We start from the raw sequence: 140,260 nt of genomic DNA, 5'->3' as shown, positions 1-140,260 counted from the left end.
ATTCTCTGGAAGTGACTTTGGGAAATGTGGCCTTGGGGCAATAGGGAGCCACTGAAGGTTGCAGAGCAGCTAATATGCAAGGGGCTGGACAGGGCAGAGGCGAGTAACATAACCAAGATCTGGCCTGGAGTCCCAATTCTGCAACGTCTTACTCTTCACATCCCCTCTGATGCTCCTCCTGCCCAAGTGAAGCCCCAGGCCAGCCAGCTGAGCCTGTTGCTCAAATGAGAGCCTTCCTGAAAGTTCTGGGGTGGCAGCAAGTGTCTGAGATGCACACCCGGCTATACCTAAGACATGATAAGATCCACCTCAGCCTTAGAATAACAGTCCCCAGAAGCACCAGCCACCAAGCAACACCAGCAGTGCCAAAGAAACTTTGATGGCGTTAATGAGGAAGGATGGATGGTGGGGGGGGTCAAAGATGGGGTACTTTGACTTTCTTCCCCTTCTTAGAGGTGCCTGGAATGCCACCTACCCTGGCATCAGCTTACCTGCCTAGAAGGGGCCAGCAGGTTTCCTTGCCCCTCTGCATCCTACTAGCTTACACATGGGAGAGGCCAGTGCCAGCCCCCACTGACTGTTGGGCTAGAGAGAACCCTTGACGCCCCTGTCCTGACTCAGCAGTAGAGAGAGCACATATCCTGGGTGGAAAGTGAAGGTTTGGTTTAGGGGTTTCATGGACCTGCAGGATTGGAATCATCTCAGAGGACCATGCCCTTCCCCGAACCACACGGGGTTTGCAGCAGGTAGTGAAATGAGGCCATGGATGATGCCTTTGGGAGTCCTCAGCCCCTAGGGGTTCAGAGCCCCCCACATGAAACCTGCTGATGGAGCTTCAAGAGCAAGCCCCGGGCCTACCCCGAACACCCATGCTGGCATGCCATCTGACCCAGATGTTGGTGAGGACGTTGACATCATCCATGGGGCAGAACCTGTTGTCCCAGGCTCTGCGGCCTGGCCACCTCCTCCCTCCCTCCAAAAGCTTTTCCCCATCAATCCAGGTGGAGGTGAGGACGGGCCCCTGTGGGCTCCCGCAGACCTGGACAGTTCTTCACACAGTACTGATGGCATTCCCCCACCCCATGTCCCACTTCCCACGTTGCCGCCCTGGAGGGCAGGGACTGTAACTGGTTCGCCTTCATCCTGCATCCATGATGCCTAGCATACAACAGGCACTTAATAATGGCTTACCTCTCACAAGGCCTCACCACATTCCAGGAGCTGTTCTCAGCACCTCTCCTCTACTATCCCGTATAATCTCCCAACAGTCTTACAAGATAGCTACTATGATCATCTCCATTCTATGGATAGGGAAGTTGAGGCCCAGATGAGTGACTTACCCTGCCCAAGAGATCACGTGGTAAGTGTCAGAAGCAGAATATAAACTTGGCAGGCTGACCCTTAGCCATGATGCTCTGTGTGTGTGTGTAGTCACTCAGTCATGTCTGACTCTTTGTGACCCCATGGACTGTAGCCCGCCAGGTTCTTCTGTCCATGGGATTTTCCAAGCAAGAATTCTGGAGTGGGTTGCCATTTCCTTTTCCAGGGAATCTTCCTGACGCAGGGATCGAACCTGCATCTCCTCGGTCTCCTGCATTGCAGGTGGATTCTCTACCCACTGAGCCATCAAGGAAGCCCAAACGTGATGCTCTATTGTCTCCCAAAAAAGACTCGACAGATTAGGAGCTTGAGTAAAATAGATGAAGGGGATTAAAAAGTACAAACTTCCAGTTATGAAATTAATAAGCCACGTGGATGTAATGTACAGCATAGGGACTATATTGTCACTATATGTCAATAATATCGTAATACTGGTGACAGATGGTTACTAGATATTGTGATGCTTGATTCATTAAGTATATGAATGTCAAATCACTATGTTGTATGAAGTAAAGTGAAAGTCACTCAGTCATGTCCGACTCTTTGTGACCCCATGGACTACGCAGTCCATGGAATTCTTCAGGCCTGAATCCTGGAGTGGGTAGCTTTCCCTTCTCCAGAGGATCTTTCCAACCCAGAGATCGAACCAAGGTCTCCCGCATTGCAGGCGGATTCTTTACCAGCTGAGCCACAAGCAAAGCCCAAGAATTCTGGAGTGGGTAGCCTATCCCTTCTCCAACGGATCTTCCTGACCCAGGAGTTGAACCAGGGTCTCCTGCATTGCAGGTGGATTCTTTACCAACTGAGTTATCAGGGAAGCCCTCACTATGTTGTATACCTGGAGCTAATAAAATATAGTATGCCGAGTATACTTCAATTTTTAAAAAGACGACATGAAGGATGCGGTAGGTGAAATAATGATCTTCAAAAATGTCCATATCCTACACAAACAACTTAAATGTCCATTGCTTCCACTGCAGGAGGTGCCAAGTTTGATCCCGGGTAGGGGAACTAAGATTCCAGATGCCACACAGAGCAGTCAAAAAAATAAAGTGTAACCAAGATGAATGGGCTTCCCTGGTAGCTCAGAAAGTAAAGAATCTGCCTGTCCTACAAGAGACCCAGGTTGAATCCCTGGGTGAGAAAGATCCCCTGGAAGAGGAAATGGAAATCCACTCCAGTATTCTTGCCTGGAGAACCCCAGGGACAGAGTAGCCTGGCGGGGGTCCACAGGGGTCACAAAAGAGTCAGACATGACTGAGCAGCTAACAAGACAAATGGAAGACCTTACCTTTGGGTTGGGATGAATCAACAGGGTAACATAGTGGCCCCCAAAAGATGTGGGGTCTTAGCCCATATCAGTAGAGAAGCAGGGCAGCTCCACGGAGGGAGGGTTGAGCTCCCAGGCCCTCCTGAGCCCAGGCAACACTGGGAACTGTGAAGTCATCTCTGGTGCCAGAGCCCTAGTTCAGGGGCCTGAGCTCTGCAGAGCTCCTGATTCCAACCCTCAACTCCCACTTGACGCTCGGATGTGGGCAAAACAGAACTCCTGCTTCTCTCCAAAACACTCTTCTGTCCATGTCCAGTTTTCCCATCTCCCACTCAACCAGGCATGGAGCCCGCAAATCTGGACAGAACCCCCCTTCCCATCTTGCCCTCTGCACTCACACCCAATCCATCTGTGGTCCTATGGAGTCTAGCTCCAAAGTACATTCTGTTTTCACATCTCCACTCACCCCTCCCCTGGACCACAGCAACAGCCTGACTCCCGCTCCACCCCCAGCAGATAGAAGGAACTTTAAAATGTATGCAAAGTCACTCCTCCACCCCGCAAAACCCTCCAGCCACAGACAGAGGTGTGTGTTATCTCCTACTTCCCCACCACCCTCCCATGCCATCCCGTGCCACACATGTGGCCTCCTTCCTGTTCCTCCAACTTTCACTCCTGTGTGTGTCCCCATCTCCTATGGAGAGACTGTCCTGTTTTCCCCATCTGGGGTAGCTGCCCTTCTCACTCTAAAAGGTTAGAATTCTCCCCACTGCAAGGGGCACTGTCCGGCCACTGTCTGTCAGTCTGGTGGAGTGTTAGTTCCATGAGGCAGAGACCTACGGAGCTGACTCGGAGGCACCTGCAGCATCCAGAACACTCCCTGGCATACAGTTGTTCAGTCGCTAAGCCGTGTCCGACTCTGTGACCCCACGGGCTGCAGCACACCATGCTTGCCTGTCCTTCACTGTCTCCCGGAGTTTGCTCAGATTCATGTCCGTTGCCTTGGTGATGCTATCTAACCATTCTATCCTCTGCTGCCCCCTTCTCCTTTTGCCTTCAGTCTTTTCCAGCATCAGGGTCTCTTCCAGTGAATCGGCTCTTCGCATCAGGTGACCAAATTATTGGAGCTTCAGTATCAGTCCCTTCAATGAATATTCAGGGTCGATTTATTTTAGGATTGACTATAAATATTAGTGGGATGCATGAATTGCTAAAAGTGGGCTTGGGGCCCATACCATGTGAGAAATACTCGTTGGAGGCCCTGGGTGGAGTGACTGACCAGGAGACCTCAGAGGCCAGGGTCGCAGTCTTCACCTCACTGGAAGAAATTTCTGAGAAAGGTGGACGCATCTTGGTTACATAGCCCCAGCTTCCAGAACCAGGATCGATGGGCAAACACTTCGAAGAGATAGACTTCAGCTTATCCTGGAGAACTTCTCGATGCCAGAGTGACTTCTCCATGCCAGAGTGACCCGGGGTGGCATAAGGTGCCTGGGGAGGAAGGAAGGGAGCACCCTGTCCCCGCAGGCCTATGAGAAGCTGAGTGATTACTGGGAACAGCCTGGGACAAAAGCCCTGGAGCCAGGCCTGGCACCGAGCAGCTACTCCTTTAAGATTTTTCTGAATGAGTGAATACTTGGATGGGCCTGAAGAGTTAGGCACTTATTGGGTAGTTGGACGGATTGGCATATTAAACACCCTCTCCACCAGCAAGGCCACTGAGAATGCCTAGGTTCTCGACCCTAGGCAGCTAAGACTCTAGAATGAAGTGCTCCTCCCCTCATCCCAACAGCCCCTGGCAGGAAGGGGAAGAGAGAGCGAAGCTGGAGGACCAGCTTTGCCTGGAGCTGCCTTTTTCGACCGTCTGTCCATAGCATCTGGGGCTCTGGTCCTATTTTGACCTTGACCAGTCCTGAGACTGTGGACAAGACCCTCCCCTGCCTCTGAGCCTCCACATCCTTGTTTGGAAAATGAGGACTGTGGTTCCAGACAAGCCACCAGCGGGGTCAGGGCGCCAAGGACCAAAGGAGACCACATGCGGTCCAAGCTGGACTTAATTAACCAGCCAAGGACCCCCAAACCTCCCGGGGCTCCCCTCAGATATCCCTTGGCTTCACTGTCCTTCTAATAATGTTCCTTGAGGTGAAGGGAGGGTTGAGGAAGGTGTGTACAAGTCTAAGCATGAATCACAACTCAAGAAACGAGGCGAGGTCAGATATGAGTGGGAGCAGAAGCAGAAACTTACAGTAAACGCTCCCCTTCTCCCAGCACTGACAGCTCTCGAGCTGAGTAAAGCTCCCCCACCATCTCCTGTCAGCCCAGGCCTCCTTCTGAGGAAGACCAGCTGGCATCTGCTTCCACCTTTTCACATCAGGGGCCCCCTCTCCGGCTCCCCTCCTCCTGGTAGAGAGTGGACTTCTGCCCCCCCCAGGCAGAACTGGTGCAGCCCTTGCCAAGACAAAACCGGAAAGTCTGTCCTCCACCCTCCTCCTGCTGGTACACCCGGGTGAGCACCTCCTCTATGGGGTCCGAGCTGAACTCTGGAAACCCCAATGGGAGGCATGAGAACCTGCCTCAGCAGGATGGCTAAGTCAGCGCAGAGGTCTGAAGGAGCTGGAATGGTGAGGTACAGGTCTGAGAGGGAGGCTGGCTGTAGCCTCAGCGCTGGCCTGGAGGAGGATGGGGGAGGCAGAGCTCCTGAAAAGGCCTTGGGCCTCCCTGCCCCCGGCCCCCCTCCCCTGACACCTGGATGAAAGGATAGAGAAGTTGGGCAGGCTTTCCGGGTAATGAGTTTTACTCTCACCAGAATAATCCTGGATCACATTACAAGATCGCATGTGGGGAGACCTTAGGGTGAAGCATCAGAGGCTAAATCTTTTTCTCAGAAGGTGACACACAGCAAGAAAGCCTTCTTGCCTCAGAGATCCAACCACAAAATGATGGGGTCTCATAAAACCAGAGTGCAAAGAAAAAAAGGACTTTAATGTTCGAGCCCTGATCCAAGCCCTTTTAAATAATGAATTTTCCAAGTTTTTATTGGGGCAATAGAGGTGGAAGAAGGCTAGAAGGTGGGGGGAGTGCTGAGATGGGCAGGCAGCCCTGCCCCCACTGGCACCCCAAATCCTGCCCAGAAATGACCCATGTCTGAGTGCCCGACAGACCAGGGACACTCAGCCTCCTGGGTCGGCGGGAAATGCAAATAAACACAGCAAGGATATGGCCCTCTTCACCAGTCACACTGACAGAAATAAAAACTCTGATAAGATCAAAAGTCGGTTGGGATGTGGGGAAGTCACTACTCTACTCTCAAACCCTGCTGGTGGGAGAGCAAAGTGTCTAGTCACCCTGGGAGGCAATTCTGTGGCATCTTTTCATTTGAATGCATTTTCACCCTGCGCCTCAATACACGCTTCTCAGCTTCTTCTCTGAGTAAGAGGCACGCATATTCCCCAAAGCATCCACATGGGGCTGTATGTTGCAACAGCAACCAACCAAACAAAAAACAATGATGGAACCCTTACTCCCCATCCATCAGGGACAGACATTAATGAACTATGGAACTCCCTACCCTTTTGGTAGAATACTAGGTGGCATTTTGAAAGATAAGTGGAGGATCTGTAAGTATTCACGTGGAAAGCTCTCCAAGACACACTGCCGACATGGTAAAAGCCAAATGAAGAAAGAGCTAAATGTTCCATATGGTATAGTATATGGGAAACCTGATACTTTTCATAAAATAGATATAATGGGGACATACATTTATAAAGCTCCAGTGGCACCAGTGGTAAAATACCACCTGGCAATGCAGGGCACCTAAGAGACGTGGGTTTAATCCCTGGGTCGGGAAGATCCCCTGGAGGAGGGCATGGCAACCCACTCCAGCATTGAGTGGATTCTCTTGCCTAGAGAATCCCATCGACAGAGGAGCCTGGCCAGCTACAGTCCATGGAGTCATAAAGAGTTGGACATGACCGAAGTGACTCAGCACGCATACACAGCTCACAGAGGAAACACCAAAGCCATAATGGTGGCTACATCTTCAAAGGAAACAGGATAAAGAGATGCCCAATAATTTAGCTTTATCTGTAAGATATTCCCTTCATGGATCTCAGCCTTGTCATGGCAAAGGGGCTTGTGCAACTCAATGAAACTATGAGCCATGCCTTGCAGGGCCACCCAAGATGGACGGGTCATAGTGAAGAGTTCTGACAAAACACAGTCCACTGGAGGAGAAAATGGCAAACCGCTCCAGTATTCTTGCCAACAGTACCCCATGAACAGTATGCTTTTTTTTTTTTTTGCATTGAGGATATATTCATTTACCCCTTGTGTAATTAAATACCTATTATTTTTTAATTTAAAGGGTGATTTTACTTTATAGAAAGGGAAGACATGAGTGCCAGCCACAAATTGCTAGCAACCTCCCCCAGCCCTTCTCATAGTCCTTCCTTCCCTTTATCCCCGCCAAGACCTTAATGCCCCAGACTTTCGCCCTCCCCCAGGTCATCAGCAGAGGACTTGGAGGGCTGGGAGGGGGTTCTCTAGCCAGGGCCTCTGGCTAGCATAACATATAATGCTGTCAGCTACATGCCCCTGCCCTCTGATGTGTGTGTGTGTGTGTGTGTGTGTGTGTGGCAGAGGGGAAATGTTTCACATTGCCCTATTGAAGATCGCAGGGGGCAGCTGCTTGTGTACTTTGCCACCTACACATTCCCTCCTTCAGCTTGATGCCCACTCCACATCCCTCCTCCTGTAGGATTAAAGTGGGGGCTCGCGCCTCCCCCAACACACTGTTGTTGCTTCTACCTCTGCCCTCTGTACCAATATACAGCATGCACTCACCAACACTTACTGTGTTCTACGCAGAAGTCCACTAGGACCTCTGTCTCATCTTCAGACCCTGCACTCAGTGCTTACGTGGCAGACCACGTCTGATTAATCTGAGTTCTCCCCCACCTCGTGCCTCTCTGGGTGCTGGCCACTGGTAAGTGCTCGATTTTCTTAAAGCAGTCCCCAAATTCAGTACTAGGGCTTCCCACAACAGACGGCTGTTCCACTGCTGACTTTCTTCCAGGGATGGACACCCACCACATGCTCCAGAGCGAGAAATCCATGGGAATTGGTTGGCTGGACAAGGGCAGGGAAAGCTGATCTGGCTGGTCTGACCCCCTCCCCCTGCTTCTCACTCACATCCAACTCTCCCTCCCTTTCTAGACCCATAAAGAGACTGAATACCAACCTCTTCTGGTCAAAGGAGACCCCCACCTGTCCTGCCCAGACCGCACAGGCCTCACTTGATCTACCCAGGACCCCCACTCACAAACAACCCATCTCCTGCTGGCAGTCTCCTCTGCTCCTTTATATTAAATGAATGAATGAATGAACGATCCTAGCACCCTGGGAGGGTGGGAGAAAACGCCCCCACTAGCCTGTCAGCCAACCGCCCACCTATGAATACTTGCAGGTTCGGGATCCCCCTCCCCGCCCCCCGATTACCACCCGTGGCCCCTCACCCCGCCTGGTCAGGGGATGAGGTGTGGCGCGCCCCTGTTCTCCCCTTCGTCCCACGAGCCCTACACCGTCGGACTCAGGGCAGCGATGGCAAGAAAGGAGCTCCGGGTCGCTCATTGGCGCCTCCCCAGGATCCTGTCACCCTCTTACCTGCGGGAAGGCTCGGAGCGCCCCCAGGAGCAACAGACCAAGCACAGCTCGGAGGGCGCGCATCCCGCGGCCGGGGCGGAGGACTGGGCTCGCAGCCCGCGCCCACCAGCTCAGCCTGGGTGGCGCGCTGCGCCCACGTGTGGTGCGGGAGACCAGGAGCCGCGCAAGCGCGGGCGGACCTCGCAGACCCTCGGCGCACCTCGAAGGCCCCAACCGCACGCTGCGAAGTCACTTCAAAAGAGGACGCTCCTTCTCCGAAGTTTCAGCCTTAACCTTTCCCTTCTACCACCACCCGAGGCGCACTAGGTACCCAGTTCCTGTTTCCAGGAACGCAGCTACTTAGCGGTCAAGACAAATGGGAGAACACACGTGCAGAGATGACTCAGGAAAGCCACACTCGCCTTTTGCTGTTTGAATGGCCCGCCCCGGATTTGACAGACCCGGGGCGTCCTGCTGCTTCAGGGTAGGGGGTGTTGCCCAGCCCAGCTGGGCTGAGGGGCGGGGAAAACGGCTCCCACCCCTGGCTGGCGGGTAGGGGTAGGGACTCAGGAGATTGGGAGGCTCCAGTGGGTCTCAACCGTCCCACCCCAATCCAAAGAAGGGCGAAACCCGAGTAGGCTCCTGCTCTGGACACTCTAATCAACCCAGACCTTCTCTCCTGACCTGGGAATTCTTTGGAAAGGAGCGCTGGAAGCTGCACAGAAAGCCACCGTTAACCGTTCACCACCATTCATAAATGTTCGCTGGGAAATGCATCAGTAAAAGGATGGATGGGCGGATGCGTGGGTGGGAGGATGGGTGGATGCATGGCTGAGTGGGAGGGTGGGTTGTGGGTGTATAGGTGGCTATTTAGACAGACTGACGGTTGGAGGGACTGATGGAGAAAAGAATAGACATTCAGTTATCAAACCACAGGTGTTTCCCTGCCCCCTGAGAGTTTTCTGCCTAGAGGAGAAGCCTAGCGCTCTTCCCTAAAAGAAAGACAATGTACAAACCTCATTCCAATTAAGTTCTCATTTGCAGCAGTTGATTTTCCCTTCCAGGGCTTCTGTGTTGCAAGGCATAAGGCCCTGTCTTCCAGAAATACCTCCATCTCTTTGGCCCACCAACAGTCATCTCCCATCAGGACTCTCCCAACAAAGTCCCCACAACCCTCCTTGAACTCCTGGATTCCCCTTAAAAAATGCCTATGCTGTGCACGCTCCCTGGAGACCCACTTCTAGGCTCTCCCCAGATACACTGGGCCCAGTGTCCTGGAATGTTTGAGTTAGGATTGTGTTAAACGATTAAGTAAGAAATTATGAAAGTGACCCCATGACATTCACAGAACCAGGCAAGTAGAAGAGCAACCCAGGATGCCTGCTCCCCAGTCCAGAACTCACCATGTAGAAGAGCTGGTGCTCTGAATAAACAAATACTTGTTAAACACACATGCACAAATAATAACATCAAAACAGCTGACATTCAGGGAAACACAAATGAACATTAATCACAAGCCTGAAAATTCCACCTTTCTAGCAATTGAAGAGATGCAAATTAAAGCAAATTTGGATACTTTTTTAGACTTATTAAGTCATCAGGGTTTTTTTTTCCTCCTTTATAAAAACAACTTTGGTAAAGTCCAACCCCAAAGTTGTGGTGAAACCAGAATACACATTCATATTCTGCTAGTAAATGCTACAACCTCTTTCAGAAAGCAATATGGCAATGCTTTAACAAAAGCCAACCTCCCCAAAAAAAGTTTACAACTTCTGGCTCAGTAATTTGATTCTAGTAAAGAAAGACTAAGAAAATAGTTGAACTATAACAATAAAAAAGAAAACTATAAACACAGTCACTTTTCTTAAACTATTATTTGTAAATCTTGGAAATACCCTAGTAATCACAACAGGGAATGGTTAAGGAAACTGTGGTCTACACAGTTAATGGAATACTACACACCCATCAAAAAAACTAAGCCCGAGCAAAAAGACAAGTCCATCAAAAATGATAATTATAGTGATGCTGTGGAAACATGTCTCTCCCTCCTGTCCTTCCCCTCCTTGGAGAGAAAGGGATCCTTAACCAAGTCTCCTCCTCAGAGTGGGAGGGGTGCTTCTCAAATTGCATCATTTACTTATTGTAATAATACTAGCTGTCTTTGAGCACTACTTTTTGCTAAGAGTTTTCAGACTGTTCCTTGAATCCTCAGGGAAACTTCATGAAGATTCAATGTTTGTGCCCATTCTGCAGGTGAGAAACTGAGATAAGAGCAGTGAATTCATGAAGCCAGGGCTCCCCAGAGCCAACGGTGCTCACGGCCCTGCCCCAACTGACTTGGTCCTAAGGCTTGGGACACACCTCCGTCCGACTCATGTCTGTCTTCAGAAGCTGCTCCAGTGCCACCACCCTCTCTTTGTAGCTTTCCTGGCACTGATCCCTCCCCTCCCCCAGCCATCTTCCCAGTCACAAAGGCGGTTTCTGTCGTTTTTTTGGTATCTCAATTCTAGAACTGATCTCACTGTGTCATGACTGTAATGACTGATTCGAGTATCCATCTGACCCAGGAAACTGGGGGCTCCCAGAGCACCAGGATGTCCTGGGAAACCTAATACAGAGCCAAGCCCAGGGCTGCCAGCCAATGACCAGTCAGCCCAGGGAAGGGCACAATCTGTGGCCAGGTAATAGGCTGGGTCCCAGGAGGGGGTGGAGTGGGGGATCGGGGGAGAAATTGCAGCTCCCTAGGAAAATGGCAGCTTGGGGGACTCTGGTGAGTAGGCATCGGCCAGACCTGAGTCCCTGTCCTCTGTAGGTTTCAGACGGTTCGCGAACCCATGAACGCATGTGAAAGTGCTTTGAAGAGCAGGAGGGGAAGTCCCGAAGGCCCAGGCGAGGCATAGCAGTGGGTCCTGTTGTGGGATCGTGAGGAGGGCTGGGGGGCAGCCCCACCAGATCGAGCTGTGGAAGCCAGGCCCCTAGGCCTGCAGGAGGCAGGAAGGTGCACAGCGCTGCCAGGACCATCTCATCTCAGAGGAAGGGGGCGGGAGGCAGGTGCAGCAGGAAGCTCTCTGCAAGGGACCGGGAACCTGTGTCACCAAAGGGATGCTGAGCAAGACATAAGGTTCCGACTCGGTTCAGGAAACGCAGGGACTTCCCCAACAGCTGGGAACCCCAGCCCCAAATGGCCCCAAAATACCCTCAGCAGATGAAGGGATTCTTTCTGTCGCAGGCGGCAACAGGCAGGTAGAAGGCTGAAAGTTGGGGCGGAGGGAGGGATAGAAAGTCTGGGCCTTTCTTCTCTAACTGGTACAGGTACTTCTCTGAGTCCCTTTCTTGAAAGCAGTGGTGAAGGTGGGGCTTCACTTGGGGGCTTCTCTGGAGAGACCTTCGCATCAAGCTGCTTTGCTTAAACTCAAGTCCCCAGAGCTCTGCCCTCCTAAAGGCCCAGAACTAGCTAGACCCTGGTGGCTCAGCTCCGGCCCCTTAGAGGGTGGTAAGTGTGGTGGAGTTCAGGCCTCGGCATTGGGAAAAAATAGTAGGGGCTCCCAGCTGGCTAGGGGAACCCCAGCAACACATACCCACAGGCAGGATACCCATGCCCTTGGCCAGATATTTAAGCCTGGCAGCAAGGTTTTATTCAAGTCAATCTTTCTATCTCCACTTCACAGATGAACAAACACAGAGTCGTTCAGTAACTTACCTGAGCTTGAGATTGGCAGGGTTGAAAGTTGGCTCCAGTCCTCTAACTTTCAAGGCTTCGCTGCCCTCTCCTCTCTCTCTAGGCCCCTGTTTCTCCAGGAGAAAGAGCACTGGTAACAGGAGTCCTAATCTGCCCATGTGACTGTGGGCACGTGGTTTCTTTTCTCTATAGTTATCTATCTCTGTGTACCACAGACCCTAGGAGCTGAAAATAAAAAACATTGTATCCCACTCTTTCTAGGGGTCAGCAATTTGGGAAAGACCGGACAGGGTGATTTTCTAACATCATATGTCAGCTGGGACTGTAGTCATCTGAAAAGCTTGACTGAGGCTTCCAAGATGAGCTACTCACATGGCTGCGGGCAGGAGCCTCAGCCGCACAGGGCTGCTTGGGTGTCCTCCCAACATGGTGGCTGGCCTCCTCCAGAGCAAGTGGTTCCAAGGGAGCAAGATGGAAGCCACATTATCTTTTATGATGGAGCTTCAGAAATCACACTTCATCATCCCCACGGTGTCTTGCTGACTGCAAGCCTGGCTCTCCTCAAGGTGTACAGGGTCTGCACAGGGGCGGGAGGACCTGTAGGCAGGTGGGGATCATCTGGGCAAGTTCCCTTCTCTGCCAGGTGTGGATTTGCCTGCTACCAGGCAACCCTCTGAGGGTTGCAAGGAGCCCTGGGAAAAAATGGACATTGAAAGCGCTTTGAATTAGAGGGGAGAAATGTAAGGCTTCACTGTCCTTTCGCTACACCTACCAGGTACCTAGGGCCCTGCTGAGGCCCCAGACCTCTCCATTCTGGATCACAGCTGAAAGGCCCACGCCTGGTGTTCCCCTTCCCTAGGGGTGAGTTAACCGTGGCATTCACCATTCCAGCCAAGAGATGACTCATGCAGTGGCCCACAGCAAGGACCTTAGGGGTCAGAGGTCTCTCCTACCTCTCAGGTGATGCCAGGTGGCTGCCTCAGAACAGGCCAGCCAGCTAGTCACATAGGCACCGTGGGGATACTTCCCTAGGCCCTTGGCACCCGGGGATGGCCTCAGTTATGGCTCCAGTTTGATAGGTATCAGCTCTGCTGCGGGAAGGCTACACGGAGAGTCAAGAGCCCAGGCCTGACTCCAGCCTCAAGACTTCTCCTCCCGGGGCTTCTGCACTGTGATCTGTGAAGTGAGGGGCTGGGATGTGACGACCGGCTTTGAAGACCCCTTGTTCTAAGGCCTTGTTCTCGGGGAGAGTGAGAAAAATAGGTCTGGATCCCCCTGTGGGCCTGAGGGCTCCTGGAGGATGTTTCCAGCTCTGTTCTTCTAGGCTGGCCTCAAGCCTTGGAACCAGACAGCCCGGCCAAATTCCACCTCTGCCACTTACTAACTGTATGTATTTGGCCAAGTTTTTCATCCTCTCTGAACCTCAAATTCTTCATCAGTAGTATGAGAATGACAATGTCTACTGTAAAGTGCTCTTTCAACTGTTTAGTCACTAAGTTGTGTCTGACTCTTTTGTGACCCCATGCACTGTAGCCCACCAGTCTCCTCTGTCCATGGAATTTTCCAGGCGAGAATACTGGAGTGGGTTGCCATTTCCTCCTCCAAGGGATCTTCGTGGTGTAGGGATTGAACCCATATCTCCTGCACTGGTAGCTGGATTCTCTAACCACTGAGCCACCAGGGAAGGCCAGAAGTGCTGAAGTGAGGATTAAATAGGTTAAGGTGAATGGCACCAAGGGGAATCTCTGCTCTCCCAGCCCAGGAGGGGCATCTGTCCTCAGTGACAGTCTAGGCTCAGGCACCTCTCATTCATTCGCAGCCTCGTGGCCATTACTTCTCATGAACTCCTAGGACTGGTAGATGGGGAGGACTTCCTGTTTTGTACCTTCATTTCCTTCTAACTTCCAAAGAGATGGAGAAGGAAGCTAAGACCAGAGAGGGAAAGAGATTTGGCCAAGAGCCACAGCATCTCGGGGATGACCTCATGGGCAGAGACTGTCCATCACAGAGTCCCCGTTTTCCCTAGACCTTCCTGCTCAGGGAGGCCGTTGTGAATGGGGGTGAGTCATTTAGACTCTCAGGAAACCAAACCCAGTCCAATATTAATCACGGAATCAGAGACATTGGGTACAAGAAGGAAACAGAAGCAACGGGTGGTAGCGGCGACTCAGGTGGAGGTGCAGGTGAAGAGCGTGTACTCATGAGCACATACACACATGGAGGTCCCCAGACCCATGTGCCCCCACCAGAAGGCCCAAGGAGGAGAGGAGCACTCCTCACAGGGCCATTCTTATCCCAATAAGTCATACCCCCTTCAGAAGCACCGTCCCCACCCTACAGAAGGAGACATTGAGGCCAGGGTCTGTTGGCTTCTTGGGAGGAAAAGAATCTCCTGGGGTAGGGATTTTTGTCATCAAATTCAGCGTCTGTCATCAGTACACAAGGCAGACTGAATGAATCAAAGGTGATTACCAGATACTCAGCACAGCAGCCCTGCAAAATGACAATTAAAAAAAAAAATTCCATGGGAAAAAAGATGCTCAGAGAAGTTGTTTACCCAAGTCAGCCAGTTAGTAAGTTCTAGAGCCATGATTCAAACCCCAGTCCGTGACTCCCCTCTCTAGGGTGGTGGTTTCCCTTGTTGTAACTTGTACACTTACATCTTGTTGTCCTGGGGGCCAACGGTCAGCCTGCTCCCCCTCGTCACCCTGCTCCCCCTCGTCACCCTGGAACCTGCTCTTGGCTCCCAGCGGTGTTTATCGTAAAGGAATTTTCTCTATAGGAATTGGCCTTCAGGTTCCTGTCACCCACCTCCTTCCCGACAGGGGCCAGGTCTCTGGCTGAGGAAGACTCTCCAGGGCCTGGACTTGAGGAGCCAAAGGCACCCCGTCCTCAGACTGAGACTTACAACACAGAAGGTTCCAGAAGCCAGGTTCACTTTCCTGAAGGCTGAGAACTTAGAGACCCAAGGAGGGACTGACCCAGGTTCTATCCACTGCTTGCCCCTCAGCCTGAAATTCTACCATTACTCACTCCTTTGGGCCAAGGTACCGAAGTCCCCAGTAAAAATGTAAATCATTCTTGGGGAAGCCACTTGGTAAGTCATTAATGGTGTCACCACCCCACATGGGCTGGTTTCTCAGAAGAGCCCGGGAGGAGAACAGGGCCAGAGGGTCTGATGGCCAAGTGTAATGTGCTGCTCACTCAGCAGTCTGAGGAAGCTCCGATTCAGACTCCAGCTTAGCATGGCCAAAAAGGGACCCTAAAAGGGCTCCTGCCCCCCCAACCTTATCCTCTGTCACCTTCCCTACTGGCCTCCTTTCTGTTCCTGGGGCCACCAGGCTTATCCCTGCCATAGGGCCTTTATACTTGCCAGTTCCTCTGCCTGAATCCCTCTTCCCCTAGCTCTTTGACCTGTCCAGGAAACTTTCAGGGTGATGGATATGTTCATATCTTGGTTGTAGTGATGGATGAATACAGATGCCAAAATTTATCAAGGCTTCCCCAGTGGCTCAGTGGTAAAGAATCCACCTGCAATTCAGGAGATGTGGGTTCAGTCCCTGATTCAGGAAGATCCTCTGCAGAAAGAAATGGGAATCCACTCCAGTATTCTTGCCTGGAAAATCCCATGGACAGAGGAGCCTGGCAGGACTACAGTTCATGGGGTCACAAAGCACTGGACGTGACTGGGCAACTAAACACCACCACCACCATAAACAGGTAAAGTTTATCATGTGTCAGTGACACTTTACTAAAGCTGTCAATAATTTTTTTTTTTTTTTTTGCTGCCCCTTCTCACCCTTCAGGTCTTGGCTGAGATGAAGACTCTACAAAGAAGACTCCCCTGACCACACAAGCTGATACTGCCGCTCTGTGTCCCCTCACTGTTTATTCCCTTCCAGGGACGGATCACACCACCATTTGAAATGGCGTATTTGCCAGTGGCCTGACTTTCCACCTAGAATCAGTGCTCAGAGGCTCAGAGACTATCTGATGTGAAAGAAAAACTCGGTTTAATGAGTATTTTCTGGAGGACTCAATGGCCAAGGCCAGGGGCCCTGGGAAGATGGCGGGTGTCCGCTCTGCCTCCCCGGGCTCCCACGGCATGGAAGCTGAGGACAGACTGTGCTCTGAAAATGAAACCCGGAACAGAGCCTCTGCCCTTGAGTCCGCATCCTCATCCATGCGGTCACTGCAGGCGGGCGGTGGGCCACACTCCCTAAAAGGAGGGACCCTTTTCCCAGCAGGAGTGGCCCATGGGTATGCAGAGTTCATTCAAAAACCCCGCTGGGGTTTTCCTCATCAGTCCCTCCACGCCACTGGGGGAGGGTTAGCCCCCCAGGCCCTTCTCTCTCTCCAAATAGGAGCCATGAGGCCTTAAGGCCTGGTGAGGCCTGGGGCTCACCAGCTACAAAATCCCAGAGATCTGGGGAAACTAAGGCCTGGCCCTGACTCAGGCCTGCTAGGTCTGGAACTCATGGGGTTCCTGCTGGAGACTGGGACGTGTTCTGTGTTATGGAAAACCAACAGTTGTCATCCACACCCCCAGCTACTCATCATTAACTAGTTTCTAGTTTGCATAAGAAGCTGGTCCAAGGTGTGAGAAACAGGAGATCTAGAGAGTGAGTCCCTCCCCTAACTGATTTACACTGACCTTGAGGCCGAAATCATGCAGCCAGTCAGTGCAGGGACAGCCCCTAGAGCCAGACTTCTAATCTCCCGCCTTCACCGTCACCCGCTTTGTCATGTTTCTTTGCTGCTTTGTGTCATCTGCCTTCTCCAGGCCTGCCATCTGGGAGCAATGTCTTGACCCAGAGTACCAGCCCTGGCAAAGGAGGCAGGCAGGGAGTCTGATGCCTGCAGAAACTGCTGGAGTGTCAGGGGTTGGGGGACTGTCAGCCTGTTAGAACGCTGCAGCCACGAATGCACACCCGACACAACCGTGCTGGCACACCCACCATCCCAGACGCCTTAGAGGCTGAGCCATCTGCCGTCCGGAAGTGGTTCTGGTGTCTGTCCAAAGAGGTGCTGAGGAAATAAGCCCCATGCCGAGGAAAAGAAGGGGGAATGTTGCCTGCCCCATGCCCACCGCCCAGCGGCCTGTGTGTTGGTGAGCTGACACTGCATTTCAAATGCCCACTGCTTGGCTGAAGTAGCCCAAAAGAGGCAGCCTGTCCTGTGTTCCTTGAGGCCTAAAGTCCAGCCACTTGCCAGCACCCACCCTCGTGCTTAGGAGCAGTGAGAGCAACTACTACCCTCGTTGGGAGGGACCTTGCTCGATGGTCCGAGGGCTTTCCTGAGCCACGGCCTTCCAGCTCTGTAGGAGCCACTGAACTGCGCCATGTGAAGACAGTCAGCACCTACAGGCGCCAGTGGCCATCACTTCCCAGTCCCCTGAGGCCCCTCCCACGCTGTGCTCTAGGGGCCAGAGCTTGGCCATCCAGGCCTGTGGGGCACGTCAAGGAGAGCTGGGTGCCCACCAAGAGCAGGAACTGCCCCAGGCCCACCTCCCATGGGACCGACCAGCACCGTGGACCTGACAGGCCTGCAGGAACAGGAATATTTGGATGAAAACAACACATTTCTGCTTGTTTGAGGGGGTGAGTGATGGGAACTGTCATTCATTCATTCAACAAACGCTACAGGTGCGTGGGTAGTACGCCTCTAGGCTAGGTGCTGGGCATACAGCAGCGAACACAGTCAAAACGGCTGCCTTTGAAGAGTTTCCATTCTAGTGAGGGGAAGGCAGACAACACATAAAATAAATCAGTAAAGCACATGGGATTTTTGAAGGGGAGACGTGCTATAAAGAAAAGTAAGGGGAAAGGACAAAAAGCGGGTATGCTGGGGTGGAGAAGTACACATTTAAATCAAGTGATCAAGAAAGGCCTCACAGAGAAATTGACTTTTGAGCAAAGGCATGAAGAAAGATTGAGAGGGAGGGAGCCAGGCAGATGGGGTGGGGGTAGGGGGTGGTTGGCACAGAGCAGCCAGTGCAAAGGCCCTGAGGTAAGGGTGAGATAGCCCCAGCGGCTGGTGGGGTGTGTTTAGAGGCAGGATACAGGGTTTTCAGGGCCTGTGGCCACTGTAAGGACTTTGGTTTGCACGCTTACTCAGATGGGGCCTACTCAGGAACTTTGAGCAGGGGAGAAGTATGACTTTGACTTGGGTTCTTCTGGGGTCTCTCTCTGACTGCCATTGCTGGAAATAGGGTCAGGGGATGGGTGGAGGAATGGAAACAGGAAGACCAGGGAAGAGGCCAACCACAGCCTTCAGGGGAGAGGTGGTAGAGGCTTAGACCAGGAGGGAGCAGTCGGGGAGCTGAAAGGGGGCCAGTCTCGGAAGGGAGAATGGACAGGATTTGCTGACGGAGGGACTGAAGACAACGCAAGGGAACCTGGGAAACCGGAAGGATGGAACTGCCTTTCGCTGAGATGGGAGAATGGGAAAATTAATTAGTCACCCACTGGTGACTTAGGCGGGAAGGCGAGTGCTGCAGGAGCACATGGCAAGGGCCACGTAGCCAGACTGTGACGTGGTGGGCATGGTGGTCAGAGAGGGCTTCCCGGGGGAAGTGACATTTAAGCTATGACCTGAAGGAAGAACGAATAGGCTGGGGTGGACTGGCAGAGAGTGGTGCTGCTGGGAAGGCCTCGATGAGGGCAGTTAGGGGGAACTTTCAGCAGCCCCAAGGGGCCCGAGTGTTGCCAAGGGTGAGGAGAGAGAGCTCCAGACGAGGCCAGAGGTGGGCAGGACTGGCCAGGCTGCTTACTCAGCACCCAGAAGAAAGGAGGCTTGGCCTTCGAGCAGCCCAATCAGACCGAGAAATGGAAATGGGTAATAAATAGCCACAGATGAGTCATCTCAAGCCCCAATTCTGAACCCACTTTGCAGCTCACCCCAGCCTGCATCCTTCCCGGGAGGGGCCCCTGATTTCAGAATGACCAGGTCAGGCAGAGCTGAGCCCCTAGGGCCCCCTTTGCCGGGAGCTCACCCCTGCAAAACCCCAGGCAGTGAGGCAGCTCTTCTTGCAAGAACTGGGTCCCTATCACCATCCTTGGGACTCAGATCAAAATGGAGAGCACACAGAAAACCCTTCTCAGACCACCAGTGCTTCACATTAAAAAAAAAAAAAAAAAGGATAGAAAGAAAATCCTTGTACAAATAAAATGCAATTGGAAGTACTCCGATGTTTGTTTGTTTTGTTTTGTTTTTAAGTATTTCGAAAAGTCAGACAAGGCCGAGTTCCCATCCCACCTCTGTTACAGCCACAGCTGAGCGGCCTGGAACAAGTTGGTTAACCTCCTGAGGCCTCTGTTTCACCCACTTCATAGGGTTGTGCAAAGATTAAAGGAGATGATAAATCTTAGCACAGAACTGGGCACACAGGAAGCTCTTGAATACTCATTGCCCAACTACTACAAAGACAGGGATCTCTTCTAAATATGTGGCCACCTAGTCAGGCCCCAACCACATGAACTGATGGAGCCATTGTTCTCCCCAAAGGTCCCCCAGTCTCCTGGGCCTCAACACTGGAGCACTGGCCCTAGCATCTCAGGACCTCAGCTGGAAGACATCATCTCTGTGCAAATGTCGTTAAGAAGATTGTCCAGGTCAGAAGCTGACATGAAACGTGCAGAAACGCCAGGGAGAACTATTAATATCTCCCAACAATAATACTGACTACCATCTACTGAGCAATCACTATGTGTACATATGTCAGAGCTCACCGGACTGGCCCTTGGATTCGCTCTCTATTGCTGCTGCAACAAAATAGCCCAGACTGGGTGACTTAAACAACAGGAATTTATTCCTCACAGTTCTGGAAGACCCAGATCAAAGTGTCAGCAACTTTGGCTGCTCCTGAGGCCTCTCTCCTTGGCTTGCAGTCGGCCACCTTCTCACCATGTCCTCATATGACCTTTCTGTGTGTGTGCACATCCCTGGAGTCCATTCCTCTTTTTTTTGCCATGCAATAAGGCTGAGTGGCATCACTGACTCAATGGACATGAGTTTGAGCGAACTCTGGGAGATGGTGAAGGACAGGGAAACCTGTCATGCTGCAGTTCATGGTGTCACAAAGAGTCGGACACAACTGAGCAACTGAACAACAACAAAGGCTTGCAGGATCTTAGTTCCCCGACCAGGGACTGAACCTGAGTCTCGGCAGTAAAAGCCTAAATCCTAACCAGTAGGCCACCCGGAAACTGCCTGTTTCCTCTTCTTTTCAGGACACCAGTCCTACTGAATATGGGCCTCACCCTATGACCTCATTTAACCTTAATTTACCTCTTTCAAAGGCTTGTATCCAAAGAGAGTAACACTGGGGGTTAGCACTTCAATATATGAATTTGAGGGGAACACAGCTCAGTCATGTTTACCTGCATGAGCTCATTTGTTCTCTCTTGTATCCACAAGACAGGCATTATAATAGCAAATTTATAGATAGGAAATTGAGTTGAGGACTTTGCTCATGGTACAGTGGATAGGAATTCTACCTGCCAGTGCAGGGGACACAGGTTTGAGCCCTAGTCCAAGAAGATTCCTGGACTAGGAATGGATGCCATATGGATGCCACAGAGCAACTATAGCCCATGCACCCTGACTACTGAAGCCCACAAGCCTAGAGTCTGTGCTCTGCAACAAAAGAAGCCACCACAATGAGACGTGCACACAGCACAACAAAGACCACTCCCACTCACCACAACGAGAGAAAACCCAAGCACAGCCGTGAAGACCCATCACGGTCAAAAATACATAATTAGAAAAAATAGAACAGAAATTTGTTTAAAAAAAGGAAGAAATTGAGAAGTGAGTGTCCAACAACACGTCAGGAAAACACAATTTCCTGTTGGTGGAGTGAATAACACTTCTCCGTGCTCCTCCCTCCCCCCAGATTCAAATAACTCTGAAGAAAGAGTCAGGGAATTTGGGGTCTGAAAATCTCAAAGCAGGAAGTGGCCGACTTCTCCCAGGGACTGTACTTGCCAGGTCTGAGGCAGTGGGGGCATGAGAGCCTGGCCCAGAGTTCCGCTGCCAGCATTGGCAAAGGAGACTGGAATGCAGGAAGGGTGGGAGGCCAGCTCAGGGACCCCCAAGTGCAATGGCTGGGAGATGGGCAGCGCACGTGCAGCAGGCAGGTGTCAGCACCCCCAGGAGAGCTCTACGATCAGCTGGTGACCCCAGCCACATCAGCGACAGCCTCGGAACTCTGTCTCCCCGAGAACTTCTCACAGAAACTCACCCGCTGAGGAGGTGGGATGACGGGCCTGAGCTCTTGGGGTCTGTCTGCACCCCAGGAATCCCGTGACATCACCTCTCTCTTCCCCAGCCGGCCCCCCCACTACCACCCGCCACTCCCTCAGTGGCTGGGCAGTGGTGGGATCGTGACAGGGCAGTCCAGGGCCTGACCCCAGAGTGGACACGTTGGAGAGGCCCAACGCCTCTGAGGAGTTATGGGGCGTGAGCCACAGGCACTGGGCTGTCAAAACCACAAGAGAGATTGAAAAAAAACTCCTTCCCAGTCAGAATGAAAAGTGAGACTGAGAGAAACTGAGTGAGAAGATCTCTGCAAACGGAAAGCCAAACGTCGGCTTCCATGAAAGGAACTCGGCGCAGTGGGTTGTTAAATGACTAAGTGCTGGGGCCACAGTGACATGGATGGGGCCTCCTGCAGCACGTGTGTGTGTGTGTGTGTGTATGTGTGTGTGTGAGGCTGTGTGCGTGAGGCTGTGCGTCCTCAAGATTACACATGTGCATAGGCACGGAGAACAAATTAGTGATTACCAGTGGGAGGAGGGACGCTATATGGGGGAGTTTAAGATAGGCTTTCGTTGTTCAGGCGCTCAGTTGTGTCCGACTCTCTGCGACCCCATGGACTGCAGCACCCAGGCTTCCCTGTCCATCACCAACTCCCGGAAGTTGCTCAAACTCATGTCCATCGAGTCGCTGATGCCACCAACCATCTCATCCTCTGTCTCCCTCTTCTCCTCCTGCCTTCACTCTTTCCCAGCATAAGGGTCTGTTTCAATGAGTCGGCTCTTCTCATCAGGTGGCCAGAATATTGGAGCTTCAGCTTCAACATCACAGGGATATGTTATTGTACAGCACAAGGAATAGAGCCAATAGTGCAAAGTAACTACAAATGGAAAGTAAAATTGTATAAGAATGAAAATTTTAATTAAAAAAAAAAGACAAGAGGTAACAAGTGTGGGGAGGATGTGGAATGGAGTAAAGGAAATCCGTGTGCATTATTGGTGGGAGTGTGAATTGGTGCAGCCACTACAGAAACCAGTATGAAGGCTCCTCAAAAAAAAATAAAAAGTAATATCATACGATCAAAAAAAAAAGATTATGTGTATGTTCATGGATGTGTGAGGTGTGTGGACACAGAGTGTGTTGGGGGGCATGAGAGTGTGTGCTCATGGCTGGGTGAGTAAAGGTGTGTGAGGGGCGTGCAGTCAGCAGAGCATTAAGGACCCTCTCCAGTTGCACAGCAGCCCCGGCAGAGACGCCCCCACCACCCAGGGAGGAAAGTGAAGCTCAGGGCAAGGAGGTCACTTGCCCATGTTCCCTGGCCTGGGGACCACACTCAGAACCCAAGCTTAGACACTTCTCCCTACTGAGCTGCCTCTCAAGGAAAACTAGAGTCCATCCCAAAGCCAGCCCCCTGGAGGCAAGATACACAGGGTGTTTGTCCCTGTGGGAGGCATGGTACAGGTTAGATGCATGGACTCTGGAGTTCATGATGGTCTGAGTTCAAATCTCGACTTGGTCATGTGCTAGCTGTGTGGCCTTAGGAATGTCACTTGTCCTCTCTGTACCTCAACGTCTCCACCCATAAATGGGAACAATAACCTTACCTCAGAAGGTGGTAAGAACTCAAAGGGTTAAGAGATGCAGAACTCTTAGAATAGCATCTGGCACATAACAAATGCTACAGAAATCTTCCTTTTAATATCATAGCAATCAATTCAGTTCAGTTGCTCAGTCGTGTTCAACTCTTTGCTATCCCACGGACTGCAGCACGCCAGGTCTCCTTGTCCATCCCCAACTCCCGAAGCTTACTCAAACTTATGTCCATCAAGTCAATGACGCCATCCAACTATCTTATCCTCTGTCTCCCTCTTCTCCTTCTGCCCTCGATCTTTCTCAGCATCAGGGTCTTTTCCAGTGAGTCAGCTCTTCATCAGGTGGCCAAAGTATTGGAGCTTTAGCTTCAGCATCAGTCCTTCCAATGAATATTCAGGACTGATTTCCTTTAAGATTGACTGGTTGGATCTCCTTACAGTCCAAGGGACTCTCAAGAGTCTTCTCCAACACGACAATTGAAAAGCATCAATTCTTCGGTGCTCAGCTTTCTTTATGGTCCAACTCTCATACCCATACATGACTACTGGAAAAACCATAGCTTTGACCAGACAGACCTTTGTTGGCAAAGTGATGTCTCTGCTTTTTAATATGCTGTCTAGGTTGGTCATAGCTTTTCTTCCAAGAAGCAAGTGTCTTTTAATTTCATGGCTGCAGTCACCATCTACAGTGATTTTGGAGCCCAAGAAAATAAAGTCTGCCACTGTTTCCATTATTTCCCCATCTATTTGCCATGAAGTGATGGGACCAGATACCATGATCTTCATTTTTTGAATGTTGAGTTTTAAGCCAACTTTTTCACTCTCCTCTTTCACTTTCATCAAGAGGCTCTTTAGTTCTTCACTTTCTGCCATAAGGGTGGTGTCATCTGCATATCTGAGGTTACTGATATTTCTCCTGACAATCTTGATTCCAGCTTGTATCATAGCAACGAGCTCCTGCATTTAATAAGCTCCACAGACAGGTGACTCTCAGAATTATAATATCCACAGATGTATCAGGGGCTGGAATGACTGGAAACTAAGAGTGGGCCAGGCTGGGTCTCAGTGTGGTGGTGACTGAGGCAGAGGTAGGTGGGGAGCCTTGTCTCCAGGGTTCTCTGCTTACTCACTCCCCAAGTCCCCATCTTTCCTCCTCTCCTCCACACATCGCCCGAGAGAGGCCCTTTTGTCTGGGAAGGTGACCTGAATTTCCAGGCAGAAAAATGAGGTCACGGTTGCAAAGAGTGGGACACGACTGAGCGACTGAACAATAGACTTCCCTGGGGGTACAGTGGATAAGAATCCATCTGCCAGTGTAGAGGACACGGGTTGATCCATGGTTCAAGTAGATTCCATATGTCTCGGGCCAACTAAGCCCATGTGCCATGACTACTGAGCCTAAGTTCTAGAGCCCAGGAGACACAACTACTGAAGGCCTCTCACCCTAGAGCCTGTGCTCATCAACAAGAGCAGCCACCGCAATAAGCCAGCACGCCACAACGAAGAGTGGCCCCCACTCTCTGCAGCGAGAGAAAACCCATGCCGCCATGAAGACCCAGCGTAGCCAAAAATAAATAAATAAAATTTATTTTAAAAAAATGAAGCCCAAGCAAGAACAGCTCTGGGATGCAGAGCTCACAGGCGGGGGCTAGACAGGCTCCCCAGCTCCTTTCCACCTCCCCAAGCCCGGCAAGGAGTTTCCTGGCACAAAGGGTGTCTTGGTCTCCTTGGACTGTCATAACAAAGGCTTACAAATTGCGCAGCCTACACAACAGAAACAGATTGTCTCACAGGCCAGGGGGCTGGAAGTCTGAGGTGTGTCAGCCAGGTTGGGTCCTTATCATGCCTTTCTCCTGGGCTTGCAGATGGAGGATCCCTGCCCTTCATCAGGCCCCCAGCCCAGCAAGGCGAGAAGATCCAATGAGCCCAGCAGGGCCTCATTGAGAGGCACAGGAAGGTGCAGGCTGAAGCTGGCTCCCTGAAAGCTGGTTTCCAGGGGTGAGGAGGGTCAGGGAGAGCCCATGGCCAGGCAGGGAGGCCAGGGACAAGTCAAGTTTGGGCAATAATCCCTGAAGGAGGAGGCAGATGGAGGCTTGTGTAAACCCCACGCCCACAGCCACTATCTTCCAGGCTGAGTCCCATACCATCCCACGCCCCCAGACTTTGAACCCAAGGATTCCTGGAAGCCTTAATGGTTTCTAGGCCTCTGAGTCTTCTGCAGAGGCATTCTCACCCACCACCCACCCAACTCTCCCAGGCCTGCAGGCCTACAGGAGCCCACGCCAGCAGGGACACTCAGGCAGATATCTTCATCAGTCATTCACTGGAGGAAGTCCCTAGAATTTCCCCTCTCACCCTCTCTCAATTCTGTGTTTCAGGCCAGGTGAAGCAGACTGCCCCCAAAACAGGACTCCTATTTTGCAATATACAATGAGCCCTTGTTTTCATATAATACTATCTCATATTTATGAAGCACTTACTAAGTGCCAGTTACTGTGTTGAGCATTTCATTACCCCACTATCTCATTTACTCCTCTACACACCCCTGTAATGTAGGTAGCATTACAACCATATATATATTTTATTTTATTTATTTATTTTTGGCTGTGCTGGGTCTTTGTTGCTGCGACGGCATCTCCCCAGTTGCAGCAAGTAGGGGCTGCTCTTTGCTGCGGTGCATGGGCTTCCCATTGCAGTTGCATCTCTTGTCGTGGAACACGGGCTCTAAGGCGCCCAGGCCTCAGTCGTTGAGGCATGTGCGCTCAGTAGTTGCTGCTTGTGGGCTCTAGAGCACGGGTCCAGTGGAGGGTGCTCCTCCGTGCTGCTGGTAGACTTTGGTGAGAGGAGCCAAGGAAGTTTATCTGAGTTCGTTGGGAGTGGGAAGGATGGGCAGCTGGGTCTCCCTCTGGGCTAGGGTCTTCTGATCCTTCTGGGGCAGGAAGGATCCCCCCTGCTCTGCACCAGATGTGGGACCTGGAAAATTCTCAAAGCTCCCTACTTCCCCTTCCCTCCTGCTGAGATGTCATGGCTCCCAGAACAGTCTTGTCACCTCAAGAGCTGGGTCCTTCCAGAGTCTTACCACATAGTGGGGCCTGGGGATCTCTTGAGTTTCAGGGGCTGTGTGAGGGGGCGCTTCTAGGGAGGGAGGGAGAAGCCTCATGGCCTCTGGCATCAGACAATGAGGACTTGAGGGAGAACATCTTGTGGTAAGGGCTCAGCCTGGTGCCACGACAGGGGGATGTCCCCAAAGACCACCTAAGCCACTGGCAAGCACCTATATTCATCACTGGGACCAACCTCATGCCACCCCCACCAGCCACAACATGGTCCCTTGGGGCCCAGGCTTCCCCTCCTGACTTCCTGCACAGTCACAGCCCACCACCGTCACACCCTGGGGTGTCAGCCACGGGCAGGGCGCTGGTCGCCACAGCCCTGTGGCTGACTTAAACCCTCCACATCCCTGTGGGCAAAACCCTCAACCTGGAGAGCTGACCACCGGCACATTCGCTGCACATGCTCTGAGGCTAGAAGGAAGAAGCAGAGGGAAGAGCCAGTCTTTCCATCGACCAACTTGATACTTTATTCCTGGTTCCTTCTAACCTCCCAGGGGAAGGGGTGAGCCCGACAGAGTGAATTCAGAGAGGGCAGGCCCCTGTGCTCGTTAGAATGACGTTGGTCTCATGACAGGGTGGGGTGGGGGACAGGAAGAGCTGACGACAATCATGAGTCTTATCACCCTCTTCTCAGGCCAGCCCATGGGCAGCCCTCCACCTGTCTAATCTCCTGTCCCTCTCTCTCCCTGGGACTATCACCCTGTACACATGCTGAAATGAGCCAGAGATGAGGTGAAGTGCCCAAAGTCACATGCTTGTTGTTCAGTCACTCAGTCATGTCTGACTCTTGGCGACACCATGGACTTGCAGCATGCCAGGCTTCCCTGTCCATCACCAACTCCCAGAGCTTGCTCAAATTCATGTCCATTGAGTTGGTGATGCCATCCAACCATCTCATCCTCTGTTGTCCCCTTCTCCTCCCGCCTTCAATCTTTCCCAGCATCAGGGTCTTTTCCAATGAGTCAACTCTTCGCATCAGGTGGCCAAAGTATTAACAGTTTCAGCTTCAACATCAGTCCTTCCAATGAACACCCAGGACTGATCTCCTTTAGGATGAACAGGTTGGATCTCCTTGCAGTCCAAGGGACGCAAAAGCTTTCTCCAACACCACAGTTCAAAAGCATCAATTCTTTGAAACTCAGTTTTCTTTATGGTCCAATTCACATCTGCACATGACTACTGGAAAAACCATAGCCTTGACTAGATGGACCTTTGTTGGCAAAGTGACGTCTCTGCTTTGTAATATGCTGTCTAGACTTTTCACACAGTTGGGAAGCAGGATTTTCTGTCCTGCAGCTTTACTGAATTTGTTCAAACAGCCTTTTTGTGGAGGCTTATGGGTTTTCTATATATATTCTATAAATCTGCAAATAGAGACAGATTTACTTTTTCCTTTCCAACTCAGATGCCCCAAATGGGAGTTGGAGGGGCTGTCTGAACCCGTCTCTTTGAGGCCACGCTCTGTGCCCCTCTCCAGGTCAGTCTTTCAATGCAGCGCCCCGGTTGGACCAGGTCTGACCCAGAAGACTGGGGCAAGCCAAGTAGGAACTTTGGTTGCAATAAAATGTACGTCCTCAGAACGTCAGGATGCTATGCTCAAAAGGTACCTGGAAAAATGATCCTGGAAAATCCTGTGCTTTGTGTTTCTTGGGCCATGAATGGTCTACCTCCACGAGGCTGGAGGAGCAGAAGTGGTCTTTCACCCCATCAAGGAGAACCACCTCCTACAAGGCAACCAGGAGATGTTTCTGTTCTTTGGGAAGTTGGAAGAGTCCCTTGGGGAGCCAGCTGAGGCTTGTTTGTCTCCACACACTCCCTAATCTTCTCACCAAGGGCCTGGGACCCACGGCTGCTGGTGGTTGAGGAATATGTCACAGCTGTTCCCAGTCACTCCCTACCTCCCATTCAGGAGGCCAGATACCCTATGGGGGTGAAGGAGCAGTTGCTAAGCAAGACCTATGACAGTCTGCCTGGGACACAGGACAACATGGTGTACAGAAAACCAGGAGCAGTCACAGAAGCTACCAAGCACCTCTTGACGCCATGTTCCTGGGACACTCTCCACATCCCTGTGCTGCATGGCCTCCATCTTCCTAACATCTGGGGACTCATTCATCAAATACCTATTTACCGCATGCCCATCATATGCCACATACCAAGCTAGGAGAGAGCTGAAAACAAGGCAGGCCCTGCTCCTGCCCTCAAGGAACTTTACAGTTGAGTGTAATGGGATAGGATGGGGACACAGAGGTGGGATCTGACTCAGGTGCCTCTGCCAATCCCGTGGGCTCAGGGGAGGGCTCTGAGGAGCGGACCTGGAAGTTGAGGCCTGAGTAGGAGTTTGGGGGATAGAGAGAGCTTTGAGCAGAGGGAACAGAACAGGGTGGATGAAGGCCCAGGAGAAGCCAATAAGTTTAAGAGCCAGAAAGAAAAAGCTTCAGCAGGGCTGGGGCCTCACCTGGGAGGGATGTGAGCCAGAGAAGAGGGAAGCAGAGGTCAGGCCTTGCTCCAGCATTCTTCCCGGCACTTCTTCCATGTGCGGGCTCTCTGCAGTCCCAGCACAGGGAGGGGGCCTCCGTGGGAAGTGACCTGTTGTCTGGTTCACCAGTGTCCTCAGAGCCTGGCATAGCGCCTAGCACAGGAGCTCGATGTATGAGTGGTGAATGAATGAATGAGAGAACGAATGAACCAACGGCCAGTGAGAGTCTGTGTCTCTGCTGTGACACAGCCAGACTCCCCTGTTCCTATTTCTAAATGATTGACATCAATTCTGGAAGATGCCAGTGGTCTTCAGACTTCCCAACCTGGAGATCCAGCAAAGGGACTGGGACTCGCCAGGGAGCATGACTTTGAAATCCAATGTGGGGCCTAGAACCTTCACAACAGCATTATCGACTCAATGGTCTGAGCAAAGTCCAAGAGACAGTGAAGGACAGGGAAGCCTGGCGTGCTGCAGTCCATGGGGTCACAAAGAGTTGGACATGATTGAGCAATTAAACAACAAAAAAGATGATCTTGCTTTTTTCTTTTGGGATTTATGCCAACAAACAATGACACTATTATTAAGCATGTAAGGTGTCCAACCACAAGAGTCCTTTGGTTTGGAGAAATGAAAGCATCCTTCCCATTGCCTTTAGGGACTTTCCATGTGGTTCAGTGGTAAAGAATCCGCCTGCCAATCCAGGACACCTGGATTTGATCTCTGGGTTGGGAAGATCCCTTGGAGAAGGAAATGGCAACCCACTCCAGTATTCCTGCCTGGGAAATCCCATGGGCAGAAGATCCTGGCGGCTACATGTATGGGGTCACAAAGAATCAGGCACAACTGAGTATACGACTCCTCTCCTCTCCCATCACCTTCACAATACAAGTGGGAGATCAGGCTAGAGGGAAAAGCCAAATCCTGAAATACAGTTTAGCCACTATTTTTGAGAAAACAGGAAGAAAAAAAAAAGTTCCAACTAAGAAAAATACCACCTCTGCTTAAATTCTAGGAGGGGAAGGGAGACACTAAAGCAATGAACCTCATGGGTAGTAATTTAATAACATATAAAGGGGACTTCCTTGGCAGTCCAGGGGTTCATACTTCCATGGCAGGCGGCATGAGTTCGATCCCTAGTCGGGGAACTAAAATCCTGCATGCTGCACAGCACCGCATGGCCAAAAAACATTTTTTAAGGAAAACACACGGGCTGGGATGGAGTAGTACAGGGCAGTGCAGTGTGTGATGGGGCGGATGCATCTGAGGGTCCAGGGGTTCAGGGAAGGCCCTCGTGAAAGAAGACTCTCCAGCTGAGATGCACACCTGGAAGGGGTAGAAGAAGGGGGACAAGAAGAGATCTGGACACCCCCTAGGAAGGGAGGGACAGCCTGGAAGAATCAGGAATGGCTTGCCGGTTCGTGGGAGGGCAGAAGTGACCAGGGTGGGGTGTAGGTGAGTGAGGCAGAGCTGGAGACGTGATGCTCTGTGTAGGGCCTCTCTCCCTGTGATCTTCATCCTTGAGGTCCCTCAGATTTGAAAAAGCCTGTTCCCCAGCCTGCTCATTCAGAGTGGATCTGGAGCGGCTGCGTGGGCAAGACAGAAGCCAGAAACCTTCTAAATGTTCAAAGGAACGGTCCTTCCAGAGAAACCACTGGCCCTCATGACTTAACGGCCTAGCACTGCAGTCTGGACTTTTATGGGAGAGAAATATTTCTATCTCATTCAAGCCGTTGCTCTTCTGGGTTGGCTAAACTTAGAAGGTGAGCTCAGCTGTCTATGTTGTCATTTTGTCTGACAGGTTTCCAGATTCTCTTCTGCCTCCGGCCAAAGAACTTCTAACAAAACCGCTGACTCCAACAGGCTCTCTATTTTTTTTTTAATGATTTATTTTGATTACTGAATTTCTTAACTTTTGCACCAGATGAGTACCTTACTTGCCTCACTCTAATGTCTAACTCTGGGTTTCACCAGGTGGCATAATGTCCAAGCTTGTGCTTAATTTTTTAAAATTATGATTTGCTTATTTATTTGGCTGCCTTGGGTCTTAGTTGTGGCACACAGGATCTTTATTGCATCATGCAGAATCTTTTCATTGCACCCTTCGGGCTCAGTAGTTGCAGCTGTCGGTCTTGGTTAGCCCTTGGCATGTGGAATCTTAGTTCGCCGACCAAAGCAGATTCTCCACCACCGTGGAAGTCTCACAGGCTTTCTTGAATTAAAATCACATGCGGGAAAACAAGAACAACAACAAAAAAAAAAATCCAACTCAAAACTGGGCAAAGGACTTGAACAGACATTCCTCCAAATAAGATAGACAAATGGCCTCTAAGCCCACCATCACTAACCATCATCAGGGAAACGCAATCAAAACTACAATAAACAAGATACGTCACACCCATTGGGATGGCTATTATTTAAAAAAAAAAAAAAAGGTAGAAAATAACTGTTAGTGAGGATGTGGAGAAATTGGAACCCTTATGCACCGCCAGTGGGAATGGAAAATGGTGTAGCGGCTCCTCTGAAAACAGTATCACAGGTCCTCAAAAGATTAAACACAGAATGACCCTACGATCCAGCAATTCCTCTTCTAGGTTTACACCCTAAAGAATTGAAAGTAGGGATTCAAAGAGACATTTGTGCACTCATGTTCACAACAGCATTATATACAATAACAAAAGGTGGAAGTGACTCAAAGGTACATCAGCAGATGGGTGGATAAATGAGATGTGGTCCATCCCTACAATGAAATACTCTGCAGTCTTAAAAAAGGCAGGAAATTCTGACACTTTACAACATAAACTTCGAGGACATTATGCTAAATGAAAGAAGCCAAAAAAGGAACAAAAAGACAAATACTGTACGATTCCACTCGGGTGAGGTAACCTAGTCAAATTCATAGAGATGCAAAATAATGGTTGCCAGAAGCTGGGAGGTGAGGATGGAGAATGAGTGTTTAATTGGAGCTCTGCTCAGATGGTAGAGAATCTGCCTGCAGTGCAGGAGACCTGGGTTCGATCCCTGGGTCAGGAAAATCCCCTGGAGAAGGGAAGGGCACCCCACTTCAGTATTCTTGCCTGGAGAATTCCATGTACAGAGGAGCCTGGCAGGCTACAGTCCATGGGGTCGCAAGGAGTCGGACACAACTGAGCGACTAACACTTTTACTTTCCCTTTCCAGTTTCGTAAGAAGAAAAAAATTCTGGGGATGGTTGGTGGTGAAAGTTGCAAAAGTATAAATGGACTTTAGGGCCACTGAATTGCAAATATAAAAGTGGTAGACATGTGTTTTGTTTTTTTGGCTGCAGTAGATTTTTGTTGCTGCTCTCAGGCTTTCCCTAGATGTGGCAAGCAGGGGCTGTTCTTTGCTGCGGTGCTCAGGCTCCTCCTTGCAGTGGCTGCTCCTGTAGCAGGGCATGGGCTCTATGGTGCGCCAGCTTCAGTAGTTGCAGCTCCCAGGCTCTAGAGTACAGGCTCAGTAGTTGTGGTGCATGGATCTAGCTGCTCCAAGGGATGTGGAATTTTCCAGGAGCAGGGATCGAACGATGACCCCTGTATTGGCAGGCAGATTCTTATCCACTAGACCACCAGAGGGGCTTCCTAGGCACTAGTGGTAAAGAACCTGTCTGCCAATGCAAGAGACGTAAGAGATGTGGGTTTGACCCCCAGGTCGGGAAGATCCCCTGGAGGAGAGCATGGCAACCCACTCCAGTATTCTTGCCTGGAGAATCCCACGGACAGAGGAGCCCACCGGGCTACAGTCCGTGGGGTTGCAAAGTCAGACACAACTGAAGAGACTTATGTTACGTTTTATACAACTGAAAATAAATTTTTAAAAAATTAATTAAAAAAAATTACATGTGGAAGAGACATTTCTTCAGGTACTGGAATCAAGTGACAAGCCGTGACACACTGCTCTAAGTGCCCACAGACATGTATGCATGATCACAGAGACATTTGGACTTGAGAGTCTCTGGAAAGGATATGTGCTGGCCAGGTAGCCCTGTGCCGACCACTCCAAGTCACTTTACCTGCCTGTCTACGGAAACATTGGAGGTTGGAACTCCAGACGGAGTGAGGGAAAACTCAGGTGAGAGTTTGTATTGCCTGTTATTGTTGCCAATGGCCTGGGAAGTCTGTGTGTCCGTCTTGCAGGGAAGAGCTGGTGAAGTCATGATGTGGAGGACAGTAACACTCACCCAGTATACCATGCGCCCCTTCATGTCCCGACTCCACGTGACTAGTTCTGTCCAATGTACCACAAGCAGAAGTGACCTGTGTCATTTCTGGGCTGAAGCCACTCGTGGAACCACCACTGGTCTGGGTCCCCGAGAAACAATGTCAAAATAGAGGCCCCACTGTGACCCATGACGAACAGGTAGTGTGAGCAAGTCAGCAAGAAATAAGTCTTCATGTCAGACCACCGTAATCTGGGAGTTAATTTGTTGCTGCAGCACAACCTTGTTTATCCTAATACATGTGCTGTGACTGGTGGGAAAGGTTTTCTCAGGTTCACAAGCTCCAGGTGGGAGCCACAGACCACAGCCCTAGTTCCACCCCTCTAAGCTAGAAATCTCAGAAAAAGCACATGCCTTCCCTGGGCTTAGGTTCCCCAGCTATTCCATTTTTATCCTACAAATTAGAAAGTTCATATTATTCAACATATAGGGGGAAAGACAGGTGCTGCTTAAAAATTCAGGAGGGCAGAGGTGAGCGCTTGCCTCTGACTTGAACCCTCCTGGCCTTTTATTTCCCCAGGTGTCCCTGCTGGGGCTCTGAATCATCCATGGTTTCTAGGGTTGGGCTTGAGATGGAAATAAAGGAGCCACGGGACTCAGGAACTTTAAGAGCATTCCTTTATCACTGGACCCTGGTGTCAGGGGTCAAGAAGAGAAGGGCTCATTCACTCCCCACTATCACAGCTTCAGCCTCATCTACAGGGCCCGGCCTGAGACCCCCCAAGCCCCTTGCTGAGGGGGCCTTTTAATGCTGACCTTGACCCCAGCCTGCTTTGGGGACCCTCACCCCCAAAAGAGCCACACTCAGTGCTGGATCCACCCCACCCGGCACACGCTGTCAGAGGCGTCCTTCCCCAGATGAGGAGGGCGAGGCTGAGGCCAGGGCACCTCTGAGATTCTAAGGGCATCAGCAGGACAGACCCAGCACATATGGGAATCTGGGGCTGCAGGGAGCACTGAACTTTACTTACAAACGTGTCACAGAATCCCCTCACCCCAACCCCAGGGGCCCTTCTGTGTCCCCAGGAAGGAGACAGGCTGGGGCCCACCCACTGGCCCAGCCTAGGAAGGAAGGTGGGGCCTGAGTCCACCTCCAGCCAAGACTGGGCAAGGCTCCCCTCTCGTGGGCACCCCTGCCAGAGGGGAGAAGCTGAAACGGCAGGAGCACCGTTCACCTCCAAGTGGCCAGTCCTCAGGGCTTTGGCTTGGGGGACCGGGGTCGGGACATGGAGGAGGGTTCTGACCAGACTGGGGTCGGGGGTGGGACTCGCGTTGGCACAGCCTAGGGAATGAAGAGAAAGGTCTCAGAGGGGGCCTCTTTGGGATGGGTTCCCCCCATATGCAGCCTCATCCCCTTCTGGATCTCAGAGTTGGAGTCAGCTTCCAGGGCACAGTGGGGAGCAGTGGAAACTGGAGAGGTGCTGGGGGTCAGGGCCAGGGATATGGGAGCCCACAGAGAGAGGCTTCCAGCTTCTGCACCCCACCCCAATCCCTCCCCCAGAGACTCTGCAGTCCCCAGGCTGCTCCAAGGTGTCTGCCCCCCCCAGGGCACCCTGGGCGTACCAGGTGAGGAGAGCCGGTGGCTGACAGCTTCTGATGGTGGGCCTCAGAGGAGACACTGGACCAGAGGTCCAGGGTCTTGGGAGCTGAGCTTTTCTCAGACTTCGGAGGGATAATGTCCCAGCCCAGCAGGCAGTGCTGTGGAGAGCAAGGGATTAAGGCGCCTGGCTGGGGGTGGGGCTCCCCACTGACCAGGCAAGCCCAGGGAGGGGCTGCACCTCTCCTCCAGGATTGGCAGCCTCCTCTAGGACAGGGCTGTGTCCCCCATGAGGGTGGAGGGACCCCCCCCGCAAATAATCAGTGTCTCCCATGACTGAGGCTCCCCCAGGGCAGAGGTCTGTGTCCACCACTGTTCCCCTGGGCCTCCCTTTCCTAATCCTGTGGACCCAAACCACAGATGGGCGGAGGGAAGGCTGTGGATGCTGATGGAGCACATCCTGTGTGCCAGGCTCTGCTCCAGGCCCCTAACAAGTACTGACTCACTGACCTGCCCCCCGCTTACCCCATAAGCCTGAGGACAGTACAATGGACCCATTTTACAGATGAGCAAACAGACTTTCCTCAGTACTCCTTCTCCTCGCTTCCACTCCAGCATCCTCGGGCTCAACTGGGAGTGAGTGGGGTCCCCACTGACCCCTGTCCTACCCAGGAGACACAAAGGGTGGCTCTATGGGGGAGGCATCATGGAAGTATAAGACCCCAAGTTCTACCTGGCTGACCATGGAAAAGGCACCTCCCCTCTGCCTCAGTCTCCTCTTCTGTAAATTGGAATAACAGCAGGACCTCTACTCTCTGGAGAAGGAAATGGCAACCCACTCCAGTATTCTTGCCTGGAGAACCCATGGACAGAAGAGCTTGGCAGGCTACAGTCCATGGGGTCACAAGTGTCGGACACGACTTAGCGACTAAACCACCGCCACTGCACTCTCTGTTGCTTGACCCCACAAGATAAACCCCCTGAGGACTGTGCACACGGCACACAAAAGCATGAGAAATCAGACCCTTCTGCATTATGCCAGCTCATGGGCAGACAGGGGCTGGGTGGGGAGCCTGACCTCCATCAGGGAACAGGAACAGCACAGGTGACTTGAGTGGCCCAGTCTGAACTCCAGAGACTGGGGTCCTTGAGCCCAGCATCGCTGTGTGGCTCTGGGACAGTCCTGGCCCTCTCTAGGCCTCAGGACACAACCGAGGACTGGGCCAGACAGGGGGCAGCCCTACCCGCATCCTCACCCGGGGCAGCGCCAGTGTGTCGGAGGCGTCGAAGCTCTTCCGCCGATGGATGCGGTGCCGGTGTGGGGGATCCAGGACGGACAGTGGGATGCTCACCCTGGGGGTGGCGACAGTGGGGGCACTCCTGCAGGTCTCTCCAGGCTGCGATGCCCGACCTGCCCCCAAGACCACAGGCCCCAGGCTCTGCTCTCCTCTGCCACCGCCCCTGTGACTCCCCCAGGTGTCCTGCCCACTCAGGCCGCTCACCTGACCTGCGCTGGCTCTGCCAGGGTCCCCGCACCCCACTGGGCCCGTGGCTTCCTGCACAGGCGGCAGGGGGTGCCAGGATCCGCAGGCACCAGAAACAGGCGCCGGTTGACACGGTAACAGTACACGCCTGTGAGACCAGAGAGGAGCAGAAGTCCTTTCTCAGCCGGGGAACCTAGACCCCCTGGACCCCAACCACACAGCCCACCAGCCCCTGCACAGCTCCAGTGGCCACATTCACAGGCCCACCCACGTGTACACGGAGCGTGCACACATACACGTGCTCACACACAACGACACTGAGCACCGCTTCTACTCAAGCATGACACATGCGTGCACACGTGCTAGCATCTTCATACATTCAAGTGTCATCTGTGCACACTCAGAGCACTGCTTCATATAGTCACATTTGTGGACATATACGGTGTGTTTATACTTGTAATCACACATACACAGTGCACACACATCTATGTCCACGTGAACACACCTCACACACGCATATACATACATGGATACAAACACTGTACGTTGCATGTACAAACCCACAACATAGACTCAGATGCTCACATGACTGAGCCGGAACCCCCCACCTCAGATGACCCATATGCAGAGAGGAGAGGAAGGGGGTGCGGGGCATGTGGGAAGCAAGGCGGTTGGGGAAGCTGGCAGTGAGTGCACAGGGCTGGCCCTACTCCCCATGAGGCCAGGCCTCAGCTCACCCCCACCCCTTACCCAGGGCTCACCATGCCCTGTCAGGACACCAGGCTCCCTCCCCGAGTCCTCAACACTCAGCTGCTTCCCCAGGCCCCCAGGCCTTGGCTGGGCTCTGAGGTAACCAAGTGTTTACACTCACATTCGTGGTCCTCCTCCACAGCATCACTCTCCTGCAGGCCTAGGAAGTGGGGTCTGTGAGGGCGAGAGGGTGAGCAGGCCAGGGCAAGAAGGCGAGCAGGCCTGAGCCTCCCTGCCCACCCTGTGCCTGCCCCTGCTCACTCAGGGCCACTGCAAATACACTCCTCCTTGTTGGCTTCCCGGAACTTCTGCAGCTTCGAGAAGAAGGCCTCAGGCTTGCTGGTGACGGCAAAGGTGTTGTCCAGGGACCCTGGGGGGACAACGCACAAAGGAGCTGCTGTGTGGCCAAGATTCAGGGGGTGCTTAGCTCTGGCAATCCAGGCCACTGAGTCGTGTACAGACCTGGAGGGGTCCCTCAACTCACGTGACACATGTATACCCAATCGTCTGTGCAAAAAGTATTTATAGAGCACCTGCTACAAACCAGACACTGTTTCACGTGCTGGGGAAAGAACAGCAACCAGACCAAGCCTCCACTCTTTTGAGGCTTACATTCTAATGCAGCCACAAACCAGTCGCTAAACAAACCTGAGATACCAAGTGGAAAGGTGACACCTATCAGGCAGGAGGAGAGAGTCAGGAAACAGCTTGGACGGCAGACGGGCCAGAGGGAGCTTCCCTGAGGATGTGACACCTGAGTGGAGACCTGATGAGGGAGGGAGGGAGCCATGGGGACATCCCAGGCAGACAGAGGAGCAAATGCAAAGGCCCTGGGGCAGGTGTGTGCTGGTACACTGGAGTCATACTCAGGAGGTGAAATGCGCAGAGCAGTGAGAGCAGAGATGTGACTGGGAAACCATTGATGGGTTTGGGGACAAGGAGTGATATGATCACATCAGCCATGCGCTTTTAGAGTACTCCTCTTCTGGCTGCAGCAAGGTGAGAAGCAGGCATACCAGTTAGGGGACTACTGCAGGCATCCTGGTGGAGACAAGACGGTGAATTCTAGAAACATGTTGAAGGCAGGGCTACCAGGATGTATGTATGAAAAGGAGAGGAAAAATCAAGGCTGATCTCCAGATTATGGCCATTAGCACCATGAACAGAGCTGCCGCCAAGAAATGGGAAAGACTATGGGAGGGTGGACCAAGAGCCATGGAAGGCAGGACCTTGATTTTGGACCTGAGATTAGTCTAGGACAGCTAATGAGCCAGGCAGAGAAGAAAGTCAGATACACAAGTCTGGAATTCAGAGCAGCAGCATGGGTTAAGTGGGTGAGAAGAGGGTGAGGAGAATCTTAACACTGATGGGGCCTAGGGAGTTTGGAGGTTGGAACAAGGAAGGAAATGAGGCAGAGGAAACTGGATGGAGCTACCAGGGAAGTGGGGAAGAGCCAGGGGATGCCCAGGTTTGGAAGCCAAGGGAAGAAAGAGCTTCGGGGAGGGAAGTGGGAGTGGTCGCTGTGTCCATGCTACTCAGGGTCCAAAAAGTGTGTGGACTGAGAACTCAGCTGGGAGCTGGTAATGCAGTGGTCACAGCTAACCTGGGGTGGTGTAAGGGACTAAAGCCTGATTTTAAGAAAAAGTCAGGGAGAGAAAATGGAGATGGTGAATCAAGATGGCCTTTAGAGTTTCATGATAAAGAAAAGCAGAGAACATGGGTATTAACTAGAAACAGGAGGGGAAGTCACAGACTTAATCAGTTCTCATTAATACTCCCAGCTTTACCCCAACCGGATGTGAGATTTGCTAAGCTTTTCAGTCTCTTGGCCCTCAGCCTTCTCATCTGTCAATGGGGACAGTAATAGTCTCCACCTGATCAGATGATTGTGAAGAGTGAAGAAGTTAATGGTAGGAAAGCTCTTGGGACAGGGCCCAGCACAGGACAAGTGCTCCGTGCAATCAGTTCTCATTAATACTTCCCAGTGTTCATATGCTGACGGAGCAGAATGACGGTGGAGGGAGGACAGGAGAGAATCACAGGAAGCAAGAGCTTTGGGAATCAAGAAGGAACGGGGCCAAGCACACAAATGCACAGACAGACTGGAGACAGGAGCTCAGAAAGGAGGAGAGAGGTGCACACGGACACAGGGACCATGTCCCCTCCGCAGGGGCCCAGCAGCCCCACAGAGCCCCTGCCTTGTGGCAGGAACTCAACTTCTCCAAGCATCAGTTTCCTCCTTCATGAAAATAATGATCCAACAGCCCAAGTTCTGAAGGCTGTCCACTCACTCCTTCAACCAGTGTTGGTGTGCTGGCCCTGTTCTAGGCTCAAGGAACACAGCACAAAAAGACAGCCAGGCCCCTGCTCCAACAGAGCTCATGAGCCAGACAAGAAACAAGCAAACAAGATGATTTCTGAGAATGAATGAACGAAGAACACAAAAGTAGCTGATGCTTACAGGCAAGGATGCAGGGGCAGTGTTCCTCCGACCCTGTGCTCATGCAAGGCACCTAATATTTGAGCTGAGTGCTTGGTGATGAAAAGGAACCAGCAGGTGTGAATCTGGGGAAGTGCATTCACAGCAAAGGGAAGAGGGACTTGCATAGCAGTCCAGTGTTTAAGGCTCCATGCTTCCAATGCAGGGGGCATGGGTTCAATCCCTGGTCGGGGAACTAAGATCCCACATGCTGCACAACACCGCCAAAGCAAAGCAAACAGCAAGTGCAAAGGCAGGTGGCCATGAGCACACAGCTGGTTCAAGGACCAGCAAGGAGGCCAACAAGGCTGGAGCGAAGAATCAGAAGATAGATGGTTAGAGATTATGTCACCGGGCCAGCAGAGGCCAGATCTTACCTCAGAAGTCTAGATAACGATTTTGGATTTACTCTAAGTGCTAGCTTCCTAGGTGGTGCTAGTGGTAAAGAATCTGCCTGCCCAATGCAGGAGACGTAAGAGACCTGGATTTGATCACTGGGTTGGGAAGATCCCCTGGATGAGGGCATGGCAACCCATTCCAGTATTCTTGTCTGGTGAATCCCATGCACAGAGGAGCCTGGCAGGCTACATGGGGTCGCAAAGAGTGAGGCACAAAGGAAGTGACTTAGCACACACACTAAGTGCTAAGTATTCTGAATGACATGATCTGATTCCCAGGTTTCAAAATTCATTCTGGCTGTTGAGTCAAAAATTGATGATAATGGGGTTGGAAAGAGGCCAGAGAGCATTCAGCCAGGAAGCAACTGAGGTTGCTGGGGGAGTGAGGGGAAACGTAAAGAGACGATACACATACAGTTTCCCAGGGCCTGGCATACAATAAATGCCAAAAAAATAAGGTAGCTCTCATTCGTGCAACAAACACTGTCTCTTTGCTTTTCACTGTGCCAAGGGCCGAGGCCGGAGACGTGGTACTGAAGATGATCCCACCTGGTGGGGGCTCAGGCAGGTGCATAAGCAAGCTAGGGCCCCCACCCCCAATCTCCAGGCCCTGGGGAGGGCCACACCTGCAATCCAGTCATAGCCCAGGTAGGGTCTCAGGCGCCAGCTCTTCTCAGGCACTGGAGACTCCTTTTCGGTCACTCTTGGCTGAGGAGGGAGGCAAAGAGAGACAAGGTTGTGCCAGCAGGCCCAGTCCAAAGGAGGCCCCACCTTGAGGGGAGGAAAGGGGCTATGTCTTAACTTACACCCTGACGTAGGCCCCAGGGTTCAGCTGAGGGCTTGGGGGCTGGAGGATAAGAGTTTGACCCCCCACTCTCCCCACCATGTGTGACTGTGAACAAGTCTGTCCTCTGAACCTCGGTCTTCCCATCTGCACAATGGGGCTGGTCACCTTCTTCCCAAAGTGCTCTCTGAAAAACTAATGGCCATAACTTATCAAGCACTCAGGCTGAGCAGGACACGACTCACAGCACCTCCCAGGAGTCTCTCACCCTGGAAGGGAAGCTGCCTGTGAGTGCATCTGTCAGAGGAGAAATTGAGGTTCAAGGAAGCCCCATCAATGGCTGCCCCACTCTCCCATATTACCTTGGACAACTTGCCCTGTCGAGCCAAGATGGACCTCAGAGCCTGGGCCTCCTGGGTTCCTGGACTGTCCAGCTCTGCTGAAAGCTCTGGGTCATTTGAGTCTGAGATGGCCAGTAAGGGAGTTGAGTGGGGCCTCGGTGGGCCCAGGGTCTCCTGGTGTAGGCATTTGGCAGGAAGGAGAGAGTTCATCCCAGAGCTGGGCTCGCCAGGCCAGTACCTATCACAGGGGTCACGAGGGTGGGCATCTTGTAGGCAGGAGGCTCTCGAGGCAACTGAGGACATCTCTTGGGACGATGGCACCTCCGAGTCGTAGCTGCTGCTCGAGTCCAGGCTCGACTGGAACAGAGAGGCTTGATCACCAGCCACCAACCCGCTCCTCATCCTGCTCAGCCTCTGCAGTGTCCCAGGCTATACCTCCCACGCTGGAACTCACGCAGTTTTCTCATCATCAGTAAAATGGGCACACTGCATAAGAGGACCTGGAAGGCCTGGATTCTGGCCTGAGGGTTAGGCAGCCCCCCTCTCACCCCTGGGACTTGGCCAAGGTGCTTACCTCTGAGGCTGCCTTGGCCACGGACCGCCGCACGGCATCCTGCCCGACCCACAGTTGCCTCAGGAGCTCCAGGTTGAGCTGCCGCAGCTGCACTAAGTCCCTTGTCTCCACCATCCTGGGCTTTCCACGACAGAGGTCACCGACTCCCAGACCACAGACTGCCCTCAGGGCTGGGTTCTCCTACCTGAAGCCAAGACAGAGAGCATGACAGCACTGAGGACGCTGCCCTTCGGAGCCAGAGTCCGAATCCCTACCCTGATATTCCCTAACTGGGAAACCTCGGGCAAGTTAATTAACCTCTCTATGCCTTAGTTTCCTCACCTGCCAAACAGACGATAATGCCATCAACCTCATAAAACTGTTGTAAGGACTGAAGGAGGTAATGAATATTATATTGGTGGTCCAGTGGTTAAAGACTCCACACTTCCAATGCAAGGGGCATGGACGGGTTCGATCCCTGATCAGAAAACTAAGATGCCACACTCAGACCCGCCAAAATATTTTTTAATTAAAAGAAAATCTTAGTCCAATACCTGGCACACACAATGAGCGCTCAATAAATTCTTATTATTGTTAAACTAGCCAGAGCATGTTTCCTGACATGTCAAAAGAGATTAATCTCTCCCCTTTAACAACCTTAACTATGAAATTATGACTAGTTTAATTTGTAGAAATCAACCCTGAATATTCATTGGAAGGACTGATGCTGAAGCTCCAATATTTTGGCCACCTGATGCGAAGAGCCGACTCACTAGAAAAGACCCTGATGCTTGGAAAGATTGAAGGCAGAAGAAGGATGAGATGGTTGGATGGCATTACCGACTCAGTGGATGTGAGTTTGAGCAAACTCTGGGAGATGGTGAAGGACAGGAAAACCTGGCATGCTGCAGTCCATGGGGTCACAAAGAGTCGGACATGATGAGCGACTGAACAATACCTTAATTTATAGTGGACAATTAGGGCAAGTCTACAAATATAAAACATTATAACTTTCGAATTCAACACAAATCAGATTTCTGAAGGGACTCGTCCTTCTCTCCTGCCCTCTCTTCTTCTTGTTTTTTTTTTTTTTTTTTTTAACAAATGAAGTTCAGAGAAATTAAAATACTAGCCCCAAGTCACACTGCTTGTAGTGGCATAGCCAGGATTTGAACCCAAATCTGGTTCCAGGGTCCATGGTTATGACAACCTTTCCCCAAACAGTGTGGAGGGGGGCATAGGAAGCCACCTCATTCTCCAGCCTTTGGCCTTCCAGGGATCTGGGCTCAAGGACACACTGATGCCTCTGGAAGAGATTTCAGCCGATTAGGGGAAGAGGCTTCATCTTCTCTCTTGAGCTCCAAGCCCAGATTCCTCCAACTAGAAATTCAGCCTCCCCCAGTACACACGATCCCTTTCTAACACTGGGTCCAGTCAGACACCCTGCTCTCAGAAACCCTGCCCTGACCCCAGCCCTTCCACCCACACTCCTCGCCTGTGGACCACCCACATCGGGGCCCCCTCCTCAAGGCCCGGCTGCAAGGGCTAAAGCAGAGAGACCCGCCCCCCACATACACCCAAACAGGGAAGGGAGAACAGTGGAGATGCGAGTACAGTGGTGGGTGGTGCAGACAAGTGGGGAAGACAGCCTGATCCCGGTCCCCGCCCTCATCTGACTGACGACTTTGGCCTCCATTTTCGCACAGCGTTAAAGAGGGAAAACCTCCGGCTCTGGAGGCTCTCTGGAAAGCTATAGCTGCGCCAAGGCGACGGGAAGGCAACGTTCAAAAGAGACACACTGGGGCAGCAGCAGTGCAGCGGAACACAGGGGCGGGAGGTCCCCTCCCGGGAATGGGAGACTCAGCCTCCCTCTTCTTTCCCATCACGGGACCAGGACGCTCCGTGGAAGTGCACGTGGAGCAGTCCGTCCAACCACTCCTCTCCAACCCCGGGGCCTGCCACTTCCGCACTCACCGCTGGGAAGTCGGGGAATCAAGCTGCCTGCCGCAGCCAGCGCTGCCAAGAGTTCCCCCAGGCCCACCTAACGCGTCACCAACTGGGGGCGGAGCCTGATCCGGGCGCCCTGATTGGACAGATGTGGGGCGGAGCCGAGACGCTCCTGGAAGCCGTTACTTCGCATCAGAAGCAGCCAGCGCAACATTGGGGCGGGGCTCAACGCTGATTGGTCAATTCCGAGACCCTGGTTCGATCGTCAGAATGCGGCGGGCGTCTTCTGGACCCCAGAAGACGGGCTCCGATTGGTCCGGACAAGGCCTCAGTCTTTTTCTCGTTTGGTTGCGGAAGTTTTAGCTTCTCGACCGGGAGTGTAAGCGGCGGCCAGCGACTCATGCTTTCATACTTTCTTTCGTGTACTTATCTCGCCTGTTTTGTGCCAGTAGGCACTATACTAATAAGCACTTCAGTTCAGTCGCTCAGTCGTGACCGACTCTTTGCGACCCCGTGGACTGCAGCACGCCAGGATTCCCTGTCGATCACCAGCTACCGGAGCTTGCTCAAACTCGTGTCCATCGAGTTGGTGATGCCATCCAACCACCTCATCTTCTGTCGTCCCCTTCCCCTCCTGCCTTCAGTCTTTCCCAGCATCAGGGTCTTTCCAGTGAGTCAGTTCTTCGCATCAGGTGGCCAAAGTATTGGAGTTTCAGCTTCAGCATCAGTCCTTCCAATGAATTTCAGGGTTGCTTTCTTTTAGGATTGACTGGTTTGATCTCCATGCAGTCCAAGGGACTCTCGAGAGCCTTCTCCAACATTACAGTTTAAAAGCATTAATTCTTCAGTGCTCAGCTTTCTTTATGGTCCAACTCTCACATCCATACGTGACTACTGGAAAAACCGTAGCTTTGACTAGACGGACCTTTGTCAGTATGGTAATGTCTCTGCTTTTTAATACGCTGTCTAGGTTGGTCATAGCTTTTCTTCCAAAGAGCAAGCATCTTTTAATTTCATGGCTGCAGTCACCATCTGAAGTGATTTTGGAGCCCAAGAAAATAAAGTCTCTCACTATTTCCATTGTTTCCCCATCTATGTGCCATGAAGTGATGGGACTGGATGCCATGGTCTTAGCTTTCTGAATGTTGAGTTTTAAACCAGCTTTTTCACTCTCCTCTTTCACTTTCATCAAAAGGCTCTTTAGTTTCTCTTTGCTTTCTGCCATAAGGGTGGTATCATCTGCATATCTGAGGTTTTCGATATTTCCTTGATTCCAGCTTGTATTTCATTCAGTTCAGCATTTTGCTTGATGTACTCTGCATAAAAGTTAAATAAACAGAGTGACAATATACACCCTTTTCGTACTCCTTTCCCAATCTGGGACCAGTCTGTTGTTCCATGTCCAGTTCTAACTGTTGCTTCTTGACCTGCTTACAGATTTCTCAGGAGGCAGGTAATGTGGTCTGGTATTCCCATCTCTTGAAAAATTTTCCACAGTTTGTTGTGATCCACACGGTCAAAGGCATTAGAGTAATCAATGAAGCAGAAGTAGATGTTTTTCTGGAATTCTGTTGCTTTTTCTATGATACAACGGATGTTGGCAATTTGATCTCTCTGGTTCCTCTGCCTTTTCTAAATCCAGCTTGAACATCTGGAAGTTCTCAGGTCGCATACTATTGAAGCCTCACTTGGAGAATTTTGAGCATTAGTTTGCTAGCATGTGAAATGAGTGCAGTTGTGCAGTAGTTTAAACATTCTTTGGCATTGCTTTTCTTTGGGGTTGGAATGAAAACTGACCTTCTCCAGTCCTGTGGTCACTGAGTTATCCAAACTTGCTGGCGTATTGAGTGTGGCACTTTCACAGCATCATCTTTTAGGATTTGAAATAGCTCATCTGGAAGTAGGAAAGAATTATGAGATGTCTCTGCCTGGAGAAGGGAGAGATAGCCTATGGGTAAGATATGAACACAGATAGCTATGATTTAGTCTGTAAAATATGGACAAGTTTATATGGTGTGCCTACTTTATGACAGATATTTTCCATATACCAATGTGTGCCAACCAACCTCATAAATGTGCTTTAAGATGAGTATTATTGTCCCATTTTACAGGCAAAAAGAAAACGAGCCCATGAAAGATGAAGTGACTTACACAGTAATCAGTGTGCTATATTCGAAATGGATAACCAATAAGGACCTACTATATAGCAGAGGACCCTGGTGGGCTATGGTCCATGGGATCACAAAGGGTCAGAGACAACTGAGCGACTACCACTTTCACCTCACTTCATATAGCACAGGAACTCTGCTCAATGTTATGTGGCAGCCTGGATGAGAGGAGAGTTTAGGGGAGAATGGATACACGTATATGTATGGCTGAGTCCCTTTGCTGTTCACTAAAACTATCAAAACATTGTTACTCGGCTATATCCTAATACAAAATAAAAAGTTAAAAAAAAAAGCAATCAGTATAATTCCCAATTAACAGAGGAAAGGAAAGGAAAGAAAGAAGAGTCATCTCATTAGATTCAGAAAAATCCACCAAGTGCTGTCCGTTTTTCTTAGTAGTTGGAAGTGGAGTGCCACAATATTTTAACTTGAAGCAGTGTTCCAGCATTTGACAAAATCTAACATTCATGTCTTATTAAAAAAAAAAAAACTTCCAAATAATCCAATTTTAAAAAGGGCAGAGAATCTGAATAGACATTTTTCCAAAGACATACAGATGGCCAACAGGTACATGGGAGGATGCTCATTATCAATAATAATCAGGAAAATGCAAATCAAAAGCACAGTGAGTTATTGCCTCACATGTGTTAGATTGGCTATTATCAACAAGACAAAAAATAATAAGTGTTTGCAAGGATGTGTAGAAAAGGGAACCCTTATGCACTGTTGGTGGAAAATCGATGCAACCACTGTGGAAAATCATATGGAGATTCCTCAAAAAATTAAAAATAGGAACTTCCTTGGCATTCCGGTGGTTAGAACTCCACCCTTCAAATGGAGGGGCCACAGGTTCGATCCCTGGTCAGGGAACTAGGATCCCACATGCTGCATGGCATGTGGCCAAAAAAAATTTTATAAAAAAAAAATTAAATTACCAATTTTTCAGCAATTCCACTTCTGGGTATTCATCTGAGGAAAACAAGAACACTGATTTAAGCACCTGCATATTCACTGAAGCATTCTTTACAGTAGCCAAGATATGGAAACAATCTAAGTGTCCAGTAGTGGATGAATGGATACAGAAAGTGTGTTATATATGTTACTAAATGCAAATCATGTGCCTGACATACAATCAGGCCAAACATTACCAAAACATTGGAGTTTAGAGTTATCACCACTTCAATTCAATATTACACTAGAGTTCTAGCCAGTCCAATAAGAAAAATAAGACATCTAGAATGGGAAGGAAGAAGAAAAACTGTCTATATTCACAGACAGCATGATAATAGAAAATCTCATGGTGTCTACAAAAAAACCTACTAGAATTCTTAGCTTTGCAAACTGTCAAAGTACAAGATGAATATACACAAATCAGTTCTATTTCTATAAGAAATCAGAAATTAAAAATGTTTAAATATCATTTAAAATAGCATCTATAAAAATAAAATATTTAAGAATAAATATGACCCCAAAAGTACACATATACTTTAAAAGTTATAAAACAGTGTTGAGAAAAACTAAAGACTAAACAATTAGAGAAACTGTGTTCGTGGCTTGAAAGATTCATGCAATCCCAATCAAAACCCCGATAAATTTCTTTGTTGAAATTGATTATTTCTAAAGTTGATGCAGAAATGCGAAGGAGCAACATATCCAGAGAAGAAAGTCAGATGACTTGCACTACCTGCTTCAAGACTTATGATAAAAGCTACAGAAAACAAGAAAGAGCAGTATTGGCTGTCAACACAGGCAAATAGATCAACAGAACAGAATAGAAAGTCAAGAAATTGTCCCACACATAAATGATGAATTAATTTTTGATAATGATGCAAAGGCAATTCAGTGGAGAAATGACAGGTGTTACAGCAAATGGTACAAGAACAACTGGATACTTAGACACCAAAAACACACACACCACAAAGCAAAACAAATTTCTGAAAACCCTCTTTGTACCATATTTGTACCATATGTAAAAATTAACAACTCAAATGAATCATAGATCTATTTGTAAAACCTGTAAAACTTCTAGAAGAAACCCTCAGAGAAAATCTTTGTGATACTGGATTAAGCAGAAGTTTCTTAGATATGACACCAAAAGTATAACCCCTAAAAGAAAGAATGGATAAATTGGACTTTGTCAAAATTAATAACTTCTATACTTTGAAAGACATTGTTAAGAAGATGGAAATGCAAGCCGTAAGACTGGAGAAATATTTGCAGATCACATGTCTAATAAAGATTTGTATCCAGATTATATAAAGAATTCTCAGGATTTCCCTGGTGGTCCAGTGGTTAAGAATCCACCTTGGAATGCAGGGGAGTTGCTGGGGAGGAGAGTTAGATCCCTGGTTGGGCAAATAAGACCCCACATGCCATGGTGCATTTAAGCCCGCACAGCCCAATTGCTGAACTTGCACACCACAACAAGAGTGTCTGTGTGCCACCACAAAAGATCCAGCATGTTGCAACTAAGACCTAATACCACCAAATAAATAAATATTTTTTAAAACTCTAACAACTCATAAGAAAACAACCCAGTAATTTGAAGTATATTTTATTTACCATACTGTGTTACTTTTCTACAGTGATTCAGTTATATATGTATATATATATTTTTCAGATTCTTTTCCATTATGGGGCTTCCCTTGTGGCTCAGACAGTAAAGTGTCTGCCTACAATGCGGGAGACTCGGGTTTGATCCCTGGGTCAGGAAGTTCCCCTGGAGAAGGAAATGGCAACCCACTCCAGTATACTTGCCTGGAAAATCCTATGGGATGGAGGAGCCCAGTAGGCTACAGTCCATGGGGTCGAAAAGAGTCAGACACAACTGAGCGACTTCACTTCACTCCACTCCATCCATATTTGATACCGCCAAATAAATAAATATTTTTTAAAACTCTTCAACTCATAAGAAAACAACCCAGTAATTTGAAGTATATTTTATTTACCATACTGTGTTACTTTTGTACAGTGATTCAGTTATATATGTATATATTTTTTCCAGATTCTTTTCCATTATATATTAATATAAGATATTGAATACAGTTCCCTGTGCTATACAGTAAATCCTTGTTGTTTATCTACTTTATATATAGCCATGTGTATCTATTAATCCCATACTCCTAATTTATCCCTCCCCCATCCCAACATTTCCCTTTGGTAACCATAAGTTTTTTCTGTCTATTAGTCTATTTCTGTCTTATAAGTAAATTCATTTGTATTAGTTTTCATTTTAAAATATTTATTAACTTGTTTATTTATTTGGCTGCATTGGGTCTTAGTGTGGCATGTGGGATCTAGTTCTCTGACCAGGGATCCAACCCAGGCCCCCTGCATTGGTAGCATGGAGTCTTAGCCACTGGACCACCAGGGAAGTCCATTTGTATTGTTTTTTAGATTGCACATATAAATGATATCACTTTACTTAGTGTGATATTTTTTAGGTCCATCCATATTGCTGCAAATGGCAATATCTCATTCTTTTTATGGCTGAGTAGTATTGCTATATATATAGAAGCCTGGTGGTTGCAAAGAGTCAGACACAACTGAGCGACTCACTTTTTCATATATATATGAAATGGACTTCTTTGTCCATTCATCTGTTGATGGATTCTTAGTTTGCTTCCATTTCAGGGCCAAAAAACAACCCAATTTTTAAAATGAGTAAAAGAACTGAACAGACATTTCACTAAAAATGAAATGCATACAGATGGTAACTAAGCACATAAAATATGCTCCACATCACAGAACTCTGCTCTCGAGGCTAGTCAGAGACTCCGCACAGCACCCTTACCCACCATGAATACCTGTAGCACCAGCTTTCATCCCAATCTGGCTTTCTAGAGTCTTCTCTAGACAGATGTATTGGGTTGGCCCAAAAGTTCATTCAAGTTTTTCTGTTATATCTTATGGAAAAACTCAAACAAACTTTTTGACCAACCCAATAAAATAAAACCACAATGAGACATCACTGCATAACTCTTTCTGTGTCTAAAATGATGGCATGTGAAATCAAAGACCCTTTATGCCAGTGTTGGCAAAGATGAAGAATAGACCCTATAAGGCTCTGCTAGTGGGAATGTAAAATGGTACAACCACTTTAGAAAACAGTTTGGCAGTATCTTAAAAAGTTAAATATAAATTGACTGTAAGACCCAGCAATTCCAGTGCTAAGTATCTATCCAAGAGAAATGGAAACATAAGTCTATGCAAAGCCTTGTGTAAGAATGTTCCTGGCAGCATTATTCATCATAGTCACCAAAAAAGGGGAAATAATCCAAATGTCCATCAGCTCACAAATGGACAAACTAAATGTGGTATCCGTACAATAGAAGTGCTTCTCCAGTGGCTCAGCGGCAAAGAACCCACCTGCCAGTGCAGGAGACACAGGCAACAGTGGTTCAATGCCTGGGTCAGGGTGATCCCCTGGAGGAGGGCATGGCAACCCACCCAAGTAATCTTTCCTGGAGAATCCCATGGATGGAGGAGCCTGGCAGGCTACAGTCAGTGGGGTCGCTAAGAGTCAGACACAACTGAGCATGCACACGGGCTATGCTGCAACGAAGATCAACAATCTTGCACACTGCAATTAAGATCTGGCACAGCTGAATAAGTAAATTAAAAAAATTTTTTTAATGGAAGATGTGTCAATGGTGGCCAGTATGTGAGGGCACAAAGGATTAAATCTTTATGTCTCACAAATTCAGGTCCATCAGAGAATGTCCACCGCTGGCAAGATGGTCCACAACCAGCTGGAAGGGACTAGGTGGCTGGTAAATGTCAGCCAGCATCTCTGCTCAGCCTCCCCAGTGAGGATATGAAAGTCCAGGGACAGAGGAGGCAACATGAAGGTGTGAAGTCACCTGGGCTCCTTTTCCTAAAGGCTGGGTCCTCCTACTGCTGGACACCTGGTCTACAGGACCAAAGCTGAGCCTTCAACACTGCATCTCCAAGAGACCAGCCAGCTGCTGCTCTGGTGGCAGATCAAGTACATCAGAATCCTTTGAAGGAAGTGATCTGTACTTAACTGAAATCGATGCTGTTCCAGATATGGGCTTGCTTGACCTGCCTTTGGGGCCATCACCAGCACCACCATCTGAGGGCTTCAGGCTGCCTGATACAGTGACATGGTCCCCCACACCACATTGTCTCACCAAGGGACCCATTTCTCGGCAAAACAGGTGGGACAATGGGCGTCTGACAAAAGGAGCCATTGGTCTTATCAGGTACCCCTACACCCAAGTGGCATGAGATATCATTCAAGGACCATACCCTGCAGCTCTGTTCTCCAGGAAGTAGACATATGCTGCTGTGTCCCCTGAAGCTAGATCACATGGGGACAGGAAGCAAACTTACTACTACTCATAGTGACTCCCTGGTAAAATTTGTGTTTCCTATCCCTGCAAACATTGACTCTGACAGGTTGAAGGTCCCAGTGCTCAGGGCTGGAAAACTTCCACCAGGGGATACAGTTGAGTACCCAGGGTTCCAGTGAACTTGAAGACATGACCATCACCTGGTCTTCAGGCCTCCCTGCTGGTGGACCAGCAGGCAAAGAGAGTTTCTATACTGCCAGGGGTGATAGATTTCGATCACCATGAGGAGTCAGAGGTTTCCCAGGTGGCACTAGTGGTCAAGAACCCGTCTGCCTATGCAGGAGACATAAAAGACGTAGGTTCGATCCCTGGGTCGGGATTCCCTGGAGGAGGGCATGGCAACCCACTCCAGTATTCTTGCCTGGAGAATCCTGTGGACAGAGGAGCCTAGCGGGCTACAGTCCCTGGGGTCACAAAGAGACATGACTGAAGCCACACAGCATGGCACGGGATGAGGAGTCAGGACTGCATGTACCAAATTAGGCAGAGGGTTCAGAATCTCCTTGGGTGTCTCTTGGTGTCTCCACACTTACTGATGACAGTAAGTTGCAATTGTGGCATTCACATCCCTCTCAGGGCAAGACAGTCAAAGGTTCAGACCCCTTGGGGAAGAAAGTCTCGATGACCCCACCAGGAAATAACCAGACCAGCTGCAGCTTTGGCCAAGGTAAAGGATGATGGAATGGGGGCAGATGAGGGACTGGCTGTATCACCTTGAAGCGGCTCTGTCTGGTGGGACTTAAACCTCCCCTCTCAAGGAAGGGTAGGATGGCAAGAGCAGATCTGAGTGATTGGAGGGGTGACCCATTCAGACCTCTTTGGCCTTGCTTGTCTTTTATTCTGACTCTGCCTGGGCTGAGTGATCTGAAGCAAACAACTTGCCAGACCATACTCCCTGCCTGAGCCCTGCCTCTCTCACCTTCACCACTCCCGTGGGCCCAGCTTGGTGCCCAGGTGATTTCATATGCAACCCAGAAATGCAGAGTCAGTCTCCCATGGGGCAAATCTTCAACCAACTGGAAGAGGGAGATGGCAGGTAAATTCTGCCCCTCCCTCCCCACCAAGAAATGATGCTGAGACTCTCATTACATGGTTCCTCAGGGTTACATTTGGTGGTGGCCAAGGGCTTCCCTGGTGGCTCAGATTGTAAAGAATCTGCCTGCAGTGCAGGAGTCCAGGTTTCGATCCCTGGGAAGATATCCTGGAGAAGGGAATGGTTACCCACTCCAGTGTTCTTGTCTGAAGAATTCCATAAACAGGAGCCTGGTGGACTACAGTCCATGGGATCACAAAGAGTTGGACACAACTGAGTGCTTAACACACACACACACAACCCCACCACGCACACTTCTGCTGGCTCTCCCTCCTTCCAACTCCCCCACAACCCGCATCTCTCTGGGGTCATTCTGTACATTAGGATGAGGGTACACATGTCCTCTGCATTAGGCTCTGCATCCTGGGGACCCCAGCCAAGGCACCATCACACGCTGACTCCCCAGTGTGCATCTCCGGGCCAGACTTGCCTTGAACTCTAAGTTCACATATGCAACTATGGAAGAGGGACCCAAAGTTCAACAAAATGAAACTCCTGATTTTCTCCCCCAAGCCTGGTCCACTGAAGCTTCCCCATCCTACCACATACCTAGGACAAAACTCGAGTCAGCCATGACTCATGCAGCACATCTCATTGTTTCTGTCTTCAAAAGGCCTCCAGAACTTCCCTTGGGCTGCCATGGTTAAGAATCTGCCTGCCAGCACAGGGAACACAGATCTGATCCCTGGTCAGGGAAGGTTCCACACGCAGTGGAGCAACTAAGCCCATGCGCCACAATTACTGAGCCTGTGTTCCAGAGTCCGGGAGTCACAGCTGAAGCTCTCGCACCTAGAGCTTGTGCTCTGCAGCAAGAGAACCCCCCGCAATGAGAAACCCTCACAGTGCAATGGAGAATAGCTCCTGCTCGTCACAAGGAGAGAAAGCCCTTGCAGCCGTGAAGACCCAGTACAGCCAAAGAGAAAGAAAGAAAAAAAAAAGACGTTTAAAAAGCAGATTTTAAAAAAGGTCTCCAGAAACGACCACTTTTCACAGCCTCCGTCACAATGGTCGGGTCCAAGACAGTGTCCTCTCTTCCCTGAAACACTGCAGTTTCCTCCTGACCAGTCCCCCTGCTTCCATTCTCACTCTCTGTCGTCTACTCTCTCCACAGCTGCCCAGAACCTTGGCTCAGATCACTCCATGGCATCTTCCTTGCTCACAGGTAAGCCAAGGTGCTCACAGGTAAGCCAAGGTCCTCAGAATGGCTGGCAAGACCCCAAGCTCCCCTGGGTCCTTTTCCCAACTTAACTCCAACTACTCTCCACCTTCCTCACTCTGCTGCAGTCACACTAGTCTCTTTTTGTTCCTTGAAGATACTGGGCATACTTGCACCCCAGGGCCTTTACACATGTGGCTCCATCTGTCTGGAATGCCCTGTCCCAGGTATCCGCACGGCTTCATTCCCCACCAAATTCATCAGGTCTTTCTTCAAATATCATCTTCTCAGAGAGGCCTACCCCAGCCACACTCTTGTTACACCCTCCCTGACCTTCCCCGCCTCATTTCTCCTGTAACTCTTATCTTCTGATACACTATGTCTTTTACACATCAGTTTTGCCTGCTGTTTGCCTTCCCCTACTGGCATATGAACTCCACCAAGGCAGAGCTTTTTTATCCACCTTATTCACTTGGAGAAGGAAATGGCAATCCACTCTAGTATTCTTGCCTGGGAAACCGATGGACAGAGGAGCCTGGCCATCTCCAGTCCATGGGGCCGCAAAAGAGTCAGACTGATTTAGCAACTAAACAACAACAAAATTCACTGCTGTATCTCCGGTGCCCAGAACCACGCTCAGCGCACAGCAGGCACTCGAATATTTTGCTGAATAAACTTCATTTGTACAAAGGGGAAAATTGATCACTAGGTTTTTGAGAGGATTGGATGCTATGCATAAATATGTCTGACATGCCAGGCCCTCCATAAAAGTCGGCTGTTCCTATCTCAAGCTTGAGTCTGACTCAAAGACAGGAAACCCTGTCCTGGAGGTCAGAGTGAACTTGGCTGACATCCGTGAGCAGGGCTCAGGGCTTGGAAGAGAGCGGTACATTCCTGGCTACATATACTGTGATTAAACGGGGACATTGTTACTGAAGGGCCAAAAATCTCAGGCTTTTGATTCCCCAGAACTCTCAGTGGACAGATGAGGTAGTCTGAGAAACCACAGGAATGAGTCTGGCCTTTGGGAATAAAGAACTGGGAGGTGCTGACTGAGGCGAAGTGGGCGAACACCTTTTTTTCAAACTACCGGTCTTGACCCAAGAGTGGCTGGTAAGCAATTTAGTGGGTTAGCACTTCTCCGTGAGAAAATACCTGTGTATTATGAAAAAAAAAAAAAAAAAGGCGGGGGGGGTGGTTAACGACTGACTTTAAGTTTTTTGGTTTCACTTGCACATGTGTGTACTCAGTTGCAATGAATTTCTAATAGTGCGTCAGGGTAAAAATATGTTCAAAAGCCATTAGGCTTTGGGGAATCAGGACTTGGGCTCTAACCCAGTCTCTATCACCCTCTAGCTGCTGAGGCCTGAGCTAGTCCCTACCTCTCTGAGACTCAGTTTCCACACTGGAGTTGAAAATGCTCATCGCTAAATACACAACACACATGGAAGCCCCTAGCAGTCGTGCCTACCTGCAGGAGGTTTTCAGTAGCATGTTAGTTCTGTCTGCCAGTGCTGAGGGTTGGTAAATGTGTGAGACTGTGTTATCAGGACAGGATTTGCTAATTCAGCAAGTATTTACTGAGTTCCAGTTCTGTGCCAGGTACTGGTCTAGATGCTGGGCACTTATCAACAAACACAACAGATAAAAATCTCACAGTGTGCTTATGTTTTTAGGGCTTCTCCTCTAGCAGGTGCAGACACAAACAGTATTACTCAGATAATGACTTGGGGGAGGGGTACTCAGAAGTGCCAGAGAAGAGCCCGGGTGCGTGGGGGTCTGGATGAAGGTCAGCCCTGGCGAAGGCCTTATGGAGGAATGTACACGGCAGTTTCAAGGAAGAGCATGCACCAGTGTGGCCGAAGCAGAGGACGCAGAGGAGGCAGGGGGCAGTTGGAGCTTGGGTCCTGAAAGGCCACCACAAGGACTTTGGCCTTGATTCTGAGTGGGACAGGGAGCCAGAGTTGTATTTTGAGCAAAGAAGAAACATGAGCTAAGTTCTATTTCCAGCCTCCATCAAGGTCAACTGGCCTGCTGCTTTGAAGCAAGTGTGAGAAAGCAAGGGGAGTGAGAGGCAGTAACGTGGCTCAGAGCCGTGATGGAGCAGACAAGTCAGGGGCGAGGTTTATTTTTAAGACAGAAACTGACAGGTTGGAGGCAGCATGTGTGACCAGTGAATTTGAGGTCATGCCCCACGTTGGTGACCCAGGAATCTGGAAGGGCGAGGATGCCATCCATTGCCATGTTGAGGCCTTTGACATGGATGAGCTGTGCAGGCAGTGGGTGGAGCAAAGCCCAGGGGACAGGTGTGCAGGATCAGCAAAACTGACTAGTCATGCCCAAGCCACTGCTGAGAGCCCTTCCAAAAAAAAAAGAAAAAAAAAAAAAAAGAAAGAAAGAAAAGGTCACAACCAAATTCTCAGAAGGCAAACTAGGGTGGACCAGTCTGAGTCATTACTTTTTAAGTGAAAAATGAATGGTTTAGAGTTATGGTGAAATCTGTAGAGAAATCACTCTAGATTTCCTGGTTCTTAAAGATCAGTTACGCCTTTTGTTCTTCTGAGAGCATCAGATTCCTTCCAAGAGTCAGGAGGAACCCACAGGCAGGTTACAGTGGGAACTTCCCCTAAGTAAAGTTAAGATCATTTCAAAATACAGCCTGTAGACTTTCTCATGTCAGAGAGAGTTTGCATAAGAATAAACTGAGCAGACACACAAACACAAGGGGTTTCCAACTAGGTTTTATTTTAGTGTCCAATATTATCAGCACTGATACAGGAGTAATTCAGGCAAATTTATCACCTTAAATACATCAGAGAAAAAACTCACTGTGTCAAGCACGTCTCGCACTCCAGCAAATGAACATAAAGACAGAGAACAGAACAAAGTTAGCAGCATTAAATTAAAGTGCTTTTTGCCACAATTCTTTCAGAGTCTCGCCCTCAGTGGTATAAACTCAATTTTATTTGTTGTATAAGAAGCTCAAAATCCCAGGGGATACATTAAAAAAAAAATTCATGTTTAGTTATTTTAAATAATTTCCCCTCCCCAAAGCACAAAATTCATTGAAATTGTGCAATGCTGATTTCTCCGGACATACTGTGAGGTGACCACCACCCGGGTCTGGCAAAAAGCTTGGCCATCCTCTGCTGCACAACAACCTTGGCTAAGTCCATCACTTTGTTCCACACACCAGAGTAGACTGAGGGTTTGAAGGACCAGTGGGCACCTGGAGAGCACGCCAACTGCATGATACCCGCCAGCGAGCAGAGGCCACTGAGCCATTTCCCTGAAGTCAGAGGCGGACTCAGAAGGGCAGGACAGGCCCCACTGCTCTGCCTGAGCTTGCCTCTTTCTGGGAGAGCAGTACTGCTGGCTTCTAGGAAGCTCTCTGACCTGCCAGGCAAAGCCTGTCACCTGAAGGCTGCCTGCCCCAGACGGTTAACATCATGGAGACAGGAACCTGCCCCCACTATGACCAGTAACAATCCCCACACTCAATACAGGAAACACTTCTCAAGATCAATGTGAGGCCCCGTGTGTCATCTGAAGGCTCCAGGGTCAGGGAGGGTGGGAGGCTGGGTGCTGGGTTCTCTGCGCTGTCTGCTGGCCGTGTGCAGCATGGCTGCCACAAGAGACTTCATCCAGAGGTCTGGTGGCCAAGGGCGGCTTCAGCCAAGGAGGGGTGAGGATTCGGAACACGTTTCTTGTGGAACCTCAAGCTGGTAGGGTGGGCTCTCAGACCCCATGAGCTCCTCCCAGAGTGACGTCAAACAGAAGGCCCTGTTTTGTGCCAACTACTGATCCTTCAGCCATCCTGGGTGGGGTCCACTCCCCTCAGCCTGCCACCAAGGTCCCCATCGTCCGCCATCTTTCCTTCTACTACATCCTTTAACGATCTGGACCAAACCACCTTTCAACAATAAGAAGCCAGACTATGAGGCTAAGGACCGAAAGAACAAGGGACACAACGAGAAGGGAGGCAAGTCTCTCCCCATCATGGCACTGGCTGCCCAAGACAGCACAGACAGAAGGACACAGCTTCCACACACCACCTCCCTCCCAGCCACATGCTCCAGCTGCCTCTGCACTATCTTCCTGCCCCTCGTGGCAGAAAGCCTGCCTCCGCCTAAAACCCAAGCCACACTCAGCCCACTGCCAATGCGGAAAGGCTGGTCTGGAAGGCTCTGCGAACAGACTGAAGCATGAAAGCCAAAGAACCACACTGACACAAAAGCCACAGCCTCCTGAGACTCTTGGAATCATTCCCAGTGCAAACTGGGAAGAAAATGCAGCCTCCCCACAAAGGCAGCCTTTCTCTGCAGGGGAGCTGGGGTGTGAGGTGGGCAGGTGTGCGGGAGCTGGGGAATGTGGGGGGCAAGTGTGTGGGGGTCGGTGTTAAGCGTTGGCCAGAGGAGGGGGCAGTATCTGCCTGATACCCTAAAGGCCCAACGAGGCCTTCTACAACGCTGGCCAATCCCAAGAGCTCATCAAGCAATCAATCAGCAGCTTCTCAATCAAGAGAGCATGACAAAGCAAAGATAAGACTGAACTCCCCAGTACCGTGCTGTCCAGACTCATTAAAAAAAAAAGTCTCCTTTAGGGGCACAAGTTGGAAGGTCTTCCTGCAACAGCAGGCAAAGGAGGGGAAAATAACTAGCGCTTCGGGGCTCAAGATGGTGGGAGACAGTGGGTGCTTTTGTTCTCACGGTGGCAGCAGTGGACAGGAGCTGCACGCGGGCCTGGTGGTGGGAGGCCCCCCGTGCTTGCAGCACTGTCCTCCTCACCGGGGCTCTGGCTCCGGGTGCCCACTATCTGCTGGGCTGCAGGTACTGGTGGGTGAACATGTTGAGTTCGCTGTCCAACCAGCCGGCTTTATTCCTGCAGAGAAAAGGTTACCTTGTAGCAGCAAGAGCTGATAACTAGCCGTGGCATCACCTGCCAAGCGTTGTGCTACTGGACACCTGACTTTTATTCCTCTAGTAACCTCCGCTTCACAGATGAGGAAAATGAGGTCCAGAGAGGTTAAATAACTTCCCACGGTCACACGACTCATTGGTGGTGGAAATAAACTCGGGCTTTTCCGACCCTTAAGCCCTGTGCTGGCTTCATGCTGGGCCCACCAGCAAGTTCCCAAACTGTTGGGAACACTGTGTTCTGCCTGTTAGCAAGGGGCAGTCCTTGTTGGATTTACCCTGTCCCTGCAGGTGACGCACAGCAGAGACGCCCATCCCCAAGACCCACGCCTCGTGAGATTTCCCCTGGGGATGAGCAGTGCATCTCCAGAAAATAGGTGTCCCTGGGCAGTGGGCGGGAGCGCACATCTGCCCTGCAGGGAGGGGAAGGCCCACGACGCCCTTGGATGCAGCCCCACTCTGTGCTGACGTCAGGGCAGGGCAGGAAGCCCCGAGTCCCCATGTGCTGATGTTATCTGGGCCTGAGCGGCCAAGGACTCTACAGAGCACTTGTACACGCAGCTCTGTGGCTGTCATGAAATCTCACTCCATCTTACAGATAAAAGCAATGAGACTCGGGGAAGCTCAGAGATTTGCCTGAATGTGAGGGCCGGGACCAGAAGCCAGCACTCCTGACTCCGGGGACCCATCCTCTCTCCAGCAACCTGCTGCCCGAAGCTGACTTTCAGTGGAGACTCTATGCAGACCTGGGTTCTGAGCCAGGCTCGGCCAGCCACGCGCTCCAGCTACCTCTGTGCTATCTTCCTGCCCCTCATGGCAGAAAGCCTGCCTCTGCCTAAAACCCAGAGGGGAGCTGGCTGGCTCCCCTGTGGGCATGGGTTTTGACAGACCACCATCCCTGGGCTCACAGAGAAATGGTGGAAGTGAGGGGTGGGTCTAGGCCAGTGTTCCTGCTGACAACAGAGGACAAGTAACGTGAGGAGGCTCAGAGGGAGCTGGTGCCCAGCAGGCTGGATCCTTCTACTCCTGGCTTAACCACCTACCGTGGGATCCCAGATAGGTTACTCAACACCTCTCCAAGCCTCAGTTTTCCTTTTTATAAAGTGAAGGTGATGACAGGCCCCTGCAGGGATGTTGAAGATCTGGACAGCACATATCAAGTGGCTGAGACACCGTAGTTAAGGACATGCCTGTGAGCTGTAACCTCACAGGATGGGCTTCCTCTGCTGCCACCTCACCTGAGCAGTTTGGCTTTGCTCTGAAGTGAATCAAGAACCTCGATTTTCTTGTTCATGGCGGCGATTTCCTGCTCCAGGTTCTCTCGGGTGACATCAACTTGCTGACACAAATGAGCAAAAGTCCCAGACAGTTCCCTGAAGGGGGAGAGAGTCAGGATCAACCAGGCTGTGTTGAGGGTAAACCAGATTTAAGGCAGGGCAGCCGCTAGGCTGCTAGTCACCTGCACTGGCCACCACCTATCCTGGTTTGGCAGCATCTGCCCCACCTCCTGCTGAGACCGCGGACATCACAACCACCACAAATACCAGCATTACCATAGTGTGAGAACCAGGAGCACAGGGCAGGACACCCTGACCTGGACACAAGAGATCAGGATTCAGATCCCAGTTCTGCTGCTGATCAGTCGAGTGCAAGAGCCAGGCTTGTGTGTGTCCAGCTGCTCAGTCGTCTCAGACTCTGCAACCCCATGGACTGTAGCCCGCCAGGCTCCTCTGTCCACGGGATTTCCCAGGCAAGAACACTGGAGTGGGTTGCCGTGCCCTCCTCCAGGGGATCTTCCCAACCCAGGGATCGAACCCACGTCTCTTGCATCTCCTGCATTGACATATGGGTTCTTTATCACTAGTGCCATCTGGGAAGCCCATAGGAGACACATGACTCCTCTTAAATCTCAATTTCCTCATTTTGAAAAAGAAAGTGTCAATAAGAACAACGACTTCAAAGTGTTTGGGAGGAAAATGAAGTATTAGGTGCAAAATGCCTAACAGAGGGCCTGCCACGTAGCAATAAAAAGCAGGCAGCCAGCACGTTCGTCACCACCACCTAGAACAAGCAACCACTCCCACCTGCCCAAAGATATGCCATGAAGACTGGCCTGTGGCTTAGAACATCAAAGCTATGTCCACAACACAAGTCCTTCAAGGTAACCCGCTAAAGATGCTACAAGTAACACCCTTCGTATTGCCGTCTTCCTTCCTGGGGGACCAGAGGCCTACTTGGCCCCAGCCCTGGACATACGGTGTCCCCAGAGGCTCCTCTCCCACTCTCAACCTCCATGTTGTCACTGCACAGCTGATGGCCAGAGTCGGACAGCGCTCGGGGCCCAGTGGTCTCCAGGTCAGGGTAGGAGGGCACCGTGGGAGCCAGCACCGGCCCCTCAGGCTGACGGGGACACTCACTGCTGGACCTGGTGGCTGCAGTTGGAGCCGGTGTAGCTGATGATGAGCTGCAGCTTCTCGCTGGCGTACTCCACAAACTGGCGCTTGAAAGCCCTCTCTTTGGCCTTGGTGGTCCAGGTCAGACGCTCGTAGACATAGAGGAGGCCATAGAGGCCAAGGGAGAGGGCAATGAGTCGCCAGCCCACGGCCTTCCACACCTGCAGAGGCACAGCGGTCAGTAGGTGCAGCCCTCTGCAGTCCCACCACCCAGATTCTTAGCCTGTTGCTGCTAGGACTTTCCCAGGAGCATCAAAAGGCCTTTGTGCCTCTACTCAGAACACTCCTGTCAACATCTTCTTGGGCCCCACTGAGACCAGAAGGGCAGGGATTGTCTCTAGCTGGAAAATGAGGGAAATGGAGTGTGGCCCACACAACATGACTTGTGCAAAGGTGGTGGGGCCACCGCTATGGTTGTGAGCACAAGAGGCACAGATCCAGGCACACAGACATCTTAAACAAAAATGCTAGAGTCCTCCGAAGGGACATTCCATTCTGGTGACACTGATGATGCTGATGCTGATGCTGAGTCACTTCAGTCGTGTCCGACTCTGTGCGACCCCACAGACGGCAGCCTACTAGGCTCCTCTGCCCCTGGGATTTTCCAGGCAAGAATACCGGAGTGGGTTTCCATTTCCTTCTCCAGACACTGATGACAAGTGGAGTTCTGAGTACCGGTCCTTAGCAGATAGCTTCTTTTGAGCTGCTCTGCAACACTTTGGCGCAAGGCAGTGCAGTTAGAGTCAAAGAGCAGGGGACTTGGAGCCAGAAACAGAGGCTCCAGTGCTGCCTGCCATCCTGGCTGTGTGACCCACGGCCAGTCTATTTACACCCGTTTCCTCTCAAAATAGGAATGATGGCTTCCACCCAGTTCCCAGGGTGGTTTGGAAAAAATGAGACACCGATTGTAAAAGGGTTACATAACTGTCAAGCGTCAGCTTCTAAGCTAATGACCCTCTGCCAGATTACCATCTACCAAAAAAAGAACCAGAGTAGGTACTGCCTACAGGCCAGCAGGGCGGGGCCTCAGCCCCAGCCTACCCTGGCCTTCCAAGCTAAGAAGCCAACTCCTGGCGGCTTTGCCAGCTACATTCTGCCACCACTCTACAACTCAAATGACCATCGCAGAGAGCACATGCCCACGTCATCAAGAAAATTCAAGGCACAAGTCACTCTGGCTGCAGCGTGTCTTGGGTCAAGACGTGGGGAGTACCCCAGTTACCAAGAAGGCAGCCTGTGACCTCAGGCCTCGGGGCAGAAGAGAAGGGCCATAAAACCACAGCTGGCAAGATGAGGGTTCACAGCCCAACCTGGCCTCTTTCTGGCTCAAGCCCTTGCAAGTTCTGCTGCTTCCTCACTTACAAATGAGAAACTCCTGGTCATGCCCACCTCTCTAGAACCCAGGTTTGTCAATTTCTCAGGTCACTTCCCTACGCACAGGACTAGCCCTACAGGGGAAAGAACATGGCCTTGGAGTCAGATGGGGCCAGAGCTCAAATCCAAGCTGTGTATCCTTGGTAAGCCAACTGCAGATTTTTTTCTGTAAAATGGGAACCTCAATGTCACCTTATGTTGAATGAGACTTCCGTCCAGAAATGTACATTTCAGGGCTAAGGTTGCATGGCTCCTGATATCACAGCAAAAAGTCATCACGATGTAAAGTGCCGGGCTGACGCAGGGACCACCGCCAGATTGCCCCTTGGTCCCACCCACCTGCCCCCACCCTTCCCGTGCTGGGCTTGTCACTGACCACTCCTCCAACAACGAGAATGCCCATGGAGGTCCTGGACGTCAGAGAGGCCAGGCCAGTGACCATGGAAACCATGAGCTCCTCTTGCGTGAGGGAGCCCTGGGGCAGTGGGGGCATGCTGGGGTTGGCCGGGGTCAGGGGCATGGGCCGCTGCACCTGTGGAGAGAAACAGGGGGGTGCTAAGAAGAAGAAGGCAGCAAATCTCTCATTCGTGAAACCCTCAGGAACCCTCAGGGCCCAGAGTCTAGAACAGGGACATGGGCCATGACTTCAACTTCCAAAATAGAAAATGAGCTCCAAGTGTAGCAGACAAGGATTTCGGCTTCCTCACAGACCTGCCAGCCCAAAGGTAAACATCGTGGATACCACAGATCATGAGCTGCGGCCACCCTGGAAGACCTCAGCTTAGGTCCCCAAGCCTGGGACGTGGCCCAAGAGCAGCCCAGGTGATACCTCCAGAGGTACAGAGATGGGGGTGAACATCTAAACATGAAAACGGTGGTATCTGGACAGATAGGTCATCTAGATTTAATAATTACATACTTATAAGCTTAATAAAAAAATACAGCTTGCTTTTTCACAAATATTAGTGCCTATGATAAAACTAGGTTGATTTGTGGCAGAAACCTGACCATGGTGGTGGCCCACATGCCACAGCCATGACCTCCAGGAGCTCCATTCAGAACGGCTTGGGTGCCCAGGGCGCAGACTAGCCTCCCTCAATGCCCAAGGGGGAGGGATTCCACTTGCCTGGTCGCTGTAGCCCATCAAGGCCCGGCGGCTGTTCTTGGGGCCCAGGAATCGGTTCACCAGCATAGTCCACCCAAGGGAAAAGTGAAATTCAATGTCCTCCTGAAAGTCGGCACACAGCTTGTCACAGTTGAGGTCGTAGCTGAGGGAGAAACACTGCCGAGGGACCAGCATGTCCATCTGACTCCGCACAGACACAGGAAGGAGGGGTTTCAAGCCGTCTGTTGGGTACAGAAGTGGAGAGAAAGCAAAGCGGCTCAGCCCTGTGCCTCGCCAGTGCTGAGCCTCACCACACCTGCCGCTGGCAAGGATGCTGGCAGTGCGACCCAGAAACCAGGCCCAGATGAGCCGGCCTGTGGGTGGGGTACGCAGACTGAGGCTCCATACCTGCTAATATGTGGATTTAAGGAGTAGGCCAAGCTCTCAGCCTCTGCTAGTCCCATGTGGTAACACAAGATGCCCCCTCCCCTGCTCACCCCTAGTCTATGCGTGGAATGAACTCACAACACATGCCCAGAACCTCAAGGTATGGAGCTGACTCATCACAAAAGAGGACAGAGAAGGAAAGGTCATTAGTTCTGCAGGCTGGCCTGAAACATCTCGGGCAGCCCAGAGCCCCAGTCCTGAGCCCCCGCAGCACTGACCCATCATCTCCTGCTGCATGGTTTGCAGGGAGCTGGTGATGGCTGTGGAGCAGCGGTCTGACATGTTTCGGCCCAGTCCTTCCTCTATGTGGCGGTGCAGTTCCTGCAGCCAGAAGAGAGGGAAAAGGAAGCGGCACCTTCTGCCAGTGTTCCCTCCAGGGAGCCCAGGGCGAGGCAGACAGAGAATGGTCAGCCCCGGCCCAGCAGGTGACAGTGGTAGGCAGGTGGAGTGAAGCCTGGGGCTCAAGTGGCTGAGGGGCCCTGACTCAGACCAGCAGGGGCTGAATTCCTGTCTCTCTGTGACTCCATCCATAGCCAACAGGAAATATGGGGAGCCCCTGTGCAAAGCACCTGCCACTTAATGACTCACATTCTTGTAAACCTTGAGGACTACGGGGGAAGGGTGGAAGTCCATCTGGTACTCGTCCACCAACACAGAGAGGCGCCGGATCTCCTCGGCCATTGCAGTCGACACCTGCAGCAAAGAAAGTGTGCTGGTGAGTGACCCGAGGGAATGTGGTTCAACTCCACAGCACCAGGAGAGTCTAACAGGCTCCAGGAGACTGGATCTGCCTCCCTGCAAATCTGCAGTGTCCACAGATGGTCTACAGAGTTAAAAGCTTTTGAATTCAGGGGTTTTAGACATTGGCTGACTGAAACTCATCTAAGTTGTGGAGGAGGACTTGCTCAGGGTCGCACGATGGAACAGCAAACCCCAGGAGGCATGACATTGTTGAATCAGGGCTATGGCTTTCTCCTGGAAGGCTGAGAAGCCCCCAAGGAATAGGATGTCTGTGTTTTCACTTTTTGAGTGCTTGGCCTCTACTCGGAGTCCAAATCTCCCCAGTGTCCTTCCTCCTCCGCTTCTTACCTGCCTCTCGACTTCCTCTGTAATCTGCTTAATTCTCAGTTTGTAGTCTTGCGCCAAGAGCTCCAGCTGCTTGTCAATAAACCTCAGCCGTTCCTGCCGCTCTTCACGCGTTTCCAGGCAGTAGACCCTGAGAAAAAGAGCCCTGGTTACCCAACTAAGCCAAGGAAAAGAGGAGGCACCAGAAATCTGTGTGGGCCCTGGCTGTGATCCTGGCATTCCACGCACACCCTGGGGGCCTGCTCTTCCCATTCCCAGGCAGGAGGGAGAGACAGTGCCAACAACTCGCTCTTAAGTTTTCCAAATTTGGAGGATGTGGTGGTGACAGACAGGGGAGGGTGCTTTTTCAGGAACTTTAGAACAAGTTCTGCCATTCATATAGAAAAAAGTCCACTAGTAAACAAAGAAAAGAGAAAAAGATGTACAACAATACCCAGAAGCCTGGCCCAAATCACCAAGTCTGAAGTACGGATCAGGGTTGGGGAATGGGAGTTCCAATATATACTGCTGGTGGAACCACAGACAGGGCCAGATGTTTCAGAAAGCCACGGGTAAAACTGGGTAAAGTTGAAATGCATACACCCCAAGACGGAACACTCCACCTCCAGAAATTAATGCTAGTTTCTAGCAGATGCACACCAGGGGACACAAAAATTCGTGTCCAGAGCAGCAGGGTCTCCACCAGTAAAATAATGAAATCTAAAGATCAATCTACAGGAAACTGAGAACTGCTCTATCTCAACAAAAACTCCTAACCTCCAACTATAGGCATCAACAAGGACAGAGGGTAAAAACAACGCTGAGTGAAAAGCAAAGCCAGGTGTTGCATGCTCCCGTACCTGTACATCTGAAACACATGAAGAGAAACACTGTGCATTCTTCAGGATTGACATAAAAAGTACTTTTTAATGAATGACAGGACTACACACCAAATTCATGATGGCAGTTACCTCTGAGGAGCAGGCAGAGGGATACTGGGGCAGGGACTGAAGAATCAAAGAGTATTCAACAGTTTTTTTCTGTGTTTTATTCGTTATATTCTGACAATAAAACAAATATTATCAACTGTGTGCAATGGAAACAAGGTATATTATTCTCTGTACTTTCTCATATATTTAATCTCTCAAAAAAGAGTATCTTTTAATTCTCTTTTTAACGTGTTTTTGACCATGCTGCACAGCATGTGGGATCTGAATTCCCTGCCCAGGGACCGAACCTGCGTCTCCTGCAGTGGAAGCTCGGAGACCTAACCAGTAGACCACCAGGGCAGTCCTTAAAAAAGGTATTCTGAAGAAGTGCTTTCTGTTTCTGGCCCTGAGAATGGCTGCAGTGCTCGGCGTAGCACTGAACTAAGGCTGGCAGCTCAGACTTTCAGGGAAGCTCACTGCACAGACCCGGTGGGACAGACAGATGCCCCACAATCTCCTCACTGGCTGCTCCTTGTGGCTCGAACGTGGTCTGGTGGAAACCGTGAGACCCTGCTCTGCTGGCTGAGCTCTGGCCCTGGGCCTGGCCTCAGACGAGGGTGAGGCAGTCATGGCTACGCTCCCTCCGCTAGTCTGCTCCTGGGCTCTTACCGCTGCTCCTGCGCTGCGATGTGCAGAGAGTCCATGATGAGGCGGACGGCCTCCGCGATCTGCTTGGCCCGGACCGTGTGCTGTTCAAACTTGGTCTTCACAGCTGACTGGGAGATGCACTCCTGGAACAGACAAGAGGTGCCAAGGGAGGCAGAAGCCACCAGCCAAGAGCCAGCCTCCGGCATTCAACTGCCAGGGACGTGGCCGGGGAGCGCCAAGGAGGCACAGAATCTCCAGACAACAGGATCAAAGGCTCATGCTCACCTCAAATCTCCTCTCAAAATTCTGAAACTCAAACATCCTCACTTGAAAGCCTTCTGCAAGAGCGCCCCCTAGGAGAAGTGCACCACATTAGTCCAGAGAGAATTCAGGCAGCCAAGAGCTTCTCACCCAGGGTTCCTCTCACCACCTCATTCTCACAACTATTTCTACCGGCTGACTTAGCACAAGACCCAATGTCTCAAGCGTCAGGGAAAAGCAAGAAAAGCTGGTTCCATCATCACCTCCTTCGGGCATGCCCTGGGCCTTCTGGATCCTGGCGTTGAGCACCTCCTTGGCGGACACGAAGAAGATGCGGTCTCCAGCCTGGCCCCGATCCACCACGCCCAGCTCGTCCACCAGGAAGCTGGTGCAGCGCTCCATGTGCTGCCGCCGCACCTAGAGCCCAAGCAGACAGGTATTGTACGACCAGGTGGGGCGTGAGGGGGCCCTCCTGAGGGAGCCCAGGGCCCCCGGTGGCCTCTTTTCTAAGAGTACAGGCAATCTAGTCACACGGCTCAGGATTCAGAAGGTATCAACACACACGCAGTGATCATTTCCCACCATCTGTCCTCCAGCCACCGGGCCCGCCAAATCCCAAGTCACAGGGTTCCTTGGGGTGCAGCCTGTCCAAGACACCTGAGGCATCAACAGGCAGAAATGTTTACACATGCCCCAGACTGCCTTGTTAAGAGCCTACAAAAGTCTCCCTTTGGTGCCCCCGAAGGAAAGGAAGCTGGGGGTTAAGAAACCCACACCTGTGAGGGGGCAGGGAGGAAGGCTCAAGAGGGAGTTGATATATGTATGATAATGGCTGACTTTGTTGTTGTTCAGCAGAAACCAATACAACATTGTAAAACAATTTTCCCCCAATTAGAAATACATTAAAAAAAAAAAAAAAAACACAGAAACCCACACCTGGACTCTGTACTGACAAGCTGAGTCCTCCCTGGCCTTGTTTATTGAATGAGAGGGTACCACCCAAAAATCCCTCCTGGCTCTGAAGCCCTAGGGATCCACTGCTGTACCTCCAAAGTGACAACAGCCTCCGGTGGACACCTTCCACATGCCAGGCCTTTACTCAAGGTGAACAGATCTCATCCTCTGCACAGCTCCATCTATTACACCCAGCCCACAGGTTAGGATTTACCTGGGTTAGTTAGGGTATGTTAGGGAGTTTATCAGTCACACTGCCCAGCATCTGCTGACTACACACTTGATCATCGCCCCATAGCACCTGTGACTCCTTTTTCTTTCATGTTACCCATAAAAAGTAAAGCATTCTGAGCTTTAAGAACCAGTTATTCTTTGCTCTTCTTTTAAGCTTCTTTCCTGGATGCCTTTCAAAACTACGCCTCTGACTCATTCTTCAAGAACTAAGGAGAGCCCTGGTCCCAAGCAAGGGCTTGGCTAATGTGGTGTGGAGGCCTCTCAGCATGGAGAAAAGCCTTCTGAAGATTAGAGGGGAAGGGGATACACATATACTACAGCTGATCCACTCTGCTGTACAACAGAAATTAACAAAATATTGTAAAGCAGTTACACTCCAAAAAAAAAAAAAAAAGAGGAGAGGGGTCCGGGGAAGTGAATGGGAGAATTGAAGTGGTCCCACAATGACCCCAAACACCTCATGGGACAACTTTAGTGATGAAACTCATTCAGGGAAGTGGCCAGGGAGAGCACGCAGAGAGTCTAGGTAGACGTACAGGGTGGCATTCCCCAAGTTAATGAGTAAAAGAGGCGCCCACCTCCTCCATGTACTCAGGCTCCGAGGCAGACGCGTCCCAGCGGTTGTTCAGGATGAAGATGTTTGGGCGGGACAGGCGCTCGCTCACCTTGTGGAAGAATTGCTTTTCCTGGATGAGGGGAAAGACCTCAGTGAAGGAGGGGCTGTGCCAGCCAAGGGCCTGCTGGCCCACCCACTTGGCTGGATCTTGGGACTGTGGGCAAAGGCAGAGGATGGGTTACCGTCTGCATCAGGGTGGACTCCGAGTTGGCCACCAGCACGAACACATCAGCGTCCAGGCAAAACTTGTCAATCCAGCTGTCCAGCTCTGTGGTGACATCGATGCCAGGGCTGGAGGCAACAGGGGTAAACCATCATCAGACCGGGGGCCCTATTCTTCCTGCTCTGAACAGACCTGAGGCAGCAGGCAAAGGAAGAGAAAGCTACAGAGGAGAGGGAAATCGCCCTTATTGGAGGGATTCTGATTTTTCATCTCATATCCTTCCAGACTCTCCGAAAATGTGTTTTTTGTCATATGCATCTATCACTTATATGAAAACCTAAAGATCTGAATTTGACTTTGTACATGCACGTGTGCGTGCTAAGTCGCTTCAGTTGTGTCTGAATCTTTGTGACGCCATGGACTAACTGTAGCCTGCCAGGCTCCTCTGTCCACGGGATTCTCTAGGCAAGAATACTGGAGTAGGTTGCCAGGCCCTCCTCCAGGTGATCTTCCCAACCCAGGGATCAAGCCTGCATCTCCTACGCTGGCAAGCAGGTTCTTTACCCATAGGAAGCCCCTGCATTTCACTTTGCGGGTACACAATTAAGGTGAAGTGCTACATTCATCTGAGTCCAGCAAGCACCTCATACCAAATTTCTTGGTATAGTTATAGCCTGTCCACAAAGCAGGAGCAAAGTGTTGCCTTGAGAAAAATAAAACACAACAGGGACCTCATCAAGAACAAGCTCTACCCCCTCCTCCAATAAACATACTAACATTGGGTTGAGGCCAAGAACCTTCCCCAGTTTCAAGCATCCTTCCTATCCCTCTTCACAGACCATCACTGGGAGATCTTCGGGGCCCTGATGCCTGCCAAGATGATACAATAACCAGACCCTGAAGGAAATCCACGAGGCTGGAAGATGTGGTTAAGCCGGTTTAAAAAGTAATATACTTCAGCAGAGCAACAACATGACCTCAGGGACACTGGCCTGGAGGACCCAGAAATGGAAACCTGGGCCCCTCCCCGTCTGCACCTCCTGGGGAGGCACCTGCCCTCTTACCTGTCCATCAGCACCAGGTCATCCTTGAGAAGCGGGCACTTGGAGTTGGGCCACATCACACTCACCAGGCTGCCGGCATGCAGCTGTTCATCCTGGTGAAGGGCATGCGCCAGCTGGTTCACCGTCTGATGGGGGTGGAGGCAGAAGATAATCAGGGTCAAGGAAGAGCCTCTAGGCTGGAGACCAGTGCAGCCTAGCCCCAGGACAGTGGCCTGGACCGCAGGCCAATCTGCTACCCCTCTTTCGTTTCATGCATACAAAGTCAAGAGTTGGGAGCTGCTAGCAAGAACCAACTATCCTTAACTCCTCCGTTAAGTTTCTCTCTTGGATGTTGCTCTGCATTAATTAATTCTTTATGAACCAAAACGAGCATCTGGTCCCAACGCAAAGTGCAGCTGGCTCTCAGAAAAATGAAAGCATGCGAGCCCTGAGCTTAAACACCAGAATCACAGAGCAAATGCAGGGATCGCTCTCTGGCAACACTCCCAGGAACAACGCATACACACTGTGCATCGCAAAGAGAAAAGGCCTGCCCAGCAATTCACAAGGACTATGAATTCCAGGCTCCAGAACCTCCCCGAAGCTCTCACACTCCCTAAACAGCCACACTAGGACAGGGCTTCCCAAACTCCACTACAGGGACACTGCCCCCTCCTTAGAGGCGCCTTGGGTCCTGGCCCAAGAGACCCACTGGTTGGTCTCAGCCCAGACTCGACCCACCAGTGTGACTAGGGCCAAAAGCCAGGCCAGCAGGGCCCCCTCACCTTGACACTCCTCTTCTCCTCTGAGCCCTCCGTGAGGAGGAAGGCCTCGTGGCCATCTGTGCCCTCCACCCGCAGGAAGCAGTTGGTGGTGTGGCCGATCCCGGAGGGCAGCACTTTGTCCCAGAGCATGGCATTGATCACGGTGCTCTTCCCATTGCTCGTCCTACAAGGAAACCCAGTGAAGCTACCACCATCTGCATCGCAGGTTGTCACTAAGAAGGGACAGCCTGGAAGTCCAAAGCCTTGTCCTCTATAGTGACATCAGCTCTGTGCCTATGAAAATGGATGGACAACCCTGGTGGCCTGTGCGTGTGACATGCCCTGGTTCATCATGGCAAAGCAACTATAAGGGGCTCCCGTGGTGTGATGCCAGCATGTAGACACTACCTGCCCTTGAGTGAGCCCCCTCAACATGAGGCTGTCAGCATCATGCAGGAGACCACCTGTCTGACTCAGAAGACTAACCCACTTCTCCTCTTCTACCAGAAGCCACTGACTCACCCCAGGGTGTCTTCCTCCGTCTAAGTGACCTCAGCTGAATGACTCCGAAGTTTTTCTACAGAAGGCAAATTTTGCTGCTTTTCTTGCACCAGGTTCCTCTTGAACATGAAGCCCCACCCATCACTCCCAGCTGATAAGGGTCTGCTCCAGGGTAGACTATGGTAGCATTCTGCCTGCCACCCCCTTTTCTACCTTCTTTTTCTTTAAAACAGCTCCACTCTACAAACTCATCAGCTCTAGCTCACCAAAGCCAGGGCCACAGTTCTGAGGCGAAGATGAAAAACGACAGCCCAGGTTGAAGGACACCCCAAGGTGATGACAGGCAGAGGGGCAGAGTGCCTATTCCTCAGGCTACCACTGTGTGCAGAGCATCCAACCTATCTGAGGCCTTTTTATCCCCCTGTGCTGTTGTGCTTAGTTGCTCCATCGTGTCTGACTCTTTTTGCAACCTATATTGGGCTTTAATTTTTTAAAGGTGCTGTGGTTTAAGAAGAAATATATTTGGTCTTTGTCCCCAGTTTCTGGCAATTCCTTGGAATTTCCTGAGTGATAGGAGTGTCCCTAGTTACTCATAAGAAGCTCCTACTGAGCATACCTGTTTACACTCATGAGGTGACTAAGGTGGGGCCCCCACACAGCCTCAGGATGGACCAAGTGATAAGAGGGTTGGGACTTCCAGCCCCACCCACTAACCCTCCAGGAAAAGGAAGGAGGGGGGCTGTAGATTAAGCCCCATCAATCTCTTGAACAGTGAGATCTGATGAGCTTCAGGGTGGAAGGCAGTGTGCTGTACTTCACAGGGACAGAGCTCCCCTGCTCAGGACCCTCCCAGACCTCCCTCTGTGCACCTCTTCATCTGTATCCCTCATAAAATCCTTTATAACAAACCAGTAACCTAAGTGAATGCTGCTCAAGCAGATTAAACTCGAGGAGGAGGTTGTGGGAACCTCTGATTTATAGCCAGTCGATCAGAAGCACAGGTGTCCGAATGGCATCTGAAGTGGGCTATCTGTGCACCAAGTTCTTAACCTATAGGGTCTGTCACCTCCTGGTAGAATGTCAGAACCAAGTTCACTATGCAGGACACCAGTCAGTGCCCACTGAGAACTGGAGAAGAATTCCCTGGCACTGCAGGAAACATTCCAGAGGTGCCTACTTGACCTCAAAGCATAACAAAGAGATCTGAGGGCTAAAAGTATAACACGTTTAAAAGAAAACATAGAGGGGAAAGCCTCATGACGCTGGAATTGGTAGTTTCTTAGATATGATGTCAAAAGTATAAACAAAGAAAAGTATAACTAAATTGGACTATTTCAAAATAAAAAACTGTGCATCACAGGACACAGTCAACAGAGTGGAAAGGTAACCGACAAAATGGGAGAAAACATTTACAAATCATATCTCTGATAAGGAAATTCAGGATTCCTACAACTTGAAAAACACACACAAAAAATCACAAAACAACTACAAAAACTCCCAAACAACCCAGTTTAAAAGTAGGCAAAGGACCTGAACAGCCATTTCTCCAAGGAAGATATACAAGTGGACAACAAACACATGAAAAGATGCTCAGTATCACTAAGCATTAGGGGATGCAAATCAAAACTGTAAAAGCTACTAACTCACACCCATTAGGATGGCTGTCAAAAAAACACAGTAAATAAGTATTGGAAGGATGCAGAAAAACTGGAACCCTTGTGCACTGCTGGTGGGAATTAAAATGGTACAGTCGCTATGGAAAACCATATGGTGGGCAGCTTCTCAAAAATTCAAGAACGGAATCATCATATGGTCCAGCAATTTAATTCCACTTCTGGGTATGTATCCAAAAGAAGTGAAAGCAGGGTCTCAAACAGATATTTGTTCATAGCAGCACTGTTCACAGTAATCAGAAAGGGAAAGCAACAAGTGCCCATTGGGGATGAATGGATAAACAAGATATGAAATATACATGCAATGCAATATTGTTCAGCCTTAAAAAGGAAGGGAATTCTGACAAATGTAATGACATGGATGATTCTGGAGGCTATTACACTGACTGAAATACACCAGTCACAAAAAGACGTGATTTCACTTATATGAGGTTCCCAGAGTCAGCAAATTCACAGACAGAAAGCAGAGGGGTGGTTGACAGCGGGTGGGGGAGAAGGGACCAGGAGATGTTACTTAACGGGTACGTTTCTGTTTTCCAGGGGAAGTTCTGGAGACTGGTGGTGGTGACAGCTGCGTAACAATATGAATGTGTTTAACAAAACGGAACTGTACACTTAAGAAAGGTTACAATAGGAAACTTTGTTATGTCTATTTTACCACTGCTAAATATAAAAAAATTAAAAGGAGAGCGCCAAATTCTGTGGTGTGCTGCCTGCTTCCCTGCCTTGGGGTGGTCGGATCCAGTACAAAGAGCATGCCTCCTCTCTCCCAGCTGGGAAGAAAGAAGGCATGAGGACTTCGAGACTCACCGGCCGAAAAAAGCCACCTTCATGTGCCGCCGGGCCAGCACCTCGCTGATGCCCCTCACTTTGGACAGGTAACCTTTGACGTCTAGAACCTGTTCTTCTGTTGTAACTGGGTCCAGTTCTGCATTCCTGTAGGTTTCTGCAGGTGCAGATTGAAAACAGTTTAGCCCACCGTCAGAGTTCCAGAGTCCCAGTCTGGATGGCGGAACCCACCCCTGCAGGACCCTGTTCCCCAGCTGGAGGTCCAGACTCCTGTGGGCCCCAGTGCAATAAAGACTGCAGGGTTCCAGTGCAAGTTTGGTTCTTACCTCTTCCTGGGTTTATGACCTCAGGCAAATGAACATTCCTGGGTCTTAATTTCCTTAGCTTTAAAACAGAGATAACAACAGCACCTACTTCATGTGGCTGGAGAAAGGATTAACTGAATTAAAATACCGAAGTGCCAAGAATGGGGCAGGTATCTGATGAAGACGCAAATGTTGACTGCCATCATTTACTTATATATTTGTACTTAATGTACACTCACCAAGTTCTCAGTATATGCCAGGCACTGCTCTGGTCAAACACAGCCTCATTTAATCTGCGTCGTGTGCCCATCAGAGCTAGTACACAGCGGGGCCAGGGCTGAGTCTGGGTCACTGTGCACCTTCCCGAGGCCCTGCCTGACCTGGCCCCACCCACCGCTCCAGCTGGGTCTCGGGCACCTCTGCCTTGCACGCTGCCTCACCACATGCCCACATTCACCACCGCTCCAGGCTTCGTTTAGTGCTTCCTCACCCCACCCCTCCGAAGAACTAACACGCCACCTCGGGGTGCTCTGGCTCATTCTCACTTAGCCTGCCCTGATCCCACCAACCTGAGTCAGGTCCTCCTGGCTTGCATCCCCGCAGCACCCTGGACTTCTTGCATCTTAGCCCTTGTCTCAGCATAAGGTAACTGCCCCGCTCACCTGTGTGCATCACCTACCACGTGAGGGCCTAGCTGTCTGACCCCCACATCCTACATTCAGCAGGTACAGTATCTGCTAAGTGAATGGATCCTGAGATCACTGCATTGCTTTTCCCCAGGGCCCTTGCCACGTGGCTGGATAACACATTATGACAGATGGGAGCAACTGAGAAAGACCCTGTCCCCTTCCCATCCAGCACTTGTGCCAGGAAGGTCCTGAGCTGGCTGGACTGCAGACGGGTGTCCGCCCCTCAGGACACCCTGGCTGCAGTGGACTGTATGTTTACGTGCCCCGTGTGATGACAGTGTGATGGTACAGCTGACCCTTGAACAACACGGGGGTTGGGGGTGCCAATCCTCCGAACAAAAATCAGCATGTAATTTAGTCAGCTTCTGTATGCATGCCCTTCTATATCCACAGTCTGCATCCACGGATTCAACCACGGATTGTGTACTACTGCAGTACTTACTGAAGTGGCTTGCCATTCCCTTCTCCAGTGGACCACTGAAAAAGCAAAATGATAGGATACCGAAAGAGGAATTCCCAGGTCATTAGGTGCCCAATATGCTACTGGAGATCAGTGGAGAAATAACTCCAGAAAGAATGAAGGGATGGAGCCAAAGCAAAAACAATACCCAGTTGTGGATGTGACTGGTGATAGAAGCAAGGTCCGATGATGTAAAGAACAATATTGCATAGGAACCTAGAATGTCAGGTCCATGAATCAAGGCAAATTGGAAGTGGTCAAACAAGAGATGGCAATGGTGAACGTCGACATTCTAGGAATCAGCGAACTAAAATGGACTGGAATGGGTGAATTTAACTCAGATGACCATTATATCTACTACTGCAGAATCCCTTAGAAGAAATGGAGTAGCCATCATGGTCAACAAAACAGTCCGAAATGCAGTACTTGGATGCAATCTCAAAAACGACAGAATGATCTCTGTTCGTCTCCAAGGCAAACCATTCAATATCACAGTAATCCAAGTCTATGCCCCAACCAGTAACGCTGAAGAAGCTGAAGTTGAACAGTTCTATGAAGACCTACAAGACCTTTTAGAACTAACACCCAAAAAAGATGTCCTTTTCATTATAGGGGACTGGAATGCAAAAGTAGGAAGTCAAGAAACACTTGGAGTAACAGGCAAATTTGGCCTTGGAATGCGGAATGAAGCAGGGCAAAGACTAATAGAGTTTTGCCAAGAAAATGCACTGGTCATAGCAAACACCCTCTTCCAACAACACAAGAGAAGACTCTACACATGGACATCACCAGATGGTCAACACCGAAATCAGACTGATTATATTCTTTGCAGCCAAAGATGGAGAAGCTCTATACAGTCAACAAAAACAAGACCGGAAGCTGACTATGGCTCAGATCATGAACTCCTAATTACCAAATTCAGACTTAAATTGAAAAAAGTAGGGAAAACCACTTTACCATTCAGGTATGACCTAAAATCCCTTATGATTATACAGTGGAAGTGAGAAATAGATTTAAGGGACTAGATCTGATAGATAGAGTGCCTGATGAACTATGGAATGAGGTTCGTGATATTGTACAGGAGACAGGATCAAGACCATCCCCGTGGAAAAGAAATGGAAAAAAGCAAAATGGCTGTCTGGGGAGGCCTTACAAATAGCTGTGAAAAGAAGAGAGGCGAAAAGCAAAGGAGAAAAGGAAAGATATAAGCATCTGAATGCAGAGTTCCAAAGAATAGCAAGAAGAGATAAGAAAGCATTCTTCAGCGATCAATGCAAAGAAATAGAGGAAAACAACAGAATGGGAAAGACTAGAGATCTCTTCAAGAAAATTAGAGATACCAAGGGAACATTTCATGCAAAGATGGGCTCGATAAGGGGCAGAAATGGTATGGGCCTAACAGAAACAGAAGATATTAAGAAGAGGTGGCAAGAATACACAAAACTGTACAAAAAAGGTCTTCATGACCAAGATAATCACGATGGTGTGATCACTCACCTAGAGCCAGACATCCTGGAATGTGAAGTCAAGTGGGCCTTAGAAAGTATCACTACGAACAAAGCTAGTGGAGGTGATGGAATTCCAGTTGAGCTGTTTCAAATCCTGAAAGATGATGCTGTGAAAGTGCTGCACTCAATATGCCAGCAAATTTGGAAAACTCAGCAGTGACCACAGGACTGGAAAAGGTCAGTTTTCATTCCAATTCCAAAGAAAGGCAATGCCAAAGAATGCTCAAACTACTGCACAATTGCACTCATCTCACATGCTAGTAAAGTAATGCTCAAAATTCTCCAAGCCAGGCTTCAGCAATACGTGAACCGTGAACTCCCTGATGTTCCAGCTGGTTTTAGAAGAGGCAGAGGAACCAGAGATCAAATTGCCAACATCCTCTGGATCATGGAAAAAGCAAGAGAGTTCCAGAAAAACATCTATTTCTGCTTTATTGACTATGCCAAAGCCTTTGACTGTGTGGATCACAATAAACTGTGGAAAATTCTGAAAGAGATGGGAATCCCAGACCACCTAACCTGCCTCTTGAGAAATCTGTATGCAGGTCAGGAAGCAACAGTTAGAACTGGATATGGAACAACAGACTGGTTCCAAATAGGAAAAGGAGTCCGTCAAGGCTGTATATTGTCACCCTGCTTCTCTAACTTATATGCAGAGTACATCATGAGAAACGCTGGACTGGAAGAAGCACAAGCTGGAATCAAGATTGCCGGGAGAAATATCAATAACCTCAGATATGCAGATGACCCCACCCTTATGGCATAAAGTGAAGAGGAACTAAAAAGCCTCTTGATGAAAGTCAAAGAGGAGAGTGAAAAAGTTGGCTTAAAGCTCAACATTCAGAAAACGAAGATCATGGCATCTGGTCCCATCACTTCATGGGAAATAGATAGGGAAACAGTGGAAACTGTCAGACTTTATTTTGGGGGGCTCCAAAATCACTGCAGATGGTGACTGCAGCCATGAAATTAAAAGACGCTTACTCCTTGGAAGAAAAGTTATGACCAACCTAGATAGTATATTCAAAAGCAGAGACATTACTTTGCCGACCAAGGTCCATCTAGTCAAGGCTATGGTTTTTCCTGTGGTCACGTATGGATGTGAGAGTTGGACTGTGAAGAAGGCTGAGTGCCGAAGAATTGATGCTTTGAACTGTGGTGTTGGAGAAGACTCTTGAGAGTCCCTTGGACTGCAAGGAGATCCAACCAGTCCATTCTGAAGGAGATCAACTCTGGGATTTCTTTGGAAGGAATGATGCTAAAGCTGAAGCTCCAGTACTGTGGCCACCTCATGTGAAGAGCTGACTCATTGGAAAAGACTCTGATGCTGGGAGGGATTGGGGGCAGGAGGAGAAGGGATCGACCGAGGATGAGATGGCTGGATGGCAGCATGGACTCGATGGACGTGAGTCTGAGTGAACTCCAGGAGATGGTGATGGACAGGAAGGCCTGGCGTGCTGCGATTCATGGGGTCACAAAGAGTTGGACATGACTGAGCGACTGAACTGAACTGAACTGCAGTACTTACTATGGGAAGAAAACCATGCATAAGTGGATCTGTGCAATTGAAACTCATGTTATTTGAGGGTCAACTGTACATAGGGATGGAGCCTCATGCCTGGGGTTAGTGTCCTTAGAAAGGAAAACCTGAGAAGTAGCCAGCCCCTTCTGCTATGTGATTACATGAGTTGCCATGTGAGAGCTGGAAGCCAGCCCTCACCAGACACCAAATCTGCTGCTGCCTTGGTCTTAGGCTTTCCAGCCTCCCCAAACTGTGAGAAATAAATTTGTGTTGTTTACAAGCCACCCAGTCTATGGTATTTCTGTTACAGCCACCCAAACAGACTAAGGCACTTGTGAACCACTGGGCTGACGGGTCCCAGCCCTGAGAACATTCCCATGGCACCCAGAGCATGACAGGTGCATTTCAGAGCCACCCAGTAAGTGTCCCCTGTAGCTGGTGCCAACGCGGCCTCCCCACGCCCACTGGTAACCCCTCTCAGACCATCGACATTCTTCCCTTAAGTGGGCACATGGGTGTGGCTTTTGGAATGTGCCCCAGAGGAAGCTGGCTCTCCAGCCTGTGACTGGAGAAAGAAAATTAAAAAAAAAAAAAGCCATCAGCTGACAAGCTCTTGCTACTGCCCTTTAGAGAACAGTCCCAGGCAGTAGCCTTCTCCTCCCCTGGCCGGGACCATCCCAAATACATCTCAGAATCACCCCAGTGCTTTTCTCTCCCTGGAGGCCCATCAGTAGGAGAGGCCTCCTGTTTTCACAAAAAGAGAAATCAAAACACCCACTCCTGATGCCATCACACAAACATCTTCATTATGAACCACGTGTTCCTCCACAGAACCATGGGAGTGAGTCAGAGCATCACAGAGGATTAGTCTTGGCTCCAGAGGGGACAGTGGCCTGGTCTGTCCCATCTCTGCACACCAGAACTAGTGCTAAACAGATACTAGACAGAAATCATTTCAACTATCAATCCTTCACCCTGGAAATTCAGATATTCAAACTGAACAAATTCTCTGGGAACACCTTTCCTGCATTAAGCACCATGCTGAGGGCAGGGCATGAAGAGTCCCTGCTTAGTCTGTTCAGGTTGCTCTTACAAAACATGACAACTGGGAGGCTTAGACACAACATAAGTGTGTTGCTCGCAGTGCTGGTGGCTGGAAGTCTTGGATCAGGGTGCCAGCCTGGTGAAGTGAGGGCCCTCTTCCAGGTGGGAGGCTTCTAGTCATATCCTCATGTGGCAGAAGAGGCGAGGGAGCTTTATGGGGTCTCTGATAAGAGCACTAATCTCACTCACAAGGGCTCCACCCTCATGACATAACCCCTCCCCAAGGCCCCGCCTCCTAACACCATCACACTAGGCCTGAGGATTCCAACACGTGAACACAGAGGGACGAATGTTCAGACCCCAGTACTGGGACTACTTCCTTTCTTTAGAGAGAGCCTAAAGGAGCAGCCTGACATGTCAGCCAACCAAAAGCCAAGCTGCTCCCGGTCAAGGCATCAAGCAGAGAGTGGCGTGTCCCCGAGGCATTCCCACTAAACTTCTAGAGCTCTGCAGACTAGAATTAGGAAACCCCTGGTCTCCCCTAAGCTCCTCTGTCACAGATGAGGAAACCAAGGCCAAGGAAGATTCAGCTCCTGGCTGTTCACTGATAACCCCAGGGCCTGGAGCCAAGGTGTGCCTTCTAGACAGGGAGTCTGAGACGACAGTAGCTGGAGTTGGTGCTAAGACTGAGTGGGGCCTTGGGAACCAGTCCTTCTCTGCTGACAGAGTGAGGATTAAGGTTGGGCTCAAATTAGTAACTAGAGTAAAAGGTGCCGGTGATGCAAGTTTCTTATTCAAAGTCCTGGTATCTAAAAATATCAGAGAGAGAACACCCTGGTCAGGAACAACCAACACCCAGACACAGGGTGGGGGACTAATGGCAGCCAGGCTAGGCCAAAGAAAACACCTGGACTTTGGAGTTAAGAGACGCCTAGGTACAGTCCACTATGTCACTTCCACAGTATCAGTGACTCTCAGAACCTCAGTCTGCTTGTCCCTCAGGTGAGGATACGATTCACCCACCCCTTATGATTAAGTGGAGCAGAATCTGTAGAATTCTCAAGGATGGGTCCTGTGTTTCCCTGGCCCAGTCTCCCCGGAGCCCAGTTTCACGTGATTCCAGGAGCAGAGTACCACTGAAGGCGACAACCCACCTGGGTGTGAGCTTGTCAAGGGCAGGGCTGTACCTCCCTGTCCCCAGTTCTGCCCCCTATATACTAAGACTGACAGGAGTGGGCTTGGCTAAGCAGGGTGCCCGTCTCACCTTCCAGGAAGGTGGCGCTCTCCTGGATGTAGGCCCCCAGCTGCTCAAAAATGCCATTGATCTTCTTCTTGGCGGTGACAAAGTGCTTGAGCGGGGAAGCATTCACTTCAGCCATGTGTCTCTTATCCTTCTTGACTGTGACGATGGAGTTGCATCGAGAGAAGAGCAGGGACATCGCGCTGTGAGAGAAAAGACATGTGAGCGAACCCAGGGACCTTTTGCTGGGGTGCAGAAGAGTGCGAGCGCCCTGCGAGCGTCCAGAACATGGGCCCTCGAGGACCAGATTGCGGACAGCGAGATCAGAGCCCGCGTCTCGAAACCAGGAAGGGACCGCCTGGGCCCATCTTCCTATCAGTGTGGGCAGCCAGGGCCCGGACCTCGGGTCCAGTTCTGGTTGTTCCCTGCTGGGTGAACAAGGACAGGCCTGCCTCACCCACCTCAGAGAAAGATGGGGGAACCACAAGGTAACATACAGAGATGTCCTCCTCTGAGTCTTAGCCAGAAAAGAATGACAGAAATCGCACTTATTTTCTATACATCACCTGCTGAGAAAAGGCACTGAACACTCAGAGCAGTGAAAGCAAAGTGATGCTCAAGGTCAGGTACTTCCACCCCCCTCCTTGGCCACTCTGCTGCCCAGTGCTGATGGCCCTAAATCCTATCAGGTTTTGTTTCTTTGTTTTTATTTTTATCTTTGGTTCCCAGTGGGGAGGATGGCAAGGAGGGCTGATCCTCAAATGAACGTGGTCTACTTCTACAATTTATACTTACAAATGTTTACTGTTATCTTTTCCTTATAAATGTGTCTACTGTAGAAAATGTGGGAACTAAAGAGGAAAAAGTCCACAACCTCACAGTTCTACAACAGGCACTGTTAACAGCTGCTTATCACCCCAGTCTGTTTTTGTGTGGTAGCTCTTTTGCCCTTACTCAATCCTCAGTCACATATACATCTTTGTGGCCTATTTTTGTTTTTTTCACATGGCAGTAACAAGTTAGGGGGCATGAGGCTTAACTCCAGAGTCCTAGAGATCTTTACTCAAAGTCAAAAGAGGCAGACAGACTAGAGAAGGTGGTCCCCAGTTGCAGCTGGCAGTCCCTGAACCAAAGTTCCTCAGAGTCCCCACCACGCACAGCGCCATTTCTTCAGCAGAGCCCTCAAAACCCTGGCAAGTCCCAGGAAAAAGGCCTTTCCAAGGATAAAGGGCGGTGTGCACAGCTGTGTACGCCTGGATATGCCCTCCTCAACACTCAGCACTTCCCTGTCGGTCCCTCCCTCCCCTGCCACCCTAATCACAGCGCCACCTGCTCTCCACCTGACCCGGCACACACTCTATCTGGGAGATGACAGGGTACTGCCCAGGAGTGAACCTACAGAGAAACTGCCAAAGCGTGCTGAACCAGCTCCTGAGAAGCAGAAAAAAAACCAAACATTCCTAATAACTGAAAACCAGCCCTTAGGAACTAACCATCCCAAAAAGTGAGGAGAAAGAGACCCACAGGGAAATGGGAACCCACATGTTTTATCTAAACCTACAAGTTATTTTTCAATGTTCAAGATTTCTGGAGAAATGAGAGAAGTGACTGTGTGTTCATTTCTGCCTTCCTCCTTAGGAATATACCACAGCTGTGAGATTTTCTTAGCATGGCACCTACTATCAAGGGCATGAGTAAGAAAGACAGGGACTTCCCTGGTGGTCCAGTGGTTAAGAATCTGTCTTGCAATGCAGGGGACGCACATTCAATTCTGGTTGGGGAACTTTGATCCCATGTGCCACAGAGCAACTCAGCCCACAGGTCGCAACTAGAGAGTCCCAGCGCTGCAACGAAGGATCCTGCATGACACACCCAAGATCCCACTGCTGCAACTACGACCTGACGCAGCCAAATAAACAAAGAATTGTCAAACCAAAAAAAAGGAAGAAAGACAGCAGATGGAGCTTCCCTGGTGGCTCAGCAGTAAAGAATCCACTGGCCAATGCAGGAGACAGGGTTCTGTCCCTGGTTCTGGAAGACCCAACATGCTGAGAAGCAACTAAGCCCGTGCTCCACAGCTACTGAGCCAGAGCCCAGGAGCTGCAACGACTGAAGCCCGTGAGCCCCAGAGCCTGTGCTCTGCAACAAGAGAAGCCACAGAAATGAGAAGCCCAAGTGCCACAACTAGAGAGGAGCTTGCTGCAACTAAAGAGAAGCCGTTACACAGCAAATACGACCCAGCACTGCCAAAAATAAATAAATACATAGAATTAAGAGATAAAAGAGAGATAGCATCACTCCAAGAAGGGGAAGAAAATACCTCTGGCTCCTCCAAAGCAGAAAAGGAGAGTACACTGCTATCAGGCTTCCTGTGGCCCAGCAGGAAAGACTCTTAGAGACATAAGGGATACACGTAAGCAGAAGAGGAAAGTCACCAGAAGGAGAACAAGGTAGCTGGCGCTGCAGATGAGATTCTGGAATCAGAGAGAGCTGGGTTCAAATCGTGATTGTGCTGTTTCTGGGCTGTTTAAACCTCAGAGCCTTGGAGTTGTCATGTGTACAAACGAGATATCATGCAGAGTCCGTGAGAAGATGAAAGATGACATGGCACAAGCTCAAAGGTAGATTTACATACTATCAAACAGCAACAGTAATAAACTCTACCAGCAAGATCACAGGACTCCCCCTGGAACAGGCAGCCTTCAGGGGCGAGCAGACGCAATTCTACCACCAGCACGCCCACAGCCAGCCCATGGCTGCCATAGGGATCGAGGCACAGGTCTGCTCAGGGGTGAGGCTCAGTAGTGCCCCACCCCAGAAGTGACTTGCTTGCAGGCAGCAAGTTCCCAGATATCAGTGGGGCTTTTAGGAACAGGCGTTTTCAAGTTCTGCTCATTCTTTGCAAGCCCAAAGGATATGACGCCAGAGGTGTTAGTGTTCAGTAAGTGCAAGATTCAACAGCATGCACGTGAGTTAAAGCCGAGTGCTCCAAGGTCACCTGGTCTGCTCAGATGGCAGCCTGTCCAGGGGCTGCCCTGCTTTCACGTTCCCCAGCCTGTAGCTGCATGCCTGAACCTCCCAGGTGCACCCTACCACCAACCCCTCCAAACTAATTTCTCTGCCCTTATTCATGCCTGAGTTGAGAGTCTATGTTTGTGTTACACATGCTGCTTTCAGCCTGGAATCCTCTGCCCTTATTCACCCATTTGGCCTACGCCTCCTGTCCTTCTAGACCCAACTCTAGTGTCACCTCCTCCATGAAGCCTTCCTTGACATCTGCATGGAGCCCACGCAACCTTACCAGACTTTCAGGATTTTTTAAATCACACTTTCTCACCATCTAATTTGTGAGCTTCTAGAAAGCCAGCCTCTGATACAGAGCAGTGACCTATTTCCATTTCTACTTTCCTCCTCCACAGCTGTGAGAGACATGGTTTGAGTTAGTGAGTGCCCCTAAAGGAAATTACCTTCTACCCTTCTAAACCTGGGATACATGTATTTACTTTTCTCTTAAAAAGCAGCTTTGGCCAAGCATCTGTTTCTTAGTATTTAGAGTTCAATGAGTCAAGAGAGTTGATCAAATCTGTCAGATTCCAGGATGTAATCCTTCCAAAGAGTGAGCTGGGCATACATATGTGCACAAATGGACCACAGTTGCAAATACACACACACTCCAAGACTGGGTCCCACTATCTTGGGATTCCACCAGCTGGCTTCCTAGGCTTTCAGAATCGGGGGAAGCAGCTGGTTCCTGAGCCTACTCTGGAAAGCCCCGATAGCCCCTACTTGACCACAGGGCTCACAGCAGACATGCGGAGCCAGTCCCCTAGGCGTAGCTGGGCCAGAGTCAAGCTCCAGTATCAGCTATCCACCAAGTGGCACCCATCAAGCTACTGCGACTGCCTCAAAGCGCTTCCCGAGGTCATGGTTTCAGAGAGTTAACACTAGCATTTTCCAAAGTGTGGTCCACAGAACTCTAATGCAGCCAATGTTCCATACACACAGGACTCCACAGTAGAATCAATTTGTAAAACACTACATTCTACAGTCTCCCCCTGCACTATAGCACACGAGCACAACTAAGACTGTGGGAAGGAAGGCTTGCTGTAACAACTCTCACTTAACTGTATTTAATGATGCATTTCACAAACTTATCTGAAGAAAACCTTCTACATAACAGGAGAAGGATCATACTTTGGGAAAAGCCTCATTCATCCTAGTAGTCGCCTTCTCCCATGACAAAGAACTGCTGGGGGCATAGTAGTAACACATACTAAACTAAAACCAATTCTAAAATGCTACTAGCACTTGCAGGTACTGAAAAGCTCAGCCTCAACCTGGGCTATTAGTGGAGGAGGATTAGGTGCCGTGGGTGCAGGGACAGCAGCCACAAAATTCACTCCAAGGTGTGTTTGGATCCCAAGCACAGTCCCTGAGTCCACACCACCTCCTTACCCAGTTTCATGCACAGCGACTCCTAGCAGGGAAAATAAAATGGATCCACAGATCGTCTGCTGGTACAACTGGAACAGAGGAAAAGCTGAGAAATTGAAACAAAAGAGTATACACAGTAAAGAGGCAGAGGAGACTCTTAGAAGAACTGTGATAAAGAGCCAGTGACCCAACTTCCGGCGGGCAGAGAAGGGGACAGAGGAGCCAGCACAGCAGAGAACAAATGAGGGAGATAGAGACTCGTTCTTCAGGCAGCCCAGAGATCCCAGCCATCTTTTTAACTGTCAATCTTTAAACGGACTTTCTCGGCAACCAGTAAAATCATGTGAAAGGAGACAGTTTTTTCCAACACAGGTTGGAAAAATCCAGCTCTGTTCAAGAGACCCCTGTCCAAGAGATTCGGCGCTAGATGGCCAGCAGAGTACACCCCTTTCCACTCCACACAATTCCAGGGTGCCAGATGTCTCGGCCACCACTTACTTTTCCGATGGTGAGAGACTTTCACAGGGTAGGCATCATGAACACGGGCTGGGTCAAAAAGAGGAAAAGAATTTGAGTTCTCCTCCCTCCTGTCTCAGGTTGAAGATGGCTACTGAATGACTCCGCCAATTCCGAGTTACTAGAAAAGCAAAGGGACAAGTCAGCAGGGAGAGGGAAAAAATGGTGCCAAACAAGTCTAATTAGGTTTAAAAAGCCAAACAAACTCATCCCCGAGGGAAGTTTACTCACTGAGGTATTGGGGGGGTAGGTGAGGAAGTGCCCTGGGGAAAAACAACCCACGGGTTCAGGGCCACGCCTGGGTGTGCACAAACATGTGTTCAGCCATGTGCTGGGACTCTGGTAAAAGCACATCCAGAGGGACCACAGGAGAGGGCAGAACCAGTTCAAGGACTAGGCTTGAGGGCTGTGGCACTGAGGACCAGAGACTGGAAGGTGGAGTTGAGACAGAGAAGTGGAACTTACTGAAGGCCTCGATCTGTCAGATGCTGTAAAATGTCTTACTTGACTCTCAATTCCACAGTGCAAAGACAGGCTTGGAATATTTAAAGATTTATGAACCGCGAGTTAAGAAGCCAAGCTTGGAACTGAGATATGGCCTCCCTCCCATTGACTGCAAGCCTCACTTGTTTTCAGTTATGTGGAGGGGGCTCACCTCACTCTTGGGGATGGCAAGGGTGACAGTCAGAGCCCTTTCTGGGAGGAGAGAAAGAGAACAGATAGAGAAATTAAAGAAATAGGGCAATCAAGGCTCACAACAGATGGAAATGGGAATGGGCAGTTTTGGCTTCAAGCGTCCAAGCAGCTAGTTATGTACATTTTCTGTTTGCCTTGTCTGTGTGTGTGCACGTGTGTGTGTACGTGTGTGCACGCGTATATGCACATATGTGTGCGTGCGTGCTAGGAGCTACAGTTAGCGATGGATAAAAAACAGCCCCTGCCCTCAACGGAGCTTACCGTCCATCCACAAGCCAAACAAGTAAAGCGACAACTGCCAGGGCAGTAAGTGCCCAAACTGAGGCGCCTACGATGATGAATATGGGCACCTATCATGTGCTGACTAAATGCTGGCAAATATAGAGAACTGGACAAGAAATGGGGAAAGAGCAAGAATAGAATCTAGCGGGGAAGGGTGAGAAAGCGGGAAGGCGGGGGAGTGACAAGAAGCCTCAGGAGACCCCACCCCCAAGTCCCGAACCCCGAGTTCCGCCCCCTCCTCAAGGGCCGCGGAGGGCCCGGCGGCAAAGCGGGAGCGCGGGGACGCCCGCCGGCCCGGATCCTGAGCCTTCGGGAACCCGGCGTCCCACCGGCCCACGCTGGGGTATCCAGGACTCGCCCTGTTAGGCCGGGTCGGGCCCCACCACCCGACACACTCGCCCTCTCACCTTCACCTTCCTAGCCTCCCAGCGGCCATCATACCCCCGACGTCACCAACGAGCGCCACTCCCACCAGAGGCGAAAGGAGGAGGGAGGACGAGCGCGTCACTAGCCGTCGCAGGTTCGCCGTTCTGGTCCCCGTGAGTCGGTGGACTCCGAGCTCAGTGAGTTCCACCCTACTAACCCTTATGGGTCAGGGGTCAGGTGGCTCAGCTCCAGGAGAGGCTCCTCGGCGCTCTTATTCACCGCCAGGGCGTCCCAAACCGATGACGTACTTTCGGGACTCTCGCTGCATCATGGGGGCTGTAGTTCCGCCAGGGGCCGGTCAGGGCTGGGGTGGGCGGGGCCACGAGCTGTCAAGGGAAAAAGAAACCAAGGGCGTAGGTTAGAGGTTCCCGCTCTTCTCTTCTCGTTTATTGCCTGAGAGCCCGACCCCAAGAGCCAGAGCCTGTCTGCTCTGCAATCCATGCTTGCGTTTGGTAATTATAGAGAAGAGCTCTCAAGAGAAATTCAGGAAGCACGCCTGAGCCTGCCGCCCTTCAACTGACTTTGAGGAAGTAAGAATAGCCACAGTCACTGAGCAGGGTACCCAGGGTATATCGTTCTAACCTTCACAGCAGCCCCAGCTGGCTAAGAGGGGAGATTACCCCAGCTCACATATGGCAGCTCACCAGGCCTCATTATGTGCCAGGCCTTGGGACACAGCAGTAAACAGGTTCCTGGTGGCCTCAGCGATGGCAGAGAAGGCTCCAAGGCTGTGCTCTCCAGTATGGTAGCCCCTAGCCATGTGCCACAAGCAAGCTCCTGAAATGTTGCCAGTGTAAACTGAGATGTGTAAGACTCAGTAGGAAAAGGAATGTCAACTATCTCATATTTTTATGTTGTGTGTAATGATATAGTATTTTTGGATAAATTGGGTTAAATGATATATACTACTAAAATGAAGTTCACCTGTTCCCTTCTACTATTTAAAATGGGGCTACTAAAAAATCTAAAATTACACAACTGGCTCGCTGTGATATTGTGGTTTATAATAATAACTATTTGGTCTTCATTCACTGTTTCTGCCACATAGCTCCTAAATACCTGCTAATTACCTATATAAGAGCCGCAGGGGCATCATTTGTTATATTTAGTTTTGTCCTCTGTTTATGAAAATACCTTCAGAGCTATTCAGATAAAGGTGAAATGACTGTCTTTTATGAATTATACCTTTCAGCCACAACTGAATTTATGTTAATGAGACAACTTTTGGAATGCTCCTAAGGATGGGGGCCGGTTGCCAGGGAAACCCAATCACTTGATTAGAGGGGTTGGAACTTTCAGCCCTGCCACCCTGCTCCACCTCCTGAGAGAGGAGTTGGAGATTGACCTGATCGCTAGTGGTCAATGATTTAATCAGCTGTGTCTATATTCCCAGTAAAAGAAAAATTCTTGTCACAGAAAGAATTCAGATACAGAGAGGTTAAGAAAGAAAAGCAAGAATTTATTTAAGCAAAAGTACAGTCTCAAGAAGGAAAAGGCAACCCGCTCCAGTATTCTTGCCTGGAGAATCCCATAGACAGAGGAACCTGGTGGGCTACAGTCCATGGGGTCCCAAAGAGTCGGACATAACTGAGTGACTATCGCTCATCAATCACGCTCTCAAAGGGAGAGCAGACACAGGCAAGTAGCTGCCCTGAGTTTTCTTAGCAAGCCAGTTATGTGGTACATACAAATGAAAGGGTGGAATATTCATTTGGAACTGCAGGCTTAGGGGTCATATTCCCTGATTTTCACCCCAGCTTCACCTTCTGGAGGGGAGGAGGGATTTTTGTCCTTATTTAGCCTTGATTGAAAGTGTTGTGGCATCAGTGTGTAATGGGTACTTCTTGTCTGCAAGGCTGATTTTATTGTAATGAGAACATAATGAGCAACAGGTTAGGTTTAGACACCAGAGATTCCCACCTTTTCTCACCTTTGTCTGCTTCCAGTACACTTATCACCCCAAAATGTGTGGTTTCCTCTCAGTCTGGAGATTCCTGCTTTTCTTTTTCTGACCATTACAGATGTGTGGTTTTCTGCCATCTGGCCCGCACTTTCTCTGCTGATATCTAGCTACCTGCATGCTTTAATACCTACATAATGAGGTCTTCATAAAAAGCCCTGAGCTACAGTCTAAAGAGCTTCCAGGTTAGTGAACACGTGGAGGTGCTGAGAGGCGGGTGCACCCAGAAATAGCATGGAAACTCATCACTCCTTCCCACATACCTTGTCCTATGTATCTTTCATCCAGCTGTCCTTTTTATTAAAATTTTTTATTCATTTATTTAATTTCGGCTGTGCTGGGTCTTCGTTGCTGCACAGGCTTTTTCTCTAGTTGCAGCAAGTGGGAGCTACCCTCTAGTTGCAGCGTGCAGACTTCTCATTGTGGTAGCTTCTCTTGTGGCAGAGCACAGGCTCTAGGCATGAAGCTCTTGGGTTCTAGTGAACGGCCTCAGTAGTTGTGGCACACAGGCTTAGTTGCTCCACAGCACGTGGAATCTTCCTGGACTAGGGATCGAACCTGTGTCCCATGCACTGGCAGGCAGATTCTTATCCACTGTGACACCAGGAAAGTCCTGTGCTATGCTGTGCTCAGTCACTTTAGTCATGTCCAACTCTTTGCTACCCCATGGATGCTGGGCTCCTCTGTCCATGGGATTCTCCAGGCAAAATACTAGAGTGGATTGCCATGTCCTTACCCAGGGGATCTTCCCGACCCAGGGATCAAACCTACATCTCGTGTCTCCTGCATTGTAGGCAGATTTTCTTACCCAGTGAGCTACTTGGGAAGCCCATGGAAAGTCCTAGCTGTTCTTAAGTGATATCTTTTTATAATAAACCAGTAATCTAGTAGGTAAACTATTTTCCTGAATTCTGTGAGCCAATGTAGTAAATTTAATCAAACTTGAGAGGGGAGGGATCATGGGAATCAAGTTTACAAATGGTTAGTCAGAAGCACAGGTGACAACTTGGACTTGCTGTTGGCATTTGAAGTGGGGACAGTCTGGTGGGACTGAGCCCTTAGTCTATGGGATCTGATGCTTTGTTGTTGTTTAGCCATTCAGTCGTGTCTGACTCTTTTCGACCCCACGGACGGCAGCACACCAGGCTTCCCTGTCCTTCACCGTCTCCCAGAGCTTGCTCAAACTCATGTCCGTTGACTTGGTGATGCCATCCAACCATCTTGTTCTCTGTTGTCCTCTACTCCTGCCTTCAATCTTTCCCAGCATCAGGGTCTTTTCTAATGAGTTGGCTCTTTGCATCAGGTGGCCAAAGATTGGAGCTTCAGCCTCAGCATCAGTCCTTCCAGTGAATATTCAGGGTTGATTTCCTTTAGGATTGACTGGTTTGATCTCTTTACAGCCCAAGGGACTCTCAAGAGTCTTCTCTAAGACCACTGTTCAAAAGCATCAATTCTTCAGCACTCAGCCTTCTTTATAAATAGTGTCAAAATTGAGTTAAATTTGTAGGACACCCTTTCTGTGTCTACTCAGAATTGGAGGATTGCTTGGGGTGGGGAAAACCCACACACATTTGGTGACCAGAAGTGTCATAAGTGGAATATTGTGTGGAGTTTAAGGGAAAACACTCAGATTTATGGTTCATATTATATAGTAGTTTCTCGGTATCAGCAGGGGATTGGTTCCAGGATCTCCCTCAGGTACCACAATCCTCGGATGCTCAAGTCCCTTATATAAAATGGCATAGAACAGCTCCCTCCATGTGCAAATAGGTATTTGGGTATGGAAAGCCAACACTGTCTCTACTGGACTGCACTGCTCTAGGGTATAATCTTGCCACAGATACCTCAATAGACAAATTGTTTGCCTCTGGACCAATGTTTTTCATGGGACTGAAATTAAAAGACACTTGCTCCTTGGAAGAAAAGCCATGACAAACCTAGACAGCATATTAAAAAGCAGAGACATCACTTTGCCAACAAAGGTCCTTATAGTCAAAGCTGTGGTTTTTCTAGTAATCATGTATGGATGTGAGAACTGGACCATTAAGAAGGCCAAGCAACAAAGAATTGATACTTTCAAACTGTGGTGCTGGAGAATACTCTTGAGAGTCCCTTGAACAGCAAGGAGATAGAACCAGTCAATCCTAAAGGCAATCCACCCTGAATATTCATTGGAAGGACTGAGGCTGAAGCTGAAGCTCCAATACTTTGGCCACCTGATGCGAACAGCCAACTCATTAGAAAAGACCCTGATGCTGGGGAAGATTGAGGGCAGGAGGAGAAGGGAGTGACAGAGGATGAGATGGTTGGATGGCATCATCAACTCAATGGCTATGAATTTAAGCAAACTCCAGGAGATAGTGAAGGACAGGAAAGCCTGGTGTGCTGCAGTCCATGGGGTTGCAAAGAGTTGGACATGACTTAGCAATTGAATAACAACTGGACCAGCTTATCAGCTCCCAGTGAGGTCAGAAGGAGCTGTTCCACCCTTTCTGTCCTAACTGAACTAGTAGCTTCCCCTCCTGAGAGTCAGACTTTGGACTGTGAGGCCACACCCAGACCCTGCCCCCAAACCTGTACTCCTACCTCATAGAGCAGCTGTCTGATTGCTTCCTCCTCCAAACTCCCTGGCTAAGGGAACTGTCCGTTCTCCAAGGGCATGAAATAAATTCCATTTCCCTTCTTTGAGGAGGCCTGAAGGTTCTCCCTCCTAAGCATCTGTCCTGTCCATTCCTTCCTGTGAGCTCTGGCCAAGGTGCTGGTCACTTGCCTGAGCCACTGCAGAAGCCTTGGAATCCTTGCCCAGCCTTCTAGCATAAGCCTCCAACCAGCACCCTACTTTCTCTCTGAAGCATTGCATCAAGCTCTGAGGCCTCCAATGACCAGACTCCCTCAACTTGGCTGATGGTGTGATTGTCGGGGCACAGGGCAGGGGTGGGGTACAGCTGCAGGACATCTCTTCCACGTTACCTATTTCTATTTTGACGGACATTTCCACAGTGGACATGAATTGCATTTGGCATCGGAAGAAGGTTAACACTTAAAAGCAACCCTAAGACACACACTTGTATAGCACAGACCAGTTCAGAAAGGACACCCAAGAAACTGAATAGACATGTCACTTCCGGGGAGAACTAGAAAGCTGGGGGTCAGAGGTGGGAAAGAGATTAAGATTTGCACTGTTTGAATTCACAGTGCATGAACTGCATGCGTGCTCAGTTGCTTCAGTCATGTCTGACTCTTTGCAACCCTATAAACTGTAGCCTCCCAGACTCCTCTGTCCATGGGATTCTCCAGGCAAGAATTACTGGAGTGGGCTGCCGTTCCCTTCTCCAGGGTGATCTTCCTGACCCAGGGATTGTACTCCTGTCTCTTAGGTCTCCTGCATTGACAGGCAGGTTCTTTACCACTAGCGCCACCTGGGAAGCCCCTTCACCATGGGTTATTTTAAAATAAAAACTTATTTTTAGAGAGAAGGGATAAATTAGGGATTTGGGATTAACAGATAACACAACTGTTGTTGTATACAAGGACTGACTGTAAAGCACAGGGAACTATATTCAATATCTTGTAACAATCTGTTGTTATTGTTCAGTCACTAAGTCATGTCTGACTCTCTTGTGACCCTACGCTCCTTTGTCCATGGGATTTCCCAGGCAGGAATACTGGAGTGGGTTGCCATTTCCTTCTCCAGAGGATCTTCCCAACGCAGGGATCAAACCTACATCTCCTGCTTGGTAGGCAGATTCTTTACCACTTAGCCACCAGGGAAGCCCAATAGCCTATAGTGGAAAAGTATATATAATGGAATCACTTTGCTGTGTACCTGAAACATGTAAATGAATTATACTTCAACTTTTTTAATTAAAAAAAAAAAAAACTATCTCCTCAGGACACATATGAAAAACCCTCGAATGACTCCAACTAAATAAAGTCCAATTCTCCTTAGCCACAGAAAATGAGTTTTGCAATCTGATCCCCTCCACATCGCCCATACCAGCCAACCTGCTTCTCAGTCCCACCTATGCCTTGACAGCTCCATCTCCTGACCTGGAGAATGTCTCTACCTATTGGAAACCTCCTCCCCCTCCAAGGCCCAGCTTAAATGGCATCTGCTTGCAGGCTTCTCAGCTTCCCCATGGCTCAGTTGGTAAGGAATCTGCCTGCAATGCACGAAACCCAGGTTTGATCCTTGGGTTGGGAAGATAGCTTCGAGAAGGAAATGGCAACCCACTCCTGTATTCTTGCCCGGAGAATCCCATGGACAGAGGAGCCTGTCAGACTACAGCCCATGGGGTCTCAAGAGTCAGACACAACTTAACGACTAAAGCACAACCAGCAGGCTTCTCAGTCTCAGCACAGCTGGTATTGGGGTCAAGTCTTTGTTGGAGGCCGGGATGTCTTGTAGGATGTCTAGGATCACTCCTGGCCCCGACCCACTACTGCCAGCAGCATTCCAACCCCCTTCCCAGGTTGTGACCACCTCAAATCCCTTTAGACATTGCCAAATGGCCCTTGGGGGGCAAAAATCACCTAGAAAAACTAAGCTCCCCACAGTTCTTACAGCCATTGTGACATTTATCATCCTGGGTTCACAGTGAACTGCATTTTGTTTTTTTTTCTGTCCCCATCCATGACTACAGGGTACCTAGGAGGTGGGGGTGGGGCAGGGACCAGATTTTTACTGAAATCATATTCAAATCCCCATCCTTAGCACTTACTTCTGTGACTTTAGGTCAATTACTTGGCCTCTCCAAGCCTACATTTCCATATCTATAAAAAGGCAATGCTAGTCCCCAACCCAGAAGACCGCATGCTGAGTGCCTCACATGCATGATGGCCAGCCCACAGCAGGGGTGGACAGAGGCTGGCACTTATTATTAATAGATGGGCTTCCCTGGTGGCTCAGGCAGTAAAGAATCTGCCTGCAATGCGGGAGACCCAGATTCAATCCCTGGGTCAAGAAGATCCGCTGGAGAAGGGAATGGCTACCCACTCCAGCATTCTTGCCTGGAGAATCCCATGGAGAGAGGCTCCAGTCCGTGGGGTCACAAAGAGTCAGACACAACCAAGCAACTAACACTTCATAACATTAATAAATGTCTTGACATGTTATGGATGCTACAAATCTGCCCAGGGTGTGGCAGGACCACCAAAAGTTCTCTGTTCCCTGATGTTCATGTGCGCAGGAAGGGTCAGCAAAGGCTTCAGAGGAGAGTGACACCTGGTTTGGATCTTGGGAGATGATACCATGCGCCCCAGGTAGCAGGGCCTGGCTCATATGGAGGGTTTATGAAATGTACAAATGAGACAGAGACCCAAGTCACCCAATCTGCTGACACAGCCAGCCTTCCTCGCTATTAAAACCTCTCCCTGCAGACACCCGCCCTGACACGTGCACACCCGCCTACCCGAGCATCTCCCACTCGGTGGTTTGAATGACCTTTAATAGGAACGCTGTTTCTGTCTGTCCCTCTCTCCGAGGCATCCAGGACAGGATGACACAGTGCAGTGTGCAGATACACCACTCCCTGCTCTGCCCCACCCCCAGCAAAGGTCAAGCAGAGGATGGAGCTGTGACATCCATGCACTTCCTGTCTCCCAGGAGATTTTCCCAGTCACCATCTCCAAGGGACAGCGTTCTGCTCCCATGATAGGCACCAGGGAGGATGGGGCTGCTGCAGTCCCACAGTCGTGTGGGGACTTGAGTCTGACCCAGGTCTCAGTGTCAACCCTGGAGCAGAAGGCCCCGAGGCTGCAGCTCTGCTGGGGAGAAGCTCTGGGGTGTGACTTCTCACCCCTAGAGTCTCTCTGGGCAGCTGGGTCAGCCCCTGTTGTGCTCAAGCACTGCCCCTTGGAAGAAGCAGAAGTGGGACTGGGTTTTTTCAGGAAGATGGGTGAGAAAAGACCAGTTGCTACAAAGGAGTGAAAGTGAACAGTTTTTCCCGGGAAGACATCCAGAGCACCAGGAAGGTCCCAGCCAAGGAGCTGTGCTCTGCCTCTGGCCTGCGGCCCCATCTCTCCGAAGGTGGCTCAAAAGCAGTAAGAGGTCAAGAGCCTGGAGGCTGGATCCTCGTTCCCTGGGCCCCGAGGCGCTGGAGGCTGCTGGGCAGTGGTTGTTGACCAAGAGGAAAAGGTCCGTGGTGGCCACTCCCGGCCAGTTAGGGATCGACGAAGGAGACTGCGATGTAGCGAGTGCCTTTGGTGGTGGGGAGCCCCTCGTGGTAGTGTGTGAGTCGCCCGGGGTGCATCAGGGTCCAGCCCTTCCGTGGGGCTCGGATGGAGCAGTTGTAGCGCAGGAACCGACAGCCCCCACCCTGCGAGACAGGAAGTGTCGATTCCCCAACAGGAAGTGCCAGTTCCCCAACGGGACAGCGGGCCCTCCCCCCACCCCCACCCCCATTCTCCCATCTGAGCCATCACAGCCAAGGGGCCCCTCAGTACAGCCTGCCTGAGGATGCCCTGTGAGCAACAGCCATGAGCTGCCTAAGGGAGACACTCTGCAAAGAGCAAGGAAACAGAAGCACTGGCCTTGGAGGCAGGCAGCACTGGGTAGTGACTCTGTGACCAACCTGAACCTCAGTTTGCCCTTCTGGAAAATGGGCATTAAACTGTACAGGGTTGTGAGAATTAAATGAGAAGATACAAGTAAGAGCTAGCTTAGGGCTGGGTTTCTCAACCTTAGCACTATGGACATGTTGGGTCAGATAATTATTTTTGAATTGTGGCAAATACACATAACATAAACTTTATCATCATAATCATTTTCAAGTGTATAATGATAATAAGTACATTTACACTGCTACAATTATCATCACATGAGTCAGATAATTCTTTCTTATGGGGGAGCTGTCCTGGTTACCCCTGGCCTCTACCCAAGAGATGCCAATAGTACCCTCATAGTTGTGACAACTGAAAATGTCTTCAGTTATCGCCAATGTCTGCTGAGAGGGGAACACTGTCCCCTATGAAAACCCCTGATATATTGTAAACTCTCAAAAAAAATGACAGGTGTTTTATGGGTGTCCTTCACAATGCCTGCCCAGGGCTGAGTCCCCAGAAGCTTTTAGAAAGAGTAACTTGGGACTTCCCCTGCAGTCTAGTGGTTAAGACTTTGCTGTCCAACGCAGAGGATGTGAGTTAGATTCCTGGTTAGGGAACTAAGATCCCACATACCTCATGGCCAAAAAAACAAAAACATAAAGTGAAAACAATATTGTAACAAATTCCACAAAGACTTTTAAAAGAAAATAGCAGCTTAAGGAGTAAATGGTGAATAAACGGTCGTCTCCCTAGCTGATCACACCCTGAGGCCCCCAACTACTCCCTCCGCACTCTCACGTCTTCCTGGTTTCCCCATCCTCCCCTCTGATCACAAGCCTGTGCCCCATACCTGCTCTGATCTTGTCCTGCCATTCCCAAAGCTGCCCTCTTATTTCAAGAGTGATGAAAACCCTAAACTTTTTATTACTAAAATAGCTATTATTTTCCTTGTTTACTTATTATGGATTCACATAAGCAATTACCTGGATGAGCTCATTTAATTCTCACAATTCTACAGGGGGGTCCTCTAGGTTTTCCCATCTAAGATATGAGGGAAATGCTAAGAAACATACCTGGTTACGCGTTACACAGAGCTGGTGAGAGGAAGGCAGGACCCAAGCCCAGCCAGTCTGGCCCCCAGACATCCCGAATCCTTGCTCTGTTGTATCTAAAGCTTTCTCCCCCCAACCAAATTGTGCTCTGAGCCCACCTCTTCCAATAAGCCGTCTCCACGCACCAGGCACCCTCTCTCTAGGGTTCTCTGGCACTGGCATACCCTGACTGGCCACCCTGTGAGCTGCTTACTCCCCAGTCAGCCCTGCCCCTGGCCCGCCCCTGGCCCAAGGTGCCTGCTGCTCACCTCATAATCCACTCCAACCCGGTTCAGGGCGATGTTGATGGTGAAGGTGGAGGCGTCGTGGTGTGGCACCAGCGAGGGCTGCTCATCGGGCTTGTAGCGGACGACAAAGGCAAGGTCGAATTGGGCCTGCGCCAAGGAAGTGGGACAAGAGAACTGGACTTAGAGAGAGGCTCCCAAATGCTGGGAAAGGCAGGGGTGCACAGAAGGGACCCCTCATCCAATTGCTGCAAAGTCGACCAAGACGGCAGATCTGCTTACGCTGTGTTCTCCAGTGTCTGGCACAGACAAGGTTCTTAATTAAAACATGGGATGGAAGGGAAGGAAGAGAAGGAAAAGTAAAGAAAGGGAGGATGTGGAGGGAGGAAGGGAAGAGCAGGAGAAGAAGATGGAGAGCGGGGGTGGGGAGGAAGAGAAGAGAGGAAATGAAGGTAACCCTCACGACTCTTTCTGGCTGGTGATTCCTTGGGAGCAAGGCCCTGGCACACTCAGAGCAGGTGTTTGGAGAAAACCAGGGTAAACAAGGAGGAAGTGACTGAGTGAAGGAGGGCAAAGGTCAAAAAAGGCAGCCAGACACATGAGGGAAGGAGCTAAAGGAAGGGGCACGCCAGCCAGCTAACAGGGGCTTGTTCGGTGGACTAGCATAGGAGCCTCTGGAGCAGGATTTAAGTACACAGAGAAGTATGCAAAGAAGTGAGTCCCGGCTGGAGGCAGAATGGCCTCTCCTTACTAACTAGATGACTCCCAAGACCCCGCCTCCCGAAGCCCCACCTTCCGGGGGCCCAGCCTCACCCCTGAAGGGAGGAGACGCCACTCCTGGAGACTAAATATTCAGTAAACTCTCCCCCAAGCCGGGAACGCTTTCCTCCCCGGCAAGCCCCAACCACCCCATCCCACGCCCTCATCCCGCCCTCATCCCAGCTGCACCCCAGGCGCGCCCACCCTGGTGTAGTAGCCCGGGTAGAGTTTCTCCGTCATGGGGGCGATGTACTCCACCAGGAACTTGTGCCACTCCCGCTCAAAGTTGATCTGGTTCATGTGGATGTCAATGGTTGGCACGTTTTCGTAGCCACCCTGGATGCGGTTGTCCTAGACGTGACCAAGGAGGATTTGGTAAGCAGAATTCTAAGATCCAACCCCCCAACACACACCATGAAATTCCAGCTCCCTGGTGTAGTGCGTGTTCAGTTGTTTCAGTCGTGTCTGACTCTGTGCAACCCCATGGACTGTAGCCTGCCAGGCTCCTCTGTCCATGGGATTTTCCAGGCAAGAATACTGAAGTGGGTTGCATGCCCTCCTCCAAGGGATCTTCCAGACCCAGGGATAGAACCCTTGATGTCTCCTGTGTCTTCAGCATGGCAGGTGGATTCTTTACCCCTGAGCCACCCAGGAAGCCCCCGCTGGTGTACATGCTCTGTCTAAATCCCCTCCCTTTGACCTGTGAACCTGATGGGATAAGGTTAGGTTACAGGACAAAAGTGAAGGGATTCAGGAGATGTAATTAATGTAATGTCTACCCCTTTGGGTTCATCCAAAGGGAGATCATCTCAGGTGGGCCTTCAAGGAGGGTCTGGAAGACAGAGATTTTGTGTCCTGCTGGCCCAGATAAAGCAAGCTGCCTGAAATGATGCCACTGCAAGGATGTGAGTTCTGTCACATGAGCTTGGAAAAGGACCCCAAGCTTCAGATGGGATCCCAGTCCTGGCTGACACCAGGACTGCAGCCTTGTGAGACGCTAAGCCGGACTCGCAACCCACAGAGACTGGGAGATAATAAATGGGCACTGTTTTAAGCTGATAAGCTTTGTGGTGATTTGTTACACAGCACAGAAAACCAACACAGAGGCCACAGGTTAGTTGGGGTATTAGAGCCCCAGTGCTGGCCGGGTCGCTGGAGCACAAGGATTCATCAGACCCCCCATGTGGGCTATTTGAGTTACTGGGTTCTGGAGATGAGCTCTGGCACCAAGTATGTCAATTGGGCAGAACCATGAATCATGCTTAGTCCAGCTGCTAGCCCAGATGTTAGCTTGTCCCAGTGACATATAGGCCCAGGGGTTCACGTGCCTTTAAAAATGGTTCCTGAACTTTCTAAGAGGCTTGCAGGTATGAATTCCTCCTTCAGGGAATGCACAGCCTGTCACATGCACCATGCCTTTTGCTTCTTAACACTGGTGTCTGGTGATCTTAACACTGCTGTCACTTCCAAATCCTTCTGCATCCCACATTATCTCATTCCTCCCCCATCTCCATGCCCAATCTGGGGAAGGAAGTGAAATCACTCTAATGACAAACCAGGACTGGAAACCTAGCAATTCAAGACGAAGCAGCTCTAAGTCACCCAGCAGCAATGGCAACTTGAAGACCAACACTCCATCCCATTTCTCACTCCCTCTACTCCTAAGTGTCTGCAGGCACCCCTGCCAATGCCTCCGTCTCCAGGAGTTCCAGAGAGGTTGGCCAGCTTGTCAAGAAAAGAGCCCCGAGGGCAGGCATGGGGGAGGGGCAGCACCCTGCCATCCCAGTCAGGCATCTGGACCCCCACCTTGTTATCTCCCAGGGACCACTGGCCGTAGTGCTCCATCTCCTCCACCAGCTCATCACAGGCCGTCTCCGTGAAGATGGGGAACCAGTAGACGTCTGGGCAAGGCTGAGGAGGGTGGGGATTCGGTCACAGGGTCCAGAGAAGCATCACTTCGTCCTCCCGCTGCCCGCATGGCCCTCTGCAGACCCTGCTGCAGGCAAGGCCCCTCATGTGGCCTATGTCCAGTCCCAAACCCCGGTCTGTGAGCCCTCCTTGTCCCCACAAGTGTCCCCAAGGAGCAGGAGGTCAGCAGGCTGCTGAAAGGAGGAGGAAGCAGAGCTCAGAGCTGGCCCTTCTCAGCCAAGGTCACAGAGCTGCCAAAGCCTGGAAAGGAATATGCAAATCCAGGAAGCAGAGGCCACAGGCTCCAGGAGAAGCAGAGAAGGAAGCATCTGTTTCTCACTCTAGGCCCACAGTCCACAGCTGAGACCACAGTTGGGGACATTTTCTTCTTTCCTGCTCTGGCCAGGGAAGATGCCTCAGGCCCCTCCGCCCCTGAAGACTCCAGCTGCAAAGTGCCAGCAAGATGCAGGGGCACCCCACTGCACGTTCCCTCACCCCAAGCAGCACCAGAGCATAGGAAGCGGGCTCCTGCTCCTCCCCCAGGTCAGCTGGCCCTGTTGCTCTGCCCTCTGTCCCCCGCAGCCGCTGCAATGTGTAAATCCAGCAGCTTTGTTCGCAGAGGGTGCTGGGGCCTTACCATCTCCACCATCTTCCCCGCCAAGGCCTTGGTGTAGTTCTCGTGGATGTATTTCTCCTTCCAGTCCTGTGGGGAGAGACGGAGCTCGGGTCCTCGGGCCAGCCTGGGCCAGCTGGGACTCACCTGCACGGGCTGTTCCAGGAGGGAGTTCTGCCCCCCAGGCCCGGTGGGGTGCAGGAGCCGTGGGGGTGGGAGTGGGGGAACCTGTATGCTCCTATGCCTGCTGGGTCATGTGAGCTGTTTGGGCACACAAGTATGTCCATGGGAGTCCATCTTTGCATGTGAGTGTACATGTGTGTGCCGTGTGTAGAGGTTCGCCTGCAGGTATGTGCCTGTGCCCACATCAGCCACAGGCTTGCAACATCTAGTGATGCTGTCAAGACTTCCTCCTCCTCTGATCAGCACAGCACCCTCAGAGGTGAGGCAGGCTGGGATAGCACACCCATTTTAGAGCTGAGATAACTGAGGCCCCACAGATTCTGGCCAAAAGATAACGGAAGGACTAAACAACCTTCACTGCCACTTCTCAAGAACCAAGAGCAAAATCAGGGTGCTGGGACCAAAAGCAGCGTACTGAGCATGCCCCCTGCACTCAACAACAGAGGGCAAAATACCTAAGCTACTGCTCCGGCCGGACCCCTGGACACAACCCAATTCTCACCCTATAGAAGGAACAAGCTCACCCCTCCTCAGGGAAAGAGTGAGCAAGGGAACCTGACGTTAGTTCTCACTCCCCACTGCTGCAGAGGGACCCCAATAAAGCCTTGCCTGAAAAAAAAAAAGATAACCGAGGCCCCAAAGGTGGACAGGCTTAACTGTCACAGCTGGACCACAAACCTCAGCCTGTAACTCCTGGTCCCTCCTCCACCAAATGGCACTGCCTCTAGAGACACTCTCCTCTCCACACCGGAATCCTGCCTGACAAGCCCTCTGGCGTGGAGGGAGCCAGGGGGGCCCATGGGGTCCCAGCCCAGCCAAGGTCAGGCTCTGGGAGGGAGGTGCCTCAGGTCACAGGATCACAGAGGTCCCTTTTGTTCCCATGCCTGCCCACCCACCCGGGGCCTCACCTCGGGGTTGCTGAACACCTCCCAGAGGTCGTTGTGGAGGTGAGTGGTCTGGTAGCTGTCCAGGGAGAGCAGGTGGCCAAAGGAGTGCCGGTTGGTCAGGAACATGAACACATCCTGGGGAGAAGAGGCCGGATGGAAGAGAGCCTCCCTTCTCCTGCACACCCCACCCCTGGGGTGGGCAAGACTGAAGCCTCCTCTACCCACCATATTTAAATTCACAACCCAGTGTGGGTCACTCCATTTCCCAAGTGCCCAAGGCCTGAGCCAATCAAGGAAGACTTCCCGGAGGACTGAATAGGAGTGAAAGAATGAACGTGCAAAAGAAAAGGATGGAGTTCTGATCCTGGAGTGAGTTGTGGGCACAAGGAAAACATCATCCCACTGTCACATTAAAAAAAAAAAAACACAAGATAGTATCAGGTGGGGCACAGGGAAACGGTAAGGGCGTCTCTTGGGCATATTACTTGGAGTAAAGGTGGAAAGTTCAGTTTTCTTTAGGTTCTGTCGAAATGTACATAAAAGAGATTGTGTAGGGCTTCCCTGGGCTCAGTGGTAAAGCATCCACCTGCCAACGCAGGAGATGTGGGTTCAATCCCTGGTCCGGGAAAATCCCACAGGCCATGGAGCAATGGAGCCTGTGTGCCACAACTATTGAGCCTGTGCTCCAGAGCCCGGGAGCCACAAGAAGAGAAGCCATTGCAATGAGAAGACCAGGCCCTGCAGCTAGAGAGTGGCCCCTGTTCACTGCATCTAGAGGAAAACCCGCATCGCAATGAAGACCCAGCACAGCCACAAAGAAGTAAACAAAATTTTTAAAAAGAGAAAGATAGTGTGATAACTGGGTCTACTAAAATGATCCTACAGACCCCGAGGGGCAGCCCTCATACCTGGGCCCCCAAGTGCCCCCACCAGGGCCTGGCAGCCTATAAGCAGTCCTGCTGGGATCTCAGAAGCCACAGGGCCCATGGGAACAAGGTAACTCGTCTTCCCCATCAACGGGGCCTCTTCTGACTGCCCAGCCCAGCTAACCTGCTGCCGGATATTGGCACAGAAGGCCATGTCGGGGTCCAGCTTGCTGTGGTGGAACAGGTCTGTCTCCTGCAACTCAGCCCGCAGGGCACTTCCCTTGATCAGGTAGATGTTTGAGATGTAGGGTACATTCCAGACACCCCTAAGGGAGAGAGGGGAAGATGGAGGGGGTCACAGGCAATGGTATGGAGTCATAGGCTGGGGGTCAGGGGTCAGACAAGGGGGAAGTCACAGGCTGGGAGGGCAGGATAGTGCTGATTTGATTCCCCTACTCTGGGCACATGGTCCCAGGATAACTGTCAGGAAGTCCTTCTGGTGTCTGACTGCAGTCTTCCTTGCTTCAGTTCAGCAGGAATTTGAGCACAACAAGGACAGGAATACTGAGGGAGGCGAGGCCAGGTGGAAGACAGAGGAGGGTGTCCCCCCATCCTGCAGGTACTCACACACGCCGCCCCTGCACGATGTCCACGTAGTCCTCGGAGCGGGCGTAGTAGCCATCTGCACTCAGTGCCCCCCAGAAGTTCGACCACAGCCTCCCATGGCGGGTCATCAATGGGGTGATAACGTTCCTGGGGAAGGGAGCATCTCAGAGGGAGTCCCTCTGACCCAGAGGAGATTGGGGCAGGTTCAGGTGTGGGGAAGGGGAGGGAGAGCGCCTTCAACCTGCAAGGACCTCCCTGCAGTAGGGCCTGGGGTGGGGTCTGGCCCATCTGGTGCCAGCTCCCCCCACCCTTCACAGAGCAGCCAGGAAAGGCACAGAGGAGGAGGGGTGGGGGTAGGGGGTGGGACAGCTTGGAGCTTGGAGCCAGGAGGTAGAGAACATCCTAGACTAAATCAAGGTAGCCAGGCAGTACAGTGGATAAGAAACCCACCTGCCAATGCAGGAGACACAGGTTCGATCCCTGGTCCAGGAAGGTCCCATATGCTGCAGAGTGACTAAGCCTGAGCACCACAACTACTGAGCCTGTGCTCTAGAGCCCATGAGTCACAACTACCGAGGCTGCAGAGTGCAACTACTGAAGCCCATGCGCCTAGAGCCTGTGCTTTGCAACAAGAGAAGCCGCTGCAATGAGAAGCCTGTGCACTGCAGAAAGAGTGACAAGATAGCCAGGCTGGGAAAAGCCCAGGGTCACAGGTGAGACCAATGTGGAGGAGGAGACAGGCAGGGGAGGGGCCCCCACCCAAGCCCAGACTCAGGTCCAGGGCCATCGTGAGCCCTGGCTCTGCGGGCCTGCCTGCCAGCCGGCTGCGGCCAACCCACAGCCTCACTTGTTCTGCTCGATCAGCAGCCGCAGGGTTCTGGGCTCGGTCAGGGCCACGTCAGCATCCACGCTGAAGTAGTAAGTGCAGCCACGGTCCTGCCGGCACAAGTCCCTGTGGGGAGGGAACACAGGGTCATCAGGGTCGGGGTGCTGGTGCCAGCCTCCCTACCACCCAGGATCCCTGCACCTGCAGTCCCCACCGCTGCCCACATCTCTCATCACCAGGTACCAGCCAAGGGTCTTTAGGGAGCTCAGGTCAGCCCTGCTGCAGGCTGGCACCAGCCGCCTCGAGGTCCCTCCCGACTCTGAGACCCAACCCCTGGACTACAAAGCTGTCAAGATAAGGCCCAGAGCCTGGCATCTGGCACCCAGTGCCCTGAAAACCTGGGCACTGGGGAGAGCAGACCACAGACAGGCCCCTACACTGCTCAGTGCTATGGGTAAACCGGCTCTGCCTTTCCAGAGGACAGTCTGGCAACCTACACTAAAAGCTTTAAAAATCTCACACTAAGTAAAATCAGTCAGACAGAGAAAGACAAATGTCATATGATATCACTTGTATGTGGAATCTAAAAAAATAATACAAACCAACATATTTACAAGACAGAAATAGACTCACAGACATAGAAAATAAATATACAGTTACTAAAGTGGAAAAAGGGGAAGGGGAGAGATAAATTAGGAGTATGGGATTAACAGATACACAATAATATACAAAAAATAAACAACAAGGATTTACCGTCCAGCACAATAAATAATAGCACCATAGCACCGAGCAGTGTAGGAACCTACCTGTGGGCCTCCTCTCCCCAGTGCCAAGGTTTTCAGGGCACTGGGTGCCAGTTGCCAGAAAGCTAATGATATTCAATACCTTGTAATAACCTTTAATAGAAAAGAATCCGAAGTTGTACACCTGAAACTAGCACAATATTGTAAATCAACAATAGTTAAAATTTTCTTAAAAATCTATGTTCTTTTTGTTTACTGGCACCAGGTTCAGCAAACTATGGAGCACAGTGCAAATCTAGCTCACTGCCTGGGGTTTTAACCCTTTTCTCTTTTTTTGACTGTGCTATGCGTCATGCAGGATCTTAGTTCCCTGACCAGGGATCGAACTCATGCCCCTCTGCAGTGGAAGCATGGAGTCATAACCACTGGACTACTAAAACAATCCCCAAGAACTTTTTTCAAATTTACTTTATTGATGTATAGTTGATTCACAATGCTAATTTCTGCTATACAGCCAAGTGATTCAGTTGTACATATATATATACATTTTTTTCATATTCTTTTCCATCATGGTTTATCACAGGATATTGAATATAGTTCCCTGTGCTACACAGTAGGACCTTATTTTCCATTCTCTATATAACAGTTTGCATCTGGTAATCCCAAACTCCCAGTCCATCCCTCTCCCACCCCGTGGCAATCACAAATTTGTAAGAACAGTTTCATATTTCTAAATGGGTGGGGAAAACAAAAATCAAAAGAAGTCACGTGAAAATCATATGAACTTCAGATTTCAGTGTTGATAAAGAAAATGTTATTGGAGCACAGCCACGCTCATTCATGCTCTAATAGCCGGGCTGAGTGGTCATGGCAGAGCCCTCAAAGCCAATTTACATAGAGTTACTAGCTGGTCCTTTATAAGGAGTTTGCCAGTCTCAGATCTGTACTTTCTAACTCTTTTATAGTCCACACAAATTAAACTTGTTTATTTCCATGATAAAGGAAAAAAATCACAGGCTGTTTCTCCAATTGTCAGCATTTATCTCCTCTGGCCCTCCAGTCCTTCCTCTGTCTCTCCTTTGCTTCCCGAACCCAAATGACAGTGCTCAGCACTCCCTAGGAGCACTGAGGTTGACTCAGTGATTTCCCTATTTGAGAGATGAGAACATCGAGGTCAAGGGAGGGGCAGGACTTGCTGGAGACCACATAGGCTTCTGAACCTCTGTCTCTCCGCCTGGGGCTCCTGATAACACGGCCCCTCTGCCACGACCCTCAACTCACGCGCCCATGTTCCTGGCGTCTGCGTTGGCCACCCGCACCTCGGGGCCCACCAGTTTCACAGACTGGTACTCGTCGCCGTGCTCTGCCAGGAACTGCTCCACCTGAGCCTTGTGGTGCTGCTCCTGGGGGCAAAGGGATGGAGGCTGAGGATGAGGCTCCACCCCCTGGGACCACAGCGTCTTCTGCTGCCCCAGGCTGCTCCCTCTCATTGCTGGCACATCCCCGGCCACCTGCTGGAACTTGCTCCCTGGAACTCTGCCATCGTCAGACCTTCTGCCTGGAGTGCCCTTCCTGGCCAACCTCTGACCGTGCGTGCGTGCTAAGTCACTCCAGTCGTGTCCGACTCTTTGTGACCCACCAAGCTCCTCTGCCCACGTGATTCTCCAAGCAAGAATACTGGAGTGGGCTGCCAATTCTTCGATACTCTCAAACCAGAGACCGAACCCACATGTCTTATGTCTCCTGCATTGGCAGGCGGGTTCTTTACCACTAGTGCCACCTGGGAAGCCAGCCTCTGACCATCCTCCCCTGACTAGACCAGGTCTACAGGCCTCTTAAAAGCCTCTGTCACCAGGACACACCCCTCACCCCACAGGCCCCACATCCAGTCACTGATGACCAGTTCTTCTGGTCCAAGGTATGGCCCAGGGTTCTGCTTTGCTATAAAACACTCCAGGTAATGTTCAAATGGCATTTGGAAAAAGTTTATACCTGGAGCCCCTTGCATGGGGAAAAAGGAAGAGCAGGGTGTTTAAAAACAAACCCAGGGTTCGGAGCGAAGCCTGGATCTGCTCCAGTGAGCTGCATGACCTTGGACAAGTCACTTCACCTGTCTCAGCTTCAGTTTCCTCCCTTGTAAAATGGGAGGGCAATCCTGTCTCCCCATGGGGTCACTGCAAGGAGTTGACAAGTCAGATAAGAGCACACAGTAGGTCCTCAAAGACCATCTGGGACAATTCTATTTTTCTACACAAAGTCACAATTTATGCGTGTGAGGTTTGATGACTCCAGGGAAGCTGGGAGCCTCCCAAGGGCAGGGTCTACATCCTCCTCCTGTCTTCAGGAGGACAGTTGAATGTCTGTGAGACAGACAAGCTGAGCTGAGTCGGGGCCCACAGGTCCCTGGAGGTGGGGTGCAGACAGTCAGGGCCGAGAGGTCTTGGAAGAGGGTGACATAAACAGGGCAGCTAAGACTCTATGGAAGACAAAGAGCCTTGACAGCAGGCGGGACTTAAGAGCATGTTTGGCTTCTCTCAGCAAAAGCTGAGATGTGGGACTTTATCCTGCTGGAATGGAGAGGCTGGCAAGGCAGGGAGCTCAGAATACTTATTCCAGGCCTGGATTCACAAAGTTGCAGGCCATCAGGTGGCCCTTGACTCCTCAGAATGTATTATACTCAAGGAATGAAAACCAATTTAACTATCACCAGATCAAATCAGGAAAGACTGGGACTCCCCTGGTGATCCAGTGGTTAAGACTCAGCACTTCCACTGCACGGGACACAGGTTTGATCCCTGGTCAGGGAACCAAGATCCCACATGTCCTGCAGCTTGGCCAAAAATAAAGGGGGGAGGAATGAAAGACGGACTGGAGCAAGAAGGGAAATTATGATATCAGCTAAGAGCACCTACTATGTGCTTCCTATTCATCAGGCACTTGTCTTCATGCTTCAGAGATCAACTTTTTTAACCCTTGTAGCAATCCCATGTGGCCAGCACTAATAGTATCCCTATTGAATAGACCTAATAGATGAGAAAACTGAAGCCCAGAGAGGTTGAATAAGATGCCCAAGGTCACACAGCTAATATAAGCAGCGATATTGGGGTTCGGATCCAGCCAGTCTGACTCCAGAGTCAACCCAGTGATTGGGAATACAGCCTACTGCCCACTTCCATCTGGCCCAGATAACCGTGGCTCAGTTCACTTCCTCAGAGGTCTCAGGGTGTCTTGCAAGGGTGGACCCTTGACCCAAACCACATGGTGAGCCCACTGAGAGCCTGCTACTCACATGGTTGTGAATGAAAAGCCTCAACCGTTTTCGGGGGTAGTGGAGGCGCAGGAGCCGCTGGAAGAACAGGGACAGGAACGGGGTGGGCTGTTCGATGAACACGCCGACCAGGACGGTGGGCAGAGCTTCATCCTGCAGGGAGAGAGGGCGGCACAAGAGTCCAGCCATGTCCAGCCACGGAGCGGCTGCTGAGCCCTGAGGATGGCCAGAGGGACTAGCAATCAGAGGCTCTGCAGGACTTAGCAGGAAAGGGGCCTGGGCAGGAGCTCCAAGCAGGGTGTGCAGGGGGCACGGGACTGGACCAGCAGGGATGCAGCAGGAGGCTGTCCCTGCAGGGGACAGGTGCAGTGTGAGTCCAGACTCTAGCCAGGACGGGTTGACGGCACATTGTCAGAGAGCCTGGCTGGCATGAGGTCTGAGATGGGCCATGAATGAGGAGTAAGGTTCATGGGATGGGGAGAGGGCTACAAGGGCGCCTGAAGGACCAGGCAGAAGAAACCAGAACTTAGGCTTCCCAGGAAGCCAGAGCCATGTGCAATCTGAGAAGGCTTCCAGGAGGAGGTGCCTGGGTGAGGACGAGGAGGGAGGTGACCGCTTTACGGCCCACCAGAGATGACAGAGTCTCTTCCAGAACCCCTCCCCATCTCCCACCCCAAGGACAGAGCCCCAAGGCCCAGCAGCCTCACCCCAATGCCCTTGAGGCTGCGCAGGCCCTCATCACACACGGCACACCCCGTCTCGAAGGTCCAGAAGCGCGGGATGTAGTTGCCCAAGTAGTTCAGCTGCAGCTGTCAGGAGATGAGGGATATGAGTGAAACCAGACCAGCCCCGCTCCTGCCCCAGCCACCACCAAGGAGGGAGGTCTGCACCGCAGCCCTCTGCCATCCCAAAGAGGGCAGGAATGTGGCTTTGTTGGGGGCGGGTCTTGGAGAGTATATCTGCCCTTGGAGATGACCAAAGCTGCTCTGAGGGCGGCGGAGGGAGGACACAGACTCTGGTGCTGCTTCATCTGTGACCGCCCGTGTGCGCTAAGTCGTTTCAGTCGGGTCTGACTCTGCAACCCCATGGACTGTAGCCTGCCAGGCTCCTCTGTCCACGGGATTCTCCAGGCAACAATACTGGAGTGGGTTGCCATGCCCTCCCTCCAGGGGATCATCCCAACCCAGGGACTGAACCTGCCGCGTCTCTTACATCTTCTGCATTGGCAGACGAGTTCTTTACCACTAGTGCCACCTGGAAAGCCTGTGGACCTCCTGGGAGCGTGTAAAATGCAGATTCCTGCCCCCCACCCCCCACCCCCGCAGACATTTCAAAACTGCAGTTCTTGGGTGGGTGGAGCTAGTGGTAAAGAACCCACCTGCCAATGCAGGAGACACAAGAGACGCGGGTTCAATCCCTGGGGGTTGGGAAGATCCCCTGGAGGAGGGCATTGCAACCCCCTCTAGTATTCTTTCCTGGAAAATCCCATGGACAGAGGAGCCTGGCAGGCTACAGCCCATAGGGCCACAATGAGTGGGACAGCTGAGCAGCTGCGCACACATGCACTTGGGTGGCATCAGGAAATCTGCATTTAAACACACTCCCCTTCCCCTCCCGTCCACCTGATTCTGAAGGAGTGGTTGAGGACCACACTCCTAGAAACCAGTTGTGATCCAGGGGCCTGTCCCACAAGGGCCAGGGGAGGCTGGCCTGCACCCCTGCCCCTCCTGCAGCTCTGGGAGAACAGGGAACATTCTGTTCTGTTCAGGGCTGGCGAGGCCTCACGTCCTGGTGCAAACATGCAATGTTTGTTGAATGTAGGAACAAGTCTGCCCTGGGGTGGCAGAGTACAGATGACTCAAGGCAGCCCCGCCTGGGCCTGGATGGGGACAGTGCCTCCTCTGTGGTCCAGCAGAGACAGACAGGGCATCACTGACCATCCCGGTACGGAGAGGCAGCACCATCCTGAACTCAGATGTGAGGACAGAGGCAGTGAGCATGTCCCAGGTAGGTGGCCCCAAACCCAAGGGGAAGCTTTGGGGTCACAGTGAGAGCACAACCCCGGATTCTGGATCTCTCCCCCGACGACTCTCTCCTGGGGCTGGGGCCCCTCCCTACCTTGGTGGGCCCGTTGCCATGAATCAGGACTGGGAGGGTGTCGTAGGCCAGGTTCCTCGCTCTCACTTGGCCCATTTCAAACTTGAGCACGACCTCATCTGTGGGTCAGAAAACAGAGACCTGTCCAGCATCAGGGCCAGAGGCCAAGTTCTGGGCTCTGACCCAGACAGTCTGCACATAAGACAGCAGGTAGGACTGCTCTGTCTGACAGTTATAAAATGCAGACGGGCCTTTTCCCAGAGGCCTGAGAAGATGCTTGGCAGGGAGGCCTTTTGTGGTGAGTGATCATGTGAGGGGAGCCCCTTTGTGCAAGCCCCTGACCCACCCAAGAAGCAGTCTGCACCCAGTTTCTTAACCCAGGCTCATGAACTCCCAGAACCCACAGACCAAAGGGTGTGATGTCTCTGCACATCACTTGGATGGGACCCAGAGCTCTTCTCAGACTCTCAAAGGGGTCCATTTGCCTCATTAAACCACCTATCAACGATCTGGTCCAATTTCTTTTCTAAGGGTGGGTAAACAGATGCCCAAGGGTATGTGTATGTGTCTTGCCTGAGATCATCCAGCAAAATAGTGGCTAAGCAACATCATCACCAGCCACTGACTTGGGACCAGGCCAAGAGCATTTGTGGTTTCAAGGGTCAAATGGCCTCTCTGCTTCCCATGTCATCCATCAACTCCCTGCCCCCAGCTCAGGAAGTCTTCACTTGGGAGGTGGGAGAGCAGGGGAAGGAAGTGATGTAGGCTCACCTCAAAGGACCAGGGACGCAGGGCAGGGATGGGGTACCCACTGAGTGCATCACCCAGCTCCTCCCAGTCTGAACCCTGGGGCCCCACAGGCTCTCTGGACTGACCTCCTGGCCCTCCTTTCTTCATCCCCAAAGAGACATAGCTCTGCCCCCAGAGAACATCCAGGTGGTCTCTGGGGACCTGGGGATGAGATAGGCAAAACCCCAGCACAGCTGAGAGGAACCTCCTTGGCTGGAATCCTCATCTCCTTACCACTCCTCTCAGGATCCCTCACCCTGTCGGGGCTGCTCACCCAAGGCTCCATCCAAATTCTGGAAGATTCGGCAACGGTGGTCCAGGGTAATATTGATCTGCTCCTGTAGGAAAGAGGGCATTGGACTGCACCAGGAACAAGCCATGGCAGCGGACAGGGCTCCATCACCCAGTGTGGGGAGCCAGCCCTCCCACTTCTGCCACTTCCTCTCCCTCCATCCACTTGGCCCTGTCACATCAGGGCAGCTGGGAGCCCTGGGAAGGCCAGTCAGTGGCCAAGCCCCTGGGATTTACTACTCTAGCACCTTTATTCACAGAGAACTAGGGGCTCTCTGAACTGGAAGGAATCTAAGGGGACATCTGGTTCAGCAACAGCCATTGTGATAACAGATGCTGGTTTAGCACTCAACTGTGTGCCAATCGCTATTCTCAGTATTACATGCACACTCATTTAATCCACAGAACATCCTTGTGAGAAAGCATCCTCATCACTGCATTTCACAGATTTAAAAACAAGGCACAGAGAGGCTGGATAACTTGCTCAAGGTCAATGGGCAGCCTGGCCCTGAGGTCCATGTTCACTACCTAACGCTACCTCTTGCAGATGCGACTATGTCTCAAGGAGCCCTAGGTCAGGCCAAGTGACACTCTAGGCTCAGCCTTCATCCCACAGAGAGCAGCTCTACCATTTTAGACCACAGGCTTCTACGAGCAATGTCACTGGAGGCAGAGGGGAAGGAGAAGGAAAGACTGAGCCAGCAAAGATCAAGTTCACAGTTTCCACTGCACAAGTCCAACTGCTTCTCCTCATTATTTCATGGATGATAAAACTCAAGGCCCAGAGAGGGAAAGTGACTTACCCTTTGTCACGCAACACAGCGTAAATAGGGGTTGAGGGGGTGTGCAGGGCAGAATCCAGGAATACTGACCCTCACCCCAAGAGTTCCCTAACTTTCCTGCCTGCCCAGAGGACACTGGCTGGCTTGGGGGCTACACCTGCTCAGTTCTACCACCTCCACTCCCCTCAAGGATCCCTGCCTTGAGACAGGCTCAGAGGCCTGGCTTGTGGGGCCCAGGTCCAGTCAGGATCTCATCAGTCCCTTAGAACTCCTCCAAGCTGAGTGGGCCAGGGGCAGCTCAGGTGGTCAGTTCCTTTCATAACCATCCTCACCACCTGACACGAGGCTGTAAATTCCTCCTCTCCCCCTTTGAAGGTTCAGGAGGGCAGCAACGCCGACTGTCTTGTTCATTGCCTACACCTGACAGTGTCTCACCCACAACTCAGTAAATATCTGCTGGGGCTTCCCTGGTAGCTCAGTGGTTAAGAATCTGCCTACCAATGCAGGGGACACAGGTTCCATCCCTGATCCAGGAAGATCCCACATGCCGTGGGGCAAGTAAGCCAGTGCACCGCAACTATCGAGCCTGTGCTCTAGAGCCCGGGAGCTGCAACAAGAGAAGCCACTGCAAGGAGAAGCCTGAGCACCATAACTGGAGATTGGCCCCCATTCTCTGCAACTAGAGAAAAGCTGGTCCAGCAACAAAAACTCAGGACAGCCAAAAATAAAAAAGTAAATACTATAAATTTTTTTTTAATACCTGCTGAATAAATGAGTGAATCGAAGAATAGGTAAGTGGGTGTCAATGCCCAACCCAGGGGGTCAGGTCTGGGGGGCAGGGGCTGCTCCCAGTGCAGCCCAGTCTGGGGGATCCAGTGTCAAGATCTCACAGCACTACCCACTGCCACTTACCCTCTTCTCTGGGTCCAAGAAGATCTTGGTGTAAAAGAGCTGGTCACTGTCGCTGTCCTGGCCTTCCCACTCTGCCACCAGTTTGCTGAGGTTGGGGGCATAACCGATGAAGCCTGGGGGTGGGGGACATATAGACAGACACTCAGCTTCTGGCCTCTGAGTCAGGGGCCTCCTCCCAGCCTTCCCTCTCACCCACCTTTCACTTCTTTATTCATAAGCCCTGCCTCCTCTCAGAAGCCCTCCTGGATTGAGGAGAGGTGCTGTCTTTAGGCTGCAAACAGCCTATCTGTTAATGCCACTTGGTGACAAGTTCCCACTGAGCCCAGAGAGAAAAATCACTGTTGTCCATTAAGCTGCACCAGCTCAGGTCCTGGGCAGCACACAGGTGGGGAATGAAAGAGTTAGACTGAAGCCCAGAAGTACAGGGCTGGTGGGGCATAGGTTTGGAGCCCCTTTTCGACAGTTATCCAGGAAACTTGACCCAGAGAAGGGCAGAGGCTGAGCCGAGGTCACACAGTGTAGGAGGGGATAGAGGGAAAAGCCCACATAGCTCCTTAGCTACTGTGCAGACTGGTGGGAGGGGAAGAGAAAAAGAAGGTGGGCAGCCAGGAAAGGGCCCTGCCCCCAAGGACACCTCTACCCCTGGGCCAGGGCCAGGCCGTGTGGGCTGCGCTAACTATCTCAGCCAATAGGGAAACAAGGTTGTTGGTGCCGATCCCAGCTTTGTGGCTGGACAGGGGAATCCAGAATAAAATATGGGTTTTATTCTCCGTGCAAGGGGAAGTCACTGAGCAATACATGTGGACTCGCATCTGTGCTGAGAATGGACTGGAAGGGAGAGGCTAGAGCCTGGCAGAGCAGTCAGGAGACTACTGCCCATGCCAGCAGCCCGGAGAGGCGGTGGCTAGGGGTGTGGACATGAGAGGGCACACTCCAGAGATCTCTCGGAGTGGGAGTGGTGTGACTTGCTGAAGGTAAGGTGGGGGAGGGGAGGGAGGGATGGGGGTGACTCCCTGTTTTGTCCTGTGCAGATCAGGGGGGCCATTGAATGAGATAAGCAAGACTGCAGTGGAGCTGATTTAAAGGTTAAAACTCAGGAGTTCTTCCAAGGACACACAGCATTCAGCAGCTTGAGATAGCCATGTGGGATGTCGAGCCAAGGGGTCCTCCCCAAGGCTGCGGATGGACCTCTCTGGAGCCTGCCCCATCCGCCACATACTGCACACCCGGGGTCCTCACCTCCAGAGCCCAGGAACCTCTTGCCATCGGACACCACCGGGTACTTGGCCTCCAGCCTGCGGTCCGGGTAGATGAGCTCCTCAGCCGAGAAAACCACCTGGCTCCTGGCCTGCCGGAACTTCTTCAGGAGCTCTCGGGGCCCCGAGGCAAACACCACATCGTAGCTGTGGCCAGAGCCGGGAGAAGATGAAGCAGGGTGGGGAGGAGACAGGGTTGGTGGGGGAGCAGGGGCTCAGGAGGGCACAGGCAGGAGGAGCCCAGGCTTCCCTGGTGGCTCAGATGGTAAAGAATCTGCCTGCAGTGCAGGAGTCTCAGGTTCGATCCCTGGGTCAGGAAGATCCCCTGGGGAAGGGAATGGCTACCCACTCCAGTATCTTTGCCTGGAGAATCCCATGGACGGAGGAGCCTGGTGGGCTACAGGCCATGGGGTTACAAAGAGTCGGACACAACTGAGTGTCTAACACTTTCCTCCTCCCACGTCTGCCCTGGGCCACATCTAGTAAATAGATCAGCTCTGTTACCTTTGACTCTGCCCATCAAGTTTCCACCCCCTCCCTGGGCAGAGACATGGTCCCCATAATCTGTGACCATTTCACACTCAAAGCACAGCTCACTGGGCTTCCCTGGTGGCTCAGTGGGAAGGAATCCACCTGCCAATGCAGGAGACACAGGTTCAATCCCTGGTCCGGGAAGATCCCACATGCCACAGAGCAACTAAGTCCACGTGCCACAACTATTGAGCCTGTGCTCTAGAGCCCAGGAGCCGAAACTTCTGAGCCCAAAGAGAAAACTGAGCCCCATACACCACAACTACTGAAGCCCGAGAGCCCTAGAGCCCGTGCTCAGCAACAAGAGAAGCCACCATAATGAGAAGCCCCGTGAAATGCAACTAGGGAGCAACCCCGGCTCACAACTAGAGAAAAGCCTGCAAACAGCAAGGAAGACCCAGTGCAACCAAAAACAAATATATAAATTATATACATTAAAAAAAGCATAGCTCACCATACCTGGGCAGGTCCCCCCACCCATCTTTTCACCAAGAGTGGAAATGGGTCTTTTCTGGGGCGCATAGACCCCTTAGAACTGTAGGCAATCCTAGCTACAGTAATCCCCACCTCATCCCTGATGTCCCAGCAGGGCCTCATTCTAGAATATTCTTCTACCTCTCAGCTGCCTACCTGTCTGTGAAGAGAATGACCAGGTTCTCCTTGTCAGCGTGCTTCTCCAGGGCTTTCTTCAGCAGCCGGACCTTCAGCCCTCCGCCTGCTGACATCGCCTCCCCAGGCCAGTCCTCCCCTAGCCCCAGCGCCTGCAGAGACAGGCCCCTTAACATGGGCTTTTGCTAAAGAGAAACTTGGCCGGCTCAATTTCCAGCCCCACCTGGGTATCTGACAGACAGAGCATCTTGACTTCTATCTGTCCAGCACCTCCTCTCGCTGTCTCTGCCCCCACCCAGGGAGCCCCTTACCTGGATCTTGTAGTTGAAGAACTGAGCTGAGCGCTTGAAGCGTCGGAACCCCTCGGTCTCCTTCGTGGCCACAGTGAGGACCAAAAGGTTGTCTAGGGACAGGGAAGGGAACAGAGGATGAAGAGAGGTGATGTCAGGAGTGGGTAACTTTGCCCAAAGGGATGTGTCAAATCCCACAGGATGTATCTTCACGTCAACCCATCACAGACAAGGACCCAGGGCCCAGGGAGGAAGGGGCACGCCTAAGATCACTCAGCAAGTTAATGTCAGGGCTGAGACGTGACCTGGGTCTCTGTCCATCTGGAACTGACCAACATGGCATGAAGCGCCCAGAGTAGAGGCGTCTGCACCTCGCATTGTGGGACTGGGTCTCTGGATTTAGGGGCAGAGGAAAGGATTCACTCTGAATGTTGAACACTAGGAGGACCTCTCTAGCCAATGTCAGAAATCAGCCTGGGAACAACCTCCACTCTCCATGCCTGCACTCAGGGCAGACATTGCTAATTGATCTCAACACATTTTTGTGTTGAGCCTCACTTGGCCTTGGATTCTCCCAACACCGTGAGAACGAAGAAGAGTTGGCCTGCAGTAGACATTCACTTGAAATCCTGGCCTTTGGTCGAGTGGCTATGCTACCTTAAAAAAAAAAAAAACAAAACTTCTAAAAATTTTGTATTAGAGTATAACCAATTATCTTGGAATAGGAAATGACACCCCATTCCAGTATTCTTGCCTGGAAAATTCCATGGGCAGAGGAGCCTGGCAAGCTACAGGCCATAGGGCCGCAAAAAGTCAGGCGTAACTGAGCACATAATTGATTAACAATGTTGTGATAGTTTCAGGTGGACAGCAAAGGGACTCAGCCATACATATCCATTCTCCCTCAGACTCCTCTCCCCAGGCTGCCACAGAACACTGAACAGAGTTCCCTGTGCTGTACAGTGGGTCCTTGTTTGTTATCTGTTTTAAATAGAGCAGTGGGTATATGTCCATCCCAAACTCCCTATCCCTTCCTCCCTTCCTTACCCCCAGCAACTATAAGTTCTTCTCTAAGTCTGTGAGTCTCTTTCTGAAGTAAGTCAGACGGAGAAAGAAAAATATTCTATGGCATTCCTTATATCTGGAATCTAAAAAGTGATATAAATGAGTTTACTTATGCTACCTTTTTAACAAGGAACCACTCTGGACTCTGCAGGGTGGCTTTCTCTCTACAACAGCACCTGCTGGAAACACCCACATGCCGTCTCTGGGAGCCCTGGACAAACCATTCCCAGACCATACTTTGAGACTGCATTCTCTGGGAAGCAAAGGCTCTGGGAGTTCCCTGATGTACTAGTGGTTAGGAGTCTGGGCCTTCACTGCTGAGGCCCAGGTTGAATCTCTGGTTGGGAAAAAAAAAAACAACTCTGTAGCTGGCTTGGATAGGCTCTTGGCTCTTTTCCTTACCAACTGTGTGACCCTGGGCAAGTCCTTAACCTTCTGAGCTGCAGTTTCCCCCTTGTAAAACAGGGGTAATAACAGTACCTGCTTCCCAGGGCTGCTAGACTAATTAAATGAGATCAGGCTCTGGTGGTTCAGACAATAAAGAATCCACCTGCAATACAGGAGACCTGGGTTCAATCCCTGGATTGCAAAGATACCCTGGAGAAAGGAATGGCTACCCACTCCAGTATTCTTGACTGGAAAATTCTTCATGGACGGAGGAGCCTGGCGGGCCACAGTCCATGGGGACCCAAAGCGTCAGACATGACTGCGTGACCAACGCTTTCACTTTTTTCACTTTCTGTGCTCAGTCATGAGCACTTTTTTCACTTTCACACGCTCAGTCATGTCTGACTCTTTGCGACCCCATGGACTGCAGCCTAGGCCCCTCTGTCCATAGGGATTCTCCAGGCAAGAATACTAGAGTGGGTTACCATGCCCTGCTCCAGGGGATCTTTCCAGCCCAGGGATCAAACCCAGGTCTCCCGCATTGCAGATGGATTCTTTACCGTCTGAGCCACCAGGGAAGCCCATTTCACTTCCAGGCCTGGAAAATCCTTGTTGAAATGCTGGCACACACTAAGAGCTATTCTTGGTGCTGATCACTGAGAGGCAAACGCCTTGCTCTAGCATTCAGGGCCCCTGCCCACTGGCCTTTGACATCCTCATTCCCTCCACCAAGCAGGCCCTGCTCCTCACCTTGCTGAGCACCTCCTTCCTGCCAGGGCTTTCTCTCCGCCCTTTCTCTAACCTTCCTCCTGGTCTCAGGGCCAGTGACACATCTTCCCTACTTCCACCTCTATGAAGCCTTCTTGGATTTCTCTTGACCTCCCTCCTGCCCTGAGGCAGGCCTCCATCATTTGCAGCACTCATCATTGATTCACTGGGTGAGTCTTGTTTCTCTGGGGTCCAGGACTTAGCACTTCTATGGCCACTCCAAGTGGCCAGGTCAGCACAGGTAGGTCAGGCCCTCCCACCCTGACCTCCCCAAGAAGTCAGGAGGAGCCTGGGCTAAAAGAACAAAGGGGCAAAGCCAGCTGAACCCCCTGCTCTGGGACCAGGCTGCTGGTCCCAGAGCAGGGGGTTGGCGCCAGACAGCCGGGCCAAGATTGGCAAGAATCCACTGAGGGTGGGTCCGGAGACCTGGGGCCGAAACGGGTGGATTCACTAGGCAGGTGTGGAGAGGGGAGGCCTCACCATCTGATCCTGGGGTCCAGGGAAGAGGGGTGTGGCTCACACTCAGGGGAAGGACTCCCCTCAACTCCTGTCTGGATGGTTAATTCTGCCCCCAGGCAAGGAGAGCCAAAGCCTCAGCTCTGAGGCCTTCTGGTCGACAGCAGGGACTGCTGGGGACAGGAAGAGTGTCACATTTCATGGATGGAAAAAGCCAGCGTGTGGATCTATGTGAGATTCTGGATTCTCTACTGGCAAGGGCTCCTGAAGTCAGGCGGCAGGAGGCGGGGCGGGGGGAAGACTCAGACACAGTAACCTGCCCAAGGCAGCACGATGATGTGGACGCAGACATCTGGCTCTAAAGGCCCCTCTCTTAACTCTGCATGCCCTGCTCAGGCCTGGACTGTGGTCAGGCATCCATCTCCATCTAAAGAGACGGTCCAGCCAGGCCCTCCCCATATGCCCCCTTCCACCTGCCCAGCCTGTCTCTGCTCAGTTTTCCAGTTTGCCAGGGTCTTACAAGGGGACTTTATAAATCCTATATTCCTTGGGCAACACAATGTCCACTCTCCTGGCCACAATCGCCCAGTACAGGGGGTCCCAAACTTGCCTGCATAGTAGCATCACAAAGGAGGTTGTGAAATCCACACTCCTGGGACCCAGGACCAGCAATCTGAGATGGAGCCAGGAGGCTGGATTGGATTCTTCCTCCACTTCCCTGGTGATTTCTGATGTCAGCCACGTTTAGAAACCTCTGGTCCCACCCATCCCCTGGTCTTCTGACTCTAGGCTCCAATGTAGGGCCTGGGAGGCTGATGTTGTTCAGTCGCTCAGTCGTGTCCGACTCTCTGTGACCCCATGGACTGCAGCATGCCAGGATTCTCTCTCCTTTACCATTTCCCAGAGTTTGCTCAAACTCTTGTCCATTGAATCAGTGATGCCATCCAAACATCTCATCCTCTGTCGTCCCCTTCTCCTCTTGCCTTCAATCTTTCCTAGCACCAAGGTCTTTTCTAATGAGTCGGCTCTTCACATCAGGTAGCCAAGTATAGGAGTTTTAGCCTCAGCATCAGTCCTTCCAATGAATATTTAGGGTTGATTTCCTTTAGGACTGACTGGATAGGACCACCCATCCCCTGGTCCTCTGACTCTAGGCTCCCGTGCAGGGGCTTGGGAGGTGGTTCACAGCAAGAGAACTCAAGGCAGGCTCCTGCCCTAAGGGACCCTGGCACCAGCTCTCAACATCCCCATGAAACTGCCTTGATGAATCCAACCGGCACCCTATTCTTTTGTCCTGCCTGCAAAACTCGCTCCTTCCCCAGACCACCTGCAGGAAGCCCTCCTCAATCTCATCCCCTTACCCATCAGTCCTCAGCTGGAGCAGTCTCAGTGTGCCCAGCAAGTGCAGTACCAGTACAAACCTGCTTGTCCTCCCTTTGTCATGCTGAGCCCAATGTGTCTATTTCCTTGGTGCCCCACCCACTCCCCAAGGCTGGGACTGAGTGTGACTTGGGCCTGATGTGCAGAGTGTGGCCTCCGGAGCCCTGTGGGGAGTGACTAGTAGGCACTAGCACCAGCTGAGCCTTGACTCGATGCCATGCACTCGATGACATGCACAGGCGTGTCACATCTGTTATCAAACTTAACCATCAACATCTCAAGCAGGGACTTTTCTGGTGGTCCAGTGGTTAAGAATCCTCCTGCCAATGCTGGGGACACAGGTTTGATCCTGGTCCGGGAAGATCTCACATGCTGCAAGGCAATTAAGCCCGTGCACGAGAACTACTGAGCCTGCACTCCAGGGCCTGTTCTCCACGATGAGATAAGCCACCGCAAGGAGAAGCCCACTCACCGCAACTAGAGAAAAGCCTACAGGCAGCCATGAAGACCCAGCACAGCCAATTAAATAATTTTTTTAAAAACCATCCTATGTGATAGGTGATATTTCTACTCTCCTTCCATAGGTGAAGAAACTGAGGCACAGAGAAGCTTCATAACCTGCCCAAGGTCACTGAACCTTGAAGTATAGGACAGGAATGAGCTGGAATCCCACACGTCCATGCCCTTCACCTCCCTGTCCAAGATCCTGGAATGCTGGGATTCCCAGCTGCCAGCTGAATCCAGCCTTTCCAGCAGCCTTCTCTCAGGCCTCCCCAGCGTGGGCACCCGGCTCCAGTCACGCGGTAAGGTCTCTTCCCAACTCACCACGCAGCCAGAGCTCTGGGCAGCCCACAGGGTAACAACATGGAGGATTCGCCTTCCGTGAACACCAGGGACCCGCCCACCTGCTTGCTGTCTGGTCCAGCCAGCTGCCACAGGCTGAGGCCAAGACCCATGTGAGGCCGGCCATCCAGGGCTCTCGGTCCCCTGGACCTGCTGCTCCAAGTTCAGCAGTGGTTTCCCTGGAGAGATGATGACCCATGATCCAGGGTCACAGAGATAAACCAGACAGCAGAGCGGAGTGGCAAACTGCGAAAGACAGATTGCTGGGAGAGTAATTTAGCCTCTCTGCGCCTCTGTTTTCCTATCTGCAAAATGGGAGTAGTAACAATAGTATCAGGGAATTCCTTGGCAGTCCAGCAATGGTTAGAACTCTTCGCTTTCACTGCTGAAGGTCCAAGTTCAATCCCTGGTCACAGAACTAAGATCTTGCAAGCTGTACAGTGCAGCCAGAAAAAGAAAAAAACACCTTCCTCCAGAGACTCTTGTGAGGATTGAATGAGCTTGGCTGGGGAGTCCCAGGAGTTTTTGTCATAGGGAACCTCCCCTAACAGAGGGAGCTGTGCTGGGGGGAACAGAATGGAGGGGAGCTGCTTTTCTGAGAGCAAGAATGACCGGAAAGACTGAGCCAAGGGCTTGCAGGAGTGCAGACATCTCTCTGGGATCCTAAGAGAAGGCTGAGGATTCAGGCCAGTTCAGCTGTGCTCCGTGGTATGCCAACTCCTCGCCCCAAGCAATGCCAGTCCAGGCAAGGGGGCAGACAGTCTGTGTGTCTTGGATTTCAAGGCGTGGTCAGGACACGCCCGGTCTGCTCCCTAGGGAGGTGGAAATGAATGAAAACTCCTCCCCCATCCCCAACGCCCACCTGAGGCTGGAAAGGAAGCAGAGCCCGGAGATGGGGATTCCCAGGGCCAGAGCCAATCCTGCCTCTCCCCAGGGGTCTGGCCTCCCACTCACACCCTTAGGTCTCCTCAGACTCTCCCCTCCCAACACACACACACACACCAACCAGCTGGGTCTGCCTCCTTCTCCATTTCCCACTGTTCCACAGCAGGGCTTGAAGCTCCCAACCAAGCCTAGCTGGTAATTCTGGAGCCTCAGATCTCAGCGACTTCAGGGCTCGGGCTGGTCCCCCCTTCTCCGTGGCCAGATGAAGGCCTGCAGGGAAAGGCGTGAGCCTGGGAAGAAGGGAGAGGGAAAAAAGGCAGAAAGGACAGGGCTGCCTTTGGGGACTCTCCCGGTCCCTCAGCTCTGCGCAAACTTGCTTGTTTGGATCCTGCTTTATTGAAGGCCTTTTTTGGTCCCCTCCATCAGTCTGGGGGCTCCCCTAGGAGGGGCCAATTTCTCTTCCCTCAGGCACAGAAGGGCGCAGAGGGCTCTGTCTCCCCCACCAGATTGGGTGTCCACTGTGGTGAGGAGCTCTGTGTCTTCCCCCCTTAGACTGGGAGCACCTTGAAAGTGAGAACCATCCATCTTTCCCTCCCTGTGTCAAATCCTTGGGTGTCCGAAGGGTGGACAAGCTCTTGAGAGAATCTCCACCCGACCACCCAAGCCCAAAACAGCAAGTTCCTGGCCCCACTTCAGGCCTCGCTGGACCCCCGAGGGACATCTGGCCCAGTGCCTGCGCCTGCCCCATGGAACTTTCCTCTGCAGCTGCATCATCCTGGCCACCTGGTGCTGGACTGGGTGTCCCCGCCCAGCCAGGGGAAGGAAGGAGCTGGCCTCGACAGGAGGCCAGTAGGCAGCTTGAGCAAGGCCTAGAGAAAAAACTTCCATCCTCCGCTGTCTTCTTAGCCAGCAGACTGAGGGGTCTCAACCAGCTGGGTCTGGGAGAGCTGGAGAGACTCTTCAAAGCAGCATCTCCTGACAAGGACACCCCTCTAGCCAAAGGTAGAGGTCAGCAGGAACGAGCAGAAGGTCTGAGTTTCAGTCAGTGACGCCACCTCCAACCAGCTGTGGCAACCTGAGACCAGGGGTCTAACCTTTTAGGGAACTCAGTCTTCCCAACTGCAAAATGGGCCCAATGATTACTTATGCTATCAAAAAGGTCTGAATGGAGCAAGGGAAGCACAGGGCAGCCACTTGAGAGCGGCCTGATATTAGCCATATGTCTGGGGACCTGCTTATCTACCAGGTGCTTTACCTGGATTATCTCAGCAACACCTAGAATTCTGCACACTCTGTGGAGGCTGCCTTGCACCTACTCTTCCCCCTCTCATCTCCTCCTGGGGATCAGGGGCACCTGCAGCCTTGTCCTCAATTTGGTCTCTCCAACTCACCCCCCTGGGGTTCATCATAGGTGGTTGGGGTTTCTCTCCTGGGATGATCTGAAGTGGAGGGAGCCTACATCAGTAGAAGCAGAAGGAAGAGAGACTCAGGGGAAAAAAAGGCCAGCAACTAGACCCCGGCCATAGGCCCTTTGCACATACCACCAGCCCAGCCCTGTGCTTAGCACTGCCCTCACCGGATTTTTTGACGGGTCTTCCTGTCCTGCTGGGTACTCCAGAAAGTAGCACTGGGCCCAAGAAAGAAAATGCCTTGATGGCCTGGGCATTGAGCTGAACTCTCACCAACAGGGCTCAACCCATGGAATCCCTGTTCGAGCTCTGGGACTGAGGTGTGTCCACTCCTGTTTTGCAGGCTAGAACACCAAGCTTCATGGAGATGAAGCAACTGCTTCACCATGGGAGACATGCGGCCTTGGGTAGAACCGGACACAAAGGAAGTATTCAAGATATGGTGGTTCCCACCCCTTCTCCTGGCCCAAGTCTGCTAAACTGCCATCCTGTGTTCGCAGGTTCTCTAGGAGGGTGGACCAAGGAGAACAGGGATGATGGAGGCTGTGGCCAGTCTGGCTCTGCTTCGCTGGGCTTGTCTCCACAGCCTTCAGTGTCCTCCTGGGGGCTCTCAGATGCTCACTGGGCAGGCGGTCCAGGTAGAGCTGAGGAGGAACGTAGCACCCACTTGGGATGGTGGGACCCCTTGAAATCCAATCTGCCTTGGGGATGTAGGAGTACTAGCCCTGGAATCCAGCAGATCTGAGACCTACCACTCCAAGGATGGACCTCCCTGGGCAGTCACTGCACCTGTCTGGGCCCCAGTCTCCTCATGTGCAACCCAGAGAGAGTTAAGACCCACCTTGCAGGGGCAGACCAGACCACAGAGGACAGAGGCAAGTACCAACGGTTCTGACATTTGAGCCACCCCTTCCACCCCCGACCCTGCCCAGGGGCCCCTCACTGCATGGTTGTGAGTCCTAGGTGTGAATCCAGGTTCCAAAGTCCACAAGCAGAATGACCTTGGGCAAGTGAGTCAACTCTAGAGCCTCAGTTTGCCCAGATGGAAAATGGGAATAATAGAAGGATGGGCTTCAGCTTGGCATCAGCTTAACTGACGTCTGAGCCGTGGCCAGTGCTCCATACATGGTAGCTACTGTTCTTATTATTATGAGTGCTATTATTATTTGACCCTCGGGTACTGAACGGGACTTCGGCCATTCTTCCCCTCCAGTGGCATGAAAGGGGGAACTGCAACCTTAAGAGGAGAAGTGACTTGTCCAAGTCACCAGCGAGTCAGGGGACCAGCAGCCTGAACCCAGAAACCCTCGGAAACCCACGACTTCCCTACAGACCGCTCCTAACGGAGGCAGCCCCTAGACCAGCCCTCCTGCCCCCATCCTCCCGCTCCAGCCCCTAATGCCTCCCTTCCCCCCCCCCCCCGCCCGCACCCGGAGCCCTCACCCTCCGGCTTGGCGTCACCCTTCGTTTCAGCTAGGAGCAGCCAGCCCAGCGGGACCAGGAGCAGCGGGAGCCGCATGGTTGGGGTCTGGGAACGTCCGGCCGGTCCAGCCGCTCTCGCAGGCTGGAAACTTCGCGATGGGGTAGGCGATCCCGCTGCCACGCACTGGGCCCGCCCCGGGGGCGGTGTCGCGCCGCGCGGCCTGGGGGCAGGGTTTCCTGCAGACTAACCCATACCCGCTGCCTCTCCGAGTCCAGGCAGCTCCCTGCGGCCTGTTCCCGCGCCTCCCGGGTCCCTCCGCCGCCGTCCTGCTCCCTCTCTTCTCCCGGGGCTTCATTCCGACCGGGAAGAGGAGGCGAGACGGGGCGAGGCAACAGTTTCTATACCCAGGACACTGCGCCAAGCCTTGATGGTAACGATCAATGTAAGCCTCGGTTTCCACGCTTGAAAAGTGGGGTTTACGATGGCCGCTATGCATTGGATCTTGCACGAGTTAGTGACATTGTTATCAGCGGGGCACTTAGAACAGCTCCGCGATAAGCTCTCGGTACATCTCAGCCCTTCAGATTTCATTAGTCCTTGTTCAAAGCGAAAGTGGGCGTGAGGGTCTGAGCCTGGAGTAGGCGAGGCCGGCAGGAATGTGTTCAGAGGCACCCACACCCTTGCGAACCCTCCTGGCTGCTGGACGGACATGTAGAAAGCGCATCACCGACCCACAATAAGGGCTCACTTAACTCTGCCTGTTTGTCTCTGGGAGGTAAAGGGAACCTCTGAGCCTAGGAAGGTCTTGTCCCTGAGGTCATTGTTGAATGAATGAATGAATGAAATTGTTTAGGGTCTTTCACAGAAGTGAGTGCTTCAAGCATGTGGGACTGCTTCAGCATGAGGAATACACCACTGACAGAATGTCATGAGGGGAAAGCAGTATATACACTACGGCCCCACTCAGCAAAAATATATTCTTACAGATATGATGCTAAAAGAAAATGGCAGCTAAACGTTTACTGTCGTAATTTCCAGCTTTAGGAAATGTGTATGTTAGCAGCAGGAACATGTGTATGTTATTCCCAGGTAGTTTTTATTTTCTTTTTTATTGTTTTTAGAATCATTTTACAATGAATATATACTATTTGTACAATCCAAACAAAGTCAACACATTATTTATTTATGTATGTATGTTTTTGACCATGCCAGGTCTTAGCTGCAGCACATGAGATCTTCAACGATCATCCTTGAAGCATGCACTTTAGTTTCAGCACGTGCACTCTGTTTGTGGCCTGTGGGATCTAGTTCCCCAACCAGGAATCGAACCTGGGCGCCTTCATTGGGAGCTCTGTCTTAGCAACTGGACTACCAGGGAATCCCACATGTTCTTTTAGAAAATAGGTACAGTCCCTGGGAAACTGGGAGATCATCTCATTGTACAGAGATTCACTCGTGGTAAAGATGATAAAAGTGAGGGCCAGGGGCCCCCGCAGCAAGCTCAAGGTCAAAAGGCAAGTGAAGGGAGGCATGCGTGCCAACCAGGTCCTCTGCCAGCCAAACAGGACCTGGGACCCATGGCGGGGAGTTTCTGCAGCTGGGGACAGGACTTGATGCCAGGATCCGCCGGATGTTTTTTGAATTCAGGAGGATGCAGGCTGAAATTCCAGCTCCTTTGAGGAGGAAATAGAAGGATAAGCAGAGGGGAAGAGAAGGAGCATGTGTTGACTGGCTCAGTTTTCAAAGCTCTGGCTCATGCCCCATTGCCCAGAGCCCTGCCACTTGGGCAGTATTGCCCCTGTTTGTGAAATGAGGAAACCAGAGCTCAGAGAAGTGGAACAACTTGCTCAAAGTCACACAGCTGACGTGGGATCACAGAAAGGGAGGCAACTTTTCTCCAACTTCCCTTTTGCTCGGGCCCAAGAAGAATCTCGATGATGGTGATGTACTCTGGACAGAAAAAAATCCTAGGGTAGTGGGGTTCCCAGAGTTATTGCAAATCAGTAGGGGAAATCAATCTTGGAGGCTGGTGGCCTCCCTTGGAGAAAGGATCACCCTGGTGAAGCCTACCCCACCTCCCCAATTTCGATATCCATTCTTCTCTTCCCCCAACCCCCTTCACTAAATTGCTGAAACTTGAACTCAGTCCAAGCTTCATCGGAAAGGAAGGCCTGTCTCTTTAAGCAGCCAGGGGTGGCAGCGGCCCAGATGTTACTCCCAGTACGTGCTGCACGTGTTGTGCACATTTAAAGGAACAGGACTCTGCTTTTCTGGGAAGGTACAGAAAGGATAGCTGGGCTAGAGGGCCGTGGTCTGGTGCCACAAGAAGTTTTTCTCCCTTTCATTCTCTGCTTTTATCCATTTTTATCATTTCTTTTGTTGACCCAAGGAGATGTGATAGTCTCAGTGAACAGCTACATTCTCTGTGTTACCAGCCGATTCTCAGCCTCTGCCCCCTTTACAGCCATCAGCTGGTCCCACTGGTACCTACTCCTTTTAATAATAATAATAATAATAATAATAATAAATAGTAATAGAATTTCCAAGCTGTTGCTTTAAATGAAAAAAGTAATATGCAAGTAATATGCTAAGGCCCACTGGCTTCCACTCCCTTTAATAATAATAATAGAATTTCCAAGCTGTTTTCTTAAATGAAAAAAGTAATAGGCAAGTGTATATCATATACTATAATTTCTGTGAAGGAAAAAATATAGATCTCTGTCTATATATTTGTTAGTGAATAGAGTTTCTGGAAGGAAATGGCAACCCACTCCAGTGTTCTTGCCTGGAGAATCTCAGGGACGGGGGAGCCTGATGGGCTGCCGTCTATGGGGTCGCACAGAGTCGGACACAACTGAAGCGACTTAGCAGCAGCAGCAGAGTTTCTGGAAAAGTATCGAAGGAACAAGAAGCAGTGGTTCCACCTAGGAAGAGGAACTAACTAGCTGGAGCTCCCAGAAAGAGGAAGACTTAATGTCCACGCTTCACACATTTGTATATTTTGAATTTTGTATCATGTACGTGTGTTTTCTGTTTCCTAGCCAAAAAAAAAAAAAAAATTAAATAATGAGTGTTATTTTTTGAGCCAGTGAGTGTGTGTGTGTATTAGTCAATCAGTTGTGTCTGACTCTTTGAAACCCTGTGAACTGTAGCCCTTCCAGCCTCCTCTGTCCATGGGATTCTCCAGGCAAGAATATTGGAGTGAGTTGCCGTGCCACTCTCAGAGGATCTTCCCCGATCCAGGGATCATACCCGCATCTCCTGCATCACAGGCAGATTCTTTACTGCTGAGCCACTGGGGAACGTATTTTAAGCCAGGCAATATGCTAAATGTTTAACTTGTTTGTCCAGCTTAAGTCTCAGACCAATCCAGCATTGTCTTATGATCCCGATTTTATGGATGGAGAAACCTAGGCCCAAGGAAGTTAGTTGACTTGCTAGCAAGGGGCAAGGCCAAGATTCAAAACCAAGGTAGCCTCATGCCAGGGTCCTTACTCTTTTTTTTTTTTTAATTTACTTTTGACTGCGCTAGGTCTTTGTTGCTGCACGCTGGCTTTCTCTAGTTGAGGCAAGAGGGGGCTACTCTTTGTTGTGGTCCATGGGCTTCTCATTGCAGGGACTTCTTTTGTTGTGGAGCATGGGCTCCAGAGCCTTGGACTTCAGTAGTTGTGACTCACTGGCTTCATTGCTCCGAAGTATGTAGGATCTTCTGGACCAGGGATTGAACTCATCTTTCCTGCACTGGCCAGCAGATTCTTAACCACTGGACCATCAGGGAAGTCCAAGGTCCTTTCTCCTGACCTTCTTTGTTGTGGCTATATTGCTGACCCCGTGATTCCTTTCCCTGGGGTGTTTGAGAGTGATAAGAAGTTAAGGGGGGGGGGTGCTTCCCTGGTTGCTCAATGGTAAAGAATTCACCTGCCAATGCAGGAGATGGTGATTCCATCCCTGAGTGGGGAAGATTCCCTGGAGGAAATGGCAACCCACTCCAGTATTCTTGCCTGGGAAACCACATGGATAGAGGAGCCTGGCAGGCTACAGTCCATGGGGTCACAGAGTCAAGTTGGATATGACTTAGTGACTAAACAACAATAATGACAACAAGGGAGTTACGAGCACCAACAATGACCCTTCTCTTTGACCTAGAAATCTACTTCCAGAAATTGCTCCCCCAGAAACAATCTCAAAAGTAGACCAACCTATATGTCTATCACACAGATGTTTGTAATAGCAAAAACAATTACATGGGTTTACATGTACTGTGTACTTGCACCTTGCTTGCTTTGCTTGTATTAAGTTATTTATTCCTCAGAAATCTGAGAGGCAGTTTCTCTGGTCATCCCCATTTTACAGGTGGGATCAAGCCTGGTTTAGTCCTTTGCTCTCATTTCACTGTCCCTCCCAAGTATTTCTGCCTTGCTGGGTTGGTTGGATGAATTCTATCGCTCTAACTGTAGGTTCCGGATTACTGCACATTCATGAAGCTGTCCTGTGGGGCTTGTGAAATCCTTGTGGGAGTTAAGAATTCTGTGTGTATGTTTTAATAATGATCTTTAAAAAATAAAAAGGTGAGTATACTGAAGGATCACCTGGAGAGTCACCTTCTCTTAGGGTGCTGGCCCTAGAACTCAGCAAACACATCTATGTCTGCACACAGCTCACAAGAAGCCACCTCAAATGACCATATAATTTTCAACAACTGGGAAGCACACTGTCTGACTTTGGAATGTCCTGAAACTACAACGGAGACAATCGTCCCATTGTCTGCTCCTGTGCTCAGACTGAATTTTTTCCCCCAGAAACAAAATTTCTCTTCCGCATTGATAATTCACGATTGAAAAGCATTTTCAAACCATGCAGCTTTAGGGTTTTATGTTATTTAATAAGTTAAAACTCACAGCTGACATCAAGAAGAGGACTTAGGGGCCTTTCCTGGTGGTCCAGTGGTTAAGAATTCCCTGGCGGCTCAGACAGTAATGCAGTGCAGGAGACCAGGGTTCCATCCTTGGATCGGGAAGATCCCCTAGAGAAGAGAATGGGAACCCACTCCAGTATTCTTGCCTGAAGAATTCCACGGACAGAGGGGCCTGATGGGCTACAGTTCATGGACTCACAGAATCATACAGGACTGAGCCACTATCACTTTCATTTTCTTTTCCAATGCAGGGTACGTGGGTTCGATCCCTGGTCTGGGAAAATTCCACATGCCTTGGGCAGTTAAGTCCTTCTAGAGAGGCCACATGCTGACACGTGCCAAATAAATAAATAATTAAAAGTTACTTATCTAAAAGAAAAAGAAGATGACTTGGTATGGTAGAGAAATGGAGTGGTTTGTGGAACCGGTTTGTGTCCCATATACTGTACATGCAGCCAGACTGGTCTGGAAAAGTGTCAACAAAATATATCCTAGGAAATCTGATTGACAATGGTTACTTTCTTTTTCTTTCTTTTTTTTGGGGCGTGGGTACTATTCTGCACTGTTGTTAAGTATTTTTGCAGTGAGGATCATTTTTACAGAAAAAAGTTTTAAAATTATTTAAAAAAAATCTTAGGGCTGTTGAATCCATCAGTAGCAGATGGGGCCCAACACGTGTTAGGTTTGGCTAGCGCAGTGGCTTTTTTTTTTTTTTTTTTTTCCATGAGCTGGAAGCTTCCAGTCTTCCACAGAACCCTATCGGACTGTTTCTGGACTCGTTCTCGGACTTGGCAGAACTGAAGAACCCGTGGCCCATCCCCCGGCGGCGCCCGCCCCCTCCTCGCTGTGGCCCCGCCTCCTGTAGGGCCCGCTCTCTCCCCTTCCTCCACCCGCCTCTTTTCCATTTGTCGCAAAAGATTCGGCGGCGCTTGACGGCCGGTGTTGTTTGACGGCCGGAGGGAACCGAGGAGGAGGAAGCCGCTGTGGTGGCTGCCGCGGCGCCTGCGACTGGAGCCGGGGTGGGCGCTGCGGTCCGGGCCCTGGAGTGAGGCGCGGGCGGCCGGGCCGGTGGGCTGGGCGGCGGGCCCGGCGGCCGCCCCCGCGCCGCGCCCGCGCCTGGCGGCCCGATGTGGCTGCAGCAGCGGCTTAAGGGGCTGCCGGGACTGCTGTCGAGCAGCTGGGCCCGCCGCCTACTCTGCCTGCTCGGCCTCCTGGTGCTTCTTCTCTGGTTCGCGGGCTCTGGGGCGCGGCGGGCGGCGGGCGGCCTGCAGCTGCTGCCCTGGCCCCACGGCGAGCCGGGCGCTGCCGAGCCCTCTGCCTGTCTGGAGGCGGCCACCCACGCCTGGCGCAGCCTGCGAGAGCGGGGCGAGGCTGTGCCCCTGGGCCCTGGAGTGCCATCTCTGGTGGCCAACGGCTTTCTGGCCCTGGACGTGGTTGCCAACCGGCTGTGGGTGACCCTTGGGGAGCGGGAGCCCGCAGTGGCACCGGACTTCGTGCCCTTCGTGCAGCTGCGGCCGCTGAGCGCGCTCCCTGAAGCTGGGGAGTCAGTGTTGCTTCTGCGGGAAGGGCTGCTGCGGCGAGTACGTTGCTTGCAGCTGGGGACCTCGGGTCCCGGCCCTGCGGCCGCCGGCCCGGGCCCCGCCTCGGCCTCCGGCCTGCTTACGGGATCCGGCCGAGATTGCGTGCTGCTGCAGGAGGACTTTCTCGCTCACCGTGGCCGACCCCACGTCTATCTGCAGCGCATCCAGCTCAACAACCCCACTGATCGCGTGGCCGCGCTGCAGACTGTGGGGCCCACTGCCGGCCCGGCCCCCAGGGCCTTCACCAGCACCCTGGAGAAGGTCGGAGACCATCAGTTCCTCCTCTACTCTGGCCGTTCCCCGCCTGTTCCCACGGGGCTGGTGCACCTGGTGGTGGTGGCCGCCAAGAAGTTAGTGGACCGTCTCCAGGTGGCTCCCAGGACACAGCTGGACGAGACTGTGCTGTGGGTGGTGCACGTTTCCGGCCCTCTTAACCCCCAGGTGCTCAAAAGCAAAGCAGCCAAGGAGCTCAAGGTGCTCCAGGACTTGGCCCGGAAGGAAATGCTGGAGCTCTTGGAGATGCCAGCAGCTGAGCTGCTCCAGGATCACCAGCGCCTCTGGGCTCAGCTCTTCAGTCCAGGTGAGGTCCGGCTTTGTCCGCCCTCCACACCTTGCAGCAGGGTGAGCACAGCCCACCCTGGGGATGCCCCTGCAAAGTCAGCAGAGCTGACATTGAAGGAGGGTCCTGGGGTGGCTCATACTTGGGCTTGGCATTGGGTCTGGGCTGACTCTTTTGCTCCACCACTTACTATCTGCGTGACCTTGAACCAGTCGCTGACTCTCTCTTGGCCTGTATTCAAAAATAATAGTAACGCCTACCTCAGAAGACATTTAGCAGAGTCTTACGAGAGAAGTGCGTAAAGGGCAGGTGTTACTGTTATTTGTACTTGTAGATGAAGCCTGGTTTGAGCAGAGTGGTTTGGGGGTTGGGGGGAGGATCAGTTGGTAAAGGGTAAACGAAGAGCCTGGCCTGTCCCGGGATTCTTTCCTCAGTTCCCCACAGTTTCAGCTGGTGACAGGCGTGGGCTTCTTCTTTTTTTTTAAAAAATTACTTATTTTTTGGCTGAGCCAGGTCCTTGTTGCAGCATGCAGTTTTCTCCAGTTGTGGCTTGTGGGCTCCAGAGCCCATGGGCTTAGTTGCTATGTGGCATGTGGAATCTTAGTTCCCCAACCAGGGATCAGACTCTCGTACCCTGCATTGGAAGGTGGATTCTTAACTGCCGGACCACCAGGGAAGTCCCTGGTGCACATTTTTAAGGGTCCACTGGCTGCTGTCTCAGGGTATAGACAGTAAGCGGGGGCGGGGATGCAGTAGAGTGTGGAAACCAGGTGAGAGGAGGGTGGCTGGGACCACAGCTGTGACTGTGGAGGCCGAGGTGGATGACTCTGATACTTTCGGAGCTGGAGCCACTGGGGCTTTCAGTGGACTGGTAGTGGAGAGTGAGAACGTGAGGGTGACTCCTGAGTTTATGGGGAGGGTTCCAGTAGGTGTCTGGAGATGATTTAAGAAAGGATTAGTCGGGGACTGAATTCAAACCTTGTCAGGTTCAAAATGCCTGTCAGACATCCAGGTAGAGACACCACATGTGCGGTTAGCTGTCTGAGGCTAGTGTTCATATAAATCTGGGAGCTCTTCTGATAAGATGTTGTTTGAGGCTATGAGCCCGGGAGAGAGAAGCAGCCCACAACCGGCCAGGGCATAGGTGACCGTTCTGGAGACAGGGGACTGGCCTTTTGACTTGACGTCTTAGGCTTGGCTAAGTCGGTGTTCTTCTGGGCTCTGGCAGGAGCCCCACTGGCAGGCTTCAGGCCCTCAGGGCTCCACGTGGTCCTGTGAGGAAGCCAGGCAGGATAATGTTCCCCCAAGCCTAGGGATACTGAAACTGCTGTTTTTATCCCTAAGGACAAAAACTTTGTGTCTCTGCTGCTCTTTTTGTTATGGTTGCTGTTAATATTTATTTGGCTACACCAGGTCTTAGTTGCTGTACTTAGAATCTTTGATCTTTGTTGTAGCATGCGGTTCTTTCTTTGCAGCACACACTGAGTTGCAGCATATGGGAACTAGTTCCCCAACCAGGGATCAAACCCTTGTTCCCTGCATTGGGAGCACAGAGTCTTAGCCACTGGACCACCAGGGGAGCCCCCGACTCTGCTGCTCTTGATCTTTTTTTCATAACCTCAGCCTCCCAGCTGTGTCGGTCCTCCTTAACATGCAACCTCTATGGCATGACAGGTGTGGAAATGAAGAAGATCACTGATGCCCACACTCCGTCTGGCCTGACCGTGAACCTGACGCTGTACTACATGCTGTCCTGCTCCCCAGCCCCGCTGCTCAGCCCCGACCTGAGCCATAGGGAGCGGGACCAGATGGAGTCGACGCTCAACTATGAAGATCACTGCTTCAGTGGCCACGCCACCATGCACGCTGAGAACCTCTGGCCAGGCCGCCTGTCTTCCGTCCAGCAGATCTTGCAGCTCTGGGACCTGTGGAGGCTGACCCTGCAGAAGCGCGGCTGCAAGGGGCTGGTGCGGGCGGGCGCCCCCGGCATCCTTCAGGGCATGGTGCTCAGCTTCGGCGGCCTGCAGTTCACCGAGAACCACCTCCAGTTCCAAGCCGACCCTGACGTGCTGCACAACAGCTATGCCCTCCACGGCATCCGCTACAAGAACGACCACATCAACCTGGCCGTGCTTGCGGACGCTGAGGGCAAGCCGTACCTGCACGTGTCTGTAGAGTCCCGAGGCCAGCTCGTCAAGATCTACGCCTGCGAAGCGGGCTGCCTGGACGAGCCTGTGGAGCTGACTTCGGCGCCCCAGGGCCACACCTTCTCGGTCATGGTGACGCAGCCCATCACGCCGCTGCTCTACATCTCCACCGACCTCACGCACCTCCAAGACCTGCGGCACACGCTGCACCTCAAGGCCATCCTGGCCCACGACGAGCACATGGCCCAGCAGGACCCGGGGCTGCCCTTCCTCTTCTGGTTCAGCGTGGCCTCCCTCATCACCCTCTTCCACCTTTTTCTCTTCAAGCTCATCTACAATGAGTACTGTGGGCCTGGCGCCAAGCCCTTCTTCAGGAATAAGGTAGAAAGCCCCTGTGTTTCTAGCACCCAGGGCGCCAGCCTTGTATTCTGTCCCAAGTCTAGGACAGCGTGAGGCTGGGGGAGTGGGAGGTATCCTTTTTTCTTTTTTTAATTTATTTTTAATTAGAGGGTAATTGCTTTACAACGTTGGGTTGGTTTCTGCCATACAGCAACATAAATCAGCCATAGGTATACATATGTCCCCTCGCTCTTGAACCTCCCTCCCGTGAAGTGTCCTTTTAAGCTAGTGTCCTCTGTCCTCATCACAGAGGGGAGCAGGTATGCTTTGAGAGGATATTTAAAAGTACCTTCTTAGAGGAGCCCATTGGAAGGGCAGCTGTGGAATCCAGGCATGTGTAGATATGTCTGCTGGCCTCCCAGGGATGTGGGTAGTCCTGTCACCACATCCTAAATCTCAACAGTTAAAAATACATGCCACAAACCCCTAGATGGACTTGAAGCCTCTACCTAAACCGCTGATGAGACCCTCACCCTCACCCCCACCCCTAAGAGCCTGTTTACCGAGTTCAGAGGTCAGTCCCTTGCGGTGAGCCAGCCTCAGGCAGTCATTTCGTCAGCCAGGACAAAATCATTTCCCTCCTGTTTCCTGAAACATCATTGCTCCCAGGAAGCCATGGTTTGGGCCATGGTGGCTGTCGGACTCTCATTGAAACATATCTTAGAGTTCAGGATGGGTGTCCTGGGGGGAGGCCGCCTGCCATTCCTCTCATCAGATTATAGTGGGGTTGAGGGTACATTTAACTCCAGGTCTGTGCTCCCAGTGGCTTCTGGTTCAGAGAAGGAAGTAGCACGTGACCTAAAGGGGTGGGAGAAGGGTCAGAGGCAGCTCTGAACTTGTCAAGCGTGAGGAACATAGAAGTCAGATCAAAGACAGATGTGCATATGGCCTTCCCGGGTGTCTGTCACGGGCTGCATTTGCATTGCGTGGGTCTGGCAGCCTCAGTGAAGCAGGTGGGCGGGCTGCTTCTCCCTGCTGGGTGGTGGACTTCTCTGCTGTTACTCTGGCCTAGCCCCATCCACCCATGGTTCCCACCTGATCAGGGGGATAGGCCAGGCAGTCAGATCTTGCCCAGTGACTTCCCACCCCTGAAGCCAGGCCTGGCCAGAGCAGAGCCTGTGAACTCACTGCACCCGCCTAAGGAGACGCCCAGGCCCCGAGTCCAGGATGGCTGTAGCCTATCTCTGGGCTGGGCGCCATCATCCTAGCCGGCTGTGAGCCAGGGTGGGATGCCAGCAGGGTGTTCCCATCACCTGCTTCCCTCGAGATTGCTGTAGCTGTCCCCTGGGGTTGGCATGCGCAGTAACGTCCTGTCTTGTTGGTTGAACAGGAAGATCCCAGTGTCTGAATGACGTCAGTCCTGCTTTCAGTCGCCACTTGCACAAGATGCCCAGCACTGAAAGTCCTGCTGCTGCGAACAAGGGATCCTGTGAAAGCACCCAGCCTTTTGTGCCTTGTTGGGGGACACCAGTGACTCAGAAGTGCGTGTGGATGTTCAGGAGTTTGCATTGGGGAGGGGAGGGGAGGGGCTGATGGACTTTTTGTAAGCTTTTGATTCAATAAAATGAAATTGTACGGAAAATACTTGAAATTGAACTCACTCCTTCCACTTTCCCCCTTTCTTCTATCCCAGGAAATAGACCCTCTTTTGAAAAGACTTGTCTAGGAAAAAATGTGTTCTTTTCCTAATTTAATGTGCTCTTTTCTTGAATGAGTTTTTATTAATAATTTATTGTTGAGATTTGCCAGATCGCTTTTGCATCCACTCTTGGATAGTGAATCTTGGTGGTGATTTCCGGGAGGTCTGGAGCCCCATAGGCTACCTGCGTGGAGGGGCGGGTCTCCGTCACCCTCAAGTTTGCACATCGTGTCCTTACCATGAGCCTGTGGAGACCGTGGTTTTGTACCTCTGGGCCTTAGGGGAGGTGTTTAACTTTCCAGTGACTGTTGATTGTTGGGTTTTGGAATACCAAAGCTTTTTTTTTGTCGTTCTGTTTTTAAATAAATCTCTTTCAAACTTCCGTGAGCGGTTTGTGTGTGGTTAAAACCTCTGGAGACATCAGACCTTCCTCAGTCACCAGACTTGGGGAGAGTCCGAAGCACAAGGCCCTGCCGTGGTGACAGTCTTCTTTTCCCACGTCCTCTCCCCTTCAGAAGAGCCCCTCAGAGCGTGTGGATGTGGCTTCTGCCACCCTCCTCAGGGTTTGCTGCATGTCCTGGCAGAGGGGGCTGCTCGAGGAGTGTCACTGAGGTCCCTTCCTGCTGTGGTGCCTCACCCCCAGCCTGCCCTGAAGAGCCTGGAGTTGCCTGCCCTGGTCTTGCTGCCCATAGGACTGCTGGTGCTATTCACTCAGTCGTGTCTGACTCTGCAGCTCCATGGACTGTAGCCTACCAGGTTCCTCTGTGGGATTTCCCAGGCAAGAATACTGGAGCAGGTTACCATTTTCTACTCCAGGGGATCTTTCCAACCCAGGGATCAAACCCAAGTCTCCTGCATTGGGAGGTGGGTTCTTTACCACTGAGCCACCTGGGACGCAGGCCTCTTGCCAGTTCTGGAAGCTAAGGTCTGAATCCTTTGTGGAGAGAATGGAGCAAAGGGGCCGTGCTGAGCATGGCAGTCCACCTTGGGGACCATCACCCTGTTTCCTAGGTGTGTGTTTTGAGCAGCTTGACTCAGCTGGTTTCGGTGCCAAGGTCCCAAAGGTCTGGCCGCCAGCAGGCAGCTGGGAGAGGAAAAAAAACAAGTGCCTCAGGTTCTTCTATGAGTGAAAGTGAAGTCGCTCAGTCGTGTCCAACTCTTTGCGACCCTGTGGACTGTAGGCCACCAGGCTCCTGTGTCCATGGGATTTCCCAGGCAAGAATACTGGAGTGGGTTGCCATTGAGTAGCCCTGGTTTACCAGGTGCTTCAGTCCTGAGTACCATCCTCTCCTGCTCTCAGGGTGCAGAGCATTGAATGCCTCCCGACTCCAGCCAGGGGACCCTTGGCTGGCAGGGGGCGAGGTAGACTGCAGTTCACAGAGTGACGTGGCCTCTAGTCACTGCATTCAGCTGGAAGCCACTTGGCCACAGAAGCAGTGCTTCATGGCTCCCATTCCTCCTGTTTAACTTGCAGCAAGGCGCGGTGTGGGCTCCTGTACATGTCAAAATGAGCCTACGTACCTGGGCCTGGAAAAAATTGACCTAGCAAGTTTAATTTCAGTAGACAAGTATCTGTGATTTATAAGTCTCATTGAAGTGAGGACGTGTGTTAGGTATTTTACATCAACACAGCCTCATGTGAGGAGGAGGTTGCTGAGGGTTAAGGTGCCAATTTAGGAGATAAGGAAATGACCTCTGAATAGTTTGCTCAGGACTTCCCCGGTGGTCCCGTGGTTAAGAATCCACCTGCCAGGGCTTTTCTGGTGGCTCAGTGGGAAAGAGTGTGCTGGCCAATGCAGGAGCCAGGGTTTTGATTCCTGGTCCAGGAAGATCTCACATGCTGTGGAGCAGCTAAGCCTGTAACTACTGAGGCCTGTGTGCCCTAGAGCCCGTGTTCTGCAATGAGATGCCACCTTGATGAGATGCTCCCACTCGCTGCAACTAGAGAAAAGCCCAAGCAGCATCAAAGACCCAGAGCAGCCAAAATAATAAAATTTAAAAAGAAGCTACCTGCCAATGTAGGGGACATAGGTTCGATCCCTAGTCTGGGAAGTTTCCACATGCCACAGGGCAACTAAACCCCTGTGCCACAACTACTGGGTCTGCACTCTAGAGCCCAAGCTCCACAACAAAAGACCGCAACTAGAGAAAGACCCAGTACAGCAATGAAGACCTAGCCCAGCACAACCAAAAGTAAATAAAATTTAAAAATACAATTTGCTCAAGGCCACACAGCTCAAGCAGGGATGTAAGCTGCGGCTCGCTGTTGGCCCAGCCTCTCTCAGCCCCTACACTCCATCTCTCCCTTCGAATTCCTCTGATGGCTCCTGTGGGATGGAGTGGGGTAATGCATTTTTTGCCATGAGCCTCTACAGTGCCTCCAGTTTGGCCTCAGTTGGGAGCAGGCCATCTATAACCCTAGTGGGTCTGCCTCCCATGGTCCAGTAATGCACCAGAGCTTTCTTCTTGGGCTGGACACACAGAGTTCAGTTCAGTCGCTCAGTCGTGTCCGACTCTGCGACTCCATGGACTGCAGCATGCCAGGCTTCCCTGTCCATCACCAACTCCAGAGCTTGCTCAGACTCACGTCCATCGAATCGGTGATGCCATCCAAAGAGGCCGGGTCAAGTTGCTTTTCAGGGGCAGACACTTGGTATGGAAAATGTAATCACATACTATCCAGCACTTCCCAGCAGCTAAAAGTTTGGCTTGGAAATGTATTAACTCCCTGAAGACCGACAGGCTCCTCAGCATCTCATGCCCCAGCTCGCGTCTTCGAAGGCTACTTTTCACTCCTGCCATGGTTGCAGCCACCAGCTCTTTCCTGGGGTGGGTTCCTGGCAGCAGCTGGCCTCAGCTTCTCTCTGACCTCAGGAAGCTGTTGTGCACTCAGCATGTGTGTAGCCTCAAAGCAGGCGAAGGATAACACTGCTCAGGGCAGCCCTTCTCCCATGAGAGTTGGAGCCAGTGCTCCCTCCACCATCCCCTGGGTGGACAATTCTGAGACCTCCTAAACTGCTTCTCAGATGGGATCAGGCCCCTGCTGCCCACAGTGGTGGGGAATTCAGGAAGACTCCCTTGATTTGCTTTTGCTTCCCCATTTGACCCCCTCCTGGTCTCCCTCTGCTGTTCCTGAGAGCTGTTACTAAATCAGCTGCCTTCACATGAGCTTTTGCTTCAGTAAGACACTCATCATGAGGTCCATGATTAGCATCCATGATTAGCTCTGGACAATTTTTCCTAGAAGAAGTTGAATTCTCCTGTGAGTGCTGTTATGAACTGAGCGTCGGGGATCCCCAAATTCATATGTTGAAACCTAACCCCCCACGTGATGAAGTTTGGAGGAGGAGCCTTTGGGAGGTGAGTAGGTAATGAGGGTGGAGCCCTCATGAACAGGATTAGTGCCCTTATAATAGAGACCCAGAGAGCTCTCCAGTCCTCTTCCTGCTGAGTGAGGGCACAGAGAGAAGACAACTGTCTCCAGCCCAGAAGAGGGCTCTCATCAGATCCTGATCATGCTGGCACCCTGATCTCAGACTTTAAGCCCCCAGAACTGTGAGAAATAGGTTTCTGTTGTTTATGAACCACCCGGTCTGTGGTGTTCTGCTATAGGAGCCCAAATGGACTAAGACAGGCATATTCTTCCAGTGGGGGATGCAACTTTTCAAGGTGATACTAAGCCAAGAATACAAACATTCACAGGGTCTTAGATTAAAAAATCTTTAGAGTTATTTTTGCTTAAGAGTCTGTAACCTGGCTTCAAGGGACCTGTGAATCCCTAGAATTGCAAAATGTATGTATGCATATATATATACACATATATATGTATATATTTTCTTTTTTTTTCATGAGGAGAGTTCCTGTAGCTTTCCTCAGATTCTTAAAAGGATTCCTGACCTTTAAAGAAAGCCTTTAAGAACAAATACTCTGCACTTTGGGGTCTTGTTTTCAGCTCCCCACCAACCCCAAGAAGCAGCAGTGGTCTGACCTGCCATCTCCTTAGGGGTCTGGTGATTGGGCTGATCACCCCACTTGCTGAGGGCACTGGCCACCTTGCAGAAAGGAGGTTTATCTCAGCAGGCAGGTGGTGGTTGCACAAACAGCCTGACCATGAACAAGCTACCTAGTCTCACAGTCCTGCTTCCTGGAGCCTCTCCTTTGTACTTTGACCAATGGAAGCTTCAAATAAATCATTCGACTCAGTAAATGTTCATGGTGATTCTTTTAGCAGGCCATGCATATATCTGGCCCTTGGGTGTAAAAGGGGGAATGGTTACCTTTGACAAACATCTGCATGCTGGGCACTTCCCCACTAGTTCAAGGTCCACTAAGGCAGTGGCTATACCTGTCTTTGACTCTGGATGGACCAGAGACTAGCACAATGCCTAGCACAGGGTGGGTGTTTAAAGAATACTTGTTGAATTACATTTGTATGCCTTATGTCATTCAATCCTGGTTCCAAGTGATAGAAAACTGAATTCTAACTGGCTTAAACCAAAAGACAAGTACTGGTTCCTTAACAGTATAGTCCAGGAGGACTTCGGGAATGGCTTGATGCAGGAATCAAATAATTTCAGTAGGATCCATCTCTTAGCTCTACTTCCTGTAATTGGCTTCCATCTTCAGATGGGCCACCCTTGTAGAAATAAAATGGCCACAGTTATGGCCATTTGCCCTGTTAAAGAGGCCAGCAGAGTCCGAGTCCCAGCATTCCTACCCAAAGTGCTGAGGTTCACCTCCGATTGGACAGCCCGTGCCTGAGCCAATTACCATGACCAGGGTGCCAGAGATATGTTAACTAGGTTAGACCATTCAGGCCACCTCAGAGCTAGGCACTGGGTCAATTTCAAACCACTGCACAGAGAATAATGCATCTGTACATGCTTGTGTGTTAAGTTGCTTTGGTCGTGCCCAATTCCGCAACCCCGTGGACTGTGGCCTGCCAGGCTCCTCTGCCCATGGGATTCTGCAGGCAAGAATACTGCAGTGGGTTGCTGTGCCCTCCTCCAGGGGATCTTCCCGACCCAGGGATGGAACCTGTATCTCTTGTGTCTCCTGCATTGGCAGGTGAGTTCTTTACCACTAGTGCCACCTGGGAAGCCCACAGGAGAGGAATGGCTCACTAAAAGAAATTTGGAGTTTTCTTGTCAGGAAGGAGGGGAAATAGATGCCCGGCAGCAAAGCACAGGCCTCTGGTTACCCTGGAAGGCAAATTTTATTCCCATTTTACAGATGAGGAAACTGAGGCCCCAAGATGATAAGGCACTAGGCCAAAGTCACATAATTGTGGAGTCTGGGATGTGTCCCAGGTCTGCCAGCTCCAAAACTAGAGGCTCCTACCAGTTGGCCAAGTCACAGTGGATGTATTTTGGAAATAACTGCTTACGTATTTGCTCAAAGCTGCACCAATTTCTTCTATGCAGGGATGCTTTGTTTTCTAATCCAAAAGTCTCTCTGGGCAGGACTTTAGGTTCAACTGTACTTGCCTCCAACCAGTATTCTTGCCTGGAGAACACCATGGACAGAGTAGCCTGGTGGCCTACAGTCCATGGGGTCGCAAAAGTCGGCCACACCTGAGTGACTGAGCAGGCACACACTCACCTCCAATCCTGTTTATCTGCTGTGGGGCTCTCAGTCCCTGTATTTGACCAAATCCCCTTAGCAATCTTGTTGATTGGAAAGAGGTCAGGTACAGACCCTGAGCTGGTGGAATGGACAGTCTAAAGGGGAGCCAGATAAGAAAGTGGACAATTATACTGTGATTGGGGCTATGAAGTATAGGGCTGGCACATCTAACCACCACTAGAGGCTCAGGGATGGCTTCCTGAAGGATGATGGGTGTTTGCTAGGTGAAGCCGTGTAAGAGGACCATCCAGGCAGTGGGCAGGGCATGGGTAAGCATACAGAAATGCGGAAGTTTAGGAAGGCAAGTGAACAGTTTGTCTGGAGTATACAATCCATGAAGGGAAGAAAGTAGTGATAAGTTTACAGGGTTGGGGTTTATGGGTTCACCTTAGTTCAGTTGAGTTGCTCAGTAGTGTCTGACTCTTTGCGACCCCATGGACTGCAACACGCCAGGCCTCCCTGTCCATCACCAACTCATGGAGTTTACTCAAACTCATGTCCAACGAGTCGGTGATACCATCCAACCATCTCATCCTCTGTCATCCCCTTCTCCTCCTGCCTTCAATCTTTCCCAGCATCAGGGTCTTTTCCAATGAGTCAGTTTTTCGCGTCAGGTGGCCAAAGTATTGGAGTTTCAGCTTCAGCATCAGTCCTTCCAATCAATATTCAGGACTGATTTCCCTTAGGATGGACTGGTGGGATCTCCTTGCAGTCCAAGGGACTCTCAAGAGTTCAACACCACAGTTCAAAAGTTTCAATTCTTTGGCGCTCAGCTTTCTTTATAGTCCAACTCTCACATCCATACATGACTACTGGAAAAACCATAGCTTTGACCAGACAGACCTTTGTTGTTGGTCATAGCTTTTCTTCCAAGGAACAAGCATCTTTTAATTTCATGGCTGCAATCACCATCTGCAGTGATTTTGGAGCCCAAGAAAATAAAGTCTGTCACTGT

The 140,260-nt window shown here is 51.1% G+C and overlaps 4 protein-coding genes across 13 annotated transcripts; 1 reads left to right on the top strand and 3 right to left on the bottom strand.

The window, feature by feature from the left end:
• Positions 1-30,462: 30,462 nt before the first annotated feature.
• Positions 30,463-43,033, bottom strand: LOC120880235 (migration and invasion inhibitory protein). Of its 4 annotated transcripts, none has more exons than XM_040263465.1 (10): positions 42,949-43,033; positions 40,996-41,179; positions 40,443-40,778; positions 39,923-40,004; positions 36,681-36,789; positions 36,541-36,593; positions 35,688-35,817; positions 35,442-35,538; positions 34,212-34,346; positions 30,463-30,623 (listed from the first exon to the last, which is right to left on the bottom strand). In XM_040263465.1, exons 2-10 carry the CDS (start codon positions 41,107-41,109, stop codon positions 30,570-30,572), a joined length of 1,110 nt encoding a protein of 369 aa, XP_040119399.1. In that variant the 5' UTR covers positions 41,110-41,179; positions 42,949-43,033; the 3' UTR covers positions 30,463-30,569. The 4 variants fall into 4 exon arrangements, with proteins under 4 accessions (XP_040119399.1, XP_040119397.1, XP_040119398.1 ...); XM_040263463.1 differs by lacking the exon at positions 30,463-30,623 and adding an exon at positions 31,559-33,930; XM_040263464.1 differs by lacking the exons at positions 30,463-30,623; positions 42,949-43,033 and adding exons at positions 31,559-33,930; positions 42,774-42,926.
• Positions 43,034-55,438: 12,405 nt separating this feature from the next.
• On the bottom strand, positions 55,439-86,219 carry MFN2 (mitofusin 2). Of its 7 annotated transcripts, XM_040263457.1 has the most exons (21): positions 85,752-85,793; positions 84,598-84,780; positions 84,349-84,487; positions 83,872-83,939; positions 79,441-79,619; positions 72,670-72,805; positions 69,707-69,869; positions 68,943-69,067; positions 67,898-68,006; positions 67,678-67,785; positions 66,175-66,328; positions 65,936-66,003; positions 65,672-65,793; positions 64,098-64,224; positions 63,597-63,701; positions 63,227-63,329; positions 62,583-62,803; positions 61,833-61,988; positions 60,047-60,243; positions 58,868-59,002; positions 55,439-57,594 (listed from the first exon to the last, which is right to left on the bottom strand). In XM_040263457.1, exons 5-21 carry the CDS (start codon positions 79,613-79,615, stop codon positions 57,525-57,527), a joined length of 2,274 nt encoding a protein of 757 aa, XP_040119391.1. In that variant the 5' UTR covers positions 79,616-79,619; positions 83,872-83,939; positions 84,349-84,487; positions 84,598-84,780; positions 85,752-85,793; the 3' UTR covers positions 55,439-57,524. The 7 variants fall into 7 exon arrangements, with proteins under 7 accessions (XP_040119391.1, XP_040119387.1, XP_040119394.1 ...); XM_040263453.1 differs by lacking the exon at positions 84,598-84,780 and having other exon boundaries at positions 85,752-86,219; XM_040263460.1 differs by lacking the exons at positions 83,872-83,939; positions 84,598-84,780 and adding an exon at positions 85,022-85,062 and having other exon boundaries at positions 85,752-85,838.
• Positions 86,220-93,053: 6,834 nt separating this feature from the next.
• Positions 93,054-122,632, bottom strand: PLOD1 (procollagen-lysine,2-oxoglutarate 5-dioxygenase 1). Its single transcript, XM_040263461.1, has 19 exons — positions 122,462-122,632; positions 113,847-113,938; positions 113,557-113,687; positions 112,379-112,542; positions 111,140-111,252; positions 109,429-109,492; positions 108,387-108,484; positions 106,976-107,077; positions 106,290-106,421; positions 104,282-104,403; positions 102,279-102,383; positions 101,453-101,578; positions 101,010-101,151; positions 99,981-100,094; positions 98,914-98,979; positions 98,175-98,279; positions 96,573-96,719; positions 95,634-95,759; positions 93,054-94,047 (listed from the first exon to the last, which is right to left on the bottom strand). The coding sequence occupies exons 1-19, from the start codon at positions 122,535-122,537 to the stop codon at positions 93,892-93,894; spliced, it is 2,181 nt and encodes a 726-aa protein (XP_040119395.1). The 5' UTR covers positions 122,538-122,632; the 3' UTR covers positions 93,054-93,891.
• A 5,673-nt stretch (positions 122,633-128,305) lies between these two features.
• KIAA2013 (KIAA2013 ortholog) lies at positions 128,306-134,062 on the top strand. The gene is made up of 3 exons (XM_040263452.1): positions 128,306-129,516; positions 131,170-132,023; positions 133,372-134,062. Exons 1-3 carry the CDS (start codon positions 128,484-128,486, stop codon positions 133,387-133,389), a joined length of 1,905 nt encoding a protein of 634 aa, XP_040119386.1. The 5' UTR covers positions 128,306-128,483; the 3' UTR covers positions 133,390-134,062.
• Positions 134,063-140,260: the final 6,198 nt, after the last annotated feature.

Source organism: Oryx dammah, unplaced genomic scaffold (assembly GCF_014754425.2).
Source record: "Oryx dammah isolate SB20612 unplaced genomic scaffold, SCBI_Odam_1.1 HiC_scaffold_21, whole genome shotgun sequence".
NCBI classification, from domain to species: domain Eukaryota; kingdom Metazoa; phylum Chordata; class Mammalia; order Artiodactyla; family Bovidae; genus Oryx; species Oryx dammah.
The sequence above is the reverse complement of the archived record's forward strand: the minus strand, read 5'-3'. Positions and strand labels throughout refer to the sequence as shown.

What these genes read in the sequence shown, in the direction of transcription:
- LOC120880235 (XM_040263463.1), bottom strand. Translation starts at nt 41,109, where the DNA reads ATGGTGGAGACAAGGGACTTAGTGCAGCTGCGGCAGCTCAACCTGGAG. An exon ending in GCAGAGCCAGCGCAGGTCAG is followed by an intron (nt 35,539 to 35,687) that starts GTGAGCGGCCTG and finishes CGCCACCCCCAG; the next exon opens with GGTGAGCATCCCACTGTCCG. An exon ending in CCACCGGCTCTCCTCACCTG is followed by an intron (nt 33,931 to 34,211) that starts GTACGCCCAGGG and finishes TTCATTCCCTAG; the next exon opens with GCTGTGCCAACGCGAGTCCC.
- MFN2 (XM_040263453.1), bottom strand. Translation starts at nt 79,615, where the DNA reads ATGTCCCTGCTCTTCTCTCGATGCAACTCCATCGTCACAGTCAAGAAG. An exon ending in CATGCAGCAGGAGATGATGG is followed by an intron (nt 62,804 to 63,226) that starts GTCAGTGCTGCG and finishes TGTACCCAACAG; the next exon opens with ACGGCTTGAAACCCCTCCTT. An exon ending in AGCAAAGCCAAACTGCTCAG is followed by an intron (nt 57,595 to 58,867) that starts GTGAGGTGGCAG and finishes TTTTCTCTGCAG; the next exon opens with GAATAAAGCCGGCTGGTTGG.
- PLOD1 (XM_040263461.1), bottom strand. Translation starts at nt 122,537, where the DNA reads ATGCGGCTCCCGCTGCTCCTGGTCCCGCTGGGCTGGCTGCTCCTAGCT. An exon ending in GCAGCCTCAAGGGCATTGGG is followed by an intron (nt 106,422 to 106,975) that starts GTGAGGCTGCTG and finishes CTCTCCCTGCAG; the next exon opens with GATGAAGCTCTGCCCACCGT. An exon ending in ATCGTGCAGGGGCGGCGTGT is followed by an intron (nt 101,152 to 101,452) that starts GTGAGTACCTGC and finishes TCTCTCCCTTAG; the next exon opens with GGGTGTCTGGAATGTACCCT.
- KIAA2013 (XM_040263452.1), top strand. Translation starts at nt 128,484, where the DNA reads ATGTGGCTGCAGCAGCGGCTTAAGGGGCTGCCGGGACTGCTGTCGAGC. An exon ending in GGCTCAGCTCTTCAGTCCAG is followed by an intron (nt 129,517 to 131,169) that starts GTGAGGTCCGGC and finishes ATGGCATGACAG; the next exon opens with GTGTGGAAATGAAGAAGATC.